The 114,691-nt window shown below is 37.7% G+C and overlaps 2 protein-coding genes across 3 annotated transcripts; one reads left to right on the top strand and one right to left on the bottom strand.

Annotated features, from left to right (window-relative positions):
- Window positions 1–1,455: 1,455 nt before the first annotated feature.
- PDS5B (PDS5 cohesin associated factor B) lies at window positions 1,456–90,620 on the bottom strand. Its single transcript, XM_070942803.1, has 35 exons — window positions 90,588–90,620; window positions 54,616–54,738; window positions 51,866–52,069; window positions 45,735–45,821; window positions 45,442–45,539; window positions 44,758–44,884; window positions 43,553–43,633; window positions 41,830–41,970; window positions 41,002–41,117; window positions 38,786–38,880; window positions 36,525–36,670; window positions 36,014–36,165; window positions 35,589–35,702; window positions 34,442–34,523; window positions 28,793–28,841; window positions 27,793–27,932; window positions 27,591–27,706; window positions 26,839–26,944; window positions 24,854–25,014; window positions 23,811–23,934; window positions 23,497–23,655; window positions 19,777–19,845; window positions 18,440–18,576; window positions 17,131–17,254; window positions 16,769–16,973; window positions 14,313–14,427; window positions 14,012–14,144; window positions 13,426–13,545; window positions 12,300–12,362; window positions 9,816–9,961; window positions 5,858–5,957; window positions 5,054–5,523; window positions 4,873–4,974; window positions 4,520–4,658; window positions 1,456–3,830 (listed from the first exon to the last, which is right to left on the bottom strand). The coding sequence occupies exons 2-35, from the start codon at window positions 54,721–54,723 to the stop codon at window positions 3,795–3,797; spliced, it is 4,365 nt and encodes a 1,454-aa protein (XP_070798904.1). The 5' UTR covers window positions 54,724–54,738; window positions 90,588–90,620; the 3' UTR covers window positions 1,456–3,794.
- Window positions 90,621–98,682: 8,062 nt separating this feature from the next.
- LOC139316219 (NEDD4-binding protein 2-like 2) lies at window positions 98,683–108,844 on the top strand. Of its 2 annotated transcripts, XM_070942808.1 has the most exons (7): window positions 98,683–98,778; window positions 99,732–101,122; window positions 102,236–102,363; window positions 105,429–105,517; window positions 105,833–105,909; window positions 106,673–106,816; window positions 108,685–108,844. In XM_070942808.1, exons 2-7 carry the CDS (start codon window positions 99,732–99,734, stop codon window positions 108,686–108,688), a joined length of 1,833 nt encoding a protein of 610 aa, XP_070798909.1. In that variant the 5' UTR covers window positions 98,683–98,778; the 3' UTR covers window positions 108,689–108,844. The 2 variants fall into 2 exon arrangements, with proteins under 2 accessions (XP_070798909.1, XP_070798908.1); XM_070942807.1 differs by lacking the exon at window positions 108,685–108,844 and having other exon boundaries at window positions 106,673–107,233.
- Window positions 108,845–114,691: the final 5,847 nt, after the last annotated feature.

Below are 114,691 nucleotides of genomic sequence, written 5' to 3' on the forward strand. Positions count from 1 at the left end.
TGCTCAGAGACATGGCCAAGGTAAGGAAGGCTGAAACCCAACCACCATTGAACAAGACACCTAAGTTGAAATGGCAAGACTGGGCCAAGAAATATCTGAAGACAGATTTTTCAAAGGTTTTATGGACTGATGAGAGTGACTTGACGGACCAGATGGATGGGCCCGTGGCCATCAGTAACAGGGAGAACTCCACTTTGACTTAAACGCCAGCAAGGTGGAGGTGGGGTACTGGTGTGGACTGGTATTATTCAAGATGAGCTAGTTGGGTTGAAGATGGACTCAAAATCAACTCCCAAACCTACTGCCAATTTTTAGAAGACACTTTCTTTAAGCAGTGGTACCGGAAAAAGTCTTCATCTTTGAAGACCATGATTTTTATGCAGGACAATGCTCCATCACATGCATTGAAGTACTCCACTGTGTGGCTAGCCAGTAAAGGCCTTAAAGATGAAAGAATAATGACATGGCCCCCTTTCTCACTTGACCTACATCCTGAGAACTTGTGGGCCCTTTTTAAATGGGACAGTTACTGTGAAGGAAAACAGTACAGCTCTCTGAACAGTGTCTGGGAGACTGTGGTTGCTGCTGCACAAAAAGTTGATCGTCAACAGATCAAGAAACTGACAGACTCCATGAATGGAAGGCTTATGACTGTTACTGAAAAGAAGGGTGGCTATATTGGTCACTGATTTGTGTGTGAACTGTCAGAAATGTTTATTTGTACATTTTGAGTTGTTTACTATTCTCACTTTAACAGATGCAAATAAATGAGATGGGCAAATTTCCCTTTTTCATTTAGTTTCATTATAATTCTGCACACTAATAGTTGCCCAATAATTGTGCACATATAGATATTCTCCTAAGAAAGTCAAAACCTCACTTTTACTTTCTTAAATGTTCAGGTTTGAGACTTATTAGCATTAATAATGAAATTAATCCTCCAAAACACAACTTGCCTAATAATTGTGCACAGCGTCTAGGCGGCTCATCACAGGCATAACTGTAGGAAGATCTAATAGTAGGAAAATGTTTGCACTACCAAACATTATAGTTAAGCAAACTATGATGGTTTTCTTCTGAGCATCTTCCAATCTTCTGACTGAAGTACATTTTTTTATTTCATTACAAAAAGAACATTACAATCTAAACACTTGTCAAACATATTCGTATTTGCTGAAACTAGTGTAAAGAAAAATATTAGAAAAACAAGCCAACTCTAGAAATTAAGCCACTCAAAGAAAACAGCCAATTTAAAAATAAAATAATTTATATGTACAAACATGAAGGGTGCAGTCTGCAGCAAGATGCCTTACTGTAATATAAGAATTTCATGCTTGAATTTAACAGTGAGCTCAATTTTTTGTTTAATGTAATATAATACATACCAAAAAATGAACATAATGAAGAATACTAACTGAATCTTAGCATCCAGTTTATGTATTATTTTACTCCATTTACTGTATTCAAATCCCAAAGTGTTAGTACATAACATGTGCATTATTTTTGTATGAGAATAAAACCTAAAAGGTTTAACATATATCCCATCTGCACCTATTTTTCCAAGTACACATTATATTCCAAGAAATAAACATTTCAAATGTCAAATTATATATTTAATTTACATTAACATCTTATGATTAATTGATTTTCAGCAATATTAAGGAAATATGATCAAACTATGTTCATGCAAATAAATCTTCAAAAGCCTGTGAACAGTTTTAATGTTTCATACTTCATATAAAATGGTTTAGATATACTCTGCAAAATGATGTCAGTGAAATGTTATCAGTGAAGATAATGTCATACATTATGTTTTTATTTTATGTAGATATAAAAACTCTAATTTGCACTGCTAAATTCTATGAACCACTGAGGTTACATTGTGTGGGCAATTTTCTAGTCTTCAGAGCCACCTCTAGCTAATGTTTTTTTGATTGTTGTTACCCAAAATTATGGGCATAAAAATACAATATAGCTCAAGAACAATAATTACTAGCTAAAAGAGCTACTAGAAAAAGCACTTAAGTAGAACAGTTTGATAAACACAAACTGTTTGCCTTTGTCTATTGCTGCTGCTTAAAAAAAATCAATACAAATTATAATAAAAAAGCTTAGAAAAGAGTTGGTTTTCCTCTAAAAAATATACTTGCAAATGTTTTCAAATCACTGTCTTTTTTCATCTTTTCCCAGGATATATATATTCCCTTGGAATTATAACAAGATGCCTTTGTTAATTTATGACAATGCTCCATTATTCCATGAGATACAATATTAATAAGTTAAAACTTGAATTCCTCACATATACTGCTATCGAACAGGAGGAAAACAGCATGGGAAACCATAAAATGTGCATGGCTAAGCATAAATAGTAACCTATACATTTTGGTTCAAACACAGTTTGGAAAACTGCATACATGACAATGTCTTAAAATAGTTCCTTCTCTATTTTCTGTAATTCTACCCAAGAAACAAAGTTCAATCACTTCAATGTAAAACATAAACTGAAATGTCATACAAATTTTGAATACCCTGACTGAAATATTTTGCAGCTGATCATTCTAATGCAAACACATTTCTTATTATTTCAATCTTCCAATTGTCCATGCTTATACCCAAGCACACAAACATAAAAAATATTGGCTAACCAAAAAAGGTACAATAGGCTCTTGGTAAATTTTTTCTCATGAGGCAATGTAGCATCTTCTAGATAAGACTTTAAAAATTACATTGCAATTCCATTACATTTCTTTCATAAACATGCAACTTACTGTGATATACAAAACACTTGGCTCTGAAGAAAAAACAGCTTTATAAAGACAGACTGCATCAATAAAATTTTCTGATTTACATGGTAATAAAACCTGTATTTTCACTAAAGCTCAGATATTAGGTCTCATATTGTAACATAATAATTTGTTTGATGAACATAATGTTCAGGAGGGAATATACACATTGACATACTAGACTATTAAAAATTCAGTTACAGAATTTTATTGATACAGCAGATTAACAAAAACTAATAAGGAAAATATGAGGATCAGCTTTCGTTACATTATTTAATAACACATTTTAAAAATTAAAATATTAAATTCTTTTAAATGCTCAATGCCACAAGAAGTCCAGAGAAATCTGTTATCAATACTGAGGTGCATTAAAAGACTATTCTTTCACACATCTGCAGCTGGATGTACTGTTTTATCCCACATTGTTTAAAAGCAATTTGGCACCTCCAAAGACAGACAACTGCCAAAGGTAAACACTGAATTAGATACATAAAGAGAATGTATTTTTTTTATTTAACAAATAGTGTCAGAGCAAGTGTCACTATTTTGTCAAAGTGATTTTTTCACAGTTAAATGCCAAGAAAAATAAGAATACAGACACTGACAAATATTGCTTGATACCCATTCTTATTTTTTTTTTTTTGTCTTTTTTCCCAAATCAATAGCTCTACCAAACAGTCTGGTACTGTTGTGTAAAGCCGTGATAAAAGCTATACAAGCACTTTAAAGTCAGAAATATTTTTTTTAAAAAGGATTATTTACAGACAAGTTTTTTTTAGTTCTTTTGTCTATATAGCCAGCATACGTTACATTTCACAAAACCCATAGTTAATGATATAAACATATGTGTGGATTATGCTCATGACCTAGGAGCTTCAAAAAGCAGAAGCAGGAAATAGAGTGATTTAATTTCTTCAGCAATCCCATTGTGAGCATCAACAATTCTCTTCAGCCTAAAAGTTTGCAAATGGTAAGAGTGACATCATTTAAAAATGGCAGGAGCATGACTCTTCATCGCCTTTCCCTTTTAGATGTCCTCCGACGAACCTAAAAAAAACAAATATCAAGAATTAGAAGCCTCAATTCAAGAATGTTCTGCGTACGTGGTGTTCTTCTATATTCCAAAAATACAAGGTGTCTAAACCATACATTGGGTGCAACATCAAGAATTTAAAAATCTGCATAGTGTTGATATTTATCTAGCTGTTTTGCTCTTTCAGTAGACAATGCATTTCAATCAGCATTAACTGATTCATCAAAAAAATGCATCCATTAACTGGAACATCATTTAGATGAAGGCATTCCATGATCTGACCAGACAAAAAAGGATTAGGCAGAAAAGCTTGCCCCACTAATTGCTAAATCTAATTGCATTTAAATGCACAGTTGAATTCAATGATATTAAGCATAGTCCAGAATACTGATAGTTTAAAAATAATTTTCCACTTTCTCTATATAGGTGTCCATCTGGATAAAAGCTGAGATTTAAAATAGGCACAAGTAATGCATGCTCCCCTCCCACACACATTTTGTTGTACTACCTGAAATGGAATTGCCTATTTCTTCCCAAAGGAAAATTATCTCACTTTTAAAACAAGGAACTGCCAATTCTGCTTTACTATATTTAGTAATGTCAAAGATAGGTAGCCCTTTACTAAACTTTAAGCTTCAACAGTATGAAATGCATAACCATTCAAATGAATCTATGTGCAATTGTGCATAAACATAATATTTACTCTGATTGAGGACACTTCTTCTTCCTCCATTGTTATTTCTTGAGGAATATCGTGAACAGGAGAACTACTTTGAAATACATCCATCTCTTCGCTAGATTCATTTTCTTTGCTTGCTGTTTGTTTTGATCGTCCAGCTCCTCTAAAATAGAAAGCCGTAAACCAAGGAATCACTCAACACTTTAAGTTTAAGCAATGAAGAAAGATTTGGGGAAAGAATTAGACTATCTTAGCAACTAAGCAATATTAAATTGTTATTTTTTGTGAACCTTATTGTACTCACAGGATCTTCTAAGCTTGGAACATTTTTAAAATTAATTTAATGAACCCCTTGTTAGATTGACATCCTATCATACCCTTTTTTCTGCTGAATAGGTGGAACTTTTGGTGGTCTTCCTCGTCTTTTTTGTGGTGTAGACTGGTTGGATTCAGCTGTGCTTATTTCTGATGATTCAGATCTGTTTTGGAAGGATATCCAACTCAGTCATCTTGTCAATTTAAATTTTAAAATAGCAGACAATTGAACAAAGGACTTACCTTTGTTGTGATTTTTTGGGTGCTTTGTACTGTCGACCTTTTGACTTCTGTTCTATGCTGTCTATCTGCCTTTCTTCCTCTTCTTCCTCCTCCTCTTCCTCCTCCTCTTCTTCTTCCTCCTCCTCCACAGGTTTAACTGGTGCAGCTTTTTTTCTCCCTCTTTTAGATGTTTTTATTGTTGATTCTTCTTTTTGTATGGTTCCTGTGGTGACCTTTGGAGGCCGCCCTCTTCTTCCTTTCTTTGGTGGGCTGTTTTGTTCATCTTCACTTTCTAAGATACTCTCTTTTAACCTCTTTTCCTCTGACCACTGGGGTTCCTCGGACTCTGAAATAACTGCGGCCCTTTTTCTGCCTCGCTGGCTACTTCTAAGTTTTGATTCTTGTCCTAATTTGCTCAGTTCATCCATACCCAACTTTTCCTCAGGATCTGTAATCATTTTCTTTCTACTTCTGGGCTTTTCCAGCTCTGACTGAGGAAGAAAGAGAACACTACTTCATCCATCAAATATGTCTAGATTGATATTACATAAGGAAATATGAACTCATTCCACAAATAAGCTGAAAAAAATCATCATATTTTAATACCCCAGAATTGTATTTTTCTTTATGGCATTATAATATAAAAACTGACCAGAAGGGCAGAATACAAACTTTAAGGAAATACATGTTTTTAAGGCACTCTTTCTAAACCTTGTACCTTCAGATGCATAATTATCAGGCACATCTCTGATTGCTTGCATTTTGTATTATTTTTAAAAAAATTAATGTTACAATTCATTGAAAAGCAATGCTATTAATTCTTACAATTTCAGAATCATCTCTTTTATCATTCTTCTTTCCTGGCAGAGATGACGTCATTGTATAGTCTTCATTTTCACTGTGGTCTAGTTCAGTGCTATCGAGCCTATTATAATTAAAATATACATAATTATTAAAATATATAATTTATAGCTGCTTATATTTTGAAAATTGACAACAATTTCAGGGTAAAACACAAAGCAAAAAAATTAAAAATATAATTATTTTTATTAGGTAATTATTTTGTAATCTATCACTATCATCTTGAAAAGGTCAGGAAAGTGCTTTATGTATCCTTACATTGTATTTTCACTGATAAATTATACATTGTCATTGTGGAGTACTTTTTGCAACTTGGTTGTTTGCTTGTAGACATTTCATTACCTGAAAGGGTAATCAAGGGAGCAAAATGAAGGGAGGAAACCCCACATTCACTAACACTCATGTTACTTAGGAGAAAAATGAAATGTCTGCAAGCAAACATCCAAATTCAGAGAGCAACAAGGACTCCATAATTGTAGCTCAACTGAGCAACAAATATTCTCTTCTGTTAGAACTATGTTGTTATTATTAAAGGGGGAGTCAGTAATTTATAAAAACTAAGGAAATGTGAGACAGTTTGATGTAGTGGTTACAGCATCAGATAGAAATGAGGAGACCATGAATTCTAATCCTGTCTTTGGCACAAAGCTAGCTGAATGAGCTTGATCTAGTCCAGGGTCTGCAATCTTAAACACTCAAAGAGCCCATTTGGACCCATTTCCCATGGAAAACACTGGGAGCCACAAAACCTGGGTGGGTGTGGCCAACTCAATGTCACTGACTCCCACCCAGTCACATGACCACCCCCCCAGCCACACCTACCCAGGATTTGTGGCTCCCGGTGTTTTCTTTTCTGTGGGAAACAGATCTCTCTCTCTCTCTCCCCCTCCCTCCCTCTGTCTCTGTCTCTCTCTTGCGTGAGCGTGCTTGTGTGTGTGTTCCCTCTTGAACTATTTCCAAAAACAGACGAGGATTGGGGGTTTTTTTGTTGCTGATGTTCTTTCTTTTTCCTTGGGTGCTTTTTATTATATGATTTAAATCAAGAGTCATTTCAGGTTCCCAGATAAATGAAGCTCTTTTATCCCCCTGCTGTAGCTCCCTGTCAGCTGAACCTACCGCTGGCTGGCCCCGCCCCTCGCCCTCCGCTCCCAGTCACTCCTCGCCTGGCCTGAGAAGGTAAGGGCAACGGCGGGGGACTTGCTCCATATTCCAGAGCAGGAGCAAAGTGCCCCTGTACTTGCCTCATCTCGCGGGTGCTTCTTCTGGTCCTTGTTGGTGCTGCGTGCATTTCGGTCATTTGGGGAGACATGCGACTTGCTCTTCATCCCAAGACACTGGCCTGTCTTGGCTGCGGCTGACGCCACTGCTGTTCCACCTCCATGGCCTGCCCACTGCACAGTTAAATTTAGTGTCCTTCACAATGGGGGAGACGGTGTCCCCTCCTCCTCAAGCCCATTATGATGCAGAGCATCATCTGCAGCCGGGCTGGGCCAGTGTCTTGGAGCAGAGAGCAAGTTGTGCGTCTCCCCGAGCGACTGAGGTGCATGCAACACCAACAAGGTTGGAAGAAGGGCTCGCGCGATGAGGCAAGTACAGGGGCGCTTCACTCTCGCTCTGGAATATGGAGCGAGTTTCTATTTCCCCACCGTCACCCTTACCTTCTCAGGCAAGGCGAGGAGTAATTAGCAGGGAAGGGTGAGGGGCGGGTCCAGCCAGTGGTGGGTTCAGCTGACAGGGAGCCACAGCAGGGGGACAAAAGAGCCGCATGCAGTTCCGGAGCTGCGGTTGCCGACACTCAATTTAGTCACTAAGTCAGCCTTAGGAAGGAGGCAATGGCAAACCACCTTTCAAAAACCTTGTGAAGAAAACTGCAGGGACTTCTCCAGGCAGTCTCTGAGAATTGGACACAACTGAACAGAAGAAAAGGAAAATGTATATATGTATTAGGACTTGGCTACTGCCAAATAATGCCTAATCATTTGATCTTACTGAGAATTAAGCTAAATTGCATTACCCAATTTTGTTTATAGGATACATTGGTATCTCAATCTACCTATCAAGCAATGGCTTTCTCCTGAAATAATGCACAGGTAGTCTTTGACTTACAACAATTCGTTTAGTGACCGTTTTAAGCACTGAAAAAGCGACTTATGACTGTTTTTCATATCACCATTGCAGCATCCCTACGGTCAGGTGATCAAAATACAGACACCTGGCAACTGACTCATATTTATGATGATTGCAGGGTCCTACGGTTATGTGATTACCTTTTGTAACCTTCTGACAAGCAATGTCAATGGGGAAGCCATATTCACTTAACAATCGTGTTACTAACTTAACAACTGCAGTGATTCACTTAAAACTGTAGCAAGAAAGGTTGTAAAATGGAGCAAAATTCATTTAACAGATATCTCACTTAGCAACAGAATTTTGGGGCTCAATTGTGATCATAATCTGTATTTTATTTCAGCATCACCTTAAAGTAAACTACTGATATAGAACCATGCTGGTGTAATCGTTACGATAACAGCCTGGAAAATGGGAAACTGAATTCTAGTCCCACTTTAGGCCCAACTCCAGATGGATAATTTTGGGCCATTCGCTCTCTCTCTCTCTCAATTCTAGAAAGGAGGCAATCGCAAATTGTTTCCAAAATCTTGCCAACAAAATTCCAAGGCCTTGTCCAAGCAGTTGCCCAGGAGTCAACTTCATATTATAGAATATCTTACTACTATATCACAGGACATAATAATTACACTATGTTCCTGAATAGTTCTTAGACTCTTTTAAACATCACAGGAATATTGGATGATCATGTGAATCAATGCAATTCTACAACTTTTTTTTTTGTGGTAGTGGTTAAGCAAATGCCACAGTTGTTGAATGAACCAATGGTTCACTATGGTATAATTCTGCTGAAAACTAGAAGTGCCGGTTTTCGGCAAAATTGCTGTAAAACATGTAACATGACTGCAGGACACTGCAAATGGCTGTAAATGCGACCCAGTTGCTGGGTGCCCAAAGTGTGGTCATGCGAGAGGAGATGAGGTCTGACTGTCAGAAGTTTGAATTCAGGTCAAAAAAGTCCCCTTTTTTGGGCCAGTTCAAACTTCAAATGGTTACTAAGCAACCATTCATAACTCAAGGACTATCTGTAAATGAACAACAAACTATTACTTTACAGTATTTAATTAACTAAATGCAAGCCAAATATTGTTAAATGTTTTATTCTTCTACCCAGCAGATTTGGGGCTCACAGAAATTTTGTTGCTGCTTCATATCAATTCTGCTGTTTCTTTCGGAATCTAAACAAAGTTTTTATACTGTTGCAGTTCATATCCTGGTTAGGTGTAAAAAAACCCAGCCTGCAATTGTAATTTAGCAGTTTTAGAGCTAAAAAAAATCCATTCAAAACAAAGGCAGAAGAGGAAGAAGTATACAAATCTATTTTGTAATTAACAAAATGTATAATTAGCTAGTCAAAATACAAAATTATTTTGCATCCATTAATACAGCATTTTTCATTTAATGAGTTAATTTGGAAAAAACAGTTTTCAAGCTTATGGAGAAATAGCTATCCGAATCTATGTAAAACTACAATGGTATAATACAATGTTTAAAACAAACTAACTATTCATGTTCTAGAATTCTTCAAAATGGTTTTCTCAGTGTGAACTAAAGGATGTCATACACAAATTCATTCATTCATTTTATTTATTTAATAAATATAGAAATGAAGAACATATGCGAAACAAACTCAGAATGATACAAAAACAACATTCTATCATACTGCAAGGTATTCAAATACAGGATGAAGTGGAGGGAGAAAGACAATTAACCACTTGTACTATTTCAGGTATCATTCAAATATCATTTTTATTTTTTTTACCTAAAAGCTATTAGTGACCTTTGTATTAATTACCTTCCTTTGATTCTTCCAGGTGAGCTTGGGTTTGAATTGCTACTGGCATTGCTTACAGTTTCCATCCGAGAAGATTTGGATTGAGATTGCTTGCCTGCTGATGAAAGGGGCTTATTAACTGCTCCAAGAACATTGGCTGCTTTGGGCTGTAAAAGATGGAACAAAATAGTTATCCATTTAATCTATATATTCTACATTATGACTCTACTTTCTAAAATAAAAAACAAAGCCTCAAAATCTAAGTTTGTAAACTCTACAGTATATCTTAACATAGTTTGAAAAAAAGTTTTAAATCACAATTAGTCAATAGCCTCTAAATTAATATTGGTCAACAAAAGTAGATGTAGGGCTCTTCAACCTCAACAAAGGATCAAATCTTACATGTCAGGGTAATTTCATTTTCATTTTTTCATTTTATTAAATTTGTATACCGCCCTACTCCCAAAGGACTCAGGGCGGTGAACAGGCACAAAATAAAACACATAAATACGAAAGTTAAAACATGATTAAAACCTAATTAAATAATTTTTGCCCAAGACAATTTAAAACTCCCAATAATTTTAAACAAATTAAAATTGAGTTTAAAAATTTAAAAGAAGGGGAAAAAATTAGGCCAGGCCAGCCTGCTGGAATAGGAGTGTCTTCAAAGCATGGCGGAAAGTCCGCAGATCCGGGATCCTCCGTATCTCCGGGGGGAGCTCGTTCCAGATAGTAGGTGCCCCCACAGAGAAGGCCCTCCCCCTAGGGGCTGCCAGTCGACATTGTTTGGCTGACGGCACCTGGAGGAGCCCCTCTCTATGCGAGCGTACCGGCCGGTGGGAGGCTGTTTGTGGTAGTAGGCGGTCCCGTAAGTAGCCAGGTCCTAAGCCATGGAGCGCTCTAAAGGTGGTAACCAAAACCTTGAAGCGCACCCGAAGACCACCGGGAGCCAGTGCAGCCCACGCAGGAGGTGTCACACGGGAGCGCCATGTTGCTCCCATAACCACCCGCGCGGCCGCACTCTGCGCCAGTTGGAGCCTCCGGGTGCTCCTCAAGGGGAGCCCCATGTAGAGAGCGTTACAATAGTCCAGGCGGGAGGTAACGAGGGCATGAGTGACTGTGTGTAGGGAGTCCCGATCCAGAAAGGATCAGGCGAACCTGATGAAAGATCCTCCCGGTCACGGCCGTCAAGTGCTCTTCTAAAGACAGCCATGAGTCCAGGAGGACGCCCAAGTTGCAAGCCCTCTCCGTGGGGGCCAGCGATTCGCCCCCAATAGTCAGCGATGGCGTCAACTGACTATATCGGGACGTCGGAAACCACAGCCACTCTTGGATGGTCTTGGATGGGTTGAGCCTGAGCCTGTTCCTCCCCATTCAGATCCGCACGGCCTCCAGACACCGAGACATCACTTCAAGGGCATCGTTGGGGTGGTCCAGGGTGGAGATGTACAGCTGGGTGTCATCAGCGTACTGGTGGTACTTCACCCCGAAACCACGGATGATCTCACCCAGCAGCTTTACATAAATGTTGAACAAAAGGGGCGAGAGGACCGATCCTTGTGGCACCCCACATATGAGGGGCCTCGGGGTCGACCTCTGCCCTCCTGCCAACACAGAATTACTTCCTTAAAATTGATTTTTGTATTTAAAATTGTACAATATAGATAGATGATAGTTAGTTAGATAGACAGATATGTGTGTGTATATGTGTGTCTGTATCACATTTCTAGCTATACAATTATGAATGAATTAAATGCAATTTTTTATTGTTAAGAATGCTTATGCAAGATATTACTTTAAAATGTAAAATAATTAGAATGGCTTATTTCAGAACTCAAATTACATGTGATCCATGGAGCAAATAAGTAGTCAAGAACTCCAAGTGTTTCTACATCATTTAAAGGTTCTTATGTCATCAACGTATACATGTACAGTGTTGGAACATCAGCAGTTCAGCAAGACACTGTTGAATTCAAGCAGTATATATGTTCCTGCAATATACAGTACATCACTGTTAAGAGGCTTTCTTGAAGATCTGATTTATTTCCTAAACATCTGTTTGATATTTAATGATGCCCTGTTGTTTTAATCCATCAATATCCCCCATATATCAGCTCCACTAGCTCCTTACCATGTGGAATAAATGATCGATCCTGGTCTATACTAATCAGAATATTAATAGAGTATCCAAAGTTCTGCCCTCACTATATCTTGAAAATCAGTCTGCTCTTAGGCTTCCATCACTGAGGTCTTTCAATCCTTCTATTGTTTGAAGACTTTCCAGCATTTAAAGATTGGTGGTCTTGTTTTTTTAAACCATGACATGTAATCTCTGCAATGTAGTATACGTGGAATTGCCTTTGAGTTAGTAGCTAAATATTAACATAAAAAAATAAACAACCCTCATTCTAATAAATAATTTTAAAATAACTTTTTATTGTAAGAATTTTATTTTGGTTAAATAGAATTATTCTGTGCAGGTCCTAAAAATATACAAATGCCCACCTTTCCTGGAGTAAAAAATGATTTCATTTCTGGAGGCAGATAGTTTTTGGTATTACTGAAATTCTGCAAGTAAAGGAAAAATGTAGATAAGATTCCAGTTTAAATATTAAACAGAGATTGCATAATCAATATGCAGTTGCATAACTGATATGATATAAAACTAATATGACATTATTTAATTTTATAATTGATGTACAATTAAGGGCAGAATTAGACAAATGAAAATTATAAATTGCTTGTGACACTTTTTTTTTAATTCTATGCCATGAAAACTTTTGTGGACTATAGTTATTGAGATCCAGTTTGTGTTAAAGCAAGTAAACAGGATGTCATTATTTCTAGTCCTTCTTTGTATACACTATTGAACCAGCGACCTCTACCCTGGCTTGGCCATGTCATGAGAATGGCTGATGGTTGGATTCCGAAAGATCTCCTGTATGGAGAATTAGTGCAGGGAAAGCGCCTCAGAGGGAGACCACAGCTGCAATATAAGGATATCTGCAAGAGGGACCTAAAGGCCCTGGGAATGGACATTAACAACTGGGAAACCTTGACCTCCGATCGTTCAGCTTGGAGGCTAAAGATGCAGCATGGCCTTCTCGAATTCGAAGAGACATTTGTTCGGCAGGCTGAGGCAAAGAGGCAGTCCAGGAACGAGTGAAATCTGGGGGCTGCGCAGGGGACAGAATGTATCTGCCCTCAATGTGGAAGGGATTGCCATTCTCAAATTGGCCTTTTTAGTCACACTAGATGCTGTTTTAGGACCTCTTTCCAGAGCACGATACCATAGTCTTTTGAGACTGAAAGATGCCAATACAATAGTCCTCCTTTAGGCCTGAAAGCCAATTAGGTGATTTGGGGCCAGTAACTCTTTTTCCACTGCAACAGGATCTCTGTTGCAGAGAATATAGGACATAGAAGCACTGGCTATGTATGCTGTTTTGGGTTGATTCCAAATAAAAGTGTAATATAAATAAAACAAATAAACCACACAATGCATTTCATGTCACATTAAATTCATAATCCTTTGGGTTACCTGGCTACATTATGCACAATATATCTTTAAAAAACATATAATTTTAACACATAGTTGCAATGAAATTTATAAGAAAATAAATCACATTACTTTGTCAGGTTGAGTGAAATATCGAGCTGGTAATACAGGGTCTTTGGGAGATTCCAAACTATATGTTGTGCTCTTTGACATTATGATGTTCATTGCTATATCACATACTGTATAAAGTTTCTGAAAGAGAAAGTACGATTTTGTATAATGTCAGAAAATATTATTAATAAAAGACCTGAAAAGGCAAAAGGAATCTTCAGAACCCCATGTTTGTATAAAAATTCTACAGTAATAGCAAACAAAATAAACTTATGTATTTCACATTTCAGAAATATGTTATACTATGCCAAATAAAAAAGCTTTACAGTTGTTTGGAGAATTGCAGTATTTATAAACAGTGTATAATTACCCAGCAATTTAAGACAATTTCTACTGGTTATCATAGAATAACCTTTCATAGGAACTATCACAGACATATGATATTAAATTCTGTTTTATATCTTGTATTCTTGGAAAAGACCAACTATGAAGAAGCCCAAATTTCTGAATGAAAGAGAACTAATTATTTACATACAGCCAATTTCATTGACCTAGATAAAGATTCACTATGTCTATATAAATATTAGCAATACTCAGTACAACTTACTTCATTCATTTTTGTGTCTTCAGGTCCTTGAGCATCTTTCGTCTGTTTAATGTTCTCTACCATTTTTCTGATAAATGCATGGCTATTATTTTCATTTTTAGCCATTAATATTTCTAGTATGAACCACAGACATCTGAAGAAACATAAAATATACCTGTCAAATAACCAGTTGATTTTCTTGGAGAATAAATTAGGTACTGAATCTTGTAAAAACATTATCATAGTTGTGCTGAATGTTTAATAAAAAATATAAATCAGTAGGTTAATATACTGACATATTTCATTTTAAATACATTCTTACTCTTTAATATCTTTTAGTTGTTCAATGTCTTGGATTTTGACATAATCAGGATCATGTGCCAGAAGATGTATAGTGTATGGGACAACATACTCTGGTAGAAGAGACAAAAGTTTCTCTGAAAGTGTAAATTCAAGAAAAATTATAATATTTGGATGTATCATCATAACAGTAATCAAAGAAAAGAAAAATTTACATTAAATATACATTAGATTATAGATTATCTTCAACTGCATAAAATAAAGACAGTCATTATGTGCAGAAAATATTTAAAGTTCAAGAAAAGTTAGCCTGGTGGATATATAGCTTCAATGCACAATCAACATGTACTAAAACTTACATGTTCTAATTTAAACAATTTCTTGGTTTGAAATTCTATGCCATTAAGTTTCTAAAAAGATGGATGTATTTGTTCAAGCCTCTCAATTGCAATTAACTGAATCTAATGCAAAAAGCTTGAAATTAAGATATAGAAAAAAAATTGTAACATACCACACATCAAGGTGGTATGAATTTATCTTAGGCAAATCTGCAATGTGTGTGTGTGTGTGTGTGTGTGTGTGTGTGTGTGTGTGTGTGTGTGCGCGCGCGCGCGCGTGAGACTAGGCTTACAATCTTTTAGGCATTAAGAGAAGCAAGCCTCAGAGCAGGATGAAAAGCATGCTCACATTACTGAACAAACATCTTTGACCTCAGAATTCCTTAATATCCAAGATACATATTGTTTTTACAGTTAATGAATAGTAGAAGAAAACTACTTTGAGTAAAACTATAGATAGAGATTAGGAGAGTTCTGCACTGATTCTGGAAAGCTGCATTAAGAAATGAAATAGTTATGCATATATACTGTTAAAAGGCATAGAATTCATAGTCATGGTGAGAACCAAATTTAAAATAATGTAATTCATATTTATACATAAAATGTTGTAATTTTTTTCTACATCAAGGCACTATAGCAGCACATATTTTAATGTAAAAACAAAAAATAAGAAATCAGGGTTATAGTTACGGCACCAAAACAAACAAGAACAAAGATCAAATAGCAGCAAGATAATAAACAAGAAACAACAGAATATTCAAAGTTGTTTAATGCTGCTATCTGATATCATACTATAGCTTTGATCATCTTTCATAAATGCAGAATCATAATCCAGGTGCTTCTCACTGATAAGGTTGTGCTTTATGCTTCTTACAAGATAAAGGGATGCAGAAAAGAACAGAATTATACTAGTAGTAGTACTAGGAAGGTTCATGAAGAGAAGACTGCTATCATAAACCTAAAGAAAGCATAGCTTTAAAAATAATAATCAATGCAAATGCAATCAAGATATGTGAAAGATGCAAAGACATATGTTTCTTATAAAGAGCCAACAGCACTTGATCAGATACTTTTAGGGACAGATGAAAAATTAATAAAGAAAATATATAGCTACTTGTTAAGTATTAAAATTGAAGCCAAACAGGTGAAAGAACGATGATAGTTTGGGCAAAAACTAGAGCTAGATAAAGGGCAAAAACTCTGGGACAGAAATTATAAATTGACAATGGCAACTATTTAAAAAGAAAAGCTGTATAAAATATTCTATAGGTGGCATTTGCCACTGGCAAGACTAGCAAAGATGTTTAAAAATATGTCTGCTAAACATTGGAAATGTGATCAGATACCGGGTTCTTATTATCACATGTGGTGGACATGTTTAAAGGCAAAAAAATTTGGATGAAAATACATGCATGGTTAGAGAAAATTGTAAAGCAACACATAGACTTAAAACCAGAAATACTTTTGATAGGTATATTACCAGAAAATTGTAATGAAGGGATTACACATTTAATAATACAGGTGCTGACACAGCGAGAATTGTATTTGCACAATATTGGAAAAATAAGAACACACGTACAGATGAAAGTATAATTAGAAAAATATTAGACTGTGCGGAGATGGATAGATTGACGTTAATAATAAAAGATAGGGAAGAAACAGAATATTTTTTAACATGGGATTTGTTTTATCAATGGTTAGATAAAAGAGGTAGAAATTAGAGGATGAAAGATTACTGATATGTATAAGTAAATGATGCAAGAATTTCATTATATATAAGTAAACATTAGTATTATTATGATTGTTATTATTACTATTATTACCACCAGTATTATCATTAATACTTTGTATAAGCAAATTGATTCAAACAATACACTGTTTATTAAACACTTACATATTTCAAAGAAAAAATGTATAAATAAAATTCAAAAAAATAATAATAATCAGCAGTTTGAATTGGGTTTAGAATCAAATCAAGACTCAATGCAATCAATATAAAATTGTTATTTCACAGCCACATTCTTCCACTTTGGAAAAACGTTTAAGGCAAACTGTATTGATACAGAAAATAAATTTAAATACCAGGAGGACATGGTGTTAACATTGCACTTTATTCTGCTAGTGCTCCAAGATTTCTTACCACTAACTGCTGCATGCTGCTTTAGATATTCTCTTCTCACATTTATGTTTTTTACTAGGCATTGTCTGGCATGGGCTCTTCTCTCCTTTACTGGGTCTTTTGCACACAGTGCGCAAATAGCCATATATTCCAGTGGTAACCTGAGTCTTGATAGGCCTTTGTGAAGTTTCTGAGCAAATGCTTGTCTAACTTGGTAACACTCATCCTAAAAAGAAGAAAATAAATTTTATATAATTATAACTCTTCAATATCTCTTTTAGGAAATATAAAGCCAAACTGCTTGCCACAGAAATTTGAAATTTATATATAATAAGCATATAGAGCTGATACTAATTAGCACCCAATTCCTTCAATTTTCTTACATTAATAGCTAATGCGCACAGTTGGTATTGTTCTAATGTGATGATTTCATGATAACAAGGTTCCTGTGCCAGCTTAACAATAGCACTAGCAGCAGCTAGCCTTAGACGAGACATATCAGGTTTGCTGAAAAATAAATAGAAGATATGGACTAGTTAGTATAGTATTTATTGAAGGCATTTTTGCTTATTTCTTTGTTGCCATCACTAGGTATACTGAAGATAATAATCATTTCTATCTTTGAACATGAATATTTAAAATGGTAGTGAGTTTAGAAGATATCTCATTTTGTTTAACTGAAATATGCATAATGATTTTGCCTTTCCATCTTCTCTGCATTTACTAAGATGAATCAAAAAGGTATCCATCAACCACAATAGCTAGTTTCATCTCCTTTAAAATAAATTGTTTTTGAGGTTATAAAGGCAATTAGGATTAGAATTTCCATTGTTAAACAATATGGTTAACTTAGTGACAGCAGTCCCAGCTGCCATCGTAACTCGAAAACCACACAGGTAGTTAAGTGAGGACCTAGTATGACCATGACATGGGAAGAAGTGAGAATCTCAGGCAAGCAGGTCAATAGGCAAGATTAGTAGGTGGGCAGGTAGGTGCCATGGGCAGGTTTTACAGAGTGCAGGTAAGTGGGTGCTATGGGTGGGCAGGCACAAAGTTGCATGAGCGGGTATGTGCTATGGAAAGAGAGTGAGGACCCTAGGCTGGCGATACAGAGCATGGTTGGGCTCTATGAGCGCACAGTACAAAAAACAGGGGCCCATGGATGGGCGCTATGGAGGATGAGCAGGCCGGCGAAAAAGCGATGGGAGTGGGAATAATTTGCAACCCCCTGCCAGCTTTCCCATTGACTTTTGTTTGTGGGAAGATGGCAGGGTAAGTTGCAAATAGTGATCATGTTATGGCATGTTGCAAATGTTGTAACAATAAGCCAGATACCATGTGCCTGAATTGCTATCTTATGGCTTTGGGAACACTGCGACAACCATAACTTCAAGGACGGTCATAAGTCTCCCTCATTCATTGTATGAATCGTAATTGAACAGTCTCTGGTCATAATCAAAGGACTACTAGTACTTACATATTAAAGCTACCACATTATGTGGGAAATATTCACATTTTCTTCTTTTATTTACTACTATTTCTAAAGCAGCAAGCTGTTCTACTGAAACTGGAAGTTAGAGTTACTAGATTCATCAATATAAGGCAGAAAATGGCTCAGAAATATAACATATTTTTATTTCCTGTATTATTTGAAAAAATGTTTGTAATGTTGCTTTAAAAGTATTTATATACCTAATTTTCCCTTGTTCAGTTAGATCTCCATCACTGTGCAAGATTGTTGTTAACAGTCTTAATGTTGATGTTCCTGATTTACTGTGGTTATTCTTCATTCCTAGTAACCATCGAACCATCATCTTAATTGCCTGCATCTGAAATAAATATTAACAAATAATCAAGCCAAATTTTATCACACTTAGTAGATCATTATAACATCTCAAGAAATTTCACCTTGAACAGGGATTTTTTCCCTCCAAAAGCATTATAAGAAAAATATAACTTGGCAAAAGAGAAAATTTCAAATTTATATTTTTCTTAAACCAAATCAAAAGGTAATTCATGCACATTGTTCTCCTTTAAAGGAACTGTTAACATTCTATAGGGAGGGTGCTCTACTTTTATCACTGGGGAAAGATCCACATCATTAGGAAAAGATCTGGAGTGCCTTAAAGATCTGGTTCTTCCCCAGTATTTGCACTGTTCGGTGTATGATATCTACTATATGATCAGATTTGTCATCTGTTTGCCATTTTATGGAGATTGTTATTTTTTTATATTGGCTTTTATTGTGAACCATCCATTCAGTCTTCAGTAGGGAAACACCTAAATTGAATAAATAAATGAAATATATGAATTTTAATCATTTATTTGGTGTTACTACTAATGCAGCAAGCATTGCTGTTATCATCAAAGCACAACACAAGTTTGAAAAAATAGAATCCAGTGACTCTGTTGTAGTATCTGTCTTTACCAGAAGGGCTATTCAATTGTTTCTTTTTAATCTGGAAGAGTGTTACAGATTCTGTTTTAAAAATTGCTTTGGAACTTAATGAGATTTCAAATTGAGACTATATAATAACCAACATAATATTTGGCACTTTTGTGAATAGGGCAGAGTTGTAGTATTACTTCATAAACCGCTAGTAAGAACAACTGTAATTTTCTGTACCTGAAAATTCCATTGTATTATAAAGATCCGCAGATTAAGGCTAAACCAGACCACAACTACAGGACAAAATTTACATTACTCCATATTATACTTCTAGACCTACGTTTTTAAATGTCATCCATCTAACTGTAAAAAGGGATAATGTCTAAAAATGTTCTCCTTAATAATGACTATATAAAAATGAAATAGATTATTATTAAAATTAGAAATGCATGCAAACATCAAATTAATATGTTAATAGAGTATTAATATGTAATTTTATCAATATTTTATTATACACAAAGTTATTTCATTTTTAGTCCAAAAAGTAAATCAAAATGTGCTACTGTTGTTACATCATGTTTTGAAAATAAGATTAAAAACAGCATTTAATTATGAAAATATAAGTTCTTAAGTAGTGTACCTTTACAAGAGTCTCAGGAGAAACTTCTTCATCTGGCACCCATAGCTTAGTTGTTTTTTTTCCTGGCATCTGAAACAAATTATATCATTTGCTACTTTAGTATCATAAAAAATACTTATACGTTCTCCCTTGAAGAACACATAGCAAGGTTTACAGATAATTCCAAGCTTTTTTCAAAGTCTAAGAACTGTCCAAACATGTCCAAATATGTACGCATTCTCAAGCAAAGCTGTTTTAGAAGGTGGGTATTTTAAGGACAATATTTCTACTTTGTTCAGCTGTTTTGACAGTTCTACTGTTTTAGCTTCTACTAGACCTACAATAATTGTTATTGATTATAATTAATAACCATTATTAATTTTTTTTGCAGGATTGCACTATTATTTCTCTATTTCATCTTGTAACACAGCTTTAATATTGATACATTATGGCAGTGGTGAAATGTAAAATTTGTTACTCGGCCAAAGAGATTGCAGAAAAAAATGCTTTTAAAAGCCTCTGACAATCAGGCAACTCAGCTGGGATCGTCAGAGGCTTTTAAAAGCATTTTTTTCTACAACATCTTCGAGAGGTTGTAGAAAAAATGCTTTTAAAAGTTTTTTTAAAAAAACCAGCCTCTGATGATCACGCAGCTCAGCTGGGCATGGGGCGGGGGGCGCAGGGCATGGGGGGGGCGCAGGGATTTTTGCTACCGGTTCTTCGAACCACCCACCGCCATCACTACCGGATCACGCAATCCAAAGCGGGAGCATTTCACCCCTGCATTATGGTCTCTAATATAGACAGAAATCAAAGTATTAAGGTGTTTGGTATGAATATCTGCCCTTAAATAGCTTAGCATTTCTTTTTCATTGGAGCAAACCAGTACATACTTTAAAGACACTGAAACCTTACTAGGCTTTTTACTTTGATGATGAAAGTGAGGTTTATTTTATGAAATTAAAGATATTTGCATTTGATTTTTTAAAATACTTTCTGAACAGATTAATCTTAAAAGGTTAATCCTCACTTCCTCCTAAAGTAGAAGTAAGTCACAGAAGCAACAGAATATTACTTTTATAAAAAAAACAGTGGATAGTGAAGAGATGGAGTAACTGACAAATTTAATTAAAGAAAAGACACTGACTGATTTTAATACTGACTGGAAACCCCTTTTGGACTTTTTGCACAAAATAGAAAAAATGAAATTATGATATATGATTTTGATTAGAAAAAGAAAAAAGAAAAAATGAAAGTTGTGTTGTCACCTTAGAATAAGACGGCAATTTGAATTTATACTTATAACTGATGTAAAAAAATCAGAAGTCATTTCTTTTCTCATTCTTTTTTATCTGCATTTCTGGTTTTATTCTTTCTTTCTTTACTTTTTCTCTTTCTGTAATTATTAATTACTATTAGTTTTTATCTAATTTAATAAAGTTATCATAAAAATAATATAGTATGTGATATAATGTTCAGAGAATCTTAACCAATCTGGTGCCCTCCAGATAGAGTAGAATGGTAACAGACATGACCAAAAGAATTGGTACTCTATTTTTAACCAAAGAATTCACATTTGATATGGAATAAATTGAAACTGACACAAATAAATGGCATCTACCATACTTTATTCCACAGTTCATACAGCAAGCTTTTAATATATGACTAGACATATTCTTAAAAATTGAGGCAATAATTGCAAGCAGGCACATTCTGAAGCTCTGAATAAAATTTCTACACTTCTCAACCAACAATATGATCCACTCTTGTTCCACCTGCAAACTGTTCCTGTTGTCTTAGACTTGATGTCTCTTCTCAACTGTGAGTTTCAGCTCTTTCCAAACATGTTCAGATCATGACACACAGCAGTACACTTTAGAAAATTCCAATGTTTACTTTTCAACTTCTTGGATTGTATTACAATTGTATTCTTGGATCGTATTTTAGGTCAATATCCTGTTGGAAAAACTATGACTGAAAACAGAGCTTCCTAACACTGGGCATTATGTTTCACCACAAAATGCAGTGATAATCTTCATTGTACCAGAAGATTCAAGGCACCCGGTGCTGGAGGCAGCAAAGAAACCCATAACATTATGGAGCTTCCTCCAAATTTCACAGTAGGGATGGTGTTGTTTTCTTTAAAACCATTGTTTTTCCCTTCTGTGAACAGAAAGCTGCTGTGACTTACCAAAAAACATTAATTTTGTTTCATCCAAAGGACGTCGTTCTAGGACTGTGGGTTGTCAACGTGCATTTTACCGAATTCCAGTCTGGAGTGGGGTTTTAAAGTGGGGCTTTCCCAAGTCTGAAATCATGGAAGCATGTTCACTTATATAGTGATGGATCTTGTAATGTGATGCATAGTTCTTGATCTTAGAAGTCAATAGCTTCTGTTCTGAAGTTTTCCTTTGCTCTTACTCCACCATTCAAACTATCCTTCTGCTCTATTGGGGATCAGTTTTCTTCTGATGGCCATATCTAAAGAGGCAGATTACCATCCAAATCTCTTGATAACATTAATAACTTTGGTCAAAGAAACAGGAAGCTCTTTGAAAACAGTTTTGTAGTCTTTAACTTTACTATGCTTACTATTACCTTCTTCCTTTCCTCCTGAGATAACTCTCTGCTTTTCTTTCTCTTGTCCATGTTCATTGTGTTGCACACAATGACAAAAAACACCTGAGTACTTTTCCCCATTCAAACAGGCTGAGTGACTGATTATGAGATTGAAGATACCTGTGACTGTAATTAAAGAGTCTGTTAAGAGTCATTAAAATCCAATAAAGTCTTTTCATTTCTAAGGGTGCCAATAATTTAATCATGTTCATATTATTTTCATTTATTGCCAATAATATGTTAAGTTTTACATCCAAAACAAAGTGTACTCCCAATGTCATAAAGAATGATATACAAATAGCTATGGCAATTTAAATTTATTTCATAGGAAATTGAGATTCTTTGGAGGAAAGTGGAAGGTACCAATATTTTTGGCCATGTCTGTATGGAAGCCAAAACAACATGAAGTAACCAGGTGGGGGAAAGCTGGATTACAATAGATCAGGTGTGCCAGATTGGATTTCTTTGAGGGCCAGTTCTCTTCCGTGGGCCTGCCGGAGGGAGGGTGAGGGGGGAGATAGGACATACACATCCTGCAGCACTTTGCCAGCCAAAACGGGACACAGGGGTGCATGTGGCCCCTGACGCCTCGTTTTTGCCCTTCATGGCCTCCTGCAGCAGTCTGCCAGCCAAAAATTGCCTGTTTGGGAGGGCCCATGAGGCCCCCATGTGGCCCATTTTCGGCTTCTCCAGCCTCCAAAAATGGCTACGTGGAAGCTTTGTGGGGCCTCCGCGGGGCCCATTTTTGGCTGGCAGAGGCACCATGGGCCAGTCCTTTGATATTTCCAGGCCGGCCCTGTGGGCCTTGAGTTTGACACCCCTGCAATTGATACTATTATGAGTTCACATTATTTAATAGAATAGAGTTTATACACAAAATGTGTGCATCTATCTTTCTAGAAAAAAAGGAAAGAATTTTTTTATATTTCTCAAAGAACTTATTATTACATTCTTGGTTTTTCTTCATTAACCTTCATAAGTTTACATTTTATGAGTACTCAGCTGAGTATGCTGGACATACTAAGAACTGTATAGCTATTTTCTCTTGTTAAATGCATACAATATAATGTACAATTTAGAGGTATTTTACTGTTTTACTGCAAAAAGCAAAACAATTCTTACCCTGTCACTCATTAACAAATCTTTAACTATAAATGTAGCCACCAAAGATTTCAGCGGGGCAGCAAACTGATCAGGTGCCAGCAAGGCTATGTGGCCAATGGAAACCAGTGGTGTAATCAGATGTTCCAGATTACTTGGATCGAGACTCTTATGCAGTGGCTAAAATATATAAATGATGGTAAATGTCAACATCAATATGCCCTTAAAGAGGAGTCATCTGCAAGCATTTAAAAGCATTTTAACCTATAAATAAATCAAATTCTTCAGAATTTTCCACTATAGATGCACTATAAATATAAAATTTTAAAAAATACCTCAAATATCTGTGCGAATTGTGTTTCTTTACTGGAGAATATTGCATGTATGCAGTGAATGGCATACTTGGCCTGTCGAGGAGGACCTTTTTTAGCTTTATGTTGCAAAACTGGAAGCAAAGCTCTAGAGTAAAAAAAAAAAAAAGCATAAATAATACTATATAAGTAGTTTTGTTTAATTAACTTGAACCATTGTATATTTAACTCGAATCTTTATGTATTTAATTAGAATTTTGCTATGATAGGCTCTGTTCCTAACTATACAGGACTTCCCGCATTTGTAATATAAATGGTGACCCACCATGCAAACCAAAACTTCAAAAATCATCCCATGATTTATGTACATATGTAATATAATTTGCTCCAGTTTATATACCTTTCCAATGATAATGACTCTGTATCCAATACTGCATTTGCACATGGGCAGCACCTCTCTTCCTGATTCTGGGCAGCCATACCAAAGATGTGGCTACTTTAACAAACCTGAGGTGCTCAGGTTCCAAACCTTTTCTTCTAAACCATTTTTGAAGCATCCACAATCCTAGTCTATAAAAAGCTTGTATATGCAACAATGCACTTACTTTTTAAGTCCAATTTTTAAAATCTGTGACAATATATCTAATTCCTAAAGATAACTTCATACACACAGAGGGAAATATTTCATTCTTTTTAATCATCATCATTCCTCAACATTAAAGACAATTCAAATTCCAGGAACAGAAGTATCAAGGGAAGCAGTTAAAAAAATATAATGGTAAAGTGAAATCTTGCTAGGTAAACATATAGGAATGCTACTATAAGTATACTTTAAATATACTTATTTGCTTAGACTTCATCTAGTGGGTAACGTGCTGGCCTAAACAACAGGAAACCCCTTTAGTCTAGTCTCCCACCTTAGGCATGAAAGTCTGCTGGGTGACTTTGGGCTAGTCACTCTCTCTCAGCCCAACCCAATAGGAGAAAAAATATTATGTATGTTCACTGTTATTTATAAAAATTAATAAAATGGGATGAAATTCTAATAGAGTATAAAATTAACTCACGATCTGATGTGTAAAAAATTCTCCTCAATTCTGCTTCCTGTGTTCTTAAAAATCTGTAATGCAGCTTCAGCTACTTTTTCATCCTCCATTTTTAAACAGGCCAGGAGCGATTCAAATGTTTCAGCTGAATGGAATGAGATAGGGTGGGTAAACGAAAGAACCTGCAAGAGTAAGATTAAAAGGGGGTTTTAAATCATTCTTATGTTAACTTATGCTGACTGAATATATTTCATTGAATCAATCTTAACAAATCTTTATGGATCTATGGATAAACATGAAACACCCTAGTTCCAATTATAATAAGGATCTATCTAAATTGCTTATGTATAAATCTAATGAGCTACAAATAATCCTCAGTGACTGACTCATTTAGTGACCAATGATGAAAAACTAACTTTATAACTAATCCTCACATTATGAAAGTCTAAAATAAGATAAGAAGCACAGTTGTGGTTTCACTTAGCAACTGCTTTGCTTAACAAATGAGTTACCAAACCCAATTCTGATCACTAAACAAGGATTACCAGTAGTATAATTCTATAGCCAGTACAAAGTTAGCTACCTGTACCAATGAAAGAAAATATTAATAGCTAAGGGTTGGGAATTATGGGATTCTGGGTGCTCTCAGAGATTTTGCTTGTCAGCTGGGAAGGTTACAAATTGAAATCATGTGACTGCAAGATGCTGCAACTGTCATAAATGAAAACCACTGCCAAGTGCTTAATTGCAATCAAGTGACTACAGGGATGATGCAATGGTCATAATTTTGAGGACAGGTCATAAATCACTTTTTCTGAAGCTGTTGTAACTTTGAATCATTGTTAAATGATTTAATGATTAAGTTAAATGATTTAAGTCAAAGACTACATGTACTCATCTATTTTCTATCCAAAGAATATGCAGATATTAAATTACTCATTTAATATATAAAAAACCTTAGTAATAACTAGACTGATTCTGATACAGAGTGGCTCTGGCCAGCTGAACCCTGGCAAAACTGAGCAGCTCTAGAATTTGGTTACAGAAATATGACTTCTTTGATGCTAGATGGGGTTACACTGCCCCATTGCAGAACTTGGGGGTCCTCCTAGATTCATGATTCCTCAAAAAGGCCTTTGTACAGCTTCAGCTTGTATATCAGTTGTGCCCATTCCTTGTTCAGTAAGCCTTCTCACAGTTACACATGCCCTAGTCTGGACTACTGCAATGTACTCTATATGGATCTGCCCTTGAAGAATATCTGGAAGCTTCAGTTAATACAGAGTGCAACAGCACGGGCAGTTATATGCATTCCAAGAACATTTCTGCTCCATGCACTGGTTGCCAGTTTGTTTCTGAATCCAATTCAGGGTCCTGGTTTTGACCTATAAAGACATTTACAGCACAAGACTATCTGAGGGTTCACCTCTCCCCAATTACATCAGAATGACCCATTAGATCTGCCAGAGAAGGCATGCTGCGGGTACCATTAGCTACTTGTGCTGTGGATACTATCAGCTGGAGACTTATATTTGGTGACTCCCAGAAGATGCCTCACAGCCTCAGAGATGCTTCATAGCAACACTATTCATGGCTAGTAGATTTTTATTTATGTTTGATAACATTCCATTTTGTACAAATTTGTATTCTATCACCTTCAATGTTATATTATCACCTCCAATTCTTCAGAAAAAATGAGACAATCGGAACTGCTGACCATATGAGTTAGAAAAATCTTAAATTCAGAAAATAATGTGGATTTCTAAATATTATGGGGCAGGTCATAGTAATAAGTGCCTATGACTCCAACAAAGGATAGAGGTGATTGCAAAGTTAGATATCAGTCTATGAGAAGAGATTAATTTCAGAATTACTTCCTTTTCTTGTCCATCATTTCAGGAAAGTAACTATTATTATACTTAAGAGCATTCTTAGTTTTTTTCTAAAAGTAAAAAAAGATATAACAGAAAAATTATTGCAATAGTGTTTTCTATAGAAAAAATTACCTTAAGCAATTCAAGACCTGCTCTGATTGCCAGATCAGTAGGGACACCTTCATCTTCATCATCTGCTGTCCCATCTATGGATTTGTTGACTTGTTTAATAAGAGCACTAATAAAGGAAATGATAAAGAATCATGCTGGACATTCCATTTAAATGTGATCATGTGTAAGCAGTATATTTGAGCAAGAAACATTTTTCCTTTAATAGAGCAATGGCACATATTTAAGATATACATTTTTCTTCTCATTAATACTGTTGTAATCATTTAGTTGTGTTATGCTTAATAAGATGGTGAGTGATAGCATGTGTTTTCTTCTAATTTTCTTGTCTGGTATGAAATAAGGTGTCATTACAAGCAAGATAAAAATAGCTCCAATTTATCATTGTAATTCTTCCTAACATCTGTCCATAGTAAATACAGTCTCTAGTGTGCAGCAACCAAATGTTTTTCTCTTTCTTGACTAAGCTTTTCCCTCCCCTTCTCACTTTGACAAAAAATGAAATAAGGTTAGGAAAGGAAGCTAATGAATCATAATCCTTCAATCCATGTCAAGAATATGTTCGGCCTCATCCCCAAAATCTTCCCAATTGTTTCTTTCTCTAATTACTTGGATTACTTTTTGCCTCATCCTATAAGACACATTACAATATAAGATTCAATAGGGAGAACACTACAGCATGTTAACTTAAAGCACTTTTATAGAATATGTTTTCTCAATTTCATTTCATTTTAATTCCAAATGAAAAGAAATACCTGATGGATTCGGTGTCAATGTGCACAGGAGCTATCCTCTCTAAAAGGAACTTTACCATTTCCAGAAAAGGGTTTGTAGGTTGCTTGGGATTGCCTAACTTCTTTGTAATTTCACGCTGCAATAGTAATTAGGAACACATTAGAAAACAGACAATTTAATAACCCCAAATACTGCAAGTTATATTTTAACATCTATTCTTACCACACATCCTTCAGCTTGTTTGCATGAACAAGTTGGGCTAACAAGCATTTCCAACTGGTGTTTTATTTTGTCATCATCTTCCAGAACTTGAGTGAATTTCTTCATGAAATCCTGTGCTTTGCCAGGATCTGGCAAATTTCCTTTACGGAAATAAAACAAGGTTAAGTTCAATAGAAAGCTAATCATTAAATAAAGCTTTTCTACTATAAGTGGCATTCTTTACTGATAGAATACAACATAAAAGTAAATCAATAGAAGGAACAAGGCACAAATATGTATATAACTATATCTTAATAAATTTAGCTATTTCATAAAGTGACGTGTAAACAGTTTCATACAGTGTAAAACAAGAAAAAGGTTCTGGTGCTTTTAAAGCTTTTGCCACATAGCAAGCAAAAAAAAAGTTCCACGCTTTGAGTTGTATGTAACTGAAGCAGCATGAAGAATTAAAAATAAAAAAGATATAAAATGAAAATGGATTATACAAACAGAAAATATATTTTGTTAGATTATAAATAAACCCAGAGCCCTGTGGGCAGGTGGGGCAAGCTATCATAACATTAAAAAGAGGCTAAAATATTGTTTCCTAGCAGAATTTACCTAATATATTGCTATTCAGTATTTCTCTCCCATTGTTAAAAAAAAATACCTCCAACTTGGGATATTTAGTATAATAGATCTACATAGCCTAAATAATATTATTAGAAATTCTAATCATAATATTCAAACCTGAACACAATGTTGAATATCTTTAATAATGCCACACAAACTATTTAAGGGAGGCAAATTTTCAACTAAATCATTCAAAAAATGAATCCTAATAATACTTTAATATATTAATTGTATTAGGTTGCAAGATAATGTTAGTTTTATTCAACTTGCTTTAATCCATTTCAAAGGTTACTTACTCAAAGTTAGGAGAAAACAGAATGATTGAAAGTATCAGTACATAAGTAATATTTTCTCAAATATTAAACTTAAAATATAGAAAAAAACTTACTTGTTATTACCATCACTTTGGAAAATATAGCTTTACTGCTGGCATCTGACTGAAAATTTAAAAAAGGTTTTCAATGACAGGCTTTATAATACAATTTAATAGGTAATAGGTAAGATAATTCCTTTACATTAATAAATAAATTATACAGAACTAGAAGTGTGTCAAAATGTAGTTTAATCTATTATATATTTTCAAATGAACCACATAATTGTGCATTTGTAACTCATATTAATTATTAATTATCTTTATTGAAATTTTGAAAAACAGTTTAGCTCAAAAAATAGCAGAAAACTTATATTGTATTCATTAATATTTTTTGCATCCTTTCAACAGAAACCAACAGACTAGTCTATAATTTATTAAAAAACCATAACAAAACCCAACAATAAAACATGTACTTATTTAAAGCAAGATGCATATACAATGCTGAAAAATAAACAAAAAAACTCCACCCATCTTGAACTGAAGTTTGACTTTTAATAAGTATACCCATATGGTTTATTTGGCATCATTATGGGAGTAGTTTGCCCATGACTTTTTCTGAATGCTAGCCTTTAGCCTTGGCGTTCTGAGATGGTTTCCCCATCCAATCCTGCTTAGTTTCTGAGATTAGCAAAGGTCAGCTAGGTGCTGCCACCTATTGAATCAAAGGCTTTTAAAAATGCTGAAAAATGGTAAAATTTCATTTTTATTTTACATCATTGATGGGAAAAACGATGAAACAGACACAGGAAGAAATATGTAAAATAATACATGGATCAGATGGATTTATTATACAAAGTGAACCCAAATAAAGTTGGAATTCTGACAAAAAGCAAAACCTTACTCCCTAAGCAGTGATTCTTGATTTTCCAATTCTGGGAGTTGAAGTCTACATATCTTAAAAGTTGCCAAGGTTTAGAAACACTGCCATAAAGCATGCTGTTGCAGTTCAAACCACTGAAGATATACAGCTAGTTAAAGAATTCTGATTGATAGGATTTAGGAAGAGAGCCTTCACTGCTGTTGCCCCACCCTGTGGAATAGTCTTCCCCCAGAGATGAGGCTGGCTCCTACTTTCCTAGCCTTCTGAATAGGAGTCAAAATATGACCCTGCTGCCAAGCATGGGGAGCCCAGAGAAGCACAGTCTGTCTGGTGCCTGAGCACCCCCCCCCCCATTTTTTAATTAATTTTAATAGTGTTTAATATTATCCTTGTCTATGGAGATTCTCAGTCATGGTCGTCCCAAAGATGCTTTTTCAAATGACAACTGGACTGTCTTTGTTTTTCCTTGAAGACTTTTCGCTTCTCATCCAAGAAGCTGAAGAAGCTTCTTGATGAGGCGCAAAATGTCTTCAAGGGAAAACAAAGAATGTCCAGTTGCCTCTTGAAAAAGCACCTTTGGGATAATCATCATCCTTGTCTACTTATATAATGTTAACTTTTATATACTGTTTTTATATTTCAATGTTTTATTGTTCAGCACCCACAGGCCCTCTCTGAGGGAGATCAGCAGCTCCCGAATGTGGAAAATCAATCAATCAATCAATCAACAAATACTGAAAAATATACCCAGCATTATTTAAAAAACAAAGTTTGAATTGAAAACCCAGTTTTTCCTACTATGAATATTTTTAGAATAAATAAGCATAACAATTTATTATTTATTCACATATATTTATTTATCAAATAAATTTATATACTGATCCATCTCACAGTCATGTCTGTGTGCGGCATACAAAACAATCCATTAAAAGAAATGTAAATCAACAATTAAAAACTATCTAAACACAAATATAGATAAAACCGTGAGGGAATGGACTAACATCCTACAGTGTAATTATCTCACGAGCTCCCTATAATGCTTCAATCTCCAATGTCAATAGCATAACATATATGTTAAAGGCCATGAGGACAACTGTGGCACCCAAGGGAAAAAAGATATGTACATTATCAAACCTGGAAATCAAACTTTGAAACATGCAGCAATAAGAAAATTAATAATATATATACAGGGCAGTAGTTTAACTAAATTTAAGCAAGAATAGCTTCCCTATATATTGCATGGCACATAACAAAGCAAACTTATTTAAAGTATGATTTTAAGCAGGAAATTTTCCATGTATAGGTAATAACTAAAGCATTTTAATGTTTATAAATAACTTGATGGAATCACCAATCAGAAACAATGTATAGGGTGATGGATACATCTATGTCTATTGTCCTGAATGAATTGCAGCGATAAAGTAAGGTAAATATGAAAAGAAGAAATAAAATTCAGTATATTTTCAGTAGTATATTAAGATACTTCATAATAAATATATATACTTCAAAAATAACTTGGAACTCTGCATTAAATGCAACACAATTCTATTAATTCATTGATTTTTTTTCACTCTTTTTAGCTGTACATCATACTACGAAAGCTTAAATAATTTCCCCACCTAGAAAAATGGATTGCTATGTAATTATGGTTGAAATTGACTCTTTGATTAACTGGGGATGCTGGGAACATGCTATTTAGTTAGCATACTGTAGAGCAATCAATGTAGATTTTAGCTGATATAAGCTGTTGGGATTTCTTGTTATAATATCTTGCCTAACCAGATCAGTATTAAATTTCTCAAAATGTTGAAGTTTAAATACACTGAGTAAGGTACTCTGTTTTCATATTTTCTGCCAGCAGAAAAAGATGAAAGAGACAATATTTCTAGCTGCAATTTTTAATGTTTTGAGAGCATGATCTAACCTGCAGAACGGTCTAACAATACAGACCATCGTAAAAAGCCTATAAATCCTGAACTTGAAATAGGAAAGGATATGTCTACAAAGTCTTACAGGGGATTAAACATAAATGGGGTAGTCTCTTGGAATTAAATTCTATTCCTTATCAGAAAAGAACAGACAAAATAAAGCATGATTACCTGTCAGAATTCTGCATGATCTGCTTTAAAGACTTTCAGAGATAATTTAGGTAAACTACTTCATGGATTCTGCTGCTTTAACAGGCTGAAGGACATCAAATATTTTTGACATTTCTATAGCCCTTGATAGTTTCAGGAACATGATAAATGTGAAAATATTCCACATATTACTTTTGATCTTTGAATCCATAACAAATCCCCTTAATGTGAGTTAAGCAATGTATTTCAACAAGTCTATGATTCACTGACCAATGTGTAAACATACAAATGTATATATGTGCTTTCACATATTAAAAATATCCTACTGACTTGACATCATCTGAACTGTAAATATTCTTAATACAGAAATAATACATATCAGCTTCAATATGAGGAAATAATATGAATAAGGACAGTTTTATATTACTGCTGACATGTAGATGAAATATATTAATATTACACTGAAACAAATCCAAGATCTGTTTCAATCATATTCTTAAAACTTTTTATTGAAAATCCTTGTTTAATGTGTAGTTCTTCATGGAAATTCTGAAGAGACTTTCTACTGGATTATGTTAAAGTTCTAATATACCATCCCAATTATTATTATAGTTATAAACCTGAACCCTGGTAGTTTTCAAGTTACAACAGCAATTGAGACTGGAATTTCTGTTGCTAACAATGCGGTTCAATAGCACAATGTCACATGACTGCATTGCTTAGGTTATGGCAATCCCAGCTGTTGTTAACCAAATCACACTGATTGTTAGGTAGGACCCAACATGATCCAAGCCATTATCAGACCCGAGCTTCAGTAAGGTAAGGGTCTGCCTTCTCTTCAACTTCTCCTACCCACCTATATTTTTCACATATTAAAATATCCTCAGCACCTCTCAGCGGTGACACTGGGATTGAAATAGAGGCCAAGCTGTCAGCACAGCCACCACCAAGGATTACCACCTCAACTCCCACACCACAGCCAGTCAGCCAAGCATCACAGTGGAAAGTTCTAAACATCCTATACTCTGCATGTCCTGCCATGCTCAGCTGACTTTCATTGTGATTTTTCTGCTACTAATAAAGAACACCTGACCTGGACCTACGTGAGGCAGCTGTTGGCCATGCCAAGCCTTCTTCCTGAGATAGGTTGCGCTGTTCCCCAAATAGCGCAGGCCATTCTTGTAATGCTTTGTCAGGCTTTTGAGGTCTTCTGGAACCTCACAAGAAGACTGCACCTACCATTCTCCAAATTGCCAGTGCTGTTCTTCTGATGCTTCAGAAAGCCTTTGGAAAACTTCTGAGGCCTTCTGAAAAATTAGAAGAATGGCATCCATGATTTGAAGAATGACAGGTGCAGATATTTCTTGAAATTTCAAAAGGCCTCAGAATCTAACAAAGCCGGCAATTTGCCAAGGGCTGCCATTGTGCAGGGTGACCAAAAGAACAGAGATGGGGGGGAATAGGCGAGTGAAAGGGTTGAAGTGCCTCTGTGGTTTTAAGTATGGGCAGGCTTTGATTACATGACCACAGGGATGCTGCAACGTCTGTAACTTCAGAGACTGGGTATGAGTGCCATTCATTCGGCATCACCCTAATTTCAAATAGTCGTGAATGAAAATTAGAGAATGCAACACTTCTTCATAGATAGTTTGAAGAAAGGGGCACTCCCTCATAAAAATGTATATGTTGGCTAAGCCAATATTTTTTAAATAAGTTCAGTCTAGTGCAACCCTTTCAGCACCAAGTGCCCAAACCGGACATGTGTGCGTACATGTGCGAGTACACACCAGAGTGCCGGACGCCTGAAGACCAGCTGGCTGGTGCGCATGTGCATGCCGGCTAGCTGGTCTTTGGGTTTCTTGTGCTCCACCAGAAAGCTTGAAAACTGGTACAGGTTTTCTTAAGTTGGCATTATTTCTAGCCATTTACACATGAGAGATAAGCAACTGAAGATTGGAGTGTACAAAACCCCATCTTATTGAGAATTTGAACCTCTTATCTTCTTGGTCCGACATTAAAGGTTTTTTAAATATAGGTTTGCTGTTTGAAAATAATTCTTAAGACAGAGTCTTTCAAAGAAGATCAGACCACACCAAGCAGAAGAAAAATGCAACACTCCAATATTCACTGAAACATAATATATTGGGAGAAAGTTTGTCATTCCTTAATGGTGCATGCCATATTATGAACTATCTCTATTTTATAGCACAAATTGGGCATGCTTACAAAATGTCTGTGATAGAAGCCTTGTTTATATAAAAATGGCTTCCATGGAGAGAATATTCTTTATCAGAAAGTAAATCATTCCCTAGGATGCTCTTGCTACTGCAGTGAATCTTATATTGAGATGAAAGTCTTTACTGAAGATAGATATAACATTGGAGGCAGATGAGTTGCTTTATATCTTTCCTATGAAATTTATAGGGCAAGGACATCAAAGAGACATTGGTTGCAAGTTGCTGCCTGGATTTTTACCTGTTTATTTATTCATCTGTAAACTGCCTTGAGCATGAAAAAGCATGATATTAAACTAAGTAAGTCAATAAAACAAAATGGGCTTAAAACAGTTTCCCACTAAAGTAAGTACACTAAAATTATTTCAAGTATTTAGGATAGAAAACACTGGCATATAGCAAAGTTTCACTTTCATATTATCATTTTTAAAAAGAAATCCAGAAAGTATTCCTTCTGTCAGTGAAATAAAATTCAAGCTGAAGTCCTGAAAATATTAGTGACATGTAAAATTTCAGAAGGAAATGAACTTACCTTTGTCTGTTTGATTAAATCAACCAAATCTTTTACTTGATGCCTTAGTAAATTTTGACATTTCCACATTTCATTCAATGCCCTAATCATAAAAATAACAAAGTACAAACAATAAGTGATGTAACAATCATCTTTGCAACTGACTAGACCTTATAAATTTTGTGAGAAACTCCTCCTGTTGTTGCTAAGCAATGTGGTCCCATGACGTCACACTTTACAACTGGATTGCATAGTGATGGAAATCCAGTCCAAGTTCTTAGTGTAACTTGAGGAGTACATGTACTGGAGTTACTAGATAAAAACATACTTATCTCTAATTTCATTCACTACCAAACTCTTTTTAAAAGTTGTCTGGTAGGTTCAACATATGTTGAATTGCTGCTCTCATAATAGTGTAGCTAGTGATATAAAACCATGTACAAGAAGTATTATTAGATTAGAGGATTCTACTGTCAAATAATAAATACCACCATCTTTTTCGGCTTATAAATTTAATTAGACAAAAAAAATAATTCATAGCTTTAGGGTTTGTTTGTTTTTTACTTATAGGCAAATATGATACCTAGAATCAACTAAAGGTTTTGGAACAATGTGGTCCTTAAGTGAAGACTACCTATAAGGCACTTATGTTGAGATACCTCCATCTTTAGAATTATAAACTGTTAAAGAAAGCATACATAAGATTCAAGTTACCAATTAAAGAATAATGAACGGTTCCTATTTTTATGACATAAGAGAATTCAACTGAAATGAAGAAGTGAGCTATATACAACTGCATGTGTTCACTGTTGCAACATACCCCACTGGCAAAAACAGATTTTCCATCTACTACCGTTCTCTAACACCTGCCTCCTTCCAAATCTACGCTTAACAAGTAAGGTTGACTAGAAAATTAAAGAGGTGGAAAGAGATTTTTTTTAAACTGTGGAAAGATAAGTACATGATGAGGATGTATCATACTTTACATGAGGCATTTTATTTAATAGTAAGAACTAAAAATGTAGTTCCAAATAGAAAATATTTGTTTGATAAGAAACAATTGAAAACCAAGATAAAAGCCTTCAGGCTTTAATCTATATTTCTCTTAATCAAAATTATCAATTACATTTGCAATGAAAATATTCCATATCTGTAATTGAATACATACTTAACAGCATTAGAATCAAGTGTTGCGTAAAGGTAGTATAAACATTTCATTCTTTCATTTGTTTCCAAATTGTGTGGAACCATATATTGAGCAAAGATTCGTTCTACCAGCAATCTAAAAAAAAATTACCAATAACAAGTTTCAGAAAAATATCAAAATTAATATTAAAGTCAAAACTTAAGCCATGATCAACTGCAGCGGGGAACAGTGCAATGGAAGTGGTTGATCGAATAATAACAGATCCCACCTCCCCCCAGTCTGCCCCCAGCCTTCCCCATGTGTCTTGGTTTTAATGTCTAATTTAAGTTTTTATGTTTTAACTGTATATGTAACTGTAAGATGCCCAGAGTTACCTTTTTTGTCATTATTTTCCAAACTTTGGGACAGAAATGTCTTTTTTATTTAAAAAACTGAAGATAACTTACCGATCATCAATACTGTTTTGGTAATATATATGTAATAATTTGTCCTTAATCCAAGCAATTTGTTTAGCAGCTTCTTTTCCAGCTTCTGATTGTAAAGAATATTTCTTGTATATCTGTGCAAGTCCCATCATAGCTTCTTTTCTCACCCTCCACTAAAATAATAATACATAATGAGAGCCCCCCCAACGTTTATTAAAAAGGCTACTATAAACATTGAAAACATACAGCAATATTTTTACTATATGCATAAAAAGAACCATGCAAAATGGCCAGTTTCAAAGTTCATTCACTCATAATTCTTCATTTCAAGGTCACAACTGTCTTGCTTAGCAACAAAAATTTTGGGCTCATAAGTCTAGGACTGACTATACAAAAAGTGTGCATGCAGAGTAGAAAATCAAAGTATATGAACATGCTATTGAAGGCCTTAAGAATAAAGGATTTTTAAAAAACAAATTTAACAAACTGATTACCCTTGGATTAGCAGTCTGTAATTAACCAACAAACTTACCCGTTTGTCAAGTGTTCGTTCTCTTACAAAATTAAGCAGATGATCATTCACAAGTAGGAGATCTTTCTTAGCAGCAGTAACTATTGATACAATAACATCATGCCTAATAGCTTCTTCAGGGTCATGAGATCTCACTTTAAGATATTCTGTATATAATACATAAAATATATATTGTACATAAAATACGTATTAACTGAAATGTTATATCATTAAGTTGAATACCTGCAATATACACTTATGAATATAATTCCTCTAAAAACAGAGTCATATATTATAAAATATGCCATCAGAGCCATTTCCTTTTTTCTCTAAATAAAATGAAACTTAGTTGTTGAATTATTATGAACTACAATGTCACTAATGGGAAAAATAAATTAAGCCACTCGGAAGGAATTTTCATTCTCTCCCTAACAATTATAACAACAAGAACCTATTAAAGGATTTGTGTTGCGTGGTAATTTCCATCACAAAGAAAACTAATAAAGCAAAGCACCATATTAAATCTTTCTTTCCCCTCTCTCTGATAAATGTTTAAATTTATAGCTCCACAATTTATAGCTTAAGACATGTGGTACTTGTTCTTTCATGGGCTTAAAAAAAATGTATCATGGTAATATTATGATCTCTGTGTTTAATACAAGGACCACACACACATATACACACACGCACACACAGACCCCTGTCCTATTACATTTTTCAAACAGGGAAAACTCTGCTTGCTTATTACTGATTAAGATTTGTTTAATTCTCCCAGACCAGCAATTTGAAACATCTGTATTTGTATTTGCAGAACCTAAGATTTCAAAGTACAGGAAGGTATTCATGCTTATGTCTCAATGTAATAACAGCTTATTTAGATATGACACTGATAAAGATAGTTTATGCTAACAAATTATGTTTCTGTGATTCAAAGGAATATAATAATCCAAATATGTTTCTCTGTTAAACATTGTTAGGCAGAAACAATCTATCTCCGTTCTAAAATATAATTTGAATATTACATTATTTTTCTTTCTTGCACAAAATAGTTTGTCACGGCACTGACAGCAGTATTTATTTTGCCAAAATAATGCCTTTTAAGAGAATCAAAATGAACTAAAACTGCATCCAACTAAACATCATTTGTTTTTGTCATTAATTGTATTTAAATCTAATTCTGCATTTTAATTGTTTTACAGGCAGTCCTTGGTTAATGACAACTCATTCAGCAATTGTTTGAAGTTATGACTGCTCTGGACATTTACAATCTGCCTTCAAAATTGCAATTTCTGCAGCATCCCCATAATTATACGGTTATGATTTGGACCCTTGGCAACAACTTGCAATTTGCAATTACGTTGCAATATTCTTCAGTCACATGATCATCATTTGTGACCTTCACCGTCAGCTTCTGACAAGCAAAGTCAAAGGAGAAGCTGGCAGGAGATGGTGATCACAAAACATTGGGTTTAACATCCACACAGGACTCACGTAGTGATTGCAACTGAAACTGCCATCGTGAGTCAGCATAGTCACATCTTTATGACGTCACTTAGTCCCAATTACCATTGTTAACCAAGGGCTATCTGCATACACTTTCACTGTAATTTGACTGGATAAAATAACTGAACTGAAGACAGAAATTACCTGGTTCATTTTTCAAAGAAATTTATGACAATTTATTATTTGCAAAATGCAAATATATTTATAAAGTAATGATGTCATATTCCCTAATACATATCAATTGGATTATTAGAAACACAGAAAACTGACAGCAGAAAAAGACCTAGTGGTCCATTAAGTCTGCCCTTTGAATTTATTTCCTTTTGGTTTTATTTTTAATAATTTTTTTTAAATTATTTTTATTTTATTTATTAAAGTTTTTACTTAAAGGGCTAAACTGTATTATGTCATAAATTGGCATGTTTTAGTTTCAAAAAATAACAAATAATACTCTTGAAGAACAAGTCTGGGTAACATCTATGTAAGAAAATTGTACATCTATAGGATGGATGGATGGCAATAGACAGACAGAGATAGAGAAAAAATGTATTTACATGCTCATATTAAAACTGTGTCAAACCTGAACATCTGATGGCCTTAGGGACAGAGACTCATAGGGAGTAATAAAACTTGCAGAGGACACTAAACAGTATGACTTGAAGCACACTCTTTATAAAGATACCATTATATTTAAGTATTTTATATTTTAAAAGTATAGTGTATTCACCATATAACTAAAAACAGAAGAGAACTTCTTTTACTCTGAAATGTATTGATACCTGTTAGATCTTTCGCTAGATCTGGATGGTTCATAAGGCAGTGACTGGCAAATTTCACACATTCAAGACGGATAGGGACATGTATATCATTAAATCTGTTTTTAAAAAATTAAAAATTTTAATAACCATGTTGTATCTTATTTCAATTTTCACCAAACTATTGTGTACAAAACTCAACCAAAAGATGCATATATAGAAAATATTTGAACATTAGATGGAACTTTGCAAAAAAGGATCCAGAGAATACTTATCTCTTAAGTTCTGTGCAAGAGAATACATAATACGCTATGATCCTACTTTTGCTTAATTGAATTTTATTTTTTTCTCATCCAAGGAATGGATAAAATACCAGCCAAGAGGGCCTGATTCTTCATCCAGGCCTTCAACTAGAGTGGTTTAATCTCACTCAGGTTAATGTGGGTATGTTTTCTGTTGTTGTGTAGTTTTTGCTATTGTGGGATTCTTAGTGCTCACTGAACTTTGTTGTTTTCTTGCAAGTGTTTCATTACCAAACTAGGTAACATCATAAGTGCTAGAAGGGAGTAAGTTTTTCTCTTACTAGTGTTCTGCCCCAGCTCCGGATTCCCGAGGATATTGACACACACCAACGGTCCTTATCAAATTTATTAAGTAGCAAGAATAAAACAAAGTCTGGCAAAGGTTGGCAACCAGCCCAGAAAGCAAGATACGATAAGACTTTTCCAAAAATGCTCTGATGATAATTACAAGTTGTTTCTAGCAAGAAACTTAATAACGGCGTGTGACTTAAATAGACTAAGGGAGTAGCCAATTATCCTCAAGCCTTACTCTCAAGGAGACCTCTTCCTCCTGAGTAGCCACTCCTGCCTTTTGGCAGACCTGCGTGCTCGAGCATTGAGAAGAGGCTCCTCCACTTCGCTCTCTCCACTTGAAGGAGCCTCTGGAGGTTCTGAAGGCCCTGGCTGAGTCTCTGCCTCTGGCACCACATCCTCTTCAGCCTCCTCGCTGTCTGACGCGAGTGCCGGCTGCGCAGGCTGCTGGTGCGACACCACACCAGCCTCATCGTCAGGATCAGCCTCGATCCGTGCAGGCCGCTGGTGGGCCACAACAACTAGTGGCTTGCCCTGTCAATGTTGATGGGAGTGGTCTTGGTGGTTCCTTGATTAGGTTTTTGTTTACTATTAGCTTACTTCTCTGCACTGTAGTTCCTTGATTGGGGTATTGTTTACTTATTGATTGTTCATCTAATAAACTCTTGATGTTAATCTCTGCTCAGCTTGGTGTTGAGTTTTTGCTATATTCTGTTCCTGTCTTATTGTGATATTATTTTTCTGTGCTTTTAATTTGTGAAATTGCTGGACAGTGTAAAAATAATAAATAATAAAATAAAATCTGTGCTTTTTAGCCAAAAATTGTGAACTATGAATCCAGTTGTCATTTTAACCAAAAGAAAAATATAATGGAAAAGACATGCATATGTGTATTTCTTAGCATTGTTTTTTATTGTGAAATGTATTTGTAACCTATTTGCAATTCTAGTTAGTTTCTAATGTTATCTTTGAAAAGGATATTAATATTAATGAAATGCAATATATCAACTGAATTATACAATGTTTTGATATGTAATTCTATTGATAAAAATCTACCTTATTCCATATAACACAATACATTGAAAGATACTTGTTATATTTTGCTGAGCTTCACCTTTGTACCAAAGATAGTTGTCTGAATAGGCAATAACAATACAGAGTCAGTAAATGAACTAAATAATCATTGATTATTTTGTTCATTTCTTACTTTTTCTTACTTTTTCTGGCATTGGGCCAGAAAAGAATGCTCAGTACCTCAAAGCATTAAAAAATCAGGAAACCACAAAGCCCACTAAGTCACAAATGCAAAAAGAAAACAAATGATTTATGCTAAAATAAACCATTTCTTCACTGACTTCATTAATTATTATATTAACCAAACCCAAGCAAACATGATAGTTTAGTAAAATGTAGAAGCCCAAAGTTTACAGTCTAAAAACTAGTATAAATAAGCTGGATCCTAATGGTCTATGGAAGTACAAATGCAGCTTAATTCTTTCCTAGGATACTTAAGAGTAAGCAGGATAATAGTTACTACTCAAATTTATGGCTAATACTAATGTTTCAAAATATATGAAATGTTGAATAATTACAATACATTAAGACTAAATTACAATTTAGTGAGAAACAAAATAAAACAAAACATACCTTCCCAAGTAGCATTGCCAAAGGGGTTTGTTCTGAGCGGCCAGCTCTGAATCTTTTGCTCCAAACATTTTTGCAAGAAGTTTTACAACCTGGAGGCGTTCCTCATTGTCATTGCTCTAGAAAATAGTATTTTTTTTAAAAAAGTATATAAATCTACATAAGTAAGCTTCAGAAAACTGTTTCTTCATATACTAAAAGAAAGAAAATAACAAAGAACTCAACTAAAATCACAGACGTGTGTGTGTACACAAACACACACATACACACACAATAGAACAGAAATTTTCCTGTAAAAAAACACCCTTTGTCAGATGTAAACAGAAGTCTTTGGGTAAACAGAATGACTTATTCCATGTGCAAATCATATGGGATCAACTTATGAACAAATAAAAATTTACAATAGCTTTCCTGTACTATTTTGTCCTTCTGCCCTAAGCAACTCTGTGATGGAAATGCACCATTTTGTTGATTTAAGTTAGGGCTACCAGATCTGGATTGTAAATAAATTTGTTTGTTTTGTTTTAGTATCTGTTTGCTGGTAGTTACAAGGAAGGACAGCTACTTAACACTGGAAATTAGAGAATTAAAAGTGTTTATTTTTGTTATTCAGTGATAGTTGAAAAGAGAAGAGCTTTAATATATACTGTGATATTAAAACATATCTGAAATGTATAGTGAGGGATGTTCATCAGAAAAAGAACTCTGACAGAGTGGCATTCCCTACAGAATTAAAGTTCTTATTGAAAAATGGTGCATCATCCATGCCCAGTACACAGATTTAAATCTTCAATTAATAGCAGTGATACTTTTATCTTGTGATAGACTTACCTTAAGTTTAAACTCAAGCTGTGGCAAAACTGAGAGTAAAAGATGGCTGTCAATATTATATAGCTCCAAAATTAAATCAAAAACATGCTCTGAGAGATCACTGATGGATGTTTTTCCTAGCATAAGTACTTGATTAAAGAACTGTGAAAAAAAAATCAAAATATGAACAGGATAGAAATCATAAATTTTTAATTTATTTCAGAACAATTCTAATTTTCTAACAAAACCAAGATTCCCTATTTTCCCCAAAAATTGTTATTTTTACAATCATATTTAACCCCATAACACTTCATTCATTAAATGGGAAGCTAACTTTTCATCTACTTTGGCTGTGCAATTAAATTAATTACAGGAAAATTAAAATATTAAGGGTAATAGGTATACATACTTAAAAAGCTAGTGTCAACTGGATTCTGTATGAACTTAAATTCACAATTTACATCAAAGAACCTGACATTTAAATATCTAGAAATAACTGTATAAATGTATAAATATTCTTAATGTGAGCTGTTAATGAATCATCAAAATTAAAATACAATTTGAAATAAAATGTAATACATTTCTGTATCGCTAATGGATCAAGAATATAAATGTCAGTTATTCATGCTGAAAGCTTATATACATATTACATTTTGAAAAATCAATCCTTTAAAAATTACTCATGTTATTAAAATAAATACTTCCTTAGTTCAGAAAACATGCAAGCCTTTGTAAACTGCAATGTCTCTTAAGGCAACTAGGTACTAGACAGTACTCCGCTTAGCATAACACAGTTCTATTTTATGAATTATATTGAAATACTTTAGTTGTCCTAGACCAATTCCAAATCAAACTGCAGAAAGAACGAGTAAGAGAAAATTCTATCTCCAAAAATGCCTAACTCTTTCAAAAGATCATCTCCATGTATACATTTCACATTAGAATAAAATATGAAAAACAATTAGCATTTTTTGTGACTAGAACTACTTGGAAAAGTTCAGCTGCAACTATAGAGATGATTGCTAGATACATCTTTTATCATCCATAAGATCACATCTTCTATCTAGCAGATGCTGAAAAGTAAGTGCTTTTGTGGAAAAAAATTTTTTTTTTGTGGAAAAAATATACTGGATGAATATTTCTTATATATAATTGAAAACATTCCTTTAGTTCAGTGGACTTTATTCTCAAATAATCACGTACAGTACTGTAACTGTATGCAGATTCAAACAGATGACAATGAACTCAATGGTATTCTATTATTAACTTCTTAATTATTGCTATTATTTTATATTTTATTGTGTGTCTTGTCTGCATCCTTTATCATTGGGCTGAGAGAGCATGACTGGCTCAAAGTCACCTAGCTGGCTTGCACTCCAATGGGTGGCTAGAACTCAGTCTCCTGGTTTCCAGGCCAGTACCTTAACCACTATAGCAAATTGGCTCTCAATACTAATTGGATATTGACTATCAATAAATGAACATCTAGTTTCATGCTTCAAAGCTATGTTATAGAAGGACAGTCAACAGAAACATAAGATACTAAATGCATCTGACAACTGATGTAATTAGCTACTGTTAACTTTGATTTATGAATGATGCAAATTCTAAATAAGAATACAGTCAGCTATGATTTGATTGTAGGAAAGTCCTAAACTATTCAATGCACAATATAAAGATATATTAACACTAATGATATATTATTCAGTTTTTTTCTACATGGTTATTTTAAATTATCACTTACATTAGTAATGTATGGTTCAATAGCCTGGGCTGTTCTCTTCAGTAAAGCCTTTGCCAAGTCATATGCTTGTTTGTTTAAATTCTGAAAAATATATTGGACACCAAATTATAGGTTTATTCTAAAAATTTGATACTCTATATTAAGTAAATCAACATAATTGGCTTTTTTCAAAATTTTAAAGCACAGGATGGGTAATATTGGTTAAATATATTACAACTATAAGCATTACAACCACTATAGATTGAGTACATAAAATACAAATGTACATTACAGTTAATGTTGTGTACAACTTTTAAAGACAGAAGCATTCAGGCTTCATATCTCACATGTCACCTATTTCTTCAGGATACTCCAGAGGATAGCTGGAGGTACATCTGATTAAGGTGTACAAGATTCCACTGTCAATCATGCAATTTGCTTTTTATCCTTCCTCCTCCTCCTCTGTTATATCCTAGGGCCAAATTTTTATTACCTTCCATCTCACAATCTACCGTGTTTCCCTGAAAATAAGACCCTGTCTTACATTTTTTTGAATCCTGAAATAAGCACTTGGCCTTATTGCCATGCACTCAAAAGCCCAATTGGGCTTATTATCAGGGGATGTCTTATTTTGGGGAAACAGAGTAATCATTTGAATTCATTCATGTTAAACTTCATGTATCTAATGATAATGACAATATTCTACAATTTTATTTTTATACACAAATACATATGGTATATTCACAATTCAGACTGTCAATTTTCTCATTTTAATTATAGTAGGCATCTCTAGATTAACTTGGCTTAAAATAAAACCTATAATACAAATTAATGAAAATGTCTCCAGATTCACTGTTGTCATGCCTTCTCACTTCTCTCCCACTCATTGCTATGGCAATGACAATATATTTCAGATTTTAATAAGGTGAAATTTAATAGTAATAAAAATAATAGCTACTTGACAGCAAAAGAGAAAGAATGTAAATATAAATATAATTTATCTAATGATCCTCCTCATTAAACTTAGACCAACATAACATTCTTTTATTTCATGCTTTAGAGATTCTCTAAGAAACAGAATAAATATTGGCTAATTTCACTCTTTCAAATAATCAGTCTATTCTTTGTGTTATAAATTCATGAATAAAAAGGTAGCTGCAGTATATTTTGCCAAGCATACTATGTATCAATTTGCAATATTTTTACATTAAAATATTAATTCTTACCTTATGTGCAGGGACTAGATTAACTAAAACTGTATCCAAAAGCTCTTGCGATACTGTATCACCTTCACAAATGATAGAACTCATCAAATCTACCATATGCATATGAACCTTCTGGTTATGACCATTGCTAAAATGAGAATAGTGTCAGCTCAGCAATATAATGTAAGTTATTATGGCCCATCCTAAATTAGAATTTGGATAATGAACCGTTTCTTTGAGACTGCAAAACCACAATTCTTATCTGGCATGCAAGAGGTTTCCTACTTGTCATTCTTCTCTTTTCATTGCTGTTCCCCACACCCACCATGGCGAAAAGGGTATCTTTTCCATTCTGACCAAACCTTCAATAGTCTGTCCCAAACACAATGAACATCAAGGTCACTGAGAACACAAGTTAACCTCATGCAAGTCCACCAGTAATCCTAACCATATTATTTCTACCTTGCTGCTAGTAACAGTAATTTCAGCTGTATTTAAATTTTGGCCAGAAGAGGTCTGAACTTGTACCCTAGAAAATCCCACTTAGTCAAGATTGCAAGGAAAATATTTTGTGGTGTGCAAAATGTTACTCATCCATGCAACTTTTTTCACCTCCATGCTTACAGATTTTAAGCCTATTCCTAACAATCAAAACAATCTGTCACTTCCATCAAGTATCAAAATTGCTGTTGAAGATATACTCACTTGATCACAGAAAATAACGTTCTGTACAGTTGCGTAAAGATTTCATTGCTATCTTCTAGTTCAAAGCATATGTTGTAAGATTTAACCCATGCAATATTCTATTTAGGAGAAAAAGATACAGTAAGTATAATTTAATAAAGAATTGGTAAAGTCAGTACTGAATAATTTTACATCATAAATACAGATCTGTTTCAAATATACTTAAAATGCTATTATATTTTATGCAGAATAGATATTTGACTAAAACTTTAATCAAACTAAGATTAATATGAATGACAATTGTTTACATTTACCTCTAATAAATAAAAATATCTGTTGAATTGTGGGCTTTTTGTATCTTCTAATCCTTTCAGTTGTCTTGTGATGAACATAAATATATCCTGAGGAGAAAAAGATTGTATATGTTTGTCAGCTAAAGTAAATATTTCTTGCATAATCATTCAGTCCAACTGAAAAAATATTGTCACTACACTAGTGAGCATTTAAAATGTTTTAACTAACCATTTCCTCTTATAATCCAATCCAGTAGGAACATCATTCAGGATATTGCAGCACCAATTTCCACTCTCATTTGTTGGTTTTATTTTAGAAGAATATTATCTTTTGAGTTTCCCAAGTCTGTTACAGAGGATATTGATAAAAGTAGCTCCTGGCCATCCCCCACCCTCCCATTAACATATTCCAAATAACAATCATATAAACATGAGGCATTTAAAATGACCTTATGTTGGATGTATTAATAATATAACATTGTTCATGGATTTTATAAACAATCAAGGTGGACATATAAGCACTTTTTGCAATATGTTCCAATACTACAACAAAAAGCACAGTTTGAGAGAGTAGAAACTGCAGCTCAACCATAACCTAGCTTGGAAAATGATTCAATGGTTACTTTGGAAAGATTTGTTGAAATCTTTAAGGGGGACTTTGGGAGCAACTCTCATAGCTTTCATTTCTTCCCTCAACTATGGGAGAGGGGGAGAATATACAATTAAAACCATATGAATCAATCTCAGGTTACTAAAATTAGTTCATGTTTAAGGTATCTGGAATTCTTCAAATAATTCCCAAAAATATTCCAAACAAAAATTGTGTTCAATGTAAATACATTTGTATTTGTTTCGACATATCATTCTTGAGCTGATAAAGTACGTAATCAGTAACCAAGAAAATTCATAGCCAACTATCCTTAAGAGTCATCCATTAATACATTTGGTTTAATTTTGAAAAATTCAATTAATTTGTTACCAACAGCTATATTCAGCTTTATTTATCTATATTATGCATATCAATTAATTTACAAATATATAACCTTTGTTACATTTCTTTTCACTCATATTTTAATTTTTTTATTCATATTTCTCAGAAAATCAAAAGCTATTATTATTCCTACTAAAGTAGTAATACTACAGTATACTGGTTACCATCTAACCAGTCCTCTGACATATACTATGCTCATTAATCATTTTTAGAATGTACAGGTGTGTGACTTCTACACTACATCGATTTAAATACAAACCATCTGCATCAAATATTTTATAATGAACAAAAAAAGTTTTATAATAATAATGTGTAATAATTTATAATATAATAAATGTATACAAATGAGAAAGCATATGTAGACATATGATAATGTACTTGTAAAATGGAAAAAAATAATCATGGAAAGCAGCAATGATCAGGTATTTTACTTGATGATACTAATAAATAAAAAAGGTAACCAAAGTATAAATTCATTGTTTTTGTTTTGTTGAAAACAACATATAAATACTAATGTTAATACTAATGTAAATACTAATACTAATTTTATTCCTACAATCCTACATATAAAATACAAATTTAAAATGCCAACAAAAAGAGCTAAAAAGATCAAAATCACTGATCTATTCAATTAACCTGTTAGACAAATTAGATATTGTATTATATGCACAAGAATAATTGGAATATTTTATGGAAGAAATGCATAAAATATATTGTATTTATGAATCTATAGAAAACAAAATGATAATAAATTACCCATTATCACATTTCTTTAATTCACAAGAAAATTTCTTACATCAACATTTTCCGAACACAACCACTAGGCGGCTTTATTTCAAAACCCTTGTTCATCCAAGCATACCATACAAGTCAGTATTGTAATTCAAGAGAAGAAAGGAATAGGGGAATAAGGAACAAGAAAGAACTAAGAAGAAAATGGAATGGAACAATAAATGAATATATAGATGAGAAATGAAAGACTCATACTATAGACATGGTATCATTCTACACATTGTACACTATTTTGATGAACATTATATGAAGCATTCTTTTGAAATTCCTTTGCACATCAATTCTCTGTTCCTCTCTTTCTTTAAAAAAAAAAAGGCTTCTGAGGTTTCCAGCAATTCCAATAACCATATTTCCAATTCTACAAATGTGCAGAAATCTTGTCTAATGCGAATCAAGGGTTGAAGGTGAAAGAAAATGTTTCAATCAAGCACAGTGAAGTTTCTTTCTTTCTTTTATTTCTTTTATTAGATTTTTATACTGCCTTTCTGTCACTGGACTCAGGGTGGTGGACAGCCAAGAATAAAAACATCACATACAAAAAATTAAAAAAAAAAAATTAAAAAAAAAATTAAAAAAAAAAAGAATTAAACAAATTTTGGCCCAATAAATTTAAAACACCCCAACTAAAATCAATTAACAATTAAAAATATCTAAGGGGGGGTGAGTTAAGCCAGCCCGGCTTGATGAAATAAAAAAGTTTTAAGGGCACGGCGGAAAGCACAGAGATCTGGGATCCTACATATCTCCGGGGGCAGATTGTTCCAGAGGACAGGTGCTGCCATAGAGAAGGCCCTCCCCCTGGGAGTCGCCAGCCGACATTGTCTGGCCGACGGCACCCTGAGGAGTCCCTCTCTGTGGGAGCGTACTGGCCGGTGGGAGGCTATCAGTGGCAGAAGGCGGTCCCGTAAGTACCCAGGCCCTAAGTCATGGAGCGCTTTAAAGGTGGTAACCAACACCTTGAAGCGCACCCGGAAGACCATCGGGAGTCAGTGCAGCTCGCACAGGAGGGGCATCACATGGGAGCGCCCCATCGCTCCCATAATCCCCCGCGCAGCCACATTCTGCACCAGTTGGAGCCTCCGGGTGCTCCTCAAGGGGAGCCTTATGTAGAGAGCATTACAGTAGTCCAGGCGGGAGGTGACGAGTGCCTGAGTGACTGTGTGTAAGGAGTCCTGATCCAGAAAGGGACGCAACTGGCGAATCAGGCGGACCTGATAAAATGCCCCCCTGGCCACAGCCATCATATGCTCTTCTAAAGACAGCCATGCGTCCAGGAGGACGCCCAAGTTGCAAGCCCTCTCCGTGGGGGCCAGTAACTTGTCCCCAATAGCCAGCGATGGCACCAGCTGACTATATCAGGATGCCAGAAGCCACAGCCACTCGGTCTTGGAAGGGTTGAGTCAGAGCCTGTTCTCCCCATCCAGACCCGCACGGCCTCTAGGCATTGGGATATCACTTCAAGGGCATCATTGGGATGGACTGGGGTGGAGATGTACAGCTGAGTATCATCAGCGTACTGATGGAACTCCACCCCAAAACCACGGATGATCTCGCCCAGCGACTTCACATAAATGTTGAACAGGAGGGGTGAGAGGACCGACCCCTGCGGCACCCCACAAACAAGGCGCCTCGGGGTCGACCTTTAGAACTTGGTAAGATTCTAACTGTTGTGGGAAAACAATAATTGCCTAACAGTAATCAGATTGTCTTAATGTAGTAGCAAATCTTTGTTTTATCTACTAAATTAAAATTTTTAAAAAAATTTGAATATCTGAACTTACTCATAATGATCAATTACAAAAATTTTAAACAGGATAAAAAATATTTGCAAATTTAAATTAGTGCTAACTATATTTTGTCACGTTTGCGTTTTTATTGTTATTAGCTTTACAGTTTATTTCCTCAATCCATTCTTCTTGCCCACCTGGTTAAGAGGCAAAAAGAAACAATGGCTTAAAAATGAAACTAACTGTGCAGCTAAATAACTCTTACTAGTATACTTCCTTCTCCCTTCTTTTTCACTCTACCTCCCTATTAATAAATGTTCCCTCTGTGGTTGTTTCCTCCTCCTTCAGTGAAACTCTATAAGGAAAAGGGAAACAATTTAAAATAGGCTGTACTAAGTCAAAACTTAAGCTTTCATTGGCTGCTTTCTCCTTTTTTGAAAGATCAAATGTTTTTCTCTCTGTCTCTGTCTCTGTCTCTCTCTCTCTCTCTCATACACACACACACACACCAGAAAAATTAAGAGCCCAATTTAAATCCAAATAAAGAAGAGCTCAATTTCCTCAGAAGTACAGTTGATAAACTATCCCCTATCCCTATCAAGCTACCCTTTATTCCTATGGAACTAGCTTTTCTTAATGGCATGACATGTAAAGGGTCTCCAAAGTGGCTCATAAATTATGTCAGTTTTCTATCAAAAATATTTGTAGAAATCAGATAGAAATTGATAGATATTTGATATCTATCAAATATAATTGTCTGTTGACTCCCTATATTCACTAACTCATAATCATCTGATTGTCTCAGTCTTCTGTCTCCTATTGTAATGAATCCTATCAAGTTGGTCAAAGCCCACTTACTACCAACTGACCATCAGTTATGGAAAAACAGTGGAAAACAGAATTGAATAGCGATTAGCCTTTCAGTAGTATGCAAAAACAGCCCTTCAAAAGGAAGGAGAAAACAATAAGGCTAGAATAGATAGTAATTTAATTTATTTGGAATACAACTGAAATACTTAACTTCATATAGAGTTTATCTTTTCTATCATGTTAAATATTAGTTTGGTAGTACTAACTTTTGTCTGAACTTTTAGCTGTTGGTGTTGCATGTGCCTGGTGCCTTGATTTTAAAATTCTACAGTTCTACACAGCAGCTGATTCATAGTAACAGGGAATGGAACATAAAACACATAAAAATCTTGTCAGTGTACCTATGACCTCCCCTCCCCATTGAGAAGTCATCAATTATTTTTAAAGGATCTTCTTAAATCCATCTGCCCTGTTTTCCAAATTGTGTAAACAGATTCATCTATATAATTTATTTTTTGCCTTTAAAACAAACTATACCTAGAGTTGCAAATAAATTTAATTTATTAATTAGTAGTTGATTAAGCAATGCAAGCTTTCTATATTACTTGATAAAGGTAGTATTTCAATTTTTAAAAAGTACATACTGTTTCTAAATAGATAGGATGTGAATGCAATACGTTATAAAAGAAATTTTTATTAAATAGAGCCTTGGTAGTACAGTGGTCTAAGGCACCCTGTTATTAAGCTGGTTATTAAGACCAGCTGCCTGCAATTACTGCAGGTTCGAATCTCGCCAAGGCTCAAGGTTGACTCAGCCTTCCATCCTTTCTAAGGTAGGTAAATTGAGGACCCAGTTGTGGGGGCAATAAGCTGACTTTGTATAAATATACAAAAGGATGAAGGCTATTGCTGAGCACATTGTAAGCCGCCCTGAGTCTCCAGAGAAGGGCGGCATATAAATCAAATTTAAAAAAAAAAAAATTTCAAGAGAATTTTGCATTCTGCAATTAATAATCCTCACCTTACATATTTGATACGTATAAACAGAATCTGCCAATTTACTACCTAAGAATATCTTTAAATGTTATTACAGTTTTTAAAAATGCTTTATTGTTTTACATTATCTAATTAAACATTACTTATTTGCTTAATAGTTACCTAGCTTTAAAGTATTTAAAGTCACTAGGAAAATGGAGCAAAAAACAGGATCCAGTTTTTTAAGACAGTCAGAGACAAATATCAAAGAAAGGTTGAGGTGAATAATGATCATGCTGCGCAAAGGACAGAATTTTCATTATTAATATAATAGAATTCAGTTCTTCGTCATCTTGGAATTATTGCTTTTGGAATACAAGAAGAAAAGGAATTTCTGCTAATTCCTAATTAAACATAAATGTATAATGTTCCCATTTGTATTCTGTCATAAAAGATTTGATTTAAATTAAAATTCAAAAAGACAGAACTCTAATTATCATTTTTAATTTTATAGTTTCCCTGCTGAGGGAGGATTTGACCACCCATTACTGAAAATTAATAATAGGAATTTGGCATTCTATTTTGCCGTAAGTGGCATATAAATAAAATCAGATAATAAAGAAAGCAATGAGGACTGAGTTTTACATTCCTCATAGTGATTATCAGATATGCTAAATACTATGCAAAAATCTACCAAATTGAAAATACACATCATAAAACACATAATACAGAGTTTCATATGCAATTGAAAATTATGATCTACTAGGCAATTTGCTTTTAATTGTTTAGAAATAAATATAAAATAGCATTGTTACACAGCCAGATTCCAAGAAGTTAAGTAAATCACACAACTTTACCTTAAGTTTATCGGGTGAAGTATATGGTGCTTCAGGAGCATATATTCTAAAAATGTCAGCAAGACAACATGCAACAAGCAAGCGCACATCTTTGTCAGGATGCTTAAGAAAAAAATCAGAAGCAAGATGTAAAGCAAGATTTAGATACAACTCCTTTTCCTCTTCGGAGTCTTGGTCCATATCCATAAAGGTTTTTACAACCATCTGCAAAAATAATGTTTAAAAGTTAGCAATATATTATAAACAGGACATTTCATAGACTATCATACATATATGCATGCATGCATGCATGCATACATACATACATGTTGTTGTTGCTGCTGCTATTGTTTTAATCATTTAATTGTGTCTGACTCTTGGTGACTTTATAGGCTAGTACTCTCCATGCTACCCTCTCAAGCACAGCTTCTTTCAAATTGTTGGATGTTCACTTTGTATCAGATTTCATGTTGTTTTTATCAGAGTGTTCTTTGCTTGCCCCTTCTTCTTATTCAACTAATCTTTCCTAGCACCATTTCCTTCTCCAATGAATTTGCATGCATGACACGGCCAAAGTAAATCAGACGTAGTCTTGTGATTTTGGCTTCTAGTGATATATCTGGTTTTATACGTTTTAACACTTCTCTGTTAGTTACTCTGGCTGTCTATGGTATATGCAATAATTTACACCAGCATCATAGTTCAAAGACATCAATTCTTCTTTAATTAGAATACTCTGTGTGTGTGTGTGTGTGTGTGTGTGCATGCATGCACACACATACACACACTCAGAAAAATCTGCTTTTTTCAATTGTAAGATCAAAAATGCCTTCAATACTTTTTAGTTATATATCACTTTATATTTCTCTATTAAGAGGTAACTGATATACACATCTGCAATAGAAATATAGTTTATGACCTGAAGATTAAAATAAATGTGAATGGTGACGTGCACTGGTAGTAAAAAAATTATGTTTGTTATTTTTTAAGATGCTATAAACTCATGCTGAAAGACTGAAATTGTAACAAAAAAACTAAAATACATCAGAAAGTATTAATAAGGATTTGTTTTCAGAAGATTATTTGCTTTTTAATACTTATATTTATTATATTTCTTAGCATAGTATGAAAGATATTAATGTATTCCACTTTAGTCTGATAGCGCCCATCATATTAAAAAAAAACAAAACTCCAGGTTGGTCATCTTGCTACAACTGTGAAAGACAGCAATGAGATTCAATTTCAATCCAAATTTTAAAAAGCAACCCAATTTGATGGAATCCAAACTTCCATGTCTATCAAACAAACTCAATAAAGGGTTTTAATGTTTTGGTTTGCTTCTTTGTCAAATTTGGAGATTCTTTTAATCAGGAGAGTGCAGGAAGAATCCAAAATACTGTCACATTCAATTTGAGAAAAGTGGTACTTTTATTTAAGATTTATATTCCTCCAGAAACTCAGCATGGAATAAACAGCACTCTTAGCATTGCAGAAATAGCATACTTGCCTTCAGTTTTCCCCCCCATAATAGCTCTGTAATAGGGGTTGGATTGAGAATAGTAACTATCCCCTCCAAACAACCAATAACTCTGAATGGTTTACGCTGGAGGTGTCCTTCCAGTCCTAGACTAATATCTATAGTACTAAAGATATTTAGTACATTAAAATCCAGTGTTGTCCATAGTCAACATATCATCCAATATGGCCCTGATAATTAACAATGTCACTGACAAATCTATTTCCTTAGAATATTATGGTTATTATTATATATTTAAAAATATAATTACTGAATGTCTCAACGTTCATGCAAATATTCAGTTTGTTTTCAAAAAACAAATAGGAGATACAAGTAACTTGAAATGACTTCTTTTTAAGCAAAAATGCCTACTTTATTATATCAAAAAATTCCAAAACAATACAAAAATCCACACACACATTGCCTCATACAGAAATAAACTACTACAAATCCCTGATAAATGGCTCTTTAGCCTCTGTTTAAACACTTCCTAAAACAGTCTGTTTCACTGCTAAACAACTCTACTTTAAAATGGTTTTTTTCCTGATGTCAAATCATTATTTTCATTATCAATTGTGCAAGAAATAAAATGTCATTAAATCATATAACTTTCCTAGTATCTGCAATTATTGTTCTAATGTTTCCCTAGTTCTTACCTAGAATTATATTTTATAATTGTCAAAATTGCATAACTGCTCCTCAAAAAAAAAAAAAAAACGCAGATGGAAAGTATACTATTCCTTCCCTTCTCCAACAGAAGACTTCTCTATCACAAGAACCACTGTAGCTATGACATTTTGTGTTTATTTAAGTAATCTTACTTTAATGATCTATATAGTACCAGCTTACTGCTATACTACTACCACAAAAAATATAAGAGGAAAAATAGATTTCTCCTCTCATCTAATTAAAAATGTTCAAGGAATCAAACATGTTTACTTAGAAATATTGAATAAACATAAACATTAAGATAGAGAGCATGAGGCAGTTTAAAAGTTGTCGGAGACAAAAGGCATGCTCTGCTTATTTTAGGCAGGAAAATGATCATCACAATTCAGTTTAACAAGCAACTAAAGAGATACTTGTAAGGAATTTTGCTTCATTGAATTAGTTCTTCTAATTCATCAGAAAAACTTTAACAACTTACTATTATTTACATGTTTAGCCTTTTTGTTTGAAAATAAACAGTTTCACATACATCCAATTTTGGGCTGTCCAAATAAATGTCACAATATGTAATAAACTACCCACTTACTTTTAATCTTCGTACCATCTCTTCTTTTGAAATTTTGTCAGATATTTCTTTAACTCCTGGAGGGTATGTAATTTTTCCATCATTGGCTCTTGTCTTTGAATGAGCCATAGTGCTATTTTAAACCTAGTAAAGAAAAAAAAAATTAGATATTGATCACAAAATATCAAAACACAGACCAAACAGCCAATAGGCAACTGTATAAGTAGTAACAAATTTTACATTTCACCACCGGTCTATATACGTTTGCAGGCATACAAAGTTTAGGATCCAACATCTTCATAAATGCAAGGGGACCCTATTCCTTAAGCAGTCTTTTTTTGTTATTGCCCCTGTATTATAAAACACTTCGAACAAGAGATTAATCTATTTCCCTATTAGCTTTTGACAAGATATTCAAGACTGTTTTATTTGTGCAAGTATTCTGGGATTAAATACTGGCAGCTGATTATGTGGGGATCTATCTCTTCCTATAGCTGGAAGTATATTATGTTGATTTTATGTTAACTTTGCATTTTACATAAACCACCAGGATTGCTTTTAATCTGAGCATATAGAAATACTTTAAATAAATAAATCCAATAATTATTTGCAAATTATTGTGCAGGAATTTTGTGATCAACTGCATAGCTGAAATACAGTTGCAACATACCCATTAGACAACTTTCTATTGAATGAATCTGTTTAATAAGGTTTTCTTGGAAAAGATGTTTACATCACAGCAAGATTTTTTCAACGAGGTCCCACTCGTCATCTTCAGGCTGGTGTCTTTGGCTTCATGCCTGTGCGAGCAAAGCATGATCGGAGCTGCCGCCTACCGGACATCTGGAAACTAGCCCTAATCAACAGAAGAGTCCCAGCCATGAAGATTAACACCAGACCCAAGATAACACATGACACCACCACCAATCATCCTCACCAGATTCAAACCCAAACCCATCCCATAGACGAAATACAACCACCATCCAGAAGCCAGACCACGGCATCACCAGCTGCTGCACCCCCCTCCAATCCCCACACAAAGCAAATTGACACACGCCATGAACACATGGCAAGACCTCAAACCCGGAGCCAAACCAAAGCTCGGGATGTGGCATCACAGCCATCTGCTCAGGACATTACATCAAAAAATCAGGATATCACAACACCAGAACTCAGGATGTTAACACACAGCCCATTACCCAGGTCGTTAAAACAAAAGACTAATGGGCACACATCAAGGACCTCACCTACACAGGATGTTATGAAACAGCCGACTAATCTGCAAACATTAACTCATCAAGATGTAACAACACAGCCAACCCACCCGCTCACAGCAACAAAGCCAACAACCTACACCTCCCCACCAGTATTTATAGAGAGACGGCAGCTCCGATCATGCTTTGCTCACACAGGCATGAAGCCGAAGACACCAACCTGAAGATGACAAGTGGGACCTCGTCGAAACGTCGCCAAGATACTCTGAATCTTACACGGGAAAAGACCCGATACACCAAAAGTTGCATATATACATATATATACATATATGTATACATATATACATATACATATATGTATATATATATATATATATATATATACACACACACACACACACACATACACACACTGAATAAATATGTTTTCTGAGGTTTTCGCGGGTGTTTGTATGTAGGTCTTTGGTTATTCAGGTTTTCTCCCGCGTAAAATTGGAAGTGTCTTGGCTAGTGTCTACATACATACATATATACATATATACATACATACATACATACATACATATAAATGGGAACTAGCTTCCATAATTTCCGAGATGCCAAGACAACAGTTAAGTTGTATTTACAGAAATAAAGGAGCACAATTTCACTTGAAAATAGCAAGGAAGCTATTACAAATGATCTCTCATGGCTGTGAAAGTGCTCATTCTTAGGACATAGTAGAGATTCTTGAAAAAGTTAAGGACAGATGTTTAAATTCACAGTCATGTATTTTCTGAAGCATCTTTACTGAATTTGAAGTTTTATTCAATACTGTTACCCGTATTTTGAGTTTTGAACTACCATTAAAAAAAAGGTTCAAGTTTTTTAAAAGGTTTTAATTTCTTGAGTTCAGAAGCTGTAATTTCTTGAGCTCAGATACAAAAATGGAAATTCCCAATCTTTTTCTAGCAGTCCTTCAAAAGGAAAAACCACTGATCCAAGGGGTATACAGCTTGAAATCGTGGTCTTCAGTATAATGTAGAATCACATTTCTACCTTTCTTTCTATAAACTATGTATGTAAATGATTCCATAAAATCCAACGCATATAAAATCTAATATTGACTGCAAAAACTTACCTTTCATACACTTGAAACAAAAACAAATTCAGAGAAATGTGGGGGATTTTTTGCAAAATATGTCAAATGATATCTCTACTTGCAGAACTGCACAATTACTGAAATTGTTCAGTAATTTATCACCGGCTCTCCCCTCTCTGTATTTTTCTCTCTTCTCTCTCTCCTCCCTCTCTGTATCTCTGTCTCTCTCTCCCTCCTCTGTATCTCTGTGTCTTTCTCTCTCCCCCCTCTCTCTCTGTATCTCTCTGTCCCTATGTTTCCCGCTCTCTGTATCTCTCTGTGTGTGTGTCTCCTCTATGTGTGTGTGTCTCTCTCTGCCCAAGGGGTGAAATCTAAAATTTTTCCCTACCGGTTCTGTGGGCGTGGCTTGGTGGGGTGTCTGTCCTGTGACTGAGTGGGCATGGCCAACTTGATGTCACTCACAGCCATGCCCACTCAGTCCCAAGACCCTCTTCCACCAAGCCACGCCCACAGAACCCGGTAGGAAAACTTTTTAAATTTCTTTCTCCCACGGTTCCGCCCACCCACCCCATTCCCCGGACTCCTACTGCTCACCTTTCTCCCGCAGCTGGCTGTCAGGGAAGGCAAGCACCCTAAAGGTACCAGAGTCGCTCACTCTCCTTCTTGAATGAGCCGCTCTGGTCCACACGCCGGCTGTGCAAGCGCACACCATTTATCTAATTCAGCGGCAGGTTGGGTGTGCGCTTGCGCAGCCGGTGCATAAACCAGAGCGTCTCATTCAAGGAGAGTGAGCGACTCCGGTACCTTTCGGGCGCTTGCCTTCCCTGACAGCCAGCTGCTGGCCTTGCCGCGGAGCTGCTGCCTGCTCGCCCTTCGCCATGCAGCTCCGCCCACCCGCCCCATTCCCCAGTCTCTCTCTCCCCCCCTCTCTGTATCTCTCTCCTCCCCCTCTGATTCTAATATGAGGCGTCGGGCAGGCCACAAAGCACTCTCGCAGCACTCTGCACATCACAGTGAACTTTAGAGCACTTCACAATGGGACAGGGATGGGCTCCCCTCCTCCTCTTGGAGCCCATTACGACATGGCGGCTCTCCTCCTCCCTTCTCCTCTTGCGACCCCTGGCCGGCTGTGGCGGAGCCGGGAGAGTGCGCTGCTACCATGGCAACTCCACTCTGCTGTACAGTAGAAGCCATTTTAAGGCAATCCAGTAGAATCCATTTTAAGGCACAACAGGCTGTATCTTAACACACCCCCTGAAGAGTGTTAGGAGTGTCTTACCCCCCCCCCCCGCAATATTTCTTTTCAGGGAGTAAGTCATCTATGTACCAAGTTTGATTGAAATTGCTCAAGGCATTCCAGAATTATGCTGGTAGAAGCCATTTTAAGGCAGTCCAGTAGAAGCCATTTTAAGGCACAACAGGCTGTATCTTTGCCCAGGTATTTATAGACGTCGAAGCGTTTGTCTGACAGGGAGCCATTGGGAGGGGCCTTTCTTCCGCCTACTCCCATCATCCCTGCCCTCTCCTTTCCACCTCCTGTTGAGGGTAAAACTGCCCTCTGCAAAGTGGTGCAACGGACCAGACAGCGAATAGATACGTTGCTTAGCAAAACACACAGATACTCACAGACTCTGAACGTTGATAGAAAAATAAACAGTCTTTACTTGTAGTAAAAAAACCAAACTTGGCTTCTCAAAACAAAGATAACACTTCTTCAAATAATCACGGTTCAACACAAAAACATAGTTTGCTTACAATTCCAGTTCTCTTCAGTAACACAGACACAGTTCCTTTCAGCAGTTCAACCTTCTAATAGCAGGAGCAGAAGTGAATGAACTTGCTGCCTTCTTTTATGTCTGCTTAGCACAGCCAATTAGTCATGTTGTAGCAGTTAAAGTTACAGAACATAGTTTTCTATATATTACCTACCCAACCATAGGATAAGCATCCAACATTCTCCCCTTTGGGTAGACTAATATATTTACAATCTTAAACCATACTGTTCACATGTATCTATATGTTTCCTACTTCCCTGTGCTTTTGTGAAATGATCAGCCACATTGTCTTCTGATGCACAATATACAAGTTCTATCATCTTGTTCATTATACATTCTCTTACATTGAGATACCGAAGATCTGTATGTTTTGTTCTAGTCTTTACAGCTATATTTGTCGCCATTCTGAACTGTTTTAATAGATTATTAATTTTATCAGTTTGGGATAATTTAAATCCTCCCTTAGTTTTTTCAATCCTTACACCTAGGTATTGTTGTATCTCCCTTAGATTTTTAATCCTGACATAAGCTTTTAATTCATCAACAATCCTGTTGGCCTCTTGCTCATTCTTTGTAATCAGAGCTATATCGTCCGTAAAAAGAAGTAATAATGATACTATACCATCCCTTTCCATTTTAAATAAACATGGATCTGCTAATCCTGCTTTAAATCCGATATTCTTCAATGTTTTTACAATGCACTGGTTCCATTTATAACCTGACTGTTTTAACCCATACAGACTTTTCTTTAATAACCAACAGTCAGCCTTCCCATTTTCCTCAAATCCTGAGGGTTTCATTAAATAAATTTCATGCTGTAATGGTGCATGCAGATATGCGGTCTCTACATCTAAATGGTTAACTATATATTTATTTCTAGGTGCCCATACCAACGCTGCTCTTAATGTAATGGCTTTTAAGCTTGGAGCGAATAATTCATCATAATCATTAGGAGACTGATTAAATCCTTGAGCTACCAGCCTAGCTTTATATATTGGTATCCCATCTATCCTAGTCTTTAATTTATATACCCACTTACTACCAAGTATAGTTTTCCCTTTTGGAATTGTTACAGACTCATACACTTTCAAATTCTGCAAAGATTGTAGTTCTTTAGTCATTGCACCTCTCCACACTTTCTGGTCTTCAGGTGGAAACGTGGTCAACTCATTAAATATAGTAGGGACTTTATTTACTTGATAGACTGTAGTTGCCTGATACCTATCAGGTGGTCTTGTTACTCTACTCGACCTTCTTGGGAGTTCAGGACTTACAGATTGCCTCTCCACCTTTACTTCTTCCTGTACTAAGTCTTTCTCTACCTCTTCGCTCTGGATCTCTGGCATTTCATTGGTAGCTTCAGTCTGAGTTTCAATGATTACCTCATTTTCAGTCCCTAATTTATTCCACCCTACATGCTCCATAAACCTGGCATTTGCACTGTTAACTACCGTTGCTATTCCTTTTACCCAAAATCTGTAGGACCTGTGGTTTGAATTATAACCAACAAATATTAATTGTTGTGCCCTACTCTGGCCCTTACGCCTTAACTGCACTGGAATATGTACCCATGCAGGTGACCCAAATGTGTGTATGTAGCTCAAATCCGGCTTCCTTCCATGCCATACGGTATATGGAATTTTGTTAGTGGTTGTATTTATGGTGTTGTTTAAGAGTGTATTTGCACACATAATTGCTTCTCTGCATAAATTAGCCAGTAAACCTGCATCAGCTAACATTGATCTCATCATTGCTTGTAGGGTTTGTCCTCTCCTTTCAACATATGAGTTACGTTGTGGTCTATTTGGAGCTGAACATTTGTGCTTTATACCAGCATTATCTAACATTGATTTAAACCTTGTGTTTACAAACTCAGTACCATTGTCAGTTACAATGGTAACTATTTTTTGATTTGTTTTTCTCTCCACAAACTTAATCCATTGAACAAAATACCAAAAAGTATCTACCTTAGTCTTCAATAAGTAGCAAAAACCATACCTGGAATAATGGTCAACTATACTGAGAACATAGCAAGCACCCTCTAAACTAGCCTTCATTGGCCCTATTAAATCAGCAAATACCACTTCCAGTGGTCTCTTCGTTTTAAACCCGTCAAACCTATTAGCAGGGATTGTTCTACTTTTCTGCTGATTACAAATATTGCAATTTAAATACTGGTTACATGGTTTCAGCTTCAACCCATCAACCAATTTTACAGTTTTCTGTAACATCTTAAAACTGATATGCCCCATACATCTATGAAGCAAGTGAACACATTCATCATGTGGTTTGACATTTGAGTATACAACATTTGTAACATGGTTACTAGATAATTCATATAAACCATCTTTCAGTTTTCCAATAATGTTGGTTTCACCTTTTTCAATTAAACAATCATTGGTTCTAAACGTTACTGTATATCCTAGCTTAACCAATATTCTAACCGAAATCAAATTAAAGTTTAGATTTGGAACATATAACATATGCATTTTTTCGTTTACATATGGACATATTGCCATTCCCTCACCACATGCCTTTAGCTTCCACCCATTTGCTAAAGAAACATTATTACTAGGCAACATTTTCACAAAATAGTTTTGTGTTCTACAATGCATAGCGACGCCCCACTATCAATAACCCATGAATCGTGATTAACCGGTTTCTTATCAGATATAGCTACATTACATTGTTTTTTATCTTTAACTATGGTTTTTTGTTTAGCCTTCTGCAAAACCTGGCTATATGACCCTTCTTGCCACAATTAAAACAATGTTTTATAGCATATACATGGTTATTTGCCTTTACATTTACATTAATCGACTCGGGTTCTTCTCTTGTTTTCTTTCTTCTCTCCTTCTGGCCTCTTCTAGTAGTCACAAGGTTACATTGGCCAAAGTTAGTTCCTGCTGTGTGAGAACTTCAAATGATGTTAGTACGTCGTCGTAGCGCTCATCTAGCAATGATAACAGTATATAAACCTGTTGCTGCTCGGAAAAAACCACCTCCTTCTGATGAAGCTCTCGAAAAATGCTTTTTATGCAATTCAGGTGTGTTAACATGTCACCACCCTTAAGGAGTCGTGTGCGAAACAACCTTCGTATAATGTTAATTTGCGCCCCCACAGTGTCACGAACATAAAGACATTTCAAATTGCCCCAGCATTTTGCAGCAGACTGTTCACCCTCGATGTGAATAAGCTGGGTATCGTCTAGAGACAAACCAATAATACACAATGCACACTAATTCTTCCTCTGGAACTCGGCTATCTTCCTGGCATCCTCAGCATTCCAGGAGGTCACATCTGGTGGATTCTGCACTACATCCCATAGCCCTTCTTTGCGCAACAGGAGACGGCACTTGGTGGACCAGGATTTGTAGTTGGTGCCATCCAGCTGGGTAACCAGCGATAAGTTGGGAGCTTGACCTTGGGCCATCCTCACCAGGATATTAAATACATATCAGAATGTCTGGAGCAATAATGTGTGTCACAACTTTCTTGTTGCTGTAACTGGTATGCACACTCTGGTACTGGGCCCATAACCAGTGTTGAGGGTAAAACTGCCCTCTGCAAAGTGGTGCAATGGACCAGACAGCGAATAGATACGTTGCTAAGCAAAACACAGAGATACTCACAGACTCTGAACGTTGATAGAAAAATAAACAGTCTTTACTTGTAGTAAAAAAAACAAACTTGGCTTCTCAAAACAAAGATAACACTTCTTCAAATAATCACAGTTCAACACAAAAACATAGATTGCTTACAATTCCAGTTCTCTTCAGTGACACAGACACAGTTCCTTTCAGGAGTTCAACCTTCTAATAGCAGGAGCAGAAGTATGAAGTATTGCATGTATGGAGATATATATATATATATATATATATCTCCATACATCCGATAACAAATCAGGGTGGATTTGATTTAAATCAAACTGATACAATTTAAATCACTAGTCAGTAAGGTTTGCTTTAAATCATAGTTTTCTACATAAAGACTAATTCTTGCTGGTATAACTTTAACATGCAAGTAGATGAAGATTTTTAGAATAACAACTTTTCATATTAGTTTTTTTATCCAACGTTTAATAGGTTAATCATTCATATTTGGACAACTTTTCTGTTGTACTTAGGAAGGAGAAAAATAATCATTACCTTAATAATAACAATTTAAATAGATTTATTCAACTGAAACAATAACATTACAGCATATGTTATTTGCTTAAACAAACATCCATGTTTGTTAACTAATTTGGCTAAACAAAATATATATTTTAAGAAACTTAGACTGTCAGCCCAGCCTACACATGAAAAACTTAAATACTGTCCTCTGTAGGTCACTCGTCATCTTCATCTTCTTCTTTGTTCATAATCTTGAAAAGAAAAACAAGCTTTCCTGCTTTATCGGGTCCCAAATGATTTCTCAATTTAGAATGAATGAGTCCAAAGGAAGAGAACTGAGTAAACACTTAAAAACAGAACTACACATGGACAGAATTAAATCACAAGCATTAAAAAAACAAATGGGACAAGTACTGTCTCCAGCTCATTTTTTGGCAAATATTGTCAATATCCAGTATCGGTCAAAGTGCTGAGGAAGAGGAGTTAGCTATGACATGGGTATCCAGCAATCATCCATCTATAATGCCAACTATAATAAACTTCAAAGCTAAGGGGGAACCATTCAAGAAATATATGTTTGCTGAAGATATTTTAAAGAAAGTCACACCAGTGAACTGGTGGAAGTCACTTAAGCACTTGGATTTAGAGACTGTTCAAGTAATGAATTCACTTTTAACAGCAGTAGCTTCTTCTCCAGGCGTTGAAAGAATATTCCTTCCAAATTTCAACAGCATCAGCAATAAAACAGCTATTTTTCTGTATTTTGTTTAAAGCTTCAGAGATGGGTTTCAGGATGCTCAGCATATGTTCAACATTTCTCTTAAGCCCAATGTTGAGGATTTTGGTCGTGACAGTGCCATCTATTTTATCTCGATTTTCTTCACAAACTGTCATCAGAGTAGGCCAGTTCTTGATATACTGCTCAAAACAGTCCACCACAGAGTTCCATCTAACATCTTGTGGGAGCGTTAGCTTGGTTCCACCCATCCTTTTCAGAGCTGCTGCAGCAAAATGATTGTTACGGAAGTATTTAGCAATTTCAACAACATTAGTCTTTATTTCTGGAATGCTTACCGTATTTTCCGGCGTATAAGACGACTGGGCATATAAAACGACCCCCAACTTTTCCTGTTAAAATATAGGGTTTGGGCTATACTCGCCATATAAGACTACCCGTCTTCCAACGCACACCAAATAAAAATTAAAAAACATCAACTGGCTCACCCACAATGGAAAAACAGCTGTGCTAGACCCAAAATGGCCCCTGCAACAAGCAGGAACCTCACACAGCCACAAAAAGCCCCAAAAAAACAACTTTCACACTTTACACACACAAAATTCCACGTACAGTTTTGTGAGATTTTGTGTGTTTGTGTAGTTAGAGTGAAACACTACAGAAACACACTAAATCTCAAAAAGCTGCACAAATATTATTTTATTTTATTTTATTTTAATTTTTATATGAAAGCTAAATTTAAAACTTCCTAAACTTTAAATGGCTAGGTCTAAAAAAGAACTAAAAAAAAACCCAATTAACTTTTTTTTTTAAAGCTCCCAAAGGGGGAAAAAACTTACCCAATAGAAGAGGGGTCTCCAACCTTGGCAATTTTAAGACTTGTAGACTTCAACTCCCAGAATTCCTCAGCCTAGCTGAGGAATTCTGGGAGTTGAAGTCCACAACTCCCTGCCTGCTTGATTGCAGGCAGGGAGTTGCTTGCTGATGGAATGGATTCAGGCAAGCGAAGCAAGGCAAGCGTTGTGACTAGCAGCTAAGGTAAGCAAGCTGGAGGGGGAAAACTTTTCTTTTTACATGGCTCTGGCGATCCAAGCTGAGTTGCCTGATTAGCAGGCAACTCAGCTGGGATCGTCAGAGCTTGGATCGCCAGAGCCATGTAAAAGAAAAAAAGTTTTTTTCCTTTTAAATGGCTTTGGCGATCCCAGCTGAGTTGCAGGCAACTCAGCTGGGATGGTCAGAGCTTGGCTCGTCAGAGCCTTTCGGGCTGGTCTGCCTGGTTACAGGAGAACGACACCCGGCGTATAAGACGACCCCCGACTTTTGAGAAGATTTTCATGTGTTAAAAAGTCGTCTTATAGGCCGGAAAATACGATAAGTCTTTGGCTAAGAGGTGTAGCAAATGAGCACTGCAACCATATGTTATTAGCTTTGTATTCCCTTCCTGCTCTTCTAAATTTCTTCTCATCTTGGATACATTTGCAGCATTGTCTGTGACCAAACTGCGTACTTTTGAATTTTTGTTCACATGTTATTATAGCTTTTACTGCCACTTCTTGTAAGTATTCTCCTGTGTGTGCATTTCCTGACATATCAATTGTTTGTGCAAGGAAGACTTTCCCTTCTTCTGTTGTTACACAAGCACATACAATAGGATCATTGTGGACATTACTCCACCCATCAATACTAGGTTAACAATTCTACCCTCCAGAGCTCCATTTCTCTGTCATACACTTTATCCAGTAGTTTCCCTGCAACATCTGCTCTGCTGGGTGGACTGTATCCTGGTCTCAGTGACTGAACCATATTAATGAAATGTGGGTTCTCAGTCAGACGGAAAGAAGAGTTCGTTGCATAAACAAACTGGGCAATTTTTTCATCAATTAACTTTTCTTCTAATCTGCTAGTTTTTATCACAAATTTATCTATGGTGGTTTCCAGGAGGGAAGGGTTTTTTCCTTCTTAGGTGATAGTGATATGTAGCTGTGGGTGTCTGATGATGATGATGATGCTAATGAAGCACTATCCTGGATGGATAACTCTGAAACTGTAGAACAGGAGGATGGTGATCTTGAAGGTGGATAGTTTCCAGAATCCATGAATTCCCCTAAACAAAAAAGTCAATGCTGTTATTTTATTGTTTATACAATTTCTGCTTATTGTACACAGCACTGCCCCAAAAGGAATATTTGCTTTTCTTCATAACTGTACCAAATGACAGTAACATGCAGTAATAATAAGAAATATAATTTTACTCAAACATTCAAGACTGTTCAAGGCAGTCTTTAGAAATATGATTCAATAAAAATGTTTACCAACCTGAAGATCCTGCCTGTTCAAATGTGTTTCTTTGGTCATCTTCATCACAGCACTTCTCATGATGTTGCCTCATTCGGGCCACCAGGCCTTGCATTTCTTTGTTGCAGTGTTTGCAGTTTGCACACATGCCTGCCTTACCGATAGGTAAAGGAACTTCATTAAAATATTGCCAAACTGGGTCTCTTTTATGGCCTGCTGCTATTTCCTCCAAGGAAAGAATGTGATAAACCTCAGGTCATACACACAAAAAGATCTAAAGACTTGTCTGTCTGTGGCTGTGCAGTATTGTGCTCAGAAAGTTTCACTTTCATTTTGTACTGCTTGTCTGCTTGCCCCTTCCTCCTCACACTTAGTTTCACTTTCTTCCTGTGCAGATCTATTCCACTCCAAACAATCAGAAAAATATTGTTTCTATTCTATTCACTGAACTTCTTGAAACTTAGCACTGAAGGGGTTGATTCTGTATTCATAGGTTGTAGAACAATAGGATTAAGGTCTTTTTCTCGACTCTGTTCATGTTATAACATTTTTGCTGTGAACAAGAGGCATGTGATCTCTGCTGAGTCAAATTCAGTTTTGAGAACTGCAAAAGTAAACCAAGCATCTGTGATAATATCTTGTAGGCAGAGAAACTGCCCAATAATCTTACAAAAACCTCTAGAAGAGCATGACATTGTGAATGGATTAATGGAATTTATCTACCAAAAAAATTAAACATATACAGCCTTATTCTACATAATTAAAAAACTAATCTTTATTTCATGATGGAATAACCTTTGGATGGTAATATATTTTCCTCAAAAAGAATTTTATTTAAAAAAATCCGATTTAAATAAAAAAAATCCGACTTAAATAAAAAAAATCCGATTTAAATCAAAAACTGTTTTTTAATTTTTTTAAAAAAAATCATTGATTTTTATCCACCCTGTAACAAATTATAGTCTACACATGAAAAGTCATTCCTAATATTGCATCTCCCAAAATTCAACACTGTCCCTGCTCTATTCAACATCGACATCAGAGCTCCCCAATATTTCCAGCTTTGCAGACCAGCAGAGGGGAGGATGGGATGGTTTTTGCAAGTGGACTGGAAGTGCACATGTGCATGCAGCTCCATTTGCACAAGCGGCGTGCATGCGCGCTTGCCATTCACACAAATGGAATGCACGTACTCGCCCACTGCTCGTGCAAATGAGGATGTGGGTGCATATGCTTACCGGCCGTTTCCATGACCCAGTTGCAAATCCCTCATGGCCCACAGCTTGGGGACCCCTGATCTACATGAAGTTGTAAGATAATTTGACAACCCAGGATGAGATACAATCAGCATGGAGATGATACTCAGCTGTACATCTCTACATTGGGCTGACCAAGTGATGCCATGGAGGTCTTGTCCTGATGCCAGAAGACTATGGAGGACTAGCTGCAGAGGAAGAGTCTTTACTTCAATCCTAGCAAGATTAATTATCTATGGGTTTTGGGGCCATCCCGGTCTTTTGAGGTTTCATCATTAACTAAGTATGGTTGTACCATCCAGACCAAACCAATGTTTATTTAATTTGTATCCCGCCTTTATTATTTTTACAAATAACTCAAGGCAGTGAACATATCTAATGTACCTTCTTCCTCTCCACACCTGTGAGGTGGCTTGGGTTGAAAGAAAGTGACTGGCCCAAGTCACTCAGCTGATACATATAATATCAGTATATATAAATATCAGGGGGCTCCTGCTGGACTCACAGTTCCTGTTTGAAGAGTAGGTGAAAGCTGTGGGTGGGGGACTTTTGAACAGTTACATTGTTGTTCACCATTCATGCAACACCATTTTGTGTTCTAGTACACCCTTTCCTAGAACACAAGGCACTGCATATGACCATTCATGTTTGGTTAATTCTTCAATGGACTACTGCAATGTGCTGTACATGAGGCTGCACTGAAGAACATTCAAAAGCTGAAATTGATCCAGAATGCAGCAGTGTGGACAATTATGGGTATTTCTCAATTCATCCATGTTACATTTTTGATAAACAAGCTTCACTGATTTCCAATAGGGTTTCAAATATAATTCAAAGTGCTAGATGTCACTATATGGGCCTTCATGATCAGGGTGGGATACTTTAAGAACCACCCCTTTCCATCCTATTTGTTTCAGAAGGTGAGGCATATTTTGGATCTTATCAATTGAAGAATGGCATCTTGCCATGTAACCCTTTTGAGTTGTGGTATCTGCATTTTTGGAATACCTCACTGAAATTACATTTGGCCCTCACCCTGCTAGCCTTTCAGAAAGTGCTGAAGATGTGGATTTGCCAAGAAATGGAGAGCAAAACGTTAGTGAAGCTCAAGTGATCTGATATAGGGAAGCCTTGAGTTATGACCACTCATTCAGTGATTGTTCAAAATTACAATGGTACTGAATAAGGGGGACTTACAACTAGTCTGTGAAGCTGTAACTATCACAATGTCCCCACGATTTGGTGAGATTTCAGTGATATGAACACTTGACTTTAATCGCTCTAAAAGTAAAAACAGCTATGGGGAAAAACAAATTATTATCATTTATTTATATTAAATTTAAGGTGGAAAATATGTGAAGAACAAAACAATTTTTATCTTTTTCTTATTCAAATACAGCCAACCATATATATAGTTGTGCTTAAAAATTTGTGAGTAGTTTTTGGAATTTTCAATATTTCTACATAAATATGACCTAAAACCTGATCTGTCCACATATTAGTCTCAAAGGTAGAAAAAGAGAGACCAATTAAACAGTCAAAAACATTACACTTCTTCATTTTTTGGGAAAATGATCCAAAGATACATATTTCTATGCGGCAATGTTTTTTTTTTATTTAAAAAACCAGAATCCTGGGTATGTATTATCAAAGTCTGATCTTCACACGCAGACATGTGAAAGGGTATCATGGCTCAAACAAACATTATTTCCGAGGATCTCCAAAACAAGAGTTTGATGTTTACCAGGCAAGAAAAAGTTACAAAACTATTTCCAAAGAACCTTAGACTCCTTGAGTCCACTGTCAAGCAGATTGTGTACAACCAGAGGCAATTCAACACCACTGAACCTTCCAGGAATAGTCAATTAACCAATATCACACCTAGAGCAAGATGTATAATATTTCAGGAGATCTCAAAGAACTCTAGGGTAATGTCAAAGGAACTAAAGGTATCTCTTAAATTGATGAATGTCAATTCACAAGACCACCATCAAAAGAATAGCATGGTGTGCATGGCAGGGCTATAAAGAGAAAACCACACTATTCAAAAAAAACACTGCTGCCCATCCATAATTTACAAAAAAACTACATGGATAAACCAGGAGATTATTGGAAGTAAGTTTTGGTATGGACTAGAGTAGACCAAAAGGGAATATTTTGACTTGAATGAAAAGCATTACGTTTGGCAAAAGGCAAACACTGAATTGTTATAATTCCTTGTTCATGTCACAATACTCAATCATACTGGTAAAAACTAGAGTTTAGAGTTTAGAGTTTATTCGATTCCTATACCTCCCTTCTCCCAGGGGACTCAGGGCAGTGTACAGCCTCATTAAAAGGGTGTCTTTCCCACCGTCTTGAAAGAGGCGGTGGTGAGGCCCCTCCTCAAGAAGCCCTCCCTGGATCCAGCTGTATTAGCAAATTATCGTCCTGTCTCCAACCTTCGCTTTGTTGCAAAGGTTGTTGAGAGTGTGGTTGCACGACAACTGCCTCAGTACCTGGATGAATCGAATTATCTAGATCCGTTCCAGTCGGGATTCAGGCCCGGGTACAGCACAGAGACAGCATTGGTCGCATTGGTTGATGATCTCTGGAGGGCTCGAGACAGGGGTTGCTCCTCAGTCCTTGTCCTATTAGACCTCTCAGCGGCTTTTGATACCATCGATCATGATATCATGCTGCACCGGTTGGAAGGGTTGGGGGTGGGGGGCACTGTTCTACAGTGGTTCTCCTCCTTTCTCTCTGACCGGTCGCAGTCTGTGTTGACAGGGGGGCAGAGGTCGACCCCGAGGCCCCTTATATGTGGGGTGCCACAAGGATCGGTCCTCTCGCCCCTTCTATTCAACATTTATGTGAAGCCGCTGGGTGAGATCATCCGTGGTTTTGGGGTGAAGTACCATCAGTACGCTGATGACACCCAGCTGTACATCTCCACCCCAGACCACCCCAATGATACCCTCGAGGTGATGTCCCGGTGCCTGGAGGTCGTACGGATCTGGATGGGGAGGAACAAACTCAGACTCAACCCATCCAAGACCGAGTGGCTGTGGTTTCCGTCGTCCCGATATAGTCAGTTGGCGCCATCTCTGACTATTGGGGGCGAGTCGTTGGCCCCCACAGATGGGGTTCGCAACTTGGGCATCCTCCTGGACTCACGGCTGTCTTTTGAAGAGCATATGACGGCCGTAGCCAGGAGGACTTTTTATCAGGTTCGCCTGATTCGCCAGTTGCATCCCTTTCTGGATCGGGACTCGTTACGCACGGTCACTCACGCCCTTGTCACCTCACGCCTGGATTATTGTAATGCTCTCTACATGGGGCTCCCCTTGAGAAGCACCCGAAGGCTCCAACTGGTCCAGAATGCGGCCGCGCGGGTGGTAATGGGAGCAATGTGGCGCTCTCATGTAACCCCCCTCCTGCGCGAGCTGCACTGGCTCCCAGTGGTCTTCCGGGTGCGCTTCAAGGTTTTGGTTACTATCTTTAGAGCGCTCCATGGCTCAGGACCAGGGTACTTACGAGACCGCCTCCTGCCACCAATAGCCTCTCACCGACCAGTTCGCTCCCATAGAGAGGGACTCCTCAGGGTGCCGTCGGCCAAACAATGTCGACTGACGGCCCCCAGGGGGAGAGCCTTTTCTGTGGGGGCACCTACCATCTGGAACGGGCTTCCCCCGGAGTTACGAAACATCCAAGACTTACGCATTTTCTGCCGAGCCCTGAAAACATTTCTATTCCAACAAGCTGGTCTGGCCTAACTCTCCCTTTTTAATTGGCTTTTAAACTGTCTTTTAAATTGGGTTTTAAACCTCTTTAGATAAATTTGGATGTTTTTTAATCTTTGAGCCTAAATTACTTAATCTGTTTCTTAATAGTTTTTAACTTCTATATGTATTTGTATATATTATGGCTGTTCACCGCCCTGAGTCCTTCGGGAGTAGGGCGGTATACAAATATGAAAAATAAATAAATAAATAAATAAATAAAACACATGAATTTATAAAATTTAAAACCAATTAAAACAAATATATATAATTTGGCCCTCAAATTAAAACACACATACTACAATGGAGCATTGCTAGTATGGGGAAAACCACATTATTGAAACGATGACAGAAGCAGCCACAATACAGGTACAAGTAGGTCAACTTGATCAGTGCAGAATGAATCCCACGAAAAGGTAACATAATCCAAATTCATACTGTTCAAAGTTATATAGAAAATAAGGAATTGGTTCCAGATTGATAGAAATAGACAATGAAAAAGAATTAAACATGATTTTATATGTATATTAATGAAATAATACACCAAAGAATAAACATAATATTTTAATTTAAATTTATGATTAATAAAGTCACACAGTAGTATAAAAAGAAAAACATAAAAATTTACTGTAGATTCAGGCATTCCAACAACTCCTCTTATTTTAACATTGCTATGATCATGTTCATGTCATTCAATTATATCAAATTTTCCCTCCCATATAATAAGCCTCTTTTTTAAATTGAGTGTTGCATTATTCAAATTCACACAATTTGCAACCTATCTATAAAACATACAATGGGCACATACATTTTGTTTAACGAAGCACAGAAACCATGTTAACACTATGTCCTGTCCCATTTATCCTTTTTCGGATAGTAGTTGTGCAATACTTTATTATAAAACATTTTAAGATTATAAACATTTATATAGTTTTGTTTCTGTAGAATTACCTTTTGCTACCTAAACTTCTCAAAAGTCAATTACAATTCCTATAATCTTTAACAAAGTTGAACAAGTGGGAGTTATTTAATAACATGCTTGGTAACATGTATTCCAGATCTTGCAAAGTAAATTTAAATTATCCACAGCTGAAAAAGCTGTGACAATGTCTCAGAAGCACAAAAGGGAAGAAGAAAAAAAATCCAGAATTAACCTTATCTTTCAAATATTTCTAAATTCCTTAAGACAAAATCAATTCAACACTGATTAGTTTCTCAAACTAGAACCTTAACATCAAGTTCCAAATTTGTTTTACGAAACAATCTGTTATACATTTTTATGCTTACAGATCAAAACTAAGATAAACACTTGTGCTGAGTGTATGTTCTGAATTTTAAAGAAATTATTTTTATATTATTGGTTAATGCTTCCTTGCCTTCTGGCAATCACAGGGAAAATTGTGAAGTATTCTTTCATCAGTGTTTGCACTGGCTGCAAAAGTTGTGGCTGCCTTAAGGGAAAAAAACTGTAAAAGACTGATGCAAAATGTACTTCAGAGTACTGTTGATGATTAATAGATACATTAAAATGTTTTATAAGGCATCCCCTTTTCCCCTAACAAAGTACACAGGGGAGATCCAAGAAATTATAGGTTAGTCAGCTTAACATCTGTTCCAAGCAGAAATGGTAATCAAAGAAAAAAATAATGAGGTACACAGAACAGGCCTCACCAAAAAGAAAAAAAAATCATAATGGATTCTCACCAACCTTCTAAAAACATTTGTTACAGGTCAACAGGAGGAAAGGTGAAAGTAATCTCCTATTGACATTGTATATTTGGATTTTAAAAACTAATACTGATTCAGTTCCAAAGCCTTGAATCAAAGCCTCCTGAGTATACAGTTATGGAATAAGAGATCCTTCCTTTTATGGATTGTTACTGTAAGTATTTAAAAAACAGAAAGTAAATAGTAGGATTAAATGAGCAGTTTGAGCTCTTCTCAAAGGAAGGGAGGAATAGAGCTCTTCAAGGTTTTGCACTGAGACTAGTGGTTCTAAACTTGTTCTTTCATGATCTTGATTCAGAGCAAGCTTACAAATCTACTTGCCATGCCATGCTGCCTGCCACATTCTTCTCCTTCTCTGCTTCAAGGTTGGGTCTTGCCAACTCCAGGCATGGGATTTGTTGCTCCACCCCACCAAGGTAGCTAGTAGAGCTATCACAAAAATGGCAATCTGAGGATGCAGTGAGCATTCTTGAGCAGCAAAACAAACGGCTGCTATGTCCCTCTCTCTCACCGACCAGGTAGATATATTTCTATGGGCTGGATGAATTTGGGTGGTTGCCAACCTTTCTACTAAACTGATATGGTTATGAAAACTACAGAAGAATCCCTATTACCTGGAAAAATAGCCAAAGAAATAGAAAATGAGGTTAAATGTAATTTTAAAGTGATGCACATTAGAGAAATCCTAATTTTACACACACACACACACACACACACACATCCTTCTAAGGGTTATAACTAATTAAAAATATCTTTGACTCACAGAAAATAATTCAATAAAGATGCCAAGCAGATGTGTATATAAAAGTTCATTAAAAATGCTAATACTGTAAGGCTTTTATATAAATAAAAATGCATCCATATCTGAATATTGTGTATAGTTATATTTGCTATTTGAAAATGTATATACCAAAGTTGGGAAAAGTACAAAAGAACACAGCCAAAATGATGAAGAACTTTAGTATCTTCTATGCAAGAAAACATTGCAAAACGTAAGTTTTCAGCTTGGGAAAAACAATCAACACAGAGAGAACATAATGAACGTGTACACAATAATGCGTATTATGAAGAAATTGGGCAGATGTAAGTTTTTTTTCCTGCCCAAAACCCTAGGACCAAGAATCATCCAGTGAAGCTGAATGGTAGATTTAGAATAATAAAATGGTCGTTGCTTACCTGAACGACCCTTTTATCCTCGCTGTGAAGACACTCCTTAGACTGGGTATATATCCTATTTGCACAGCTGAGTGTCAATCAAAATCCCTCTGGAGCTGGATCCACCTCACTTCCTGCTCCTTCCTCAGACTTTTCACGAAGACACTTGGTCCAAGAGCATTAGGACTGTCACGAAGACACACCACCGGATAGCCGAACAGGAGGCAGACAGCTACAGAGGGAAAGAAAAGCAGGCCCCCACCAAGGCCAGACCCGGCGAAGATCAGGGAGGGACGGAGTGTCTTCACAGCGAGGATAAAAGGGTCGTTCAGGTAAGCAATGACCATTTTCCTCCTCGCTGTTCAGACACTCCTTAGACTGGGACATACCCAAGTTGGAGGAGAAAAGGGAGGGAACTAAGCCGAAGACTGGCCTTGTGGAGAGATTACAGCCTGTAATACCCTTCTGCCAAAGGCAGCATCTGCAGAGGCAAACTTATCTAGCCTATAGTGACTTACAAAGGAAGAGAGGGAAGACCATGTGGCCGCCCGGCAAATATCATCTACTGAAGCCTGGGTAGCCCAAGCCGCTGAGGTTGCGGCACTACGAGTAGAATGGGGCATTATACCACCCAGGACAGGGACCTCCCTCAATTCATATGCCTTAGCTATACAGGCTTTGAGCCACCTGCCTACTGTAGTTGAGGAAACCTTCTGACCCAAGGAGGAGGGAAGGAAAGACACCAGCAGCGCCTCAGTCTTGCGAAAGGAGGAAGTCCTTTTAAGATATCTTCTCAATGCCCGTCGGACATCCAATGTATGCCATCGCCTCTCAGCAGGGTGACGAGGGTTCGGGCAGAAATTAGGCAATACGAGTTCTTGGGCTCGATGAAAACGAGTGTTCACTTTGGGCACAAAGGCTGGGTCTAGGCGTAAAACAACCCGGTCTGGATAGAAGACGCAGAGATCACTCCTCATGGACAAGGCTGCAATTTCAGACACTCTGTGAGCCGAAGTTATTGCCAACAAAAAGGCCATCTTTAAAGACAAGAAGCGTAGGCTGGACGAAGCAATGGGTTCGAACGGTGGACCCGTTAAGGCCTGCAACACTAAGGTAAGGTCCCAAGTGGGGTAGCGGTGAATCGGCGGCGGCCGCAAGTTTGAGACCCCTTGGAGAAAGGAACGGATTCTGGGGTACTGAGACAAAGGAACACGAGCTTCCCCTGACAGGACAGTGGCCAGAGCCGCCACCTGTCGGCGTAGAGTCGCGGGAGCCAAGCCCTTGGAGAATCCTGCATGCAGAAAACACAGAATGTCCGGAACAGATGCAGTTGTGGGATCTATGTGATGATCCCCGCACCATCTCGTGAAGGCAGCCCATGAGGCGTTATAAATACGAATTGTTGATGGTCTTCGAGCTGCCTGAATAATGGAGATAATGTCGTCAGACAAATTGTCCTTGATGAGCTTTATGCGCTCAAATGCCACACAGCTAATCGAAGCCATTCTGGTTCCGGATGACGGATGGCTCCTTGAGTTAGTACTATCTTGTCGGGTGGAATCCTCCACGGTGGTTCGACCGATAAGTTCTTGAGGTCGGCGAACCACTCTCGACGGGGCCAATATGGCGCTACCAGTAGAAGGTTCGCCCGTTCTTGAATGACCTTCCGCACGACCTTGGAGATGACAGGAAGGGGGGGGAAGGCATAAAGAAGGCCCCGGGGCCACTGACTTCGAAGAGCATCCAGCCCCTCCGCTGCTGGACATGGATAGCGGGAGAAGAATCTCGGCAATTGGGTGTTCTGAGCCGTCGCAAACAGGTCCACTAGGGGAAGGCCGAACCTCCTGGACAGGTCCTGGAACAGGCCGGGGTCCAACCTCCACTTGGCGTGATCTATTTGGTCTCTGCTGAGCCAATCTGCTTCTCGATTGAGAGTCCCCGAAATGTGTTCGGCTTTTATCGACGAGAGGTGGAGCTCCGCCCATGACAGAAGACGCTCCGCCTCCTGCATTAGTGTCCAGGAGCGGGTCCCCCCTTGTTTGTTGATATGGGCCTTGGTGGCCACATTGTCCGTTAGAATCAGAAGGTCCTGGCGATATACAAGGCGTTTGAAGTGTATCAGGGCGAGTCGGACCGCTCTGAGCTCTAGCCAATTTATATTGTGCAGCTTTTCCGTCGACGACCAGGCACCTTGGGCTAGCTGACGGTTGAGGTGAGCCCCCCAGCCTTGCAGACTTGCGTCCGTGGTCAACACCATCCGAGCTGGTTCCAGAAAGGGGGAACCTTTGTTGAGGGCCGGAGACAGCCACCACCTCAAGGAAAGGCGAATGGGAGCTGGAACCTTTACCTTGAGAAGAGACTCTGCTTGACCTTGTCTCTGGTAAGGGAGCAGGAACCATTGGAGGCGACGAAGATGGAAACGCGCCCACGGAACAATGTCTATGCATGATATCAACTTTCCCAGAAGCTGGGAGAGAGACAGTAAGGTCACAGTCCTGCGTAGTAAGACTTGAGATGTCAGTTCCCGAATGCTGGCTTGTCTGTCGGGAGATAGGGAGACCACACACAGGGTCGAATCTATTATTGCTCCGAGATGTAGGATACTCGATGTGGGAACCAGATGGCTTTTGGCAATATTCAAAGTGAACCCGTGGTCTTGAAGGGACTGAAGTACTAGCTCCCGGTCCTGGGTCGCCTGTTCGGGAGAAGACGACAGGATCAAAATGTCGTCGAGGTAGCATGCCAGACAAACAGGAATTTCTCTGAGCGACGCCGCCATTGCCGCCAGTAACTTCGTAAAGGTCCTCGGAGCGGACGAAAGGCCAAATGGCATAGCCCGATATTGAAAGTGGTGGTCTCCAAACGCAAACCGGAGGTACTTCCTGTGCGACTGATGAATGGGGACGTGCAGGTACGCTTCCTTTAGATCTACAGATTGCATCAGATCTCCCCGACGAATGCAGCCTAGCAGAGACTTGAGGGAATGCATTTTGAACCGACGGTACAAGATGTGTTGATTGAGACGTCGTAGGTTCAAAATGCCTCTCCAATCGCCCGAGGATTTCGGTACCAGGAATAGTGTTGAATAAAAGCCGGTTTTGAGTTGATGCAATGGAACCTGTTCTATGGCCTGGATTTGCAACAGATGGTGAATCTCGAGCAACAGAAGAGATCGCTTCTCCGGCTGAAGTGGCCAAGGGCATTGAAGATAAAAGTCCTGTGGCATGGTGGTGAATTCCAAACGTAACCCTTCGGTGACAGTTTGGACAATCCAGGCATCCGATGTGGTAGTTGGCCACAGGTGAGAGAATGCCTGGAGTCTGCCCCCGATTGGGACCAGAGGCGGTGAGTCACTTACCGCGCCTGGAAAAACGGCCTGCCGACTGTCTGAAAGGTCGCCTGAAGTTGGATTGTCGGCGACCGCGGTCACGAAAGGGCGCCCTGTCCGAAGTTGGCTGGTACTGAGACTGCGAAGATCTGTAGTAAGAGGCGCCCCCGGCGCCCTGCTCCTGTAGAAAGGGCTGTCGATTATAAGGTACATAGCGCCTGTCCTGACGTCGGAAAGACGTGGGTAACACCTTCTTCTTATCCCTATTCTCGACCAGCACAGAGTCCAGGGATGAGCCAAATAAGGCAGGGCCTTTGTAAGGGGCAGCAGTCAAGCGCCACTTGGACTTGGCGTCAGCTCTCCAGTTACGGAGCCACAAGAGACGTCTTGAAGATACTGTCGAAGCTAAGGCCCGGGAAGCGAACTTAGCTGCGCCAAGGACGCGTCAGCCGAATATTCAGCAGCTGCGACCAGTTTGGCCAGGTCCTGCTGTAATCGTGCATCCTCCGGGGGAAGTCTGTCCTTCAATTGACGCAACCACACCAGCGATGCCCGATTAAAAAATGATGAAGAGGTTGCAGCACGAATGGCCCAAGCCGCCGCTTGGTGTGTTTTACGAAATCCCATTTCGGCTCGTTTGTCCTCAAACTTGAGGCCATCCCCAGCCTCACCTACCAGGATGGAAGACGATGTGAGACTCGCCACCGGATCATCAATTGTAGGTAACTGCAGGAGGGCATCCAGCGCAGGAAACGAGGCATAGAGCTTTCGATCAAATGAATTCGGACCCGACAACGAGGCAGGGCGGTCCCAAGGCTTCTGAACAACCTGGCAGAAAAGATCCGGACAGGGAACAAAGTCCTCATCAGGTTGAGGTAGATTGAACAAGTTACTATTGGGGCCAGATGGAGTAGAAGAAGAGGAACCCTGAAGAGGCGTGGAATCCATATTAGTGGCAGCTTTTGCCTTGCGTAGGAGAGAGCGAAACAAAGAAGGCTTAAATAGTCCCGGAAAGGCCGGCTTGTCCTGAATCTCTTCTTCATCCTCTGACATCTCAAAGTCATCTAGGAGATCGTCCTCCCGGGCTGATTCAGGCACAAGGCTACAGGCAACAGATTGCTGTTGATGTTGTGCACCAGGGGGATGCATGGAAAAGGCAGAAGTAGTAGGGCACGTAGGAGCAGGGAAGGCACCAGTGGCTTGTTGCAACCCCATTTGAAACATATGGGACATGGCCTGAGTAAAAAAGGACTGAAAATCCACAGGCTGAGGGAACCCTGGGCCTGCTTCAGGACGGAGGCCGGCTGCAGTGGGTGTAAAGGTAGCTTCAGGGTCTGACCTAGAAGCTTGAGAAAAATGGCTTGCAAAACTAGATGAGCGGGACCTGACACTAGCCCTTGACTGATTAGTCGCAGAAATTGGAACCTCCTGAGAGGTCGATGGTCCATCCTCCCTCAGACCACTGGCCAACAAATCTACATTATGAGAGGCCGAGGGCTCACAGGTCACCTCATGGCTCAAGCCTTCAGGAATTGGTCCTTGACCAGGGTCCTGGGCCCGTTGCCTAGCCTTAGCAAACTGCTTTTCTAATGCCTTATGCCTCCTTTGGGCATCTTTATCCGCTGTGGCAGATTTGGAGGACTTCCCCTGCCTGGAAGCCTTAGATTTCTTCCCCCTGAGCTGTTTAGGGGAAGGTACTGGGGAGGGAGAGGGACTCCTGTCCATATCAGAAGAAAGAGCACCTTCCTCCCTGTCATCCATGATCAATCACCCCAATGAAATAGTATTTATTGATTAATTAATTATAAATAGAAACTTATCAATTCTATATATATGATTGAATATTAGTAATATAAATCGTAATATATATATATATCTATATGATTTTTTGATTTTTTTTTTTTAATAAATGCAAATAAGTATCTACAAGCAAAACCGGTCTATCAATATAACAAGGCAACGGCCCTTTCTCTCTTTTTTTTTTTTTAAAATAAGAATGTAAATTAATTTAAGCAATATGTACTTCCCTGGGACTTTCAGGCACCCCTCTGCAGGCAGTTGTGAATTGCAGGTACGAGCAGGACAGCGTCCCCACCTGCCGGCAATCTAGCGACCCTGGAAACCAAAGCCCAGGTCGCTATGGCCACGGAGAATCCAAAAGCAGTGTCGATGATCAGGGCCCAAAATGGCGGCCCGCGAGGCGAATTTCCAGGAGTCCTAAGCCAGGCGAAACAAAGCGCCTGCGGCCGGACTGAAGCTGCAGCAAAAGGGAGCAGTCACAATTTTCAAAAACAGCTAATGAGTATGCCAGCCGGCAGGGACTCAAGCCGATAGATCTAATGGCCACTAAGGCAGACTGGAGCCTCGCAAAGTGACTGGCAGCAAAATGGCGGCAATGGCGGCAAATGGCGGGAAGAATAGAATAGATTAAACCGCCAGCCAAGCCAAGCCGCTAGCGGCGGCCGGAGCCCCAAACCGCCGATACGCGCTTTAAACCTCTCCAAGCGAAGGCAGTCGAAGCGCAGCACCTTTAAACAGTAAATAAATAATATTGAGCCAATTCACTAAAGTAAAGACAAAATTAAGAACGAAATGTAAACTAGAGAACAGACACTCGATGCTATTGCAATGGCTGAGTGAAAAAGTCTGAGGAAGGAGCAGGAAGTGAGGTGGATCCAGCTCCAGAGGGATTTTGATTGACACTCAGCTGTGCAAATAGGAGTGATATATACCCAGTCTAAGGAGTGTCTGAACAGCGAGGAGGAAAATGAAAGAATTTCTTCCATGAAACTCATTATTATAAAATATGAAAATAGGCACTAACCTGGACTGAATAAATACAAGGAGCACCAAAATATAATTCTGTGACTTGGGAGCAAAATGCTGCCAAATACCAGTTGCAGAACAACTACAGCAGGTGGAGATACACTATGTGTCTATGTCCTGCTTGTGAGCAGAGTAAAGGCGTTTAGCTGGACAATCAGAGAAACAAAATGGTGGATTAATATAGGCTTTCTATGATTCAGGAGGGCTATTCTAATATTCTTACATCTCCAGGAAACAGCTGTTCCCTAACAGTGCTAGTCTTTGGCATCTGGGACACTGGCATGCTGCTATCAAAAACATGACTTCAATTTAACTATCACTGCTGAGGAATAAGCTAAATGTACATGGAAACAAGAAACCAGAATTCTTTTCACCTTGATTGGTTGGGAATGAGCTACAGTTACATATAATCTATTTCTCCCTGCTAGTCTGCCACTAGTTCTACCAGCCAGGATTTTTTAAAGTTAGCAATCTGCTCTTCAAAATTTGGCTTTGCTGTACAGTTAACCAGCAGATGTCTTCTTAGAGTTTCTGCTCATTTTATCTTTGTCAGTTGGGTAGTGCTTTATTTGAAAAGACTTTAAGCAAGACATATCTTTTCCAGTTTACTTGACTCCATTATTGATCATTTTAGGAAAACATCTGCTCTAACTATAAATGAACTTTCTTGATAATTTTCCAGTCAATTAAATGTTCACTGGTGTTATGACCGGTTTCTAAGCAGTCTGATTTCATCTTATAACAAATCCTAGACACAATTTATGATTAAATAATATCTTGTTAGATCTGATCTACATATATTTATATATTTTTATCCTGTGATACATATATTTCACAGGCAATTTCATAGTCAGTCTGTTACTTTTCTACTTCCATCCATCTCCTTTAGCACTTCTATTTTACTAAATTGAACTTGTATCATAGAGATAGTGATAACATTAACATAACTCTATTCAATTCTTAACAGTTTATCATTTATATAATCCCAATAGACAACCTATGGCCCATTGGGTCATCTTTTGAGAGAAAGGTAGTGCATCTGATGTGACCAGAATGAACATTAAATTTTCTCATCCAATTCTTGTTCTCTCTTCACTTCCCCACAATATTTGGTGTCATATCTTGATCATGATACCCCCCTCCATCTTTCCACATGACATAATTAGGCTGATCATATTTTTTTATCGCAATGCTGGACATTCATGTCATCATTGCATAAGAATAACTATATTCTACAACTATGGGGATGACACCGTGGGAATGTTGGAATAAAACTGGTCTGAACATGGTGGAAACTTCTATTTTAACAACAGTAATGAGTTTTAATAGTATATAATGTATTATTTTATCTTCAGGAGTCCCTATTTTCTCATTCTGACTTTTACCACCACGATTTAGAAACTATTCCTTTCTAAACATAAGTTTGATGTTTAGAGTTTAGAGTTTATTGGATTTCTATACCGCCCTTCTCTCAGGGGACTCAGGGCGGTGTACAACCACATTAAAACACATGAATTTATAAAATTTAAAACCAATTAAAACAAATATATACAATTTGGCCCTCAAATTAAAACACACATACACCCACTTAAAATTCATATTAGGCCAGTCCGGCTTGCTGAAACAGGAAGGTCTTTAGGGCATGGCGAAAAGTATGCAGGTCGGGGCTAAGACGAAGCTCTAGGGGCAGCTCATTCCAAAGGGCTGGTGCCCCCACAGAGAAGGCTCTCCCCCTGGGTGTCGCCAGTCAGCATTGTTTGGCCGACGGCACTCTGAGGAGCCCCTCTCTATGGGAGCATATTGGTCGGTGGGAGGTTGTTGATGGCAGAAGGCGGTCTCGTATGTATCCCGGTCCTAAGCCATGGAGCACTTTAAAGGTGGTGATCAACACCTTGAATCGCACTCAGAAGACCACCAGGAGCCAGTGCAGCTCGCGCAGGAGGGGTGTTACATGGGCGCGCCGAGTCGCACCCATAACCACCCGCGCGGCCGCATTCTGGATCAGCTGGAGCCTCTGAGTGCTCTTCAAGGGGAGCCCCATGTAGAGAGTGTTGCAGTAGTCCAGACGGGATGTGACGAGGGCATGAGTGACTGTGCGCAGGGCATCCCGGTCCAGAAAGGGACGCAACTGGTGCATCAGGCGAACCCGATAGAAAGCTCCCCTGGCCATGGCCATCATGTGCTCTTTCAAAGACAGCCGTGCATCCAGGAGAACACCCAAGTTGCGAGCCCGCTCTGCGGGGGCCAAGATCTCACCCCCAATAGTCAGCGATGGCGCCAGCTGACTATACCGGGACGCCGGAAGCCACAGCCACTCAGTCTTGGAGGGGTTGAGTTTGAGCCTGTTTCTCCACATCCAGATCTGCACAGCCTCCAGGCACTGGGACATCACGTCAAGGGCATCATTGGGGTGGTTCGGAGTGGAGATGTACAGCTGAGTGTTGTCAGCGTACTGATGGAATCTCACTCCGAAACCATGGATGATCTCCCCCAGCGGCTTCACATAAATGTTGAACAGAAGAGGCGAGAGGACTGACCCTTGCGGCACCCCACAAACAAGGTGCCTCGAGGTCGACCTCTGCCCCCCTGCCAACACAAACTGCGTGCGGTTGGAGAGGAAGGAGGAGAACCACCGCAACACGGTGGCCCCCACTCCTAACCCCTCCAATCATCACAGCATGATATCATGGTCGATGGTATCAAAAGCCACTGAGAGATCTAATAGGACCAGGACAGAGAAACAACCCCTGTCCCGAGCCCTTCAGAGATATCAACCAATGCGACCAATGCCGTTTCCATGCTGTGCCCCGGCCTGAAGCCCAACTAGAACAGGTCTAGATAATCGGCTTCATCCAGGTACCGGGGCAGTTGTCGCACTACCACACTCTCAACAACCTTTGCCACAAAGCGAAGGTTGGAGACTGGGCGATAATTCGCTAATGTAGCCAGGTCCAGGGAAGGCTTCTTGAGGAGAGGCCTCACCACCACCTCTTTCAAAGAGGGGGGGAAGTAACCCTCACTCAAAGAAGCGTTAATAATACCCTGGAGCCAGCCTCATGTAACCTCCCGGGTTGGCCAGCACCAGGGTGGATTAAAATCAATGATTTTTTTCAAAAAAATCAGATTTTTTTAATTTAAATCGGATTTTTTTTTATTTTTATTGAATTTATTTTAATAAAAAACTTTTGGGGTAAAAATCTATCGTAAGATAGTTTTCTATTTAAGATACATAAATAACTTAGTTTATTCAGCATGAAATGGAGCTTAGTTATGAAGCATGAGGCTGTATATTCTGCAACACTGGGACTATCGGTGAGTCAACAGTGGGTCAAAGGAGTAGCAGAGATGACAGTTGCTCTTTATTTATGATTTATTTATTTATTTATTAATCAAATTTCTATACCGCCCTACTCCCGAAGGACTCAGGGCGGTGAACAGCCAAGATAAAATACAGATAATACAAATATTAAAAATCTCTTAAAATTATTAAATATTTTGGCCGAAACACAGATTAAAACATCCAATTTATAAAATCACGAATTAAAAATTTAAAAGAGGAGAATTAGACCAGGCCAGCCTGCTGAAATAAAAAAGTTTTGAGAGCATGATGAAACGTGCGCAGGTCCGGGATCCTCTGTATCCCTGGGGGGAGCTCATTCCAGATGGTAGGTGCCCCCACAGAGAAGGCTCTCCCCTTGGAGACCGCCAGTCGACACTGTTTGGCCGACAGCACCCTGAGGAGCCCCCCTCTATGGGAGCGTACTGGTCGGTGAGAGGCTATTGGTAGCAGAAGGCGGTTTCGTAAGTACCCCGGTCCGATGCCATGGAGCGCTCTAAAGGTGGTAACCAAAACCTTGAAGCGCACCCGGAAGACCACCAGGAGCCAGTGCAGCTTGCACAGGAGGGGGGTCACATGGGAGCGCCATGTCGCTCCCATAACCACCCGCGCGGCCACATTCTGGACCAGCTGGAGCCTCCGGGTGCTCCTCAAGGGGAGCCCCATGTAGAGAGCATTGCAGTAGTCCAGGCGGGAAGTAACGAGAGCATGAGTGACCGTATTTAACGAGTCCCGATCCAGAAAGGGACACAACTGGCGAATCAGGCGGACCTGATAAAAAGTCCCCCTGGCCACGGCCGTCAAGTGCTCTTCTAAAGACAGCCGTGAGTCCAGGAGGACACCCAAGTTGCGAACCCTCTCCGTGGGGACCAATGACTCGCCCCCAATAGTCAGTGATGGCACCAACTGACTATATCGGGATGTCGGAAACCACAGCCACTCAGTCTTGGATGGGTTGAGCCTGAGTCTGTTTCTCCCCATCCAGATCCGCACGGCCTCCAGGCACCGGGACATCACTTCAAGGGCATCAATGGGGTGGTCCGGGGTGGAAATGTACAGCTGAGTGTCGTCAGCGTACTAATGGTACTTCACCCCGAAACCACGGATGATCTCACCCAGCGGCTTCACATAAATGTTGAACAGAAGGGATGAGAGGACCGACCCTTGTGGCACCCCACATACAAGGGGCCTCGGGGTCGACCCCCCTGTCAACACGGACTGCAACCGGTCAGAGAGAAAGGAGGAGAACCACCGTAGGACGGTGCCCCCCACCCCTAACTCCTCTAGCCGGTGCAGCATGATACCATGGTCGATGGTATCAAAAGCCGCTGAGAGGTCTAATAGGACTAGGACAGAGGAACAACCCCTGTCCCGAGCCCTCCAGAGATCATCAACCAACGCGACCAATGCCGTTTCCATGCTGTACCCAGGCCTGAAGCCTGACTGGAACGGATCCGGATACAACGATTCATCCAGGTACTGGGGGAGCTGTCGCGCTACCACACTCTCAACAACCTTCGCAACGAAGCAAAGGTTGGAGACTGGACGATAATTTAAAAATTATGATTTAAATCGAGTTGATTTAAATCAAGCCTTTTTACTTGTGATTTAAATCATGATTTAAATTGTGATTTAAATCAACTTGATTTAAATCAAATCCACCCTGGCCAGCACCAACCAGGAGGGACACGGATCCAACAAACATGTGGCAGCGCTAAGCTTCCCCAGAATCCTGTCCACGTCCTCGGGAGTCACAGGGTCAAATCCCTCCCAGATAACATTCTCAAGATTCCCCTCCATCACTCCATCTGGATCTACCCAATAAGAGTCCAGACCTTCCCGGATCTGAGTGACTTTGTCATGCAGGAATTGCACAAAATCCTCAGCGCCGCCCTGCAAGGGGTCTTCCCTCCACTCCCACTCTGGTCATCCCTGAACCACTTAAAATTTTAGTTAATAATGCATTTAAAAAAACCCTTAATCCTTGCTTTGACGCATGCCATCTCTTGGGGTTCCAAAATTACAAGTATCCTTGTAATTTTGATTTTAGACTATAGCATCTCTCTCTCTCTCCTCCCCCCCTCTATCTATCTATCTACACACACAAACATACACACACCCCCAGGGTTAAGTCCAAATAAAATTAATGGGACTAACTTCTGAGTAGATATGAATAGAATCCTAAATTCATTGTGCTTTTCAATCTTAGACTTGCTATCAATTTCTCAGAACTAACTGCTACTTCTAATCTTATTCAAAGCAAATTTAATAGCCTTCAAATACAAGAGCCTGTAGTACAGTGGACTAAGCACTGTTATTAACATCTGCTGCTTGCAATTACTGCAAGTTTAAATCTCACCAGGCTCAAGGTTGACTCAGCCTTCCATCCTTTCAAAGGTAGGTGAAATGATGACCCAGATTGTGGGGGCAATAAACTGACTTTGTATAAATGTACAAAAGTATGAAGGCTATTGTTTAACGCATTGTAAGCTGCCCTGAGTCTCCAGAGAAGGGCGGCATATAAATTAAAGCAAAAAAAAAAAAAAAGTATTTTCTTTCTAGCTGGATAGTCTTCAACTCTAATAATTTCCATCAAGTCAAGTTACAAGTTACTTTATATATTTTTTTTATTTCAAGTCCAAAGTATCATTAAAATTCATAATGAATAGTTGATACTTTATAAAACATTTTAATTTCTTAATACCATTTCTTTCTTTCTCGTCACTTTCTGGCAAACACATCATTATGAAGCCAATGCATTTTTGTGTGTGTGTCTATGCATGCATGCTTGCCTTGAGGCTTTTTTAAAAGTACTGTATTGTAATTATGTTTTTCCAAACTTCATCACAAAGACCAATTCAACTGAAATAAGTATGGGGAATCTGCCATTCTTCAGATGTTGATGAATCCCAGGTCCCAGTGTTCCTGGAGAACAACATCTAGAAAACTATAGATTTCCCAATCATGACTATCGGGTTTCTTTAACTAAATTCAGTAGCATATCTTATATATCTCATAATGCTGCTATACATTTCATAGATAAGTCTATAATTAATGCAACCTATAATTGATCTTAATATAATTAAATGGATCTTCCATTTTGAGGCTCATATCAGTCATTACAAGAACTCATTATCAAAAAAGTTATAAAGTCACAGTCAAATCTAACACTTCTGTTATATATTTTTTATCATTTATAATTAGATAAATTTAAAACAAACAAGCATAAGGCTATACTGTATTATTTTAAGTGTCAATAAGCAATAATTACCAAAAGAAAAATCCATACATTAATAGCAATACAGGTGATCTTTGACTTACAATTCCCTTAATGACTTTTGGAGTTACAACGGCACTTTAAAAAGTGACTTATGACCATTTTTCACATTTATTATCCTGGTGACCATGCAGCATCCCCATGCTGCATAGGGATTCAGATGCTTAGCAACTGACTCCTGTGTATGACAGTTGCAGTGTCTCAGGGTCATGTGATCACCTTTTGCAACCTTCTGGCAAGCAAAGATAATAGGAAAGCCAGATTCACTTAACTGTGTTACTAACTTCACAACTACAGTGATTCACTTAACCACTGTGGCAAGAAAGGTCATAAAATAGGGCAAAACCCACTTAACAACTGTCTTGTTTAGCAACAGAAATTTTGTGTTAATTGTGGTCGTACGTTGTATAGAGGAAGTGCAATGAAAATGAGAATGGCAAGAATTGGTATTGTATACTAAAATGTAAAGTGTTTTCAAATATACACTTTTTAAAACATTCTCTTTGTAGTATGTTTAAGTTTGAAAACACTCTTTTATCTGTGATTGCCGTAAGTGTCAATACAGGATTTTGGCTATGGCAATGAGTACTTTGCACTATTAAATCTAGAATGCTAGCTGTATCTCTTCCTGAGTTGCTTAGATTTGGCAACAGTTATTCAGGTTTAAGTTACAATCTGTCTCAACTAGTAGAACTTGCTACATTTGGAGTTACCCTTGAAAAGTATTTGGATGTTGCTGTTGGTACAAAATGTGGCAGCTAATCCACAATTTGCTAATCCACAATTAGTGATGATACTGAGAATATAGTTTTCTGGTTATGTTGACACTAATACATTGTAATATCTCTTGGCTGCTATTTGTATTTAATTTTTTTTTGCATTGTGTTTTAATTGGTTTAATTGTTATGATTGTTCACCGCCCAGTCATTCAGATGGGCAGCTATACAAATCAAGGTACCGATAATGTTCTGATCAAATAGACAGGCTGATAATTGTTTACTAGACACAATTTAAGTTATTGGAATTAACCATTATCACTCTAAACTGTTTAGAGATTGATTATTTTACAGAACATTTCCCCTATTATAAATCTGTTTGCTTATTAAGATCTCCAGGAGAGCTCTTTTGGTAATACCTCCATTGCCAGATGTCTGTTTTTCTGATATGCTTTGCTCCTACTCTCAGATTTGGTCTTCATTCTTTCAGGATTTAGAAGATCTAAACATGTATCTCTTTGACCAGGTTTTCAACTATAATACTTTAGTTTTTATTTTTAAAATTAGTATTAATCTATGTTTTTATTTTTTTACGTTCTGCCTTTAAATTACTTTAACTGCCTGGAATGCTTCCAACAGCAGGGAGGAATGACATAACAAATGCATCTGACCAGAAAAAAAAGTATCATTAAAGTTTATATCTGGAAAAAAACTTAATATGGTCATTCAGTTAGATTTCTTTAGTGCAGTTCAAGCAAATAACATTATGAGAAAAAATAAGCATGTACATTTATAAATAATATAGTTAGAAATAATCACAAAACAATAAACAACCAGACTATACCAGAATATTAAAAAAGGAAACTATTATATTGTAACTTCAAGGCTTTAGCAAAAACATTTTCTTAAAGATTTTTCCTCTCTTTTTCAAAATAAAATACAATACATAATAAGACTTCAATAAAATAACAGGTTAATAGCAAAAAGGTAGACTGGACAACTCAAAACTAATCTTATCAGCAACTTAAAAAACATTACAATTTCTTGGACAACAAGGATTTCTGGAAAGTCTTGGAAAGTGAATGCCATACAACCACTACTAAAAAGCCTTCTTTCTTGTTGCAAGAGAGAGAAAAGCTCCATTCACAAGCTCCACAACTGCAGTTTCAATTCTGTTGTGTTTTCTCTGCCAGGCTAATACAACAATTCTTATTACAATCATATTTGTTCGCATATGTATCAACTAACAATAGAAAGGAAAGAAAAGCATAAGAAGCAATATTCTCCTTCACAGGTAATCAAAGAAACGCAGGATGTATGTACAGTCCATTCTGTAAAGATTTCTACATAACTTAAAAGATTTCAGAATATTTTGTAAGCTTTCCAAATTAAAAAAACCCATTAATTATCCTAACTTCTGAGGAATTTTGAAATCATGCATTAATTTAATTTTCACTATAAATTATTACTATCTAATTAGCATAAAAGGCTATACTGAATAGAGGGGGATTAAACCCCCCCCCAAAGATAACATTTCTTCTTCAAAGCCTGCAGATGCACAACATACAGGAAGTCCTTGATTTACAACCACAACTGAGCCCAAAATTTCTATTGCTAAGCAAGAAATTTGTTAAGTGAGTTTTGTTCCATTTTACAATCTTTTTGTCACAATTGTTAAGTGAATCACTGCCATTGTAAAGTGAACCTAGCTTCTCCATTGATTTTGCTTGTCAGAAGGTCGCAAAAGGTGATCATATCCAGGACACTGCAACTGTCATAAATATAAATTAGTCTGAATTTTGTTCACATGAATGCTGCAACAATCCTAAGTGTAAAAAACAGTCATAAGTCACTTTTTTAAGTGCCACTGTAATTTAGAACAGTCACTAAATGAACTGTGGCACTACTTGCATAGGTCCCTCAATAATGTGTGCTCACACATACTATGGACAGAGAGAAAACCCATTTTACCTTCATTCAATTCATGGTGCAGGTAACTACCTGCATGGGTTCATAATGCAACTGTAAATATAATGAACACATGGTTTCAAAAAATAACTATCTAAGCACATTAATAGAACCACTAAGTATGCAGTAAAATGCACTAACTTTGAGTTAACAAGTTGTGACTCTATATTATACCACACTGAATACTTCTAGATCCCCACCAAGCTCCCAATTCTTCAAACTGAATTCCATTAGTTTTTAACAACAGACCCACCCCTACAGGAATTGGCATCACTAGTTTTACTTCGGAGGCTTAATAAGCCACCTATTTGCTTCTCTCCATAAACAATGAAAAGGGACCCTGAAAAATTCAGATTTTTTTTTTAAAAAAAAAAACCTTCCTCTTTCAAAGAATAGTCCTCTAGAAGGCTTTTATCGCAGTGCTTAAAATGCCGATTTCTCCCCCCACCCCCACCCAAAAAAGTGTGGAAGGCCTTGTTTAATAATTGAGCCAGCTCCCAAACTGCTACATTAAAAAAAACCCAGGAGAAAGATTGGGGTGTGTTATGTTGGGGCGACCACTTTCCCCGTTGCTTGCTGCTTCCTCCGCGAGTACAGAAAAGAGATGCCTCCGACGCTTTGGCAAGTTGAGAGTATGAAACGGGGCCGGGGGGAGGCGGCTAAGTCGGGAGCCCCCTATTCCTCCCTCGTCTCCCACAGGCCCCACAGCCAATGGCAGCGGACAAGGGGTTGAGCTGGGGCAGGGTCCCCGCGCGAGGAACTAGGCCAACTGGGACGGGCAAGGCTCCAGGGCTGTCCGAGCCATTCAAGTCTTTTTGCAGAAAAAGCGGCTCCAGGGGCGGGCGGGTGGAACGAAGGGAGGCCGATTGCAGTAGCGCCACATTTGAGGGAAGGAAGCGTCTGCTGCTGCTGCTGCTGCTGCTGCTGCCGCCGCCTCCTCCTCCTGTCGCGGCCGCTGCTCCACCTCCTCCACCACCTCCGCCTGTCTTCCTTTAAGGAGGCTTCAAACTGAGACACCCCCCCACCCCACTCCGAGGACCAAGACAGAGCGCTCGCGGGCGGAGTGGGGACCCCCTGGATTCTCCGAAGGCGCTTCGGACAAGGTCAACCCCCCCCCGTTACTTCTCGCCCGCCGCCGCTCAGAAAACGAGCCCGCACACAAACAACACCCACAATCGCACCGCGGGAGGAAAGGGCGGCAAGTTCAACATGCTCACTACGGTTGAGCGAGGCAGGGATGGCGGTGTAGAAAGAAACGGCGTGAGGGGAATATCGGGAGTGGGGGGGGGAGAGAAAAAAGCACTCGGGCCACAATCCGCCTCGCTTTCCGGATGCCTGAACAACCCGAGAAGCAAAAAAAGGGGAGGCGGGGACGTGCAGGGGGGCTCCTGCCCGAAGAGCCTCTTCGCCCTTCCACCCCTTACCTTCCCGTGGCTGGCTGACTGCCGTCGCCGTTTCTGCTTCTTCGACCAGCTGAGACGAGGCAGAGCGAGAGCCCCCTACGCTCCTCTCCGGCCCGCCGCGTTAGGCTAGGCTAGGCTGGAGCAGCCGCCGCTACCGCCGTCGCTCGCCAACGCAGCCAATCGCCTTCCGCTGCTCACCGCGGTCCCCCCCTTTTCCGTCAGCTTCAAAATGGCGGCAACGAGTCCTCCGTTCTGGGAGACCCCGCCACCGAGCGGCGGGGAGAGGCCAGCCTCAAAGTAAGGTAGCAGCGACCCCTGCAGGATCCGAGGAAAAAATTAAAAGGCGCAAAAAGAGCGCGGAGATGAAAGAATGCGCACGACCCCTTCCTCGCCCTGAGCCGCCGCCTCCTGCCATAAAATAGCGGGAGAGAGTTTTTCTTTCCTCCTTCCGAGTGAGAGTAAGTAGTGCTGCAAAGGTAGCATTGCACAATAGTACTTTGTGGCGCGTGGAAAACTTTAGAACTGGGATTGTTGCCCCAGGATCTGAGAGTTAATAGGAAGTGTGGGTGGACAAAGAAGAAGAAACCGGGTGTCGGACTTTTAGGACGTTCCGTAACATCATTCGGTTCTCAGTAATCTGACTTGGAAACCAATCTTGCTCCTTACAATGCGGATTATTCCCTGAGGCATAACATTGCAGCCCTATAGGCGTGTTTCCTTGGGAGTAAAATGTTTAATATAATACCTGAATAGATATCACTCGGAGGAAGGAAAAGACCTGTTCCTCGACTCCGAAAATGCCGGGCACAAAATAATAGATTTAAGTTAATTTATAAGTGGAACCAATTTTCTAGGAAGGTGGAAGTTGAGATGGAGGCTAGGCAGGCACCTGTCAAAGATGTTTTAATTTGAATTCTTGCAGGAGTAGATTAGACAAAAGGCTTCATGGTATCCTTTGACTCTCATTCTAAGGAGGAGTGTAAATACTTGCTGAATAATCACGTTAACTATTGTTTAAATTTATTTCATATAAGTGACATATTTGTAAACCACCCTGAGTTGTTGGGAATTGGGAGGCATGTAAATTTAATTAATAACGACAACAATCTGCAAATACAAGTGGAAGGTGGCACCAATAGTAACAGGTGCAATCCCAAAACATCTGGAGCTTCACTTCAATACCATCCGCATTGACAAAATCACAGCCAGTCAATTGCAAAAGACACCTTTACTAGGAATAGCTTCCAATACCTTTAACATCATCAAATAGCAACATTTGTCTATTCTTAAAAACCACCATATATAGATCCCTGCAAGGTGCTGAAAGACCTAATGTGGCTTGGAAAAAGATTAAATAGAGGGTAATTTATTTAAAATATTTGTATGGCTGCCCATCTAAAAACACAATTCTCTGGGCAGTTAAGGAAAACAATCCAGAACTATAAAAACCATAAAGCCAAAATAAAACCCAGCATCTCAGTCATCTCTTTGGGATGCCAGCAACCAACATCAAATATCTTCACATATGGCAAAAGCCCAATTGACATATATAAAATGTTCAGTCATAGGTGATTTCGAGTGTTCTGGAAATTGAATGTCTTCTGATGTCAGAATAGCTTGTCAGAGGTTTCTGGAATGTTCTGTAATAGAACATTTTAAACATCCCTAGACCTCAAAAGTACAAGTGTACCTTTTGCCTGGTACAACACTTGAAAAGAGCACAGCCCAACTTAAAGAAGATGAGTAAGATGAAGTTTTGATATCTAGTCTTATTACAGACTGTACTATGCAAAGGAAATGCTTTGACATTCTATTATTACCTCCACTATAACTATGTAGTATGTATGTAAATTTCTAGATAGATTATGTAGCTATCAGGATAAAAACAATTAACATAAATATATGAGTTAGGCCAATTGTTCATTGTGAGTTTGTCTGGAAACCCCACAAATAAACTCAACTACTTCAATTTACTTTTCAGAAATTAATGACAGGAAAAAATCTATTTGTTTCCATATAGGTATCATTACAAGAGCTGTGCTGCACTTCAGATTTGACATACACAATCTGCTTTTGAGCATGCTAGAGAAGAAACGTCAAATTTGTTGGCAACATATTAAAGTAGTAGCTGCCTAATTTGGGAAAAGAGGCTCCTGCTTTTAAGAGCTTGTCCTCAGGGGATATGCAGGTAGTCCTTGACTTACGAACGGTTGTTTAATGACTGTTTGAAGTTACAATGGCCTCAGAAAGGTGCTTTATTGCCCATAAAGCACTTCTAGCCATTGTAAAATGTTGCGCCTTCCCCACCCCTCATGGTCACATGACAGCATTTTGGGTGCTTGACAACCACGTACTGTATTTTTGGCTGGTTGCAGGTCCCAGCCACATGACCGATATTCACAATGTTTTGACTAAACACCCATTCAAGGTAATTAATTTGGTTAACAACTATGTGATTCCTTTAATGACTACCATAAAAACACTAAAAAGTTTGGATCCGATTAGGTTGACTTATGATGAAAATTCTGGTCCCAATCTCATAACTCTGAACTACCTGTTCTCACACTCTAGAGTGCATTTGAAATACTTAATCTGAAGCACTGGTCTGCCCTAATAACTGTATCAGAGTACAGGTAGCCTCATTTAATGCCCACCCATTTAGCAAATGTTCAATGTTATGGCAGCACTGAACAAGTGGTGGTTATGATCAGTCCTCAAAGTTCTGGCCATCCCAGCAGCCCTGCAGTCATGAAATTACAATTTGGGGCATTTGGCAACTGGCTCGTGTTTGCAATAGTTGCAGCATCACATAATCGCATGTTCATAATTTGTGACATTCCCACAACCAAAATCAATGGGTAAGCCTGCAGGGAAGACCACAAGTTGCTTGGATAAGTCTTCCCCATCCACACATCCTCCCCCAGTCCCTTTCCACTGGCCATTTGCATACCCTCCCCATTCACAGCAGCCATCCCATTACCTGCACCTCCCTAACCATCCATGTACCCCATTGTTTCCTCTCCCACCAGTCAGCAGTCACTTATCTACTTGGCAGCCTGACTGTGAACCAGCCAGGACTTGCAACTTCCTGCCGGTTTCCCCAGTTTTTGGTTGTTGGAAGCTAGCAGGAAGTTGTGATGAGATATTCACTTAACAACCCATGATCTTCCTTGCTTAATGATGGCAACAGGAACTGTACATATAATCACTTGATATCATGTTTTAAAACTATTTTTTGTTTAGCAAAGGAAATTCCAATTCCAATTGCTATTGTAACTCAAGGACAACCTGTTGCATATCAGCTTGAAGATGGGGAATATCTGACAGGGTGATTTTGTCTTATTTACAGATTTTCAAGGAGTCTAAAATACTAGACTTTTTGTCATTTTTCCTTTTTCTCTGCTTTCTTCACATCATTTTTTTTATCAGAACAAAAGTATTTCATGATTTTACATGATTTTCACATTGGTAGTAATAGAAACCTTCAATTTCAAAGTGCCCTTACTCCAGGCACACTACTTCAGGCAAACATAAGCATGATGGAAATGAGAATTCAATGTATGTAATCATGTCTTAATCTTCAGAGGGTCAGACAGAAGAATTCAATTATGTAAAAAACTAAATCCTGGACACTAAGCTTTTTAAAAAATGATATAATGAGGAAAAGACATAATAAAAATAGGAAAATTTGTACTTTGAAATTAATGAACTATTATGTTATACAGTTCATATTTCAAAATGATTTAGTATATATGATGTCAATTTGCTATTTCAACTCTTTTAAAAACATTTGGGATTGAAATAAGAATACATTGCTTACATCCATCAGAAACAACATGTTTCATGTTTTGTGGTAAACATACCCATTTGTGAAAAGCTGTGATCTCCAACATTTTTATTTAGCAATTTGTGAAAAATGTTTTCTACTAACTTTCAGTTCTGAAATTTTGGTCACTGGGTTTTCTAAGCTTCATATAGGTCCTAGAGTCGTTCCTTGTTTATTCAAACTCTTTATTGTATACATTGGTAGGACCCACATGTAGCTTGGAAAATATTCCATGCCAAAAATATGTGGAATTCATAAAATCCAGATTAAGATTAGTGCATATTTTAAGTAATTGCTATGTTAGGCAAATAAAGCATAAGGGTTTGATTAGAACAAATGTGATTTGGGTATATCTTCTGTTAGACAAATTTTATTCTACTGCATTTCTTTAGAATCAGGATATCTAACTTTGTTGTAAGTTTTATTCTGCAGGTATATTTGTAATGTAATTATGATTGCAAGCATCTTAGCATTTCATTCTAATTTAGATACTAAACATATTTTCTTGGGAGGAAAAAGCCGTTAATTTGGGAATGTTTGCTCCCAAGAAAGATGGTATGCATAAAATACATTAGTTTGATTTAGGACATCTTACAAGAGGCACTTGTTTTTAATGCCTGAAAATACTGTTGTCTGCTTCCAAGTGAGTTAAATCCAAATAAAATATACTGAGTTTAATGGCACATTCCCCAATAGATGTACATAAAATGATGTAGGGTAGTATTCCCTTCTGAAAGCACCATTTTTTGTTGTAATTCACAGGGACTGTAATTCAAAGGGATTCATGGAATTACAGTCCCAGCATATCTGGAGAATACCAGGTTGGAGAAAGCTACTTTAATGACATTAAAAGATTATTAAAGAAACTGGTATAAAAATGAGTAAGTTATGGACATCAGTGGAATAATATGCCATTCAGTGAATGTTTCCATATAGCAATTGTGATACTATTTACAATGCCTCTTACCTTCAGTACTTAGTAAACAGGCATTCATCCTGTTCTGTGAAAAATTAACCTCTAGACTCTACAGGATGAAAATAAGTCAGCTTTCACTAGTACAGTTCAGTCCTCCTAATTAAAAAAAGTCGCTAATTAAAACTTTTTAAAATTTATTTTATTTATTTTTTAAAAATTATATTGCCACCTACTCACCCATGGTGACTCAAGGCCACTTATATAAAAACATCATATAAAAATAATAAAAAACAATAAAAAACAATAACATAATAAAATAATAGCCACTCACCCAACCCTATCCTGGCGAAAACTCATGTACATACAAGCCATTTAATAGGCTTCATCTCACTCTGGGTTCCCCAGGCCCGCTGGCAGAACCATGTCTTCAGCCCCTTCCGGAAGAATGTTAGAGTGGGGGCCAATTTAATCTCTGGTGGAACGATGTTCCAGACAGAGAGAGCCACCACGGAGAAGGCCTTTCTTCTGGGTCCCGCCAAATGTCTCTCCCTACAGGATGGGACCCGCAACATTCCTTGCCTTCCTGCTCTAGTGGGTTGGGTAAATGTGACTGGCAAGAGAAGGTCCCTCAGATAATCTGCAAGCCATGAAGGGCTTTAAAGGTGACAACTAGTCCCTTGAATTGCACTAGCCTAGAAAGCAGGAGACCATGAGTTCAAGCCCTGCCTTAACCATGTGTGACCTTGGTCTAGTCACTAATCTCTCAGCCCAACTCACCTCCCAAGAAAATAGGAGGAGGAAAGTGTGTTAGATATCTTTTCTGCCTTGAGTTATAAAAGTAATAAAAGGTGGGATACAAATAAATGAAAACAATACAGGCAGTTCTCATTTAACATCCACTCATTCAAAGTTCAAAGTCATGGTGCTAATTTAAGGTACTTACAAGTCCTTGTAGTTGCAGCCATTGCAGCGTCCCTACGATCACATGATCACAATTCAGGAGGTTGGCAACTGGCTCACAATTACAATGTGCCAGCATCCTACAGTTACATCATCCTTACAGGTAGTCCTCAACTTACGACCACAATTGAGCCCAAAATTTCTGTTGTTAAGTGAGACATTTGTTAAGTGAGTTTTGCCCCATTTTACGACCTTTCTTGCCAGATTTGTTAAGCAAATCACTGCAGTTGATAAATTGGTAACCCGACTGTTAAATGAATCTGACTTCCACACCCCATTGACTTTGCTTGTCAAAAGGTCACAAAAGGGGATCACATGACCCTGGGACACTGCTATCATCATACATATGAACCAGTTGCCAAGTGTCTGAATTTTGATCACGTGACCATGGGGATGCTGCAAAGGTTGTAACTGTGAAAAACGGTCATAAGTCACTTTTTTCAGTGCCGTTGTAACTTTGAGTGGTCATTAAACTAACTATTGTAAGTTGAGGACTACCTGTATTTGCAATCTTCAATGCTGGCAACAGCAATAGGGATTGCAGGAACAGCCATCGTAAATCGGTGCGATCGTGTTGTTACACCTTACAGCCATATTGCTTAACACTGGAGTTCCCAGTCCCAATCACCATTGGAAGGAAGTATTGTAAATACATAGGCAGCTGCTAAGATGAAACCATAATAGCAATAGCAATAGCACTTAGACTTATATACCGCTTCACAGTGCTTTTACAGCCTACTCTAAGCAGTTTTACAGAGTCAGCATATTGCCCCCAACAATCTGGGTCCTCATTTTCCCCACCTCAAAAGGATGGAAGGCTGAGTCAACCTTGAGCCTGGTGAGATTCGATCTGCCAAATTGCAGGAAGCTGGTAGTCAGCAGAAGTAGCTTGCAGTACTGCATTCTGACCACTGCGCCACCAAGGCTCATAAACAAACATCCAAAATTGAACATCAACAGAACCGTCTCATGGACTCTGGCCAGTGTTCTGACTCTCATACTCAATGATACAGCCACATCATCAAAGTCTTATGAAAGGCCAGCATGACTGTACTCCCAACCGTCTTATCTCTGGGATGATGATGCTCCAAAGGGCAGACAAAACAGGAAAGGCTCTTCCTGGACCTCACCAGAGGACATTCTGGAATGGAGAAGGCCCATAGTCTGCCTCTCCTGTTGGATCTGATGGGATGACTACATAAAATAGGGGAGAAACTATCCCTCAGATAACCCAGGTCCCATGCCATGAAGGCCTTTTTACATTTTAAAAAACTTGTAGCTAACAAAGTAAAGCATTGCTTACAATTGATTGCCAATTCTGATTTCAGTTGCTATTTTTTCAAATCCTCCTATTATATGTGCTGCATATATTATAGATATGGTGAAAATATTTGTCTTGTAATGTAATCCTCTCCATAGTCTTAAGTATTTGATTGATTTAATTGCAGCAAATAGATATGATCCTAAAAGGAAAGTAAATATCCTTCACTAAACAAAGTAAGATCACAACTTATACATGGATCATGATAAGTTTCCTTACCACAGTAATTAATTTAAGCAATGGAACAGACTGGATAATGCAGATTTGAATTTATATGTAATAAATTAAAAGACTGCTTATTTTTCAAGCTTAAGGCAGCTTTCAATTATGCCTATTTTGGAAATGCAAAAATGGAAAAAGATTTTCTACTTGTTGCATATGGAAGGAACTGTAGGCAAAAAGGCTATAATAGAAATAACAACGGCACTTTTAGGAACACAGGAAAAATAATACGTGTAAAATAAACGAATTCATGTGGGACACAACGAAAACCCCATTTAGTATAGCGTACCCTGTTAGGATTAAGTTCAACTGAGTTCTATAGTATTTACTTCTATGTAACCTCCTATGTATGAGGAACCTATCTAAAGTGAATTCGGAAACTGCCCGGGAATTAAGCCGTTTAGGGCTAAGACATCAGAGCTGCAAAAATTAGGACAAAAAAATACAGGTTTTGTATCCCGTTGCTGCCAATTGTAGATCATCCGAATAAGTGATAAATGGTAGTAACACTAGGTGGTATGGTAACACACACAAAGGATTTTCCGGGGACGGCTTTATTTACTGAGTCCTGGATAGCAATCAGGTTTATTTTAAACATCTTTCGAACTTACGACCATTATACCTGCTATACCAAGATGGATAAAATACGAGAATTTTTTTTTATTGTTGCACTTATTGTAATAAAATTACCCCGCAACTTTCTAGCATTTTCGTGCTCCGCTCTTCCAAAGGTTCCGCTCTTTGCTTTTCTTCGTCTATGATGTCATACTAACGCTCTAGGAATGTCGGGAAATGTATTTTGTAGGCCCTGAGAGTTACAAAAACGCATGCGCGGAAACTAAGGAAGCCACCATTTTGAACGGAGGCGATTTGAGGTTTGGGCTCGGGTTTGCTTTGGTGGGGGTGCGTAGCCGTCCCCGCTTGACTACCGGAATGCTTGGCGAGCGAGTAGCCGATTTGTTTTGAGGTTAGTCTGCAGATGCGGGTAGAAAGTTTCTTTGGGTAGAGCGACGCTGAGGCAATTGCACAGCGTGAGGGAGAAGAATTGGGGTGGTGGGCAGATGCTTGTTTTCTGTGTGACGCGTGTTTACGGAGAGGATATATCCGCCCGCCTTGGCCAGTCTTGGACGACAGCTCCCATTGCTCTTAGCTGTAAGGGCAGTCGCTTTGCCGTGGGGGATGGGATTTGTAGTCCAGAACCTACGAGTGGGAGAAAGTGGAGGCAAGCCCTTCATTGGAGCTCTGCTTTTGTACCTCAGCTGTCACTCGACTCATGAGGAGATGTAGGATTGACATGCCTCCCCCCCCCAGTGATGTTGGGGCACCTGGTGATAAAAACAAAGGGAAGCATAGATGGCGTGGCCATAACTGTCACACTGGCAGATCATTTGGAGGGGCTGCCCTGCCAAAATCCGGATCGAGAGTCTTAGGTAGCAAATGGGACCTTTTAGAAAAGGGGCAAGGCTAAAACTATATATGACTTGGGATCTTAATTCTGAAGTGGAAAGGGCTTACTTTATTTTGAAGATGGCTGTTGTGTGTTTTCAAAATAAGCTGCGACCATTTCGTTGCTCAATTTCTTCACAACTTTTTATTTTTTTTCCAAAGCAATTGAAAGTTAACCTAGGTAGCAAATGTGTGATAGTGTATACTGTCATTGAAATATAAAAAAAAACCTTGATGCCAAAGCATTTTTTAAACTGAAGAATATATTTTATCCTTTCACAATCTCTCACTAATTTTACAATAACATTATTTTATTATTTGGAAAGTACATTTACATAGAAGAAAAATAGGTTGGCTACAATGGGTGTATCCTCAGTTCAGCATATTTAGCTTCAATCATTGCATGAGTAATGTGTGGTCAAAACATGGAACATATTTTATATAATATTTTAAATATATTTTATTGTTTTCAAGATGCTTCATGCTGTGTGTAAGTCAAGATACTTTGAAAATCAAGATGTCTCAGTAGTTGAGCCCTCTTCTAAAAGGATGAAATCTGCAGAAGAACCTTATGGTAAATCCTATGACGAATTACAAAGACTTCATGAGGAAATACATATAAAAAAAACCCATTCTGGCTTTATTCCATTGTCACTATCTGATGATGATGGTGAAGAGGAGAAGAAGGAAAGAGAGAGAGAGAGAAATGCAGAAGTGTTAAATTCATTTAACCAAATACCTCCTGGTCAAACACCAAGTTCAACAGATCTTTCAAGTTTAGTAAACAAAACTAAAATTAAAGGAAATGAATATTCTTCTTTTACTGATAACAGCAATGCAGCTCATAATGGAGATAACAATTTCATTAGTGAACATAAAAATAAAGGAAAAATAGAACTGTACAGCACAAGCAAAGCATTTATTGGACCCATTTATAAAAGTGAAAGTAATTGTGAACATAAACAAAAGCAAACGTATATTGAAAACAACTGCCCAAAGAGATCAAATACAATTACTGGTAGAAAGTCTCAGAAAGAAATAGTGCAAGCTATCTCCTGTGATATGCCAAAAATAGAAGATGAATTGTCACAGTTCTACAAGGAAATTGATCAGCTTGAAAGTAATGAAAGTTGTCCAGATACTCATTTACAGGAGACAGAAGCAAATTCACCTTATCCACCTCTGGACTGTAGTAAATCAAATCAAGTAAAGTATGTAAAATCTCAAGAATGGTCTCATAAGACATTACTTAAGGATAATGAGGAACAATATTTTTATAATGAATCAAATAGTTATAGAACTGGCAAAGACATTTGTGATGACCCAAATGGTCACAGAACTGGCATGGAACAAAGTGAACATGGAAGAGATGCATGGGAAACCGAACAACCATGTAATAAACAAGATTTTAGATCCTGGAATGATTTTGTACCTCAGTTTAGGCATACTGGCCAGCAGACTAATCCATTTGTAATACCTTACAACCCACCACATCCATTTACTGCTCACTTTAATTTTCAGAACTCTAATTCCTTATCACTTTGTTCAGATGGCTTCAATTCTTCAAATACAGAATTAAAAAAAAATAACACGAACAGTTCAGAATGTGATCAAAGTAATCCATATAGTAATCACTCTAATATTCATAGTATGCATACAATCAGAAATGAGTGTAGTGTACCTGATGGATATATGTTTAATGGTTTCTGTGAAACTCAAGCAAATTGGAAAAACAGTAAAGCTCACAATTTTGAGGACTCAAATAATGTTCCCCAACAGCATCCTCAGGGCAAATTATATGAGTTTAACAAGCGGCTTTTAATATTAAGAGGACTTCCAGGCTCTGGAAAGACAACCTTAACTCAGTAAGTGAACCATGAATTTATTTTAAGAATAAAATACAAGTAATTTATGTTGTGGATTTCCTTTTTTATACTGCTCCTTCCTCTTAAACTCTTCCCCCTCTACTTATTCCCTCTATCTCTAGATAGAAGTCAGGATTTTTTCAGTGGTTGGCCAATGGTCTTAAATTATGCATCAAAATGTACTCTTTAACTTATTGTTTAAGTTCAAATATCAACCCAAGTATTAACATTTTAGAAATAAAAACACCTTGTTTTAGCTATTTGAAGATTGTGAGCTTTGGACAATTTCAGATCAGCTAGTTCATCTGTATTTCTTTTTTTGTTTAAAATGAAAAAAGTATATGGGAGTATGAGCAAATAGATGTGCAAAAAATTAAAAGATAAAGACTGAGTAATTCCCCTTCAACAAAGCAAAATTTAAAGTTGTTGAAATTATAGAGTTTTTAGATAACTGGTGTTAATATTAGGTTTATATAACTTTTAACTTCCAGCCAAGAAAATGGGCCTATGAACATACAGTGACTGGATTCCTCAAAAGGCCTTTCTGAATGTTATCTGTAAATCATGTTTTCTTATTATTAGACTACATTTCAATGATTATTTCTTTCATTAATTAGAATATTCTGTAAAATTTGGGAAATAATTTGAATTAAGATCGCTATAAATAAGTTTTAATGTAAATAGCATACATTCTTTTAATGGTATGTTTAGGGAAATGGGTCAAAGTATTTTTGTTGAAATATAAGTAACTGAGCTAGAACAAGTGGACTGGTTTCTAAGTGTTTTAGAAAGACCATTTTTGAGGACTTGTTAGAAATGTTTATATTAATAATTTTCAGCTTAGTCTGCATGAGACCTGTATTTACCTGAATTTAAACTATAAATGTACATTGGCTGCTTATTGGTTATCTTTATGCAGTCTAGTTTTTTTTTTAAAAAAAATGGATGGATGGATAAAAGGATAAAAAATTAGTTTTGGGAACTGTTGTAGTCCTAAGATGTCTGTCAAAAATGTATTGGAAATGTTTTACTAAATTTCAATATAAGATTTTCTGTTTTTCCAAATCAACATTTGGCTATGTGGTAATAGATTTTCTTTTTATTCTTTGACAGTATTCTTCTTGGTCAGAGCTGTAGTGGCATTGTATTCAGTACTGATGATTACTTCCATCAGATCAATGGATGTTGGAGCTATAATGTTTCTCAGCTTGGTGCTGCTCATGAGTGGAATCAAAATCGAGGTGTGAAAATATTAAGATATGTTAATGTAGAAACATGTACAATGAAATATGCACTTAAATTGGTATTATGAGAATTTGTAACAGATTCATTGGTATATGCAATAATATCCCCATAAACAGTAGGGAATTTGAATTTATAGCATGGTTCCTTACTATTTTTTTCTTTTATGGGAAGTTTTGGTAAATGGAAACTGTCTTGTGCCTATCTTCTCTATAAGTGCAGACAAATCTAAAATGTTAAGGGTAAAGGCAAACCAAGTTAAGCTTAGTACTTTTTCTTGCAAATTGTACTTTTCAACATGATCTATAATTTTCTATATGAATAATCACTTGACCATTCATATATAAATGCAGATTTGGTACCGCCCCAGGCGCCTGATGGAACCCGATAGGTTCCAGACGGAGCTTGGGCCAATTCCTGAGGTTCTGGCTCACGCCTCGACTGGAGACCTAGTGGCCGCCTGGGATAGGGCGGCCGCTGGGGCCCTGGATCGAGTCGTGCCTTTGCGGCCTCTGACCCGGCGCGGATCTCGCCTTGCTCCTTGGTTTACCGAGGAGCTGAGGGAGATGAAGCGCCGGAAAAGACGCCTAGAGAGTAGTTGGAGAGCTAGTCTTTCTGAATCGGACCGGACACTGGTTAGATCCCATATTAGGACTTACCTAGTGGCGATAAAAGCAGCAAAATGTACGCATTTTGCTGCTCTTATTGCGTCATCAGATAATTGCCCGGCCGCCCTGTTTAGGGTGACCCGCTCCCTGCTCCACCAGGAAGCGCGGGAGGACCCCTTGGAGGGAAGAGCCGAGGACTTTGTTCAGTATCTGTATGACAAAATCACTCAGATTCGGGAAGGTCTGGACTCTGACTGGGTAGATCCACCGAGAGTGACGGAGGCAGGTCTTGAGACTGTTATCTGGGATGAGTTTGATCCTGTGACCCCAGATGACGTGGACAGGATTCTGGGTAGATTGAACGCGACCACATGTTTGTTGGACCCGTGTCCCTCCTGGTTAGTGCTGGCTTCCCGGGAGGTGACGCGAGGCTGGCTCCAGGGGATTATAAATGCTTCATTGGGTGAGGGTGTCTTCCCCGCCGCCCTTAAGGAGGCGGTGGTGAGGCCCCTCCTCAAGAAGCCTTCCCTGGACCCGGCAATATTGGCTAATTATCGTCCAGTCTCCAACCTTCGTTTTGTGGCGAAGGTTGTTGAGAGTGTGGTTGCGGGACAGCTTCCCCAGTACCTGGATGAAGCGTCGTATCTGGATCCGTTCCAGTCGGGTTTCAGGCCTGGGTACAGCACGGAAACGGCATTGGTCGCGTTGGTTGATGATCTCTGGAGGGCTCGGGACAGGGGCTGCTCCTCTGTCCTGGTCCTGTTAGATCTCTCAGCGGCTTTTGATACCATCGACCATGGTATCATGCTGCACCGGTTGGAAGAGTTGGGGGTGGGAGGCACCGTACTAAGGTGGTTCTCCTCCTTTCTCTCCGACCGGTCGCAGTCTGTGTTGACAGGGGGGCAGAGGTCGACCCCGAGGCCCCTCATATGTGGGGTGCCGCAGGGATCGGTCCTCTCGCCCCTTTTGTTCAACATTTATGTAAAGCCGCTGGGCGAGATCATCCGTGGTTTTGGGGTGGAGTACCATCAGTACGCTGACGACACCCAGCTGTACATCTCCACCCCGAATCACCCCAACGATGCCCTTGAAGTGATGTCCCAGTGCCTGGAGGCCGTACGGATCTGGATGGGGAGGAACAGGCTCAGGCTCAACCCATCCAAGACCGAGTGGCTGTGGTTTCCGACGTCCCGATATAGTCAGCTAATGCCATCGCTGACTATTGGGGGCGAATCATTGGCCCCCACGGATAGGGCTCGCAACTTGGGTGTCCTCCTGGATTCACGGCTGTCGTTAGAAGAGCATGTGACGGCCGTGTCCGGGAGGATTTTTCATCAGGTTCGCCTGATCCGCCAGTTGCGTCCCTATCTAGATCGGGACTCCCTACACACAGTCACCCATGCCCTCGTTACTTCTCGTCTGGATTACTGCAACGCTCTCTACATGGGGCTCCCCTTGAGGTGCACTCGGAGGCTCCAACTGGCGCAGAGTGCGGCCGCGCGGGTGGTGATGGGAGCGACATGGAGTTCCCATGTGACACCTCTCCTGCGCGAGCTGCACTGGCTCCCGGTGGTCTTCCGAGTGCGCTTCAAGGTTCTGGTTATCACCTTTAAAGCGCTCCATGGCTTAGGACCTGGTTATTTACGGGACCGCCTGCTACCACCAATAGCCTCCCACCGGCCAGTACGCTCCCATAGAGAGGGGCTCCTCCGGGTGCCGTCGGCCAAACAATGTCGGCTGTCGGCCCCTAGGGGGAGAGCCTTCTCTGTGGGGGCACCTACGATTTGGAACGAGCTCCCCCCGGAGATACGTAGGATCCCGGATCTGCGCACCTTCCGCCGCGCGCTTAAGACTTTTCTATTTTATCAAGCTGGCCTGGCCTAAATCTTCCCCCTTTTTAAATGTGGAAATTTTAAATTTGTAAATTTTAAATTCGTCTTTTTATAGGGGTATGGGTAAGGCATTTTAAATTGGGGAGCCATTTTAGATTTAATTCTGTTTTAAACGTATTTTAATTGTTTATATTGTATGTTTTTTAACTTTGGCTGTGCACCGCCCCGAGTCCTTCGGGAGAGGGGGCGGTATAAAAAAATCTAATAAATAAAATAAATAAATAATAAATCTTTGAATATTTAATGGCAAGGGTGAGGCAATGTAGATAATAACTGTACAGAAGATGTAAAGCCTATCAAAACATTTTGCTAGATCTTATGAAATTAGAAAATGTTTATGATATTAAGTATAGTCTTTAGAACTTAAGAAGAGCTAAATCAAGCAGTGACTAGTCTAGTCTAGTCTATCATTCTGTGCCAGTGCTTAGTCAACCGGATATATTCAAACAAGAACAGGGAGATGATAGGCCTCTTCAACTTTTATTCTGTCAGGAGGTTTTCAAAATTATTTTTGCTAAATTATTTTAGCTGCCATTTATTTAATTGAATTCTTATGTATTGCAGCAAAAGAAGCAATGGATCTAGGAAGATCCCCAATTATTATAGACAACACAAATACGCAAGCCTGGGAAATGAAGCCTTATGTGAAAGCGGTAAATAAAGTAGCCACTTTTAATGGAGATTCACTTTTATAAATTAATTATATAAATCAAATTTCTGTAAATGTATTAATCATTTTTGTCATACATTTCATCATGTGTTAAAAATCTCAATAAAACTTAAAACTTTTACTGGAATAAAAATATGTTAAATATGCTGAAATTGAAATACAATCTTATACATGTCTTAAAAGAAACCCCATTATACATAATAGGACTTATTTCCAATTTGGTATATAAGGATCGCAGACAAGATCAGAAAAACTTATTATTTGATTCCTTTTATAATTGTAGTTCTTGTTTGCTTAGGCTCTAGAAAAAGGCTACCATGTGGAATTCCATGAACCTGATACATGGTGGAAGTTTAATCCTGAAGAACTAGAAAAGTAAGACTTAAATTATATTTTGCTCATTTGAAAAAAAATGTATGAGACTTGAGAAATATGCAACTTGAAACTTTTGAAAACTTTTGTATAAACTTAAAATTATCTTTTTTCTCTGCTCCAAGACTAATTTCTTTTCTAGGCTTTGTGAAATAGAATGACACACTGTGCTTTCACTTAGATATTTTATTAATTTTTAATTATGCTGATGCTTGTAATTAAGTAAGGTGGATAGTTCAGTTACAATGACAGCAGAATTGCTGTACAGTTACAGCAATGGATGCACCTTTGGAGGTTAGGAACAGATCATGGTAGAGGAAATTTATCTATGTGATCTCTAAGAGTCAACACCAACTTCTTGGTATACATCTTATAACTACAGTTTCCTTTTATGCTCATAGAGTTTCATTCACAATCTCCTTTTGTTATTCAATTGATCCACAAATTCCCTAGGGCTTGCAGGCTACATACAAGTCCTATTATTGACTTGCCCCAGAGGTCCATTCAGGTATTACAAATCCAATATATCAGTGGTACCCTGTGCCAGGATACTTGGCAGCAGTTAAACAAAGGAAATGAAGAAATATTTCATGTTGCTGCTACTTTTTTGAACATCTTTTACATTCAAAATCACTGCTCAATTGCTGTTTTTCCACTTAAATATATATTGGTCCTTGCAATTTTTTTGAAGAACACACTGAAGGCATTCTAAGTGGTATTCCAAGATGATCGGATTTTTATCTCTTTAAATTATTTTCTTTTATAGGAGGAATAAACATGGGGTCAGTCGTGAGAAGATTGTGCAAATGCTGGAAAGATATGAATATCAAATTTCGATACCCATTGTCATGAATTCAGTGCTTCCTTTTCATAAAACTTCACAAAGACCATATTTACAAAGAAGACAGAGGTGGGGAGACTGTTCAGTCTCTTGGAATACTTGTAATGTATCACATACGCGAGGATACATTTAAGGTCCATTTTCTTTATCAGTAATAGCTTGCCATTTATACACAGTAGAGTACACAATTACACAATCTATTGAAAAGACTTTAATTCCTTGATCATTTTTAAATATGCAGTTAATTTCTTTTGTGACTAAAATAGGTTTAATGCAGATTAAATATCTTGGAATTATTTATAAAAATGTAAATGTTTAATATTAAAATGTAAAATACTTTCACATTTTATATTTGTACTAATCTTGATTTTATTGAAACTTGCGATAATCGCTAATTTTTAGTGCAACATTTCACTTATACCACAAACTGCTGAGCAGTTTCTTTTTCTCAATAGAATATCATGGATTTTTAATAAACAAATAACAATAGGGTAACACTTAATATAGGAATTACATTTGAACAATTCTTTTTTCTTCTTTTAGTAGCATATAGGAATTACATTTGAACAATTCTTTTTTCTTCTTTTAGTAGCATTTCAAGTTCTCCATATCTATTGATAACAGTTATGTTATTATGAAGCTTATCAATCAAACATTGACATTCAGCTGAAGTTCTTACGTTTCCATTTTCTGATCTGTACAGAATTTTATCTGTGCAAGTTGTAAGTTGCAAAAGTGGTAGCAAAATTCTGCAGTTAAAATCTGTGACTTTGAATATCAGCATGCAGCATGTGATTTGTATTCTTACAAATCAGTTCTCACATAGAACTTTTTTATCAAATTCTAAATCCACGCTATTATGTTAAATGTTGTGCCTTTTGATATGGGTACTTAGTTTTCTTACAAAAAAATTAATACAATCAAATATGTTGAAAAAGTGAAACTGACATTAGTTACACCATATTACATTTGTTTAGGATATATATACAGTATCCAGTTCATGATACGTTTGTGGCTGAATTCACAAAAGGTCTTCGTGCTAATGCCATGTAATAAATTGAATCCCTCTTCTTTTTGCATGGTTTTGTACTACTGTTTCAGCAATCCAGTCTCAATGGAATTGAGTTTTACACCAGGCTCCATTTCTCCATGGGAACCTTTGGAAGTTAAAGAGTAGCATGCCCTGTATAAAAAGTTCCTATAAATTATTAAGAACTATTAGTAGAAATAATTTGGCCCTCATGACTATATTTTAAAAGAAATAAATTTATGCAGGGCCTAATACCCATGCTCAGGGATGAAATCTGAAAAAGTAAAGACATTTATTAAAGCAGCAGTCTGAAATACAATTTAAACATACTCTTCCATAATATTTCTAGATAATCAAATTATTAATGGAAATATTCACTTTATCTCTCATGTCTAGGCTGACATGTTGTTCTACTGACTCAACCTTACAGAAAACTTTTACTTATATTGTATGATTTTGTATGAAACCTTCAGCCTTCACCAGGATATCCACATGATGGAATAAAGGTTCCATTACACTTTGCCCTTTGACAGTGAATTCAAATGTAGGATATGTAGATCATTCTACACCTACAACTTCCAAATGTTCACTAAGGACCATGTTGGCTGGGAAGGAAAATGAAATCAATACATCTCTAAGGTTCATGAAAGTTACCTCGTAAAGTGGATGGAATATTTACTAGTCAGAATACTGTAGTTAAGTGATTTTTTTTTCCACAGTCATATTTGAAAACCCCAAATCTCTTTAACTACATGGTAATATCTGGCAATAGTATCTACTGAAGTGCAGTTTTGATCAATTATTTTTCTCTACAACTCTACTTTTTCTACTTTTTTATTATTTATTATAACTATACAAACATACAAACATGACTTTCTGTTTCTTGTGTTTCTTTTTCTTTTAAAAGATAAACACATAGAGGATTGAAGAATCATGCAAATGAGACTCGAACACCAGATTGAATTCTGGATAGTTATTAATTTTTGTGTGTCCTAATCTTTAATGTATTGAAAAATATGCATGTAAATATACTAAATAGAAATAATTAAAAGATATTTTGGATAATTTACTGCTTAATTTGTTTGCTCCATTGCCATTTCCTTTTTTTAAGTAGAAGAGGTTCTTGTAAAAATTAAGTTAAGTTTAATATATTAAACTTTGCATTTAACAATGTGTGCTTATAACTATTAATCGGTGCACCAGTATTTTGCAAGTTAATACTACATATTTTGTCATTAGTAATAAGAATATTGCCTTTGTTTATCTCAGCATAATTATCTAGCTGATCATGATATGCAGAAAACTAGGGAGATAACTTTGAGGCAAAGATTCAGGAACCATTACCTAAACAAAAAAGACAAAAGCATTCCTTAAGGCTAAAAAAGAGGTAACATTAAGAAGGAACCTGGGTTGGCTCTTTCCTGACTCACTGGGGAACAAGGGAAAGAGAAACTCTATCAAACTTGCAAGATTCTGTTGTTATAGTCTATCTGAATAAAATGCAGCTCTAGTATTACTGTTTTTTCTGATCTGGTCTACCAGAAAAGCCTCATATGATATGGAGGTGACTTTTCCTTTCAGAAGTAGATATTATTTGTCCCCAATTTTGTACTTTTGCTTATAGCATACAACAAGCTCCACTTTTTCTACTTTTGTATTAATCATCATCTTGTTGCCACAAAAGTGAAACAAGCATATGAGCAAGCAAGGCAAGTCTTCACCTTTATGTCAGTTTGAACGGATTGGGTTTCAGCTTAAAATAAAAATCAGTAGGAAAACAAATGTGTATATCCCTGTGCATATGAGGGAGTTGGGTTGGGGAAACTCGCAAGGCACATTTTGGTTCTCAATACTACTTAACAATTCTACTGTGGTTGTTAGGTGTTTGGGGTCTGAGTATCATCATTATGCTAATGACATTTGAGTTCTTCTCTATAACATCAGAAACAGAAGAAAGTGAGTTATGATTTGAAACTAGTGCATTTAGGAAATAGAGGAGGGCCAATAAATTGAGGTTGAATCTTGCAAGACCTTGTGGGGAATTACCAGATATGGGAATTAAGAACTTACATATTGCCCTCATTTAAGAAGCACATAGCTTGGAAGTCTTTCTAGGGTCATGGTCATCAGTTATGGCACAATAACCTGTCATCTGGGGTGCTTGTAATTTTAGTTGTATATCAGCTCCTGCTCCCTTTCCAGCATAGGTTAGTTTGACCTTAATTGTTCACATCTGGTGGATTACTGCAATGTTCTATGTATGGCACTATCACTGATTTTATTCCAGAAGTAACCACTAATTTATTCAGTGGGATACCCTAAAGAATTTACAGTACCCTCCAATTAGTTACTGAGATAGTTTTGCTTTTGACATAAACTATTTGAAAGCACATATCTGATGGACGTAGTCAAGGAAGATCTTCCTGCATGTGCTAAAAGCAAACATTCTCTTGCAGTTATTTTACAGGTGGCCCTTCCCTGCAAATTTGTGAGGACCTACTGTTACATCTTTTTTATACCTGTTGATAATTTGGCTTTTCTTACAATATTTCACTGACTGAGTGTTGTATTAATGGTTATTTTTGTTTTCCTTCTTATTTATAATTAATGTTATTTTTATATTGTTTTAGTGGCTGTATTATGGAATCCTAATCATTTTATTGTAAACTGCTTTTAAGAGTCACAGTATGGAAAAACAGTATATACATATTTTTAATGCTATGTACTGAATTTATTTCCAGTATTTATACCCTAATCCTACAGGTAACAATAATATATATTTTTGAAAATTGAAATACTTTATGTAATGCTATTAAGATTTAATGTATTTTAAAGTTAAACTTAACTTTATTTCAATCTTGCCTTTGTAAAATATGATGTATACAGGTAGTCCTTGAAATAATGGAGCTTGGCCATTATGTTTTCATGTGATGATGGCCTTAAGAGAAGCATCAATCCTCCCATCCCTGCTCCCTCCAGTGACTCATTAAACAAATGTGTGGCTCATTAAGTGAAGCACGGGATGCCTTAGAAGTCCTGGGTGGACTAGCACAGGCATAGGCCAGCTCTCCAAAGGTCGCCCTACCCCATGAGACACTCCATGTGCTGCTTCCCACTCATTGGGTCCCCATAGGCCTTTTCCTAGTCCCACCAGGTCCCTGTTGGGCTTAAGCGGAGAAGAAGGTGCCTAAGTGAAAACTTCAAAGGACCCTCTTCTTCCCCCTCTCCATAAACTTGCACAAGATGAATCAGATGGCCAGTATTTCCAATACTATCTTGTGTCCCAGCAGCAAAGGAGGAGGGATGACATGTATGAAGTTGGTGACTTCTATGAATAAGAAAAAAGGGAGTCCCGAATGTGCATTGGGAAAATTGAGGTGCACAAAAAGGATGGGAGGAAAGGTGACGAGGAGGAAATATGAGTAGCTCCTGTTTGGCTTCCTGCACAGACAAGCTATTTGTAAATTGAGGGGGTGCATTCAATTACACTTCTTGTAAAAGCAGATGCACACTAATGTTTCTAGCAAAGGTTTTGGGAATGGTGAGTTTTGCCTGAAAGATCAACTTCACAACAGTTAAGTGACTGGTCATAATTCAAGGACTACCTGTAATTTAGAAATTGAGTAGTGTAGAAACTTTAAAAAGGAAACATTAAAAAGGAAATAAAATGGAGCAATAGATAAAGTAACAAATTGTACAAGAATCAATACATCTTTTTAAAAACGTGGAATTGTGGCAGATCTCCTAAGGCAGGAAAAAGTCACGTTTAATTTTTATTTGTTTATTCATTTTGTTGGAGGGAGCACTTTGTCTTTTTTGTAAAAATCGGCTTCTAGGCGATAGTTGGGGGTGGTCCTGATGATCTGAAAAATAGACAATACCAAGTTACAGTACTCATTTTGGAAGCAGAAATCAAATGCAAAGGCTTAGCATGCAGCTTAGTAATAGTACCTGTGAAAAATATATTGGAATAAAAGATTATTACAGACTGATTATCAGAGAACAGTGAAATATGACTGCAAAAGGACAAATATAATTTTAAGAAAATAGTTTCCAAATCACAGGAATGATAATTCCAGTTTATTCTGTTTTAGTCAGACCCTGCTTGAGTATACATCCAGTTCTGAGTACCACACTTTAAGAAACAATGTTAAATAACTTCCATCCAACCTTCGTTTTTACGGAAAGTTAGGCACTCAGTTTCAAAGTACCCTGGATTAAGTGATCTGGAACTGGATCTTTTTCAATCAGGGTTCAGACTGTTACAGCATTGATAAGACATAGAGAAGGTGTTGGTGGCACTGGTGTATGACCTGTGAAGAGCTTGGGAAGGGATGGTACATCCATTCTGATTTTCCTGTACCTCTTACCAGCTTTTGATACTATTGACTATGGTATCCTTCTGTGCTGGTTCCTGGAGCTGGGAGTGGGAGGCACTGTTTGGGTGTGGTTCTCTTTCCTCTGTAACCAGTTCCTGTCAGTGTTGGTGGGACAGGATAGGTTAAATGCTAGTACCCTGTAATAAGGGGAAACCTCAGTGCTTAAGTCTCACCCCTCCTTATATGAGATGGGGAGAGATTATCCAGTGGCACAGGATGCAGTATCAATATACTGGTGATATCCAGCTATATATTTCCACCCAATTGGCCAAATAACATTATCCAGTGTTGGTCCAATACCTGGAGGCTGTAAGGATTTGAATTAGGAGGACTTGATTTTGCCTCACCCCTAGCAAGACACTCTTCTGTTTTTGGTCCTCTTTGACACTTGATGGGGTAGCCCTCACCTGAACAGAGCTGGTCCACAACTTTGGGATCCTCCTAGCTTGTGGCTCCTGCTTGAGGAGTAGATGGCAACCATGGCTCGGAGGGCTTTTGCACAGATCCATTTTGTGTGCCAGTTGCACCATTCATGGCTCAGGAGTCCTTGCTCACTGGTGACTTCCTAGTGGATTTCCATGATTACAGATGGCTGCCTTTGAAGACCATCTGGAACTTATAACTAGTTCAGAATTGGCAGCACATGCAGTTCTGATTGCTGTATGGTATGTTCATATTACACCACTGTGTGAGCAGCGCTAGCTTCTATTTTCTGGTTACAGTGCAAGGTGTTGGTTGCCACCTTTAAAACCCTAAATGGCATGGGACCAGGTTATTTGTGAGACTACTTTTCATCTACCCTCTAAATAGCCTTGAAGAGCTGATTCTTTTCAAGAGCATTGGGGTAGCATGAGGTTGGATCCCAGCAAGATTGTGCAGGGGAGAGTTGTCCAAGGTCATTGTGAGTTTTACTCAGTTTTTGTTTAGTTCTGATTATTTGGGTTGGAGGGGTTGTTTTTACTGTTTTGTAAGCTGCCCAGGGTTGTGGATGTGGATGGTTTAGTTTGGATTCCTATTCAGTAAATCATGGTAAAATAATCAAATAGTGATGGGACACATTTCAATCAGCCATAGTCAAGATTTGAATTTTGGGGATTTTGCACTAGTCCAGTGATGGCTAACCTTTTATGTCACCATGTGCCAGTCTGCATGCCAAAAATGGCACGCAAAACCATCCCACTTGGACTGTGTGGCCTTTCTGGCCTTTGCACGCACGGAAGTGGCAAAACCCAGAAGAGCGTTCCGTCACGCATGCGCGAGCCAGCACCCAAACTTCCTGTTTCCAGCACGGATGCACGCCCGACGAACAGCTGGCCATCGCGCATGCGCGCAATATAAACCTGGAAGTTCGAGTGCCGGCTCATGCATGCGTGATGGAATGCTGCTCTTCCAGGATTCGCCAGTCCCGCTCGTGCGAAGGCCAGCTGACTGGTGCACGTGTGTGCACAGGAACGTGGACAAGGAGCCAATGAGGCCACGCATCCCTCGTGGGATGGTTCTGCGTGCTGCTTCCGGCACACGTTCCATAGGTTCACCAACACGGCCCTAGACCATGTACTTGATTTTTGCATTGGTTTGTTAAGAATTTAAAATTAAGCTGCCTGGGAGAACAGCAAGGTCTTGTAAGGCTCTTGGGAACACAATCAGGATGGGAGTTAAGAATAACTAAATAGATAAGTTTAAAGGTGTTGAATACATTTGTCTTTTCAAATATCAAACATTTTTCAATGTAGCTTTCAGAAATTTCTGCTGTCTTTTCTTTGAACCAGACATTGCATCTCTTATATTCATGTATGAATTTATTTATTAAATTTGTGTGCCAGCCATCTCATTAAGAGGTAACGGTAGGCAGCGTACAACCATGTAAAAACAAGACAAAACACTAAAATAATAAATATTAATATTAAATTACCTATTAATGTTACATAGAAGGGAACAAAATAAATTTTAATTTAAGATTTTTCTTTTGAATTTATATATATTATGACCTATGTATGTACATATGACAGTAAATAAAACAAACCTAAGTGATTGTAGATAACAGTGATTAATATGATCAAGGTATGTCCCCCGCCAGGTAAGTATGATTATTATTAACAGTGATTAATAATGCAGTCCTATACATGTTCATTCAGAACATTCAATACCATGGGGTAATAAATCCCATGGTATTCATTAAGAGGAGGTTAATTTATCCATAAATTTACAGTATAAATATTAGGCCTTATTATTGCCAATACCAACTATGTATGTGATACAACGTTTTGGATTTTGAGCACAGTGAGAGAAAATGCAATTAACGTGGCAAAATAAGGTGCTAAGAATCACCCCTCTTCCTGCTACCATGAAGATCATAAACAGAAAATGCTAGTTTTGAATTACTCCCTGCACACAAAGAGAAAAATGGTAGATAAGGAAGAACAGTTCTAAATTTATTTCCACCTCATGCCCCACTGGGTCATCATTTCAGAGATATTTGCTTACTTAAAGAGAGAAACAGAATGATCAAGGGTTGGCAAAGAAGCAATGGGATCA

The sequence above is a fragment of the Pituophis catenifer genome, unplaced genomic scaffold (assembly GCF_029215685.1).
Source record: "Pituophis catenifer annectens isolate HBS135680 unplaced genomic scaffold, rPitCat1.0.hap2 SCAF_4, whole genome shotgun sequence".
NCBI classification, from domain to species: Eukaryota; Metazoa; Chordata; class Lepidosauria; order Squamata; family Colubridae; genus Pituophis; species Pituophis catenifer.

Bases quoted from the DNA above. Each gene is read 5' to 3' on its own strand.
- PDS5B (XM_070942803.1), bottom strand. From the start codon at position 54,723: ATGGCTCATTCAAAGACAAGAGCCAATGATGGAAAAATTACATACCCT. The intron at 26,945-27,590 runs GTATTTCTTTTC...TTCCTTTATTAG, and splicing joins ATTGACACCGAATCCATCAG to TGCTCTTATTAAACAAGTCA. The intron at 5,524-5,857 runs GTAAGAATTAAT...TTTCTTCCTCAG, and splicing joins AAAGAGATGATTCTGAAATT to TCAGAGCTGGAAAAGCCCAG.
- LOC139316219 (XM_070942807.1), top strand. From the start codon at position 99,732: ATGCTTCATGCTGTGTGTAAGTCAAGATACTTTGAAAATCAAGATGTC. The intron at 101,123-102,235 runs GTAAGTGAACCA...ATTCTTTGACAG, and splicing joins GGAAAGACAACCTTAACTCA to TATTCTTCTTGGTCAGAGCT. The intron at 105,910-106,672 runs GTAAGACTTAAA...TTTCTTTTATAG, and splicing joins AATCCTGAAGAACTAGAAAA to GAGGAATAAACATGGGGTCA.